The 144,179-nt window shown below is 45.2% G+C and overlaps 4 protein-coding genes and 1 long non-coding RNA gene across 10 annotated transcripts in view; 1 reads left to right on the plus strand and 4 right to left on the minus strand.

The window, feature by feature from the left end:
• The window catches only part of LOC307246392 (C-type isolectin Sp-CL4-like), a gene marked incomplete at both ends in the record, with an annotated part of 8,741 nt that extends 3,598 nt beyond the window's left edge, over positions 1-5,143 (minus strand). Inside the window, 5 exons of the mRNA XM_080022312.1 lie at positions 3,392-3,450; positions 3,693-3,807; positions 4,265-4,393; positions 4,825-4,937; positions 5,065-5,143. Of these exons, the coding sequence (XP_079878438.1) occupies positions 3,392-3,450; positions 3,693-3,807; positions 4,265-4,393; positions 4,825-4,937; positions 5,065-5,143 (495 nt within the window). The remainder of the gene's footprint in view (positions 1-3,391; positions 3,451-3,692; positions 3,808-4,264; positions 4,394-4,824; positions 4,938-5,064) is intronic.
• A 42,184-nt stretch (positions 5,144-47,327) lies between these two features.
• Positions 47,328-86,894, minus strand: LOC307246393 (protein mono-ADP-ribosyltransferase PARP12; the record flags this gene model as incomplete). The annotated part of the gene is made up of 14 exons (XM_080022313.1): positions 47,328-47,429; positions 48,210-48,308; positions 48,415-48,462; positions 54,599-55,149; positions 63,999-64,150; positions 68,460-68,590; positions 69,828-69,912; positions 70,174-70,270; positions 72,324-72,426; positions 74,541-74,706; positions 77,309-77,324; positions 78,468-78,807; positions 80,569-80,704; positions 86,638-86,894. The coding sequence occupies 14 exons, from the start codon at positions 86,892-86,894 to the stop codon at positions 47,328-47,330; spliced, it is 2,283 nt and encodes a 760-aa protein (XP_079878439.1).
• On the minus strand, positions 77,482-78,465 carry LOC307246739. Its single transcript, XR_013844712.1, has 3 exons — positions 78,387-78,465; positions 77,906-77,956; positions 77,482-77,564 (listed from the first exon to the last, which is right to left on the minus strand). It is a non-coding gene; the product is annotated as an uncharacterized lncRNA (long non-coding RNA).
• A 7,992-nt stretch (positions 86,895-94,886) lies between the features above and the next one.
• zdhhc17 (zDHHC palmitoyltransferase 17) lies at positions 94,887-124,030 on the minus strand (the record flags this gene model as incomplete). Its single annotated transcript, XM_080022760.1, has 17 exons — positions 94,887-96,806; positions 99,715-99,809; positions 99,945-100,102; positions 101,103-101,186; positions 101,404-101,497; positions 101,633-101,695; positions 102,214-102,362; positions 102,917-103,017; positions 104,779-104,921; positions 105,478-105,603; positions 107,734-107,896; positions 110,519-110,583; positions 111,311-111,455; positions 117,038-117,115; positions 117,236-117,358; positions 117,671-117,774; positions 123,968-124,030. The coding sequence occupies 17 exons, from the start codon at positions 124,028-124,030 to the stop codon at positions 96,668-96,670; spliced, it is 1,893 nt and encodes a 630-aa protein (XP_079878886.1). The 3' UTR covers positions 94,887-96,667.
• Positions 124,031-126,612: 2,582 nt separating this feature from the next.
• Positions 126,613-144,179, plus strand: part of osbpl8 (oxysterol binding protein-like 8) — a 55,183-nt gene continuing 37,616 nt past the window's right edge. For 5 of the 6 annotated variants that reach the window (XR_013844708.1, XM_080022579.1, XM_080022583.1 and 2 more), the window contains exons 1-3: positions 126,613-126,903; positions 127,130-127,156; positions 135,349-135,443. Coding sequence is in view for 5 of the 6 variants with exons in the window: in XM_080022579.1 (XP_079878705.1) it covers positions 135,399-135,443 (45 nt within the window). In the remaining variant the exon portion in view is untranslated. The remainder of the gene's footprint in view (positions 126,904-127,129; positions 127,157-135,348; positions 135,444-144,179) is intronic. The other variant, XM_080022580.1, reaches the window with a different exon arrangement.

Below are 144,179 nucleotides of genomic sequence, written 5' to 3' on the forward strand. Positions count from 1 at the left end.
GCCATTATGAATACCTGGTCATGCCTTTTGGATTGGCCAATGCTCCCGCTGTCTTCCAGGCCTTTGTAAACAACGTCCTCCGTGAGTTTCTCAACCACTCCGTGTTCGTCTACATCGATGACATCCTCATCTTCTCCAGGACCCTTCCCGAACACATACAGCATGTGAGACAGGTCCTTCACCGCCTGCTCGCCAATGGCCTCTATGTGAAACTGGAAAAGAGTGAGTTCCACGCCACCACCGTTCAGTTCCTGGGGTTCGTCATCACCGAGGCTCACGTCCAGATGGATCCTGCCAAGACCGAGGCCGTCCGGGACTGGCCACCACCCACCTCGGTCAAACAGGTGCAGCGCTTCCTCGGGTTTGCCAATTTTTACAGGCGCTTCATTCGGGGTTTTAGCACTGTGGCGGCTCCCCTCACCGCCCTCACTAGGACATCCACAGCCCGCTTCACCTGGACTGCGGAGGCTGAGGGGGCGTTCAGGGCTCTCAAGACGCGGTTCACCGCTGCCCCTGTCCTGGCCACACCACAGCCTACCCTACCCTTCGTGGTGGAGGTGGATGCTTCCGATGTGGGAGTGGGGGCCGTTTTGTCCCAAAGGTCTCACGACAAGAAGCTCCATCCATGTGCTTTCTTCTCCCGTCGCCTCACCCCAGCGGAACGGAACTATGACATAGGGAACCGGGAGCTACTGGCAGTCAAATTGGCGTTGGAGGAGTGGCGGCACTGGCTGGAGGGGGCCCAACACCCATTTGTCGTCTGGAACGACCACAAGAACCTGACATACATTCAGGAGGCCAAACGCCTCAACTCCCGCCAAGCCCGATGGGCCTTGTTCTTCAATCGGTTCAACTTCATCCTGTCATATCGTCCCGGGTCCAAGAACCTCAAGCCCGACGCTCTCTCCAGACAGTTCGACCCTCCTGAGCTGGTTGAACTTCCCGAGCCCATTCTCCAGAGCTCCTGCATCTTGGCTCCGGTCCGCTGGGGAATCGAGACGCAGGCCCAAAGGAGGGAGGCAGATCCCGGCAACGGGCCCCCGGGTCACCTGTTTGTCCCGAAGGCTGTCCGATCACAAGTCCTGCAATGGGGGCATTCAATCCGCCTCACTGGCCACCCGGGGATCTCCAGGACCCTCGAGTTCCTCCGCAGGCGTTTCTGGTGGCCTACCATGGAGCAGGACGTCCGGTCCTTCGTCGCTGCCTGCACCATCTGCACCCAGAACAAGAACCCCCGGTCACGTCCCATGGGGCTGCTGCATCCCCTTCCCATCCCCAGTCGGCCCTGGTCACACCTCTCAGTGGACTTCATCACCGGCCTCCCACTGTCTCGGGGCCACACCGTCATCTTCGTCGTTGTGGACCGGTTCTCCAAGGCTTGCCGCTTTATTCCTCTGCCCAAGCTCCCCTCAGCTCTGGAGACTGCTGAGCTTATGGTGCAGCACGTTTTCAGGGTGTTCGGCCTGCCCCTGGACGTGGTGTCAGACCGCGGTCCGCAGTTTGCATCCCGGTTCTGGAAAGCGTTCCACCAGCTCCTCGGCGCCTCCGTCAGCCTGTCCTCCGGTTTCCACCCTCAATCCAATGGCCAGACGGAGCGGGTCAACCAGGACCTGGAGACAACACTGAGGTGCCTCGTGTCCTCCAACCCTGCCTCCTGGAGCGACCATCTAGTGTGGGCGGAATACGCTCACACAACACTCTGCGCTGCTCTTCCACTGGCATGTCCCCGTTTGAGTGCCAGTTCGGGTACGTACCTCCTCTGTTTCAGGAGCAGGAGGCGGAGGTGGGAGTGCCGTCAGCCAAGCGGTTCGTCCAGCGGTGCCGACGGACCTGGCAGAGGGCTCGTCAGGCCCTGCTGAGGACATCCCGGCAGCAGCAGATCCAGGCCAACCGACGGCGCAGACCAGCGCCTATGCTCCGTCCGGGCCAGAGGGTCTGGCTGTCCACCAGGGACCTTCCATTACGGGTGGAGTCACGCAAGCTCGCGCCACGGTATGTTGGGCCCTTCAAGATCGTGTGGCGGGTCAATCCTGCCGCATACCGTCTTCTGCTCCCCAGGTCCATGAGGATAAACCCTACCTTCCACGTGTCGCGGCTCCGACCGGTGGTCACCAGCACCTTGGCGCCCACCACCAGGCCTCCTCCGGCGCCTCGCATCATCGACGGTCGGCCCGCCTACACGGTCCGCCGGGTCCGCGGGGCCCTGCAATACCTGGTGGACTGGGAGGGTTACGGGCCGGAGAAGCGCTCCTGGGTTCCGGCCCGGGATATCCTGGACCCCTCTCTGATCCAGGACTTCCGCCGTCGCCGCCCGACACTCCCTGGAGGAACGTCGGGAGCCGTTCCTAGACGGGGGGGTCCTGTCAGGGTTCGCCCGGGTCCTACCGGCATTGGCCACTAGATGCCGCCAGTACTGCCTTTTCAAGGTTGCTCTGCTTCACCTATTTCTGTTCCTGATTACCCTGCCTCATTAGGTGATATGTTTCACCTTTGTCTCGTTTGGTCGTCCCTATTTAGACCCTGTCGTTTGTGTCCTCAGGCGCTCAGTCTTGAGTTTGTCTAACCTCATGACAACGCTCTTGTCCCAAGCTCCCGAGACTTCCTATTTGTTTTTGCCCAGTTTTTGAACTTGTTTTGAGTAAACCTCTATTTTTGCCACCTCGCCTCTGCCTTGTTCTCTGCACCTGGGTTCACTCAGCATACCTCCTAACATTTGGACTTTTTAGTTATATGTGCAACTTGTGTGAGACATACATAATTCATGAAACACACTCTTTGTATCTTTACAGCAACACATTGTTGCTGTCAGAAATGGCTTCCTGTTACAGGCATTAATGTTTCCAATGAATGTGTAGGAATTTTCCTTCATTTTGTCTTGTATTTTTTTATATAATTATTTTGTTCTTAGCATCACTCTCTCACAGGTTTTTGACAGGGGCAGCGCCAACAGGTTATGTTGCAGTCCTTATTTTCTTGCATTGGTTTAACTTTAAAAAAGCCTAACCAGGTTAGTTAACCCTGACCAGGGTTGGGGTCATCTGTCTACTGTGTGTTGTACTAAGTGTTTGTAGCATATGACACTACCAAGCCTTGTGTATTCATGTATTTACTACAAATTCTGAGCCCCACCACTAAATAATAAAGCCCCACCCAGCTCCAGCAAGAAAACATCTCTGGCACCACCCTGGAAGACGACGTGCACTCTGATACAATGCAAATCTGAGTCAGGATGAACTTTAAAGAATTTTGGTCAAAAATGAAAAAACACAATAGACACAGGTATTTAATTTATTTCTACTTTATTGCTGTGACAGAGATTTAAATCATGCTTTCATGTATATTAGATATATTCATCATGATTTTGTCACATGGTTCAGAATTATTTTATCGCCTTTTCACAAACAGCGTACTTCTCCTGCACGCAGCGATCATCGTTGAAGCGGAACGGCTCTGAAAAGGAAAGTAACATCAAACTGGACATGCTGTTGTATTAAGAAACCACTATGAAACATTCTTCACACAAGGTTTAATTTGACTGAATTATTGTGAGGTCATAACAATTGAACACAACAGAACCTTGGATTTGACTCCACAGGTGTGAATGAGCGTGAAAGTTGGAATTTGGTCAAGTTATATGGAACCATCTGCACAGTTATGAGTGAGGTTCACTTTTTAATCTCACTGTCACATACCTTTCCAGTTCATCTCCAAACAATGCTCTTCTCCATTGGTGTTGTCAGGTTGGCCTTTCACAAAGAAACTTTCAGAAAAATATTTCTTGTTGAACCACTCAAAGCCGCCGTCCTTCTGAAAAGAGGGAAACAACTCAAATTAATGATGCTCTCATACTGCATTTCAATGTTTGAAATGCCAAGCTCAACATTTCCCAGTTTATTCACACAGCTGGAACCAAGCCACCTGCACTTTGATCATGAATGTCCAGCTCAACACTAGAGGGCAACAGCGTCACCGTCCCAGAGTTTAAGCGGCACAGACGATCATATGTTCATCATCTTCTCCTCTCACTCTTAATGTTCATATCAAAGCGGTGCCATTTATTCTTTTTGACCAATCCATCACATTAGACTGGTTCCTCAATTTAATCGCTATGAATTTATATTAATATTTTAATATCATAAGAGCTCACTTTTCACAGTCCACACTCAGTCCGTTCCTTCTTTTCCTTCTCCAGCACAGTAACAATCTGCCTGGATGCTCCACATGTAAACAGTGCATAATGTTGTAGAAGAGTGAAACCACTCACTTTCATTGCTGCCCCCACCCAGAACCGTTCATCGTTGCCGAAGGACTTCTTGACCAAACAGAACGCAGTCTTGAGTTGTGGGTTGAAGTTCAATGATGCAAGGGCACCACCATTTTTCTCACACGCTGCCTAGGAAGCAACAGAAATGGAAAAAGGTTCATATTAGTTTCCCTTAATCCAGACCACGTCAAGTCATTTAAAGGCCACTTCCAGCCACTTTCACTTCCTGCTTTTCCCCACAATCTCTTTTAAAACCTAAAATGGGGGTGTGGTTCACACTTGGCAACCAGTGCTGGACGATGCCGATGACATAACGTTGTCGGTGGAGGATGTTTCCATATAGAACGCTGACTCAGCGGCCGTTTAAATGAGAGCTTGAAACATAGAAATTAGTTATTATTCAAAAACATATGGAGTTGACTTCAACTGATGTGTGGAGGCAGGACGTGCCATGGAAATACATTTAATATCTCAAATATACAAGATCTAACTGGAGGTTGCCTCTGAATTGTACTTTGTGGCTCAACACATGATACCAGTTTGTATTTGTGTTGCATTACCTTTGCTTTTTCAAAACTGAGTTTCTCTTTGATGACCATCACGCAGCGCTTGCCCTTCATATCAAACCAGTCATCGCTGGATCCACACTTTTTAAAAGATATTTCTGAGCAAACTGAAACAACATCCACATCACGAATTAGAACCTCAACTGTTTGAATTCCAGTACTTTGATAAGTATTATGGACTTTGATTGAGTGAAAACCACAGTCCTGCCTGGGCTGTGACTGAATGGAACTTACCAGGGAGTTGTTGTGCTGCTGCATCCTGGATGTAAAACGCTGTAAGCAGCAGAAGGATGGAAGCCCCAACACAACGCATGGTTCAGTCGTCTCAACTGCTCTCACTGCACTGGAAAATACTAATAGAAAGTGGGAAAATCATACTGGTCAACTCCATCACAAAGCACAGTCCAATTCCATACCAGAAACTGTCAAAGTAGAACTTTTCACCTGAGGCCTTGTGTTATTTGAATATGAGGAAACAAAAACACGATAGATGCAAGTTTAAAAAGTTCTTGCCAAGCATCATTGCACCTGCTTGTAGCTCAACGACACCTTATTTAACTCTCCTGGACACCTTGTCTAGATTTATTTTATCTTTGAAAGCTGCTAGAGGAGTGAAGTCACTTCTCAAAGTGGGGGCATCATGTTTGGAATCTTCAAGAGGGCTGTCGGGACCTATTACACTGTGAGGCTTTGTATTGTCAATCCTAGATCTCCTGAATAGTGGAGGCTGAGGGACGTTGCTCTGGATTGAATGCACTCTAAAATGTGCTGCTGACAAGCCCTGGTGACATGGGGCCAACTGAAAATACTTTTTAATATCTAAAGTTGGGTACAATATTTGAAAGTGATAGTATAACTATAACTTGAGAAGAATGTTTAATATTCTTACAACAAAAGGTAAATAGGATATTCTATCAAATGTTAAAATAACGATCATATACCTAATAGAATAAAATGGAGATCTCACCTCTCTGTGGTGCTGGTCCAACTTCTTGGTCCAACTGATCTGTTTCTCATCTGGTTCCTTATTTATATACTAGCTCAATGTTCTGCATATCAGGGCGCCAGTTGTCTGTTTGGTCAAGACGTCCTTCGGCAACAATGAATGTTCTGGCTGGGGGGGACAAGGAAAGTGAGTCGTTGTCTCATCTACAACATTATGCACTGTTCACATGTTGAGAGTGACATCTCCTTTCTGTATGTATCTGCGGAAAGTATGATAGTTAGATATAAGTGTGGACTAGATTATTCAAAATATTCTGGATATTGAATAAGGAGGAGTTATTACACTGATTACAACATTCAAGGAAGTGTCAGGAGTCAAATTTTAAAGAACATAAATCTTGTATTAGAACAAAATAAACCAAATGAAAACTAAAACAAAAGAGGCCATTTCAATTTCAACTTAATTTCACATCACACAATGCCTGAGTTCATGGTTGTTCTCAAACCAGAGGATTCATGTTCTACAGCTAAGTAAGTACACTTTGTTTACTCAGTAAGTTGGATCTACTTTCTTTACAGGAGAAATATCGGGATATATTCATTTTCTTTATAAAGTTATGTACCTTTATCACAAACACCAAAAACACAGCACGGTGAAACAGGGAGAGCAAAGGGAAAGTCTCAGTATTCGTCCGTTTGTTCATTAAGTCATGTGGGCCTGAGTCGAAGTCATTAGAGAAGGGATGTGGCAGGCAAAGTGTGTGTATGTGTAGTGGGGGGTGTGAGTTGGTGGAGTGAGTCTCTGCTGCAGTTTTTCCAACCGCACAGGCAGGAATACCATGATTGTTGCTGATCTTGAGGCTCTGGGCTCATCAATTGGAATAGCTCGACATCAGTTCCTTCACTTATTTCGTAGTCAGACAACCTGGCCTGTTTAAGCAAATAAGGTCAGAACTGCCTTTTAACAACCATTAACTTCTCTTTCATGAATTGTAAATACAAAAGTACAATAAACTTCAATTATATATCATGAATATTAAACACTGTTATTTTTTCCACTTGTAAGTACATTCATATTGTCCCATTAATATAAACAGAAGTCAAATTACATTCATACTGTCCCTTTAATGTGACAGAACTTACACATGAGACTAAATGTATATACTGTTAACCTTACTTAATTGAAGTACAATACCAACTCCTGGTTCTGTGTTAAGCTCCGCACTGCATATTTAGCAGCTGTTGCTTAACAAGCCACCAAACACATTGAGCAGCTTTCAACATATTCAAAATACTCTATAAAAACTACCAAATGATGACGACGCTTACAGCCTTGTGATTAACAACAGCTCATTCGATATGTAGGTAAGGTAACATACAAAAGACCACAGGTAGCAGCAGCGAACGTGAGATGCTAAATTACAACCGGGTTTCATTACCAATCGGTAGTGTAGCTTCACGTTAACCCCAGCATTAACGGCTTGACTAACCCATTCGACATTCAGAGTTTTCATTCAACGGCTCTTCAGTGACTTGAGGCACATCTACAAGTCAGCAACAAAGCACCACCCACTACACCTCAAGTTCGGAATTTTGTAGATGAAATGCAGCTGTTAAAGCAAACATTTCTTGTACTGAGCTGAGCAACTCTTCACCCATCGGAAGCACCATCATCTGACTGATGTGAACGAGCTGTGACCTGTTTAACGACCGTTCAGACTTAGAAACAGTTGGTATTGTATGCTGCCTTTATACACTATATACACTTTCTACCCTAGAAGAAGAATCTTTAATTGTCACACGCCACAACATCACACACACGCTGGTTGGTGAAATGGCTCCTCTGCATTTAACTCATCCTGGCTTGTCTTTCCTCCGGGGGACAGCCAGCAGCAGTGGGCACCATGCAACAATGCGCCTGGGGACCCGGTTCCATATGTCCATTGCTGGTCAGCTGATGATGTGCATGGTGGGGGTCCTTACTGATGTTAGATGGAGGAAACCCCATGTGAGCACTGAGAGAACATGCAAACTCCACAAAGAAAAGCCCCTAATTGGGAGATAACCCACCGGGGCACTGTGACAACAGTGCCCCAGGCGGGAAATGAAGCCAGGACCTTCTTGCTGTGAGGCAAGACACTATACACATTATATGTGGCACGTGTGGCGCAGTGCATTGCACTGCTGCCTCCAGCAAGAAGGTCCTGGGTTCGATTCCCGCCTGGGGCGCTGTTGGCACCGTGCTCTGGGCAGGTTATCTCCCAAATAGGGGCTTTCTGTGTGGAGTTTGCATGTTCTCCCCATGCTCACATGGGGTTTCCTCCACCTCACGTCAGTAAGGACCCCCACCAAAAACATGCACAAATCATTGTCTGACCAGCGATGGACACTTATCACCTGGTCCCCAGGCACGTCCACGTACGCTGCCCACTGCTCCTGGCTGTGGCCCCGGAGGAAGGACAAGCCAGGATGGTTAAACGCAGAGGAACCATTTCACCGGCCACCATCAAAGCATGCATGTGTGGTGTGCTGTGTGTCAAATAAAGATTGTTCTTATATATACTTTAAACACCAAATACACTTATATACTTTATACACTATATACACTATCTACACTGTATATACTATATACACAATATACAATACATACACAATGTACGTTATATACACTATATATACTTTATACACAATATATACTGTATACACTATATGCACTATATACTCTCTATACACTATATACACTATATATACTACACTATACTATATACTATATACACTATATACGCTATAAATACTAAATACACTATATACACTATATACATTATGTACACTATATGCACTATATATACTATATACATTGTATACACTATATACACTATACTATATATACTATATACGAGTTAAACACTATCTATACGATATACATTATATACACTATATACACTATATATATACTATATACACTATAAACACTATATACACTATGTTCACTATATACTCTATATATACTTTATACATTTTCTACACTATATATACTATATATCCTATCGACACTATATACACTATACTGTATATACTATATACACTATATAAATAATATACACTATATATACTATATACACTATATACACTTTATACTCTCTATACACTATATACCCTATATATACTTTATACAGTATACTATATATACTATATGATCTAGCCACTGGGGATGCACTAGCCAGTGTATCATCAGTGCCGGTCCCAAGCCCGGATGAATAGAGAGGGTTGCGTCAGGAAGGGCATCCGGCGTAAAAACCATGCAAATCAAACATGCAGACAACAAATCTGATTTGTGGAAGGGGAGTAAGGCCAGGAGTATCAGAGCCGGGTACAAACCGTTCTACCATGGAGGGGATGGCAGGAGAAATGGGGTCGGGATGGTCTTGAAGGAACAATATGTCAAGAGTGTTTAGGAGGTGACCAGAGTGTCTGACAGAGTTATGAGCATGAAGCTGGAAATTGATGGGGTGATAATGAATGTGGTCAGTGCATATGCTTCCCAAGTTGGGTGAGATGGAAGAGAAAGAAGAATTCTTTAGTGAGCTGGATGTAGTGGTGGAGAGCGTCCCCAAGGGAGAGGGAGTGGTCGTTGGAGCAGATCTCAATGGGCATGTTGGCGAAGGGATCAGAGACATAGGTGATGAGAAGGTGATGGGTAGGTATGGTGTCAAGGAGAGGAGTGTGGAAGGACAGATGGTGGTGGATTTCACCAAAAGGATGGAATTGGCTGTTGTGAATACATATTTCAAGAAGAGGGAGGAACACAGGGTGACATTCAAGAGTGGAGGAAGGTGCACACAGGTGGACTACATCTTATGCAGGAGGTGCAATCTGAAAGAGATGAGTGACTGCCAAGTGGTGGTAGGGGAATGTGTTGCTAGGCAGCATGGGATGGTGGTCTGTAGGATGACTCTGGAGGCCAAGAAGAGGAGAGAGTGAAAGAAGAGCAAAAGATAAAATGGTGGAAGTTGAAAAGGAGGAGTGTTGCATGTAATTTAGGGAAGAGGTAAAGCAGGCGATAGGTGGGAATGAAGGGTTACCAGGTGACTGGGAAACAACTGCACAAGTGGTGAGGGAGACGCCAAGAAGGTACTCGGTGTATCATGCGGGAAGAGGAAGAAAGACAAGGACTCTTCGTGGTGGAATGAGGAAGTACAGAAGAGCATAGAGCAAAAGAGGTTGGTGAAAAGGAAATGGGATGGTCAGAGAGATGAAGAAAGTAGAGGAGTACAAGCTAATGCGGCACAAAGTGAAAAGAGAAGAGGCAAAGGCAAAGGAAAAGGCGTATGATCAGTTGTATCAGAGGTTAGACAGTAAGGAAAAAGGACTTGTACTGATTGGCAAGACAAAGGGACCAAGCTGGGAAGGATGTACAGCAGGTCAGGGTGATGAAGGATAGTGCATGAAGCTAAAGCATGGAAATGTTTAGGTGAGATGGCGATGGCGTTCCTAACGAGACTGTTTAACACCATCCTGGAAAGGGAGAGAATGTCGGAGGAGTGGAGAAGAAGTGTACTGGTACCATCTTCAAGAGTAAGGGAGACGTACAGAGCTGTAATAACTGCAGGAGAATAAAGTTGATCAGCCACAGCATGAAGCTATGGGAAAGGGTAGTGGAGGCTAGGTTAAGAGGAGAGGTGGGGATCAGCGAGCAGCAGTATGGTTTTCATTCCAGGAAAGAGTACTACAGATGACATGTTTGCTTTAAGAATCCTGATGGAAAAGTACAGGGAAGGCCATAGGGAGTTGCACTGCGTCTTGTGGATTTAGAGAAAGCGTATGATAGGGTGCCGAGAGAGGAAGTGTGGTTTTGCATGAGGAAGTCAAGGGTGGCAGAGAAGTACGTAAGATTTGTACAGATATGTACGAGGGCAGTAGACAGTAGTAAGGTGTGTAGTAGGCATGACGACGGCATCAAAGTGGAGGTGGGATTGCATCAAGGATCAGCTCTGAGCCCTTTCTTGTTGCAGTGGTGATGATTAACAGATGAAATCAGGCAGGAGTCTCTGTGGACTATGATGTTCATGGATGACATTGTGATCTGAGCGAGAGCAGGGAGCAGGTGGAGGAGAGCCTGGAGAAGTGGAGGCAGCATTAGAGAGAAGAGGAATGAACGTCAGCAGGAGTAAGACACAATACATGTGCCTGAATGGGAGGGAGGGCAGAGAAAAGCTGAGAATGCAAGGAGTGGAGGTGGAGAAGGCGGATGAGTTCAAGTACTTGGGGTTGACCATCCAAAGCAGCCGAGAGTGCGGGAGAGAGGTGAAGAAGAGAGTACAGGCAGGGTGGAGTGGGTGGAAAAGACAGTACAGGCAGGGTTGAGCGGGTGGAGAAGAGTGTCCGGAACAATCTGTGACAGAAGGGTTACAGCAAGAGTGATGGGGAAGGTGTACAGGATGGTAGTGAGAGCAGCCATGTTGTACGGTTTAGAGGTGGTGGCACTGACTAAAAGGCAGGTGGATGAAGTGGAGGTGGCAGAGTTGAGGACGTGGAGGTTTTCATTGGGAGGGACGAGGATGGACAGGATTAAGAATGAGGACGTTAGAGGGACAGCTCAGGTTGGAGAGTTTGGTGGAAAAGTGAGAGAGGCCAGATTGAGATGGTTTGGACACGTGTGGAGGAGAGATGAGAGTTACATTGGGAGAAGGAGGCTGAGGGTGGAGTTGCCAGGCAAGAAGAAAAGAGGAAGCCAAAGAGAAGCTTGATGGATGTGGTAAGGGAGGACATGCAGGCGGGTGGTGTCAGGGAGGAAGATGCGCAGAACAGAAGGTGTTGGAGGCAGATGATCCAAATTGCCACCCCTAACGGGAGATTCAAGATTCAAGATTCAAGATGTTTCTTCGTGACATACATATACATACTTTCATACATATATGCAGTGAAATGTAATGCAGTTTCAATTTCTTTCTACTAGACCAACTAACTGATTCCTAAAACATAATACAATCAGTCGAATACTAGAATAAAAATAGAATAAAATAAAAATATATAGAATTCAACAAAATAAAATAGAATAAAATAAAATGGAATAGATAAAGGGAATATGCTTATGTATATGGAATAGGCAATTATGTAAATACAGATATGTGCATTAAAGTGGCATGTGAATGAAGAGAGGTAGTGTTTGTGGGATAATACAGCACAGTATACAACAGTACGGCACAGCAATACGGCATCACCAAACAACCCTGAACAGTGATACAGTATGCGGTACAGTATGCTACATACAGTACAGTAAGGTAGTGGAGCCTATGTGTTTCTCTGTTCTCGCTGTGTGGCTGTGGAGGCTCTTGCTCCACCGCAGCTGCTGGAACAGTCCGTTGTTGGGTTGGTGAGGATCCTTCATGATCCTGCAGCTCTGCTACTACACCTCCTGGTGTATAAGTCCTGCAGGGGGGGAGGGTAGTTCCAGTGCTACGTTCAGCTGAACGCACCACCCTCTGCAGGGCCCGCCTGTCCTGAGCAGTACAGTTGCCAAACCAGGCAGTGATGTTGCCTGTCAGGATGCTCTCCACCACTCCACAGTAGAAGGACTTGAGGATCCTCACCGAGACCCGGAATTTCCTCAGTTGCCTGAGGTGGTAAAGACGCTGCCCCGCCTTTCTCACCAGAGTGTTTTTTTGTACAGTCCATGTTAGGTCCTCTGTGATGTAGACTCTCAGGTACTTGAAGCTGCTCACCCTGTCAACAGAAGTCCAATTAATCACCAAGGGCGCGTGCGTCCTCGGTTGTAATCCTCGCCTAAAGTCCACAATCAGCTCCTTAGTTTTGCTGACGTTCAGGTGTAGGCTGTTGTCCTGGCACCAGAGTGACAGGTCAGCCACCTCCTCGGTAGACCTTCTCATCGCCGTTGGTGATCAGGCCCACGACAATGGCGTCGTCAGCAAACTTAGCAGCAGCCCAAAGAAGAAGAAGATACTATACTATATACACTGTATATACTATATACACTATATACACTTTATATACTATATACACTATATCTACTATATACACCATATACATTATCTATACTATATACACTGTATATACTATGTATACTATATATACTATGTATACTACATATACTATATATACTGTATATACTATGTATATTTTACACACTGTATACATCTCATCTCATAACTGTTCTCACTCTGTCTCGTTCCTGCAGTTGTCAGTATTCACTACGCTTGCATTCGCAATCACCCACACCCCCTTACCCTGAAATAACACAGGTCCTCGCTTATTGACCAGTTATTCACTTAACGACCTGGTCCTTGGAACGGAACCCGGTCATTAAGTTAGGAGTACCTGTATATCGTCATATCGCACAGCTCTAATATTAAATATTAAATATTAAAATGTTCAACATGTAATGTTCACATTACAAGTGGAACGTTACCCAGTATGCGAGCACACACTAGGAATGGCATTGTCCTGATTTGATGATTACCTTGCCAGTCAAGTTCCTTGCTACCTGATATTTTTTTCAATGGTACACAGTATGATCACATCACATCATCATGGCGGCCACGACTGTGTCATCACTTTCTGATTCAAAAATTTCACTCAATCATTTTCATCCAATCAAATCAATTCTTGCAAATCTGTTGATAACTTTTTGAAATAACGAGATTGAGATTATTATAATACAAATTCAATTAATTGCCATAGCTCTTAAACAGTTTCTATAGATTGGCCAATAATATCTAGACAGGTACTATTATCTTGTGTATTATCTTTATAAAAACGGGATACTGCAGGTAGGACTGAAGGATCTTGGGGGAAACAGATGACTTGACTTGGGACTTGACTTGTCTTAACTAAGGACTCGACTTGACATAACCAGTCACTTAATTTGACTTGACTTGCCCAGGTAAAAATGATTTGGGACTTGCTTGACACTAGGCTAAGAGGGACTTGGTCACATGTCTGTGATTCACATACTTAGAAAGGATTCCCGAGAGAAACCATAGTTTAACATGGCTTTCAATGATGTGCTTCAGATAAAATACAATCAGATTTGTTGTCAACATCAATAGAACTATAAGTGATGTCATCATCAGGTTGGAGAAATCAATGTCAAACTCATGAAGACAATGTTGGCAACCAAAATAATCAATGTTGGTGAGGAAACCAGGGAATTACTGGAGTGCTATGTGGTTCACACAAATATGCAGGGCAGGTCCACAGGTTACCCAGGAGCAGGGTCTTCGATAAGATAAGGGTATTGGTCAAAAATCGACCATATTATTAGCCAATCAATTTCGAGAATTTGGAAAAAAAACATTACGTTTTTTGGTAGAACATGACGGTAATAAATCCACCTGAAATGTGTCCATGCACCCAGAAACATGTCTACCAAGTGCCATGGCGATATCGTGAATTTAAAGTTCCTGCTTTTTAGAATTTTTAGAAAAACCATCATAAATCTTCTTGTCAGGAGCCCGTAAGACCGAAATTGGCCCACATTACAGATTCCACTTTTTTTTTCCCTTTTTTTTTCTTTTAATCTGTGAAGTCAGCATGCTGGGCATACAACAAAGAGTATTTGTGCCATTGCATCTGGGACAGAGCTAGTCTGCAAGTGGATTTCAAATTCTCAACCTGCAATGCAACTCTTTATTAATACTTAAATCATCAACAGCTGCTGGATTGTGGGGATGGTAGCTCAGGAGGTAGAGCTGGTGGTCTAGTGATCCAAAGGTTGCTGGTTGGATCCCAGGCTCCTCCTGCTAGCATGCTGTAGTGTCCTTGAGCAAGACACTTAACCCCTAATTGCTCCTGATGGCTGCGTCCGTCGGTCTTTGAACAATTGTAAGTGGCTTTGGATAAAAGCGTCTGATCAATGACTAAATGTAATTAACTCTGTCCTGTGGATTACCTGTAGAATGACAAGAGCACAGTTTTTGGTGACAGAGAACCACCACTAACCCCTCTCTTTGGGGAACTATTTATCATGTTTGGGTTTATAAACAACTAATCACTACTCCAAGAGGGGGGGAGTCACCATGGGTGAGAGAAATAAACATAGAACCAAACTACATCTACACAAAAACATAAACAGTGGACGACAACATGTATTGACAAATAGTGAATTAGGTCCAGGAAAACTGGAACTACAACTGGTCACGTGACCTCTTCCTGTCATAGTTATGGCAGCAAATGAGGGAGGAAAGGAGAGGGATGCAACCAGGAGGGTTTTGGGGTGTGTTCAAAGTGGGTGCTGGTGATGTGTGTGTGATGGGACCGCCTGTATGTGTGTGTGTGATGGGACCGCCTGTATGTGTGTGTGTGTGTGTGTGTGATGGGACCGCCTGTATGTGTGTGTGTGTGTGTGTGTCTGTGTGTGTGTGTGTGTGTGTGTGTGTAAGATGTCCACCTGTGAGTGTACATTACTTGTCCCCATTGTTTCTGGTGTAGAAGGTCAGAATGATGTCATGGTGCCTCTCAGCAGCGGAAGGGGCCCCCAAGCCATACGACTTCAGCAGTTTTGTAGACACCCTACGGCTGCAGGAGAGTCCCGAGCACCCTGTCCTGCAGCCACAGAAGACCCCCAGAAAAGCCAAGGGCCGTGGAGCAACCTGCACGCCCAGCCCCAAGGAGCATTACCCAGTCCCAGGGATCATGAGGAGACACCGCACCCCAGGGGCGCACACATAAAACCAACCCCCAGGTGCAGGTACAAGAGGGAGCTCCAGGCACAGAACCCGGGCTGCGGGCACCAGGCATGGACCGCAGGTCCGGATTCTGGCCCCACGGCGACAGACTGACACCCCACCTGGACCGCCCCCCATGCCCGCCCCGCAGGCATGCCGGCAGCACTACCATGTCCACCCACACCCAATGCAAGGGGGAGGTCCGCACCACCGCAGCCGACTAGATGTCCCACCTGTGCGTGAGCACCAAGTCCATGGGCTTTTTATCTGTTGGGAGTTGATCTTTACTGCAGGGTCTGGTATGCATGCTCTTTTACGTCTGCTCAATGTATTACTTTCTAGACTAGGGTCAACCTCCTTCAGGGGAGGTAATAATACAACTTCCGTAATTGCTTGTATCCTTGCACATCTACCTTTCCATGGTTTAGGGAGTGTGGAGCAGAGAACATCTTTGCCGCAGATCCAAAACTGATCTGCCACTACCTCATCCTAGAATATATATACACAGTCACCAAGATAATCTTTGGTCTTATAGTTGGAACACATTACGACAATCTCTTGTGATATCCAAGATTGTGTCACATAACTCCTTTGCCACCATTTCTACATCCGTTGCATCTGTGCTATTGTCTTCATTTAGGTAACATTCTAATCTCTGTTCTAGGTAGAGATCAACCCCTTCGGGTACTGATAATTCACCAGTTTTTCTGCACAACCTAATATCCAGCGCTCAACATTGTCCCATGACGCTGGACGTAGAGTCATTGCCCATTTATCTGTTTCACAGTGATACTCGTTACATATACTCGATCCTATGTACAAATGTCAAACTTTGCACCGAACATGTGGGTACTACCAACCAGCTATTATCTGAGGGCATAATTGTTTTTACTGTAGTATCTCTATCCACATTTTTTGCTCATAAACTCCATCTTCTTCCATAGGCGCAGCCTCAGGTATGGTCAATATTGCCTGGATTGCTCTACTGCTGTTCTAAGCTACTTTGGTGGCATTATCTGCAGTATTGTTGCCCTTTATAACATAATCATAACTTTTCCTGTGTGGATGACATTTGATAATTGCCACTTGTTTAGGCAGTAACAATGCCGACATTTTTTTTTCTCGGATATCCCTAACACTCTGGCCAACAAAGCTTTCAGGCCCTCCACTGCTATTAGCTTTTCCACTTTATGTTCCTCAAATATCCTGATCCACTTTGATGCTCCATCATTTATGTTAGGGAATCTAGATACTTACACCTCTAAGTCCTGCGATCGCCTTGGAACATATTGGGCTTGTTGTCCCTTCACATGGATAGGGTAAAGTCCTGCATAACTCTTTGGTGGCCCCCTCTCACTTTTAGATCTCCTTATTTCAAGTGCTTCTACCAGCTCTAGTGCTAGGGGGCTTTGACTGAGTGTGTCTCCCTCTTCTCTGGGTCGAGCCCCTTCCCTTTCTCTCTGCTCTCTGTCCCTCTCGACTACACTCCTCTCTCTCCCTTCTCTCAGATTTTCCTAACCTTTTTCTGCATTACACCTCAGCTCTTTACATTACGCTTTTATCCAAAGCGACTTACAATTGTTCAAACACCGACGGACGCAGCCATCAGGAGCAATTAGGGGTTAAGTGTCTTGCTCAAGGACACTACAGCATGCTAGCAGGAGGAGCCTGGGATCCAACCAGCAACCTTTAGATCACTAGACCACCAGCTCTATCGCCTGAGCTACCATCCCCTTTTTCCTCTTCCTCTAACCTTCTAATTTCTCCTATCAGTTTCAGTTTTCTCCCTCATCATTATCACTGTCTTTACTCTACTCCTGTATGTCTTTGTAACAATCCATGTCTATTAGTGGGGCTTTCCCTCCCTGTGTTCTACAAATCCCTGCTTCTTCCTTTGTCTAACTCTATTTCTCCTTTTATGTCTACTGTTCCTGATATCAATGGGTACAACCCTTTGTAATCGTGTGGCGGCTGCGCCTTGATTCTAATTCTTTATCCCCACTAACCATTTCTCTTGTCACCCATTTTTTCCTTCCCTTTTGAACATTGGCTAATGCTATCCTGTTTCTTTCCTTTTTTTCCACTTTTTTCTTTCCATTTTTTGATTTTTCATCAATACTTCCATCTCCTCACACACTGCTGTATCGCCCGTTCCTTCTCTTGGCCATTTTATGCCTGCCTTAACTGTTATTTTTCCCCATTTTTCTGAGATCTTTTTTTTCTCACCTTTATTTAATGGATTCTTTTTACCCAAGATTTGCTGCTGTTACCGCTGTTGCTGGCATGATTGTTTTCCTATACATGCAAATTTTCCAGCTTTAAATCTTTTCCTTTTTATGGCTCTGCCATTTGGGTGTATTGTTATTCTCCTTACTCCTATTTTATTATATTTATATATATATGTATTTTTAGTTCTATCCATCTCCTCTATCTTGACAATGGTTTCACTTGGACCAATCCCCTCCCACCTTTTTTATGTTCTCTCCTCTCCTCTGTCTAACTACTGCTCTACTTGGGTTACTAAATAAACTATACTGTTACGTAACCCTCAGTTATCTATGAATGTAATTAAAATAGACCCTCTGTTTCTTATTTTTATTAATTGTAACAGATCATTTTATGTTCTTAAATTACTTACTATTTTTGTTTTTTGTAAGCGTCCAGTTTGCCTTATAATATCTGTCTATGCTTTTTATTCTTCAATCTGTTGCTTCTGGCACTTACCCTGAGCTCCTACTCTCAACAATTTAATTGATTGATTAATTTTGTATTCTCCCCATTCAGACCTAAGAAAGGTAGTCTTGCCAAGCAATATCTGCAGAGTTAATTTCTTAATTCTCTACACATTCAGACCTTAGCAAACTTGTCAAGCGGTATCCACAGAGTCTATTACCTAATTTGTATACTCTACCCTTTCAAACCTTAACAAGCATTTCTTGCTGAGCAATAGCCGTAGAATTCAGTTCTACCGAGGCAGAACCTATTTGTCTCTCCAAGCAGACTTTAATGAGACATTTCTCCTTCAGCTTGTACGATACTTCATTCTTTGTTTGACCAAGCAGTCCCCTCTATTAGAGCCGGTATCTCAGAGCAAAACCTCACTTTTGACCAAGCAGATTCTTTCTGTTAGAGGTGGTATCTCAGAACAAAAACTCACTTCTGACCAAGCAGACTCTATCAATTAGAGGAGGTACTGTATCTCAAAACAAAAATCACTTCTGACCAAGCAGATCCTCTCCTTTACAGGCGGTATCTCAGAACAAAAGCTCACTTCTGACCAAGCAGAACTTTAACAAGACTTATCTACTTAAAGTGGTATCTCTGATGTACAACTTACTCTATCCATTCAGACCCTCAAAAGACCTTCTCTGAGGCGGTATCTTAGAGACCTGCCCTGTCCTTTACAGTACTTTTCCTCTTATTTGTACCCATAAAGCGGTATCCACAGGCTTTATTTTACTATTATTCCGCCACATTCCAACCATCCGAGTGGCACGCTCCTCCTGGACTGATGCTCGTACCTCCTCCTGGATCATGGCCCTCCTATCCTTCCCCTTTACCTTATCGTAGTATGGTTTTGAGCTACTACCAAGGCCAGCCCTTCCACGTGTCACCGTGCCCACCAGTGCACTGTCTCAGCTGAAACTCAACCACCTGGACGGCCTCTGCTGCCTTCCACTTCCGACCTGTTCTGATCTGGATGCTGGCCTGTGAGAACTTTGGGATGTTGGACTCGCGGTATTGCAGGACCTCCCTTATACAGGTCACCCTGAGCTTTTCATTCAGGCTGCTGATGGAGAGCTAATGCATGTTGTTCTTCCTTTACAGGGAAGACCCAACCACCAACCCAACCACTTCCTTAGAAACCTACTGACTCTCTTCTTGAATCCCTCAACGATGGAGATTGGGACTTCATAGACAAACAGGGGCCAGGGATCCATAGAAGGATGCCATACTGATATATCCAGGCTTTGAACTTGGCTGGAAGGGCTGACTTGTCCACCACCACCAACCACACTTGGTGGTTGTACATCAAGTGATGATCCTCTTCTTTAGCTTGATCTACTCCAATGTTGTAGTCCTGGAGGAGACCCTCAAACTGAAGCTGTTGTAGTAGTCCAGTATGAGGTCTCAGAACTTGCCTGGGATGTGGTGCCAGTTAAGAGCTACCTCAACCAGCTTGTGAGGTATCGAGCCATAGGCGTTTGTGAGGTCCAACCACAGCACCACAAGGTCGCTCTTGTTCTCCCGGGCATCCCAGATCAACTTGGTAACCACAGCTGTGTGCTCCAGACTTCCACATCCTAGTACTTTTGGGATCCCGCTTTTCTGGACTGAGGTAAGGATGTATGAATTTTTAGGAGAAAGTCTGTCAGGCGCCTTGACACAATGCTGAACAATATCTTCCCTTCAACACTGAGCAGCCTTTTCCTCAAAGTTCAGGGTTGGTGCAGGAGGATTAATCAAGGACTTTCTTTGGCCTAAATCTTGCTCCCTGGTTGCATCACTAAAGGTGTCTCTGAGGTGCTGTCAAGCTGTCAATCTCAGATTTGGAGGAGGTGAGCTGCCCACTGCTCTTCTGCCCAAGCAGCTGTTTAGTAAACCCAATCAAAAAAGGCAGTCCGCTTCCTGGCCCTCTCCTTCCACCGAATCCGATGCCACTCGGCTCTCATCAAGGTAGTGAGTGTCTTGTGGAGGGTGTGGCACAGCTCTGACAGAGCGCCCATCTCCTCCTCACTCGTTTCCTTGTACTGTCGCCTCAGGGTCTTCAGCTCCTTTCTGAGCTGGAGGATCTTGGTCGCTCTGTTACTAATGGTGTATTGGCCCTCTGTGGCATGGTGGCGCACTGCTGCCTCACAGCAAGAAGATCCTGGGTTCAATTCCCACCCGGGGTGCTGTTGGCTTCGTGCTCCGGTGGGTTATCTCCCAAATAGGAGCCTTTCTGTGTGGAGTTTGCATGTTCTCCCCGTGCTCACTTGGGGTTTCCTCCACCTCACATCAGTAAGGACCCCCACCAAAAACATGCACCCATCATTGTCTGACCAGCGATGGACAATCATCACCTGGTCTGTGCCCCCAGAGGAAGGACAACCCAGGATGGGTTAAACGCAGATCTTTAATAAACAAAAAAGCCTTCAAAAACCTTTATCAGCAGTCTGGTATATCACAAAAGCTTTCAAAAGTTTTATTAGACATTTAAGTACATTTCAAAGCTGTTGAAATTATTATCAGTAATTTATCCACCTAAAACATTTTCAAAAATGTGAGCATCAATTTAGCAAACTACCAGGCTTCCAAAAAGTTTCATCAGCAATTTTGTAAAACACACAGCGTTAATACATTAATACATGCACATTCATCCACGGCTTCCTCTCTCTTTTCGGTTATGTATACTATGGTTCGTGAATTTGGAGGGACACTTTACTTACTGCTTAGCGTTAGGATCTGGTAGGTACTGATCACACAATTTTTTATAACTAATAAGTAAGAACGCTGCTCATCTTTCTTAAATGAGTGGCCACTCTGTTTTGTGTGACCCGTGCTGGCCCTAACCTGCAGCTCAGCACAGCGTCCCCTTTCTTCTATCCTTTCATGACGCCAATCTATGTCTTGGAAAAACAACATTTAACAACTTAAGATAAAGATTAGGAAACCACGGAATTAACCTCAAAAATACCTTTATTAAAATTTGAAACAAGTACTATGAGTACTACAAGTACTGAGCAGGTCTGCAGAAAGGCTATCTTGTCTGCCCAGACTCAGGCTCTTATTCCCTGTCCTGTAGATCCATCTCTTGCAGGCTGTCATAACATCCAATGCATTTTTACCTTATTTTGGCAGATGTTTATCTTTTGCCTCTGTGAAACGTACACACATGTTCTGCACATAGCTATAGTTTATGTCGTCTCTGTGAAACGTACACACACGTTTTTTCCACACTTATCTCATCCATGAAGCATATAGGCAAGATAATTATACTTTCTTTATATGTATAGTACTTATAATTATATTTCCTTTAAACGTAAAGTTAATTTATCCCATAAACAGGGCTAAAACCATCTAGAACAGAACAAAGACAGAAGCTATGAACATGGTTTACGTCTTCTTTGAACAAACATCGCACATCGATGTACATCACAAACATTTTGTAGTTGAAGTTTCATCCAAATCGATCCGCATATGGAGCATGCGAGTGAAAAACTGACACACAGTAAAAATTTGACCCACAGTAGCCGGACGGTCGTGTGTCACCGACACATCAACGTTCAAACCTATTGGAACGAGATTAGATTTACAGTAATACACGTGATGTCTTTGTACTATTTACTATAAATGTGCAGGTAATAGTTCGGGATGTGTTTTCTTTGGTTCCCATTACTTATGGATTCATGAAAAAACAAGAAAAAACATGAATCCACAGAAAGCAATGACCACAAGTCGAGTCCAGTCTTTTGTACTGAAAATAAAAGTTAAACAAAAAGAAAAAGAGATTGTTCACCCGTTCCAGTGCAGATCCGTTCAATTGGACAATCTGGACGGACGTACAATCTGAATTGGCTTCTGTTTCCACCTCAGCACCATGTTTACAAACAGGTACTGTATGTGCCCCCAGAGAGCACTCTGTTATCCTATTGGTGAACGCCAAGGAATGCACAATAGGAGTTGTCGGACTAGGCTGGAAAATACCAAAAAATCGACATGCTAGACATTAAGTCAGAGTGGTCACATGAAGAGAAGGCGCTGCAACAGTCAGTCCAGTCCAGTTGACAAAGGAAGAGCTGAACCTGTTTTACAACAGGTTTGACACTCCATCCCCCTTGAGCTTCACAGAACGGTCCAACCCATCACCCACTGAGCCCATTCAAGTTGTGTGTTGCCCACATAGGAATGGTAGGAGATGGTGCAATACCATCCGGCCGAACTATACCGTCTCTTGATTTGAGTCCAATCTGCTCCCCCTTCACGGTTAAGCATTCAGAACGCCATGGTCTGCCAGCGGTGAAGTTAGCATCCCTTCCTTCTCGCCAAATTATTGTGGACATTCAGACATACTTCTGGTGAGGTGCTTAAATTATTTCTGAGTTTTTGGTTCTGTGAAAACCTCTAGTCTGGTGTCATCACCAATAGTTAACACAACAGAGCAGTACGTATGCACGTCAACCACAGCAGCCGGTCCTTCTTGGTGTTGGTGAAAAACAAGAAAAACTTTCTTCCACCCAATCCTTTGGCAGAGATCTAAAACACGGTCTCCATCATTCGGAAGATGTTGCTTCAAAGTGATTTTAAGTTAAATCAAAGCCTCATAGAGTTCAGAAAACGCGAAATGCTGTCACCTTGTTCGCGAGTGCTCAATGTTTTTGAGTTGATGTGATGACATCAGGTGACATATGTGCCACTTGTGTGACACGTACATAAGAACACACTCTTTGTATCTTTACAGCAACACATTCTTGCTGTCAGAAATGGCTTCCTGTTACAGTCATTAGTGTTTCCAATGAATGTGGATGAATTTTCCTTCATTTTTGTCATCCGTGCATTTTTTTACTTGCCTTGGTTTGTTTCAGCGTTTCTGGGTGTAGTTTTAAGTTTTATTGTTCAATCAACTGGCTGCAATAGAAGTCTTCGCATGACGCATATAGGCCTATACTGCATGCAAGTGGAACAGGTGTCCACCAGGTGCCTTTTCAGTGTGGCAAAATGCAAGATGTGGGAATGTGTACATCTGTCCTCTTTCCTGTGTAATGGTTGGAGTCTGAAATGGCAAAGTTACGTTCTGTATTTTGCATTATACCGTCTTGTCTAATGTTCACTCTTGCCGATGAACTGCTGTTGTAAGTATGCTTTCTATATTACATCTGATGCTGTGATGAAGAAATTTGTGAAATGATCGTATAAGTTGGGGTAATATTTTTTTCTGAATTGATTTGGTTTTGGAATAGCAAAACTTGAAACATCATATTTGAATACCAAAGAGGTTCACACAAAACCAGTGAATTCAGATACTTTTTCTAAAAAGTGTAATATTTCAATGTTATGAATTCAAAGTAGTTTAAATTTGAATTTGGCTTTAAATATTCCAAACATTATGGCACTTATTTGCTTCCATAGTTGACCATGTTTACAATCCTTTGTCTTGCTGCTTCAATGTGTAAAAAAAGTCTCTTTTTAGACGTAATGGAAGCAAAGCTCCAAGCAGCGTCTGCCCCTTTCTCTACTTATTTCCTTTAGTTTTAAAGTGCAAGAGATTATATTACATTTGTATGTTGTACTTTATTTATACTTTTATTGTTTTCTGGCCAAATAAAGTCCCAGGTAACCTTATTTGCTTGCATTGGTTTAACTTTAAAAAAGCCTAACCCTAGTTAAACCTGACCAGGGATTGGGTCATCTGTCTACTGTCACTATCTACTGTGTGTTGTAGCAAGTGTTTGTAGCATATGACACTACCAAGCCTTGCGTATTGTATTTACTACAAATTCTAAGCCCCACCACTAAACAAGAAAGAAAAAAACTCTGGCACCACCCTGACCCTGGAAGATGACGTGGTCGAGTCAGGATGAACATTTTTGAAATTTGTTCAAACATGAAAGAACTCAATGCATACAGGTTTTTAATGCAGTTCGACTTTATTACCATGACAGAGTTTTAAATAATGCTTAGATGTATATTAGATACATAAATTGTGATTTTGTTACATGGTCGAGAATTCCTGTCTCCCCTTTTTCCAAACAGTAAAAAAAAACTCAGCAGCAATCGTCGTTGAAGCGGAACGGCTCTTAAAAGAAAAGTAACATCAAACTGGATATGCTGTAGGATTATGAAACCACTATGAAACATACTTCACATACTTTTTTCACATACGTTTAATTTGACTGAATTATTGTTAGGTCATAACAGTTTAACACAATAGCACCTTAGATTTGGCTCCACAGGTGTGACCAAACAGAAGAGAGTCCTGAGTTGTGTGTTGAAATTCAATGATGCAAGGGCACCACCCTTTATCCCACACACTATCTCGGAAATTGGGGCCCAGGATCAGTGTGGCTGTACACCCGTTCTTCAGTGGTTCCTCACACGTGTCCATCTGCTCTCAGGGCTTATTCCATCTAGCCCATTCTTAATAATAAACTTTTGGTTTCTACCCCATCGTCTGTGTCTCTGTGCCGGAGGTCCCTGAAAACACCACTTGGGTGGTGTGGGGTAGGCAAACAGTCAGTGGGGCCACCCCCCACCAACACAGAAAAAACTAAGTAGGCTTCGGCCAGGCATTCTCCCTGGCCTCAGTTTGCATTGGGGGGTATGTTGTGTGGGGATGGTGTGGTTTGAGCAGCCAGGCCCCTCCTGTGTCTAGGTAATTGGAGCCCAGGATCAGCTTGGCTGGACAACTGTTGCTCGTTGGTTGATCTAACGAGCAACAGGTAAAATTCCCATCCCCACACACGCTCAGGAGAGGAGCCCTTTTCATGACACATGTCCATAAATATTAAAGATATATATTAAATCGTTTAATAAAAAATATTAAAGATATATATTAAATAAATATAAAAAATATATATATATATTTTAGAAAAATAAATAAAAAAGATATATTAATGATATATGTTAAAAAGATATAATGAGTATCTCCGAATTAGTCCAGATTTTGACTTTGGCCTCGAAGTCCAGCCTTTTATTCATATCAAACAAGTTACAAAATACAATTCAGAATCATGCTTTCTGTTGATGAGAAAGCCATTGTGTCTTTTGTTGCTTTGCATTCCAGCCAGCAGTCAGCGGTCAGCGGTCAGCTGCCAGCCAACACCCTTCACAGTTGAACTTTTTACAAATTGATTGTTGCTTTGGACCCTGCTTTCCTTTTGTCGTCTGTAACTGAGATGTAGTGGGGGGGCGGCGGAATGCTCAGGTTCAGAGAACACGACCGTTGACTGATGTTGCGGACCTCCTCCACCGTGCCGCCCCTTTCAGCTTCCTGCCCGCCGCCCACTTCCTGCTGCAAACGGCAGGGGCGCCGGGGTTTGATGCGTCCCTTGTTCCGTTCCTGTCTCGATCCCTGGTGAGAGGCTGAAATGCCGTTACCCAGCATGCATTGTGATCTGACTCCTCCCTAAACGTAGAAAGTGGTATTTCTGTTTAACTTTTTTTTAAAACAGCGCCCCCCTAGTGGCTCAACCATCAGTCCATTGTGATGTCATCACTTAGACTCGATCAAAAAGCAGCGTCTCGAATCCAACATCCAATCAGATCTGTGACCCGGATCAATTTCCTGTTCCAGACTCCTCTAACCCCGCAGGCTGCAGTGCCTGGCTGTTTTGTTTTAAACAAAATAAAAATATATTTAGCTTACTTTACTTTTTATGAATTGTATGATTATTAACAAAATGTCTGAAATGTTTGACATGTTTTGAGTCGTTCGTTCTGAAATGCATGTGGAATGAGGATTTTTTTTTAATCAGTTTTATAAATTAAATAAAGTTCTGTTTAAATTTTTTTTTGAAAATTATGTGTTGTTCACCTGATTTAATTTAACTGCAACACCGAGAGGTGAAACAATGAAAGCAGTGCATTCTGGGTAAAGCAGAAGTGCTTTCTGCAGATTAAAGTAAAACTGTTGAGATTAAAGACTTCTCCTTATTATTTGAACCAGTTCAAACTCAACTAAATATTCTTCATGTTGTCCTCAAGGTGTATATGTTAATATTGAATGTATATGGAATGTACTGTAGGTGGCTCCTGCAGCTGCTTGGACACTTTGTTGACTCTCACACGTCTTGGAACTCCACCTTCCGGAAGGCGCCTCAGGCCACTGAACACCACGGCCACAGCTTCTTCCCTCACGCCATAACTTTAATGAACAATGAACCAGATATGTGACCTGTCACTGCATGTCCTCAGGGGAATGCCTGTCCATCATACAATAAATGATTCATACATATTTTGTGTACACGGATCAGCCACAACATTAAAACCACCTGCCTAATATTGTGTAGGTCCCCCTCGTGTCCCCAAAACATCTCTGACTTGTCGACTCCACACGGCCTCTGAAGGTGTGACCCTGTGGCCGGTTCACCGCTCGTCCTTCCTTTGACACTTTTGGTCGGTAGTAACCACTGCACAGCGAGAACAGCCCACAAGACTTGTGGTGTTGGAGATGCTCTGACCCAGTCGTCCAGCATCACAATGTGCTCCTTGTCAACGTGGCTCAGATCCTTACGCTGCTTCAACACATCAACTTTAACAACGGACTCTTCACTTGCTGCCTCATATATATATAATATAACACTATATATATAAAAATTATATATGACATTACATTACATTTACATTTAGTCATTTGGCAGACGCTTTTATCCAAAGCGACTTACAAGGGAGAATAACATTCAGCTACATTGCGACAGAGATTAGTGTAACAACAACATTGGTGTAACAATAAATACTGCAAGGTGGTGCAAAGTAATTGTAGATTAGGACAGGAGGTACTCACTGAAGAGCTGGGTCTTCAGGTGCTTCTTAAAGACAGAGAGGGAGGTCCCCGCTCTGGTCATTTTTGGCAGCTCGTTCCACCAACGTGGATATGACAGTATATATATATATATATATATATATATATATATATGCCCCCCCTTGACAGGGGCAATTGGAACCAGATGATCAATGTTATTCACTTCACCTTTCAGTGGTTTTAATGTTGTGGCTGACCAGTGTATGTAGTATATTTAATATATTTATATTCAGTCTTTACTGCTGTGCATGATAGAAGCACTGGTTACTGGCTACTATAAGCAAAACCTACTTTTCAAAAAAACGACTCTTTGTTGTTGATTGTTGAATGTAAGTATAGTATGAGTTACTGCGAAAACCCGAGTCTAATTCCTAATGTGTAAAAGATTGTTTGGCCAATAAGACCTGATTCTGATTCTGACTACAGTATTTTCACAACTTAATGTGATGATACACGGTTTACTATATAATACCAAATACTACTATATATAATTATATTATACTTTGCTCATTATAAGAGCAAGATAATTCCAGGAGGGGGAAATTGTGGCGTCACAGCAGCTCACTCAAACATATCGTACATGGTTCAGTTTTAACACTTAGATAATAAAATACAGTATAAGCGCCTCCGCCCCCTACTGGTGTCAACAACTTTCTTTCCAGAGAAAGAAAGAAAGGAGGGTCTATGAACAGGAAGTAAGAGACCAAAAATCGGAAGTAAGAGACTAGAAATTGAAAGAAAGAGACTTGAAGTAGGGATTAAGAGACTAACAACAGGACGTTAGAGACGAGGAACCATTAGTAAGAGACTAGACAGAGGAAATAAGTGACTAGACCGCAGAAACAGGAATTCCGCACGTACTATGTATTTGTTTGCCTGCAAGCCCCTGAGTTCTTCTTTTGGCCCACAAGCCACCGTTTAAAGAACACTTAATAAACATGCCACCTAGCGCTGTTTCGCCTCCACCTGCCTCCTCTTCCTCATTCCCTGGCCGGGTGCCAGTACCCACCCTTGCAAGTAGCACCTGAGCAGACATCGAGCAGTGCAAGGCCAAATCCTGGACGCCTGCCCCCCTGAAACAGATGGTGGTGGTGTTCACCACAATGCAAGAGCAACAAGCCCTGCAGTTCCAGGAGATGGCGAGGGCCCACGAACGGGACTAGGGGGCGCTCTAGGAAAACCAGCAGGCCATCCCGATCCTCCTCCGGGAGCACACCAGACCAAGCAAGGAAGGACTGCTGGGCCCCCCCGCCCACCCGCTACAGAAGATGACAAGGGGGGGATCCTCGCTAACCTCGACCTGATGGCCGAGGCGGCCGGATGGACGGACCACGAACAGGCGTGGCGGCTCATTCCCCTCCTCTCAGGAGAAGTCCAGCTGGAGACGCATGCCCTACTGCCGGAGCAGCGGATGAGCTACGCCGTTGTCCGGAAGGCGGTGATGGAACGGGTTTGGAGGACACCTGAGAGCCTCCCCTTGTGCCTCCGGTCACTTCCCTACGACACCGCGAGGGGGCTGTTCCTGCACCCCCAGCAGCTCCTGGACATGGCCCAGCGGTGGCTCAGACCCGAGGAGCGCTCCCCCCCACCAGATTGTCGAGGCGATGGCCATCGAATAGTTCGTGGAAAATCTCCCAGCCTGTGATCCTAGCTAGGTAAGATGCCACCAGCCAGCCTCCCTCCAAGCCGCCATAGCCCTTGCGGAGGACCATGCTGAGGCCTACGCCCAAACCGGACTGGAGAGGGGTCCACGAGGGACCATCAGGTACCGTCGAGGGGCCTGCACCTCGGTCGCACCCCCTGATTTTGGACGCGGAGGTCGCACCGGCGGAGGTCACCAGAGCGGAGGAGGGGGAGCCCCAGGTGGGAACTTCCCGGGAACGCAAGTGGATACCGACACAGCACTGTCGGACCTGTATGATGTGTTGTGCGGATTTCAAAACAAACATCCCAACACGGCTGTTGTGGTGACTGGGGACTTTAACAGCGCAAACCTTAAAAAAGTTCTGCCTAATTTCCACCAACACATCACATGTGCCACCAGGGGAGATAGAACTTTGGACCATTGCGACACACCTTACAAGAACGGATACAAGACCGCGTTGCTCCCTGCTTTCGGGAAATCTGACGACGCCACGATCTTGCTGGTTCACATTTACAGGCCTCTGATCGCGCGAGAACTGGTGGTGACGAGGGAAGTGAAGCGGTGGACAGACCAATCAGAGGCTGCGCTTCAGTTGATCTAACGAGCAACAGGTAAAATCCCCACCCCCACACACGCTCAGGAGAGGAGCCCTTTTCATGACACATGTCCATCTGCTCCGGGCTTGTTCCATCTAGCCCACTCTCTACAATAAACTTGTGGTTTCTACGCCATTGTCTGTGTCTCTGTGCTGGAGGGCCCTGAGAACGCCACTTTAATGCTGTGTGGCAGGCGGATCTACCACAGATGGATAGATAGATGGATGGATAGATGACGGATGGATGGATGGGGAGGTAGATAGATAAATAGATAGATATATAATTTAAATTTAAATAAATTAAAATTTTAATCTCAGTTCTTTGGATTCATATGGAAGCCAAAAACTAGAAATCTATATTAAAAACATGTATGTTAAAATGTACATATAAAATATATATTAAAGATATATATTAAATAGTTTAATAAAAAATATTAAAGATATATATTATATAAATATAATATATATATATATATATTAGAAAAATAAATAAAAAGATATATTAATGATATATGTTAAAAAGATGAGAGGCTGAAATGCCGTTACCCAGCATGCATTGTGATCTGACTCCTCCCTAAACGTAGAAAGTGGTATTTCTGTTTAACTTTTTTTTAAAACAGCGCCCCCCTAGTGGCTCAACCATCAGTCCATTGTGATGTCATCACTTAGACTCGATCAAAAAGCAGCGTCTCGAATCCAACATCCAATCAGATCTGTGACCCGGATCAATTTCCTGTTCCAGACTCCTCTAACCCCGCAGGCTGCAGTGCCTGGCTGTTTTGTTTTAAACAAAATAAAAATATATTTAGCTTACTTTACTTTTTATGAATTGTATGATTATTAACAAAATGTCTGAAATGTTTGACATGTTTTGAGTCGTTCGTTCTGAAATGCATGTGGATTGAGGATTTTTTTTTAATCAGTTTTATAAATTAAATAAAGTTCTGTTTAAAATAAATTGAAAATGATGTGTTTTTCACCTGATTCAATTTAACTGCAACACCGAGAGGTGAAACAATGAAAGCAGTGCATTCTGGGTAAAGCAGAAGTGCTTTCTGCTTTCTGTAAAACTGTTGAGATTAAAGACTTCTCCTTATTATTTGAACCAGTTCAAACTCAACTAAATATTCTTCATGTTTGTCCTCAAGGTGTATATGTTAATATTGAATGTATATGGAATGTACTGTAGGTGGCTCCTGCAGCTGCTTGGACACTTTGTTGACTCTCACACGTCTTGGAACTCCACCTTCCGGAAGGCGCCTCAGGCCACTGAACACCACGGCCACAGCTTCTTCCCTCACGCCATAACTTTAATGAACAATGAACCAGATATGTGACCTGTCACTGCATGTCCTCAGGGGAATGCCTGTCCATCATACAATAAATGATTCATACATATTTAGTGTACACCGATCAGCCACAACATTAAAACCACCTGCCTAATATTGTGTAGGTCCCCCTCGTGTCCCCAAAACATCTCTGACTTGTCGACTCCACACGACCTCTGAAGGTGTGACCCTGTGGCCGGTTCACCGCTCGTCCTTCCTTTGACACTTTTGGTCGGTAGTAACCACTGCACAGCGAGAACAGCCCACAAGACTTGTGGTGTTGGAGATGCTCTGACCCAGTCGTCCAGCATCACAATGTGCTCCTTGTCAACGTGGCTCAGATCCTTACGCTGCTTCAACACATCAACTTTAACAACGGACTCTTCACTTGCTGCCTCATATATATATAATATAACACTATATATATAAAAATTATATATGACATTACATTACATTTACATTTAGTCATTTGGCAGACGCTTTTATCCAAAGCGACTTACAAGGGAGAATAACATTCAGCTACATTGCGACAGAGATTAGTGTAACAACAACATTGGTGTAACAATAAATACTGCAAGGTGGTGCAAAGTAATTGTAGATTAGGACAGGAGGTACTCACTGAAGAGCTGGGTCTTCAGGTGCTTCTTAAAGACAGAGAGGGAGGTCCCCGCTCTGGTCATTTTTGGCAGCTCGTTCCACCAACGTGGATATGACAGTATATATATATATATATATATATATATATATATGCCCCCCCTTGACAGGGGCAATTGGAACCAGATGATCAATGTTATTCACTTCACCTTTCAGTGGTTTTAATGTTGTGGCTGACCAGTGTATGTAGTATATTTAATATATTTATATTCAGTCTTTACTGCTGTGCATGATAGAAGCACTGGTTACTGGCTACTATAAGCAAAACCTACTTTTCAAAAAAACGACTCTTTGTTGTTGATTGTTGAATGTAAGTATAGTATGAGTTACTGCGAAAACCCGAGTCTAATTCCTAACGTGTAAAAGATTGTTTGGCCAATAAGACCTGATTCTGATTCTGACTACAGTATTTTCACAACTTAATGTGATGATACACGGTTTACTATATAATACCAAATACTACTATATATAATTATATTATACTTTGCTCATTATAAGAGCAAGATAATTCCAGGAGGGGGAAATTGTGGCGTCACAGCAGCTCACTCAAACATATCGTACATGGTTCAGTTTTAACACTTAGATAATAAAATACAGTATAAGCGCCTCCGCCCCCTACTGGTGTCAACAACTTTCTTTCCAGAGAAAGAAAGAAAGGAGGGTCTATGAACAGGAAGTAAGAGACCAAAAATCGGAAGTAAGAGACTAGAAATTGAAAGAAAGAGACTTGAAGTAGGGATTAAGAGACTAACAACAGGACGTTAGAGACGAGGAACCATTAGTAAGAGACTAGACAGAGGAAATAAGTGACTAGACCGCAGAAACAGGAATTCCGCACGTACTATGTATTTGTTTGCCTGCAAGCCCCTGAGTTCTTCTTTTGGCCCACAAGCCACCGTTTAAAGAACACTTAATAAACATGCCACCTAGCGCTGTTTCGCCTCCACCTGCCTCCTCTTCCTCATTCCCTGGCCGGGTGCCAGTACCCACCCTTGCAAGTAGCACCTGAGCAGACATCGAGCAGTGCAAGGCCAAATCCTGGACGCCTGCCCCCCTGAAACAGATGGTGGTGGTGTTCACCACAATGCAAGAGCAACAAGCCCTGCAGTTCCAGGAGATGGCGAGGGCCCACGAACGGGACTAGGGGGCGCTCTAGGAAAACCAGCAGGCCATCCCGATCCTCCTCCGGGAGCACACCAGACCAAGCAAGGAAGGACTGCTGGGCCCCCCCGCCCACCCGCTACAGAAGATGACAAGGGGGGGATCCTCGCTAACCTCGACCTGATGGCCGAGGCGGCCGGATGGACGGACCACGAACAGGCGTGGCGGCTCATTCCCCTCCTCTCAGGAGAAGTCCAGCTGGAGACGCATGCCCTACTGCCGGAGCAGCGGATGAGCTACGCCGTTGTCCGGAAGGCGGTGATGGAACGGGTTTGGAGGACACCTGAGAGCCTCCCCTTGTGCCTCCGGTCACTTCCCTACGACACCGCGAGGGGGCTGTTCCTGCACCCCCAGCAGCTCCTGGACATGGCCCAGCGGTGGCTCAGACCCGAGGAGCGCTCCCCCCCACCAGATTGTCGAGGCGATGGCCATCGAATAGTTCGTGGAAAATCTCCCAGCCTGTGATCCTAGCTAGGTAAGATGCCACCAGCCAGCCTCCCTCCAAGCCGCCATAGCCCTTGCGGAGGACCATGCTGAGGCCTACGCCCAAACCGGACTGGAGAGGGGTCCACGAGGGACCATCAGGTACCGTCGAGGGGCCTGCACCTCGGTCGCACCCCCTGATTTTGGACGCGGAGGTCGCACCGGCGGAGGTAGCCAGAGCGGAGGAGGGGGAGCCCCAGGTGGGAACTTCCCGGGAACGCAAGTGGATACCGACACAGCACTGTCGGACCTGTATGATGTGTTGTGCGGATTTCAAAACAAACATCCCAACACGGCTGTTGTGGTGACTGGGGACTTTAACAGCGCAAACCTTAAAAAAGTTCTGCCTAATTTCCACCAACACATCACATGTGCCACCAGGGGAGATAGAACTTTGGACCATTGCGACACACCTTACAAGAACGGATACAAGACCGCGTTGCTCCCTGCTTTCGGGAAATCTGACCACGCCACGATCTTGCTGGTTCACATTTACAGGCCTCTGATCGCGCGAGAACTGGTGGTGACGAGGGAAGTGAATCGGTGGACAGACCAATCAGAGGCTGCGCTTCAGTTGATCTAACGAGCAACAGGTAAAATCCCCACCCCCACACACGCTCAGGAGAGGAGCCCTTTTCATGACACATGTCCATCTGCTCCGGGCTTGTTCCATCTAGCCCACTCTCTACAATAAACTTGTGGTTTCTACGCCATTGTCTGTGTCTCTGTGCTGGAGGGCCCTGAGAACGCCACTTTAATGCTGTGTGGCAGGCGGATCTACCACAGATGGATAGATAGATGGATGGATAGATGACGGATGGATGGATGGGGAGGTAGATAGATAAATAGATAGATATATAATTTAAATTTAAATAAATTAAAATTTTAATCTCAGTTCTTTGGATTCATATGGAAGCCAAAAACTAGAAATCTATATTAAAAACATGTATGTTAAAATGTACATATAAAATATATATTAAAGATATATATTAAATAGTTTAATAAAAAATATTAAAGATATATATTATATAAATATAATATATATATATATATATTAGAAAAATAAATAAAAAGATATATTAATGATATATGTTAAAAAGATGAGAGGCTGAAATGCCGTTACCCAGCATGCATTGTGATCTGACTCCTCCCTAAACGTAGAAAGTGGTATTTCTGTTTAACTTTTTTTTAAAACAGCGCCCCCCTAGTGGCTCAACCATCAGTCCATTGTGATGTCATCACTTAGACTCGATCAAAAAGCAGCGTCTCGAATCCAACATCCAATCAGATCTGTGACCCGGATCAATTTCCTGTTCCAGACTCCTCTAACCCCGCAGGCTGCAGTGCCTGGCTGTTTTGTTTTAAACAAAATAAAAATATATTTAGCTTACTTTACTTTTTATGAATTGTATGATTATTAACAAAATGTCTGAAATGTTTGACATGTTTTGAGTCGTTCGTTCTGAAATGCATGTGGATTGAGGATTTTTTTTTTAATCAGTTTTATAAATTAAATAAAGTTCTGTTTAAAATAAATTGAAAATTATGTGTTTTTCACCTGATTCAATTTAACTGCAACACCGAGAGGTGAAACAATGAAAGCAGTGCATTCTGGGTAAAGCAGAAGTGCTTTCTGCTTTCTGTAAAACTGTTGAGATTAAAGACTTCTCCTTATTATTTGAACCAGTTCAAACTCAACTAAATATTCTTCATGTTTGTCCTCAAGGTGTATATGTTAATATTGAATGTATATGGAATGTACTGTAGGTGGCTCCTGCAGCTGCTTGGACACTTTGTTGACTCTCACACGTCTTGGAACTCCACCTTCCGGAAGGCGCCTCAGGCCACTGAACACCACGGCCACAGCTTCTTCCCTCACGCCATAACTTTAATGAACAATGAACCAGATATGTGACCTGTCACTGCATGTCCTCAGGGGAATGCCTGTCCATCATACAATAAATGATTCATACATATTTTGTGTACACGGATCAGCCACAACATTAAAACCACCTGCCTAATATTGTGTAGGTCCCCCTCGTGTCCCCAAAACATCTCTGACTTGTCGACTCCACACGGCCTCTGAAGGTGTGACCCTGTGGCCGGTTCACCGCTCGTCCTTCCTTTGACACTTTTGGTCGGTAGTAACCACTGCACAGCGAGAACAGCCCACAAGACTTGTGGTGTTGGAGATGCTCTGACCCAGTCGTCCAGCATCACAATGTGCTCCTTGTCAACGTGGCTCAGATCCTTACGCTGCTTCAACACATCAACTTTAACAACGGACTCTTCACTTGCTGCCTCATATATATATAATATAACACTATATATATAAAAATTATATATGACATTACATTACATTTACATTTAGTCATTTGGCAGACGCTTTTATCCAAAGCGACTTACAAGGGAGAATAACATTCAGCTACATTGCGACAGAGATTAGTGTAACAACAACATTGGTGTAACAATAAATACTGCAAGGTGGTGCAAAGTAATTGTAGATTAGGACAGGAGGTACTCACTGAAGAGCTGGGTCTTCAGGTGCTTCTTAAAGATAGAGAGGGAGGTCCCCGCTCTGGTCATTTTTGGCAGCTCGTTCCACCAACGTGGATATGACAGTATATATATATATATATATATATATATATATATATGCCCCCCCTTGACAGGGGCAATTGGAACCAGATGATCAATGTTATTCACTTCACCTTTCAGTGGTTTTAATGTTGTGGCTGACCAGTGTATGTAGTATATTTAATATATTTATATTCAGTCTTTACTGCTGTGCATGATAGAAGCACTGGTTACTGGCTACTATAAGCAAAACCTACTTTTCAAAAAAACGACTCTTTGTTGTTGATTGTTGAATGTAAGTATAGTATGAGTTACTGCGAAAACCCGAGTCTAATTCCTAACGTGTAAAAGATTGTTTGGCCAATAGACCTGATTCTGATTCTGACTACAGTATTTTCACAACTTAATGTGATGATACACGGTTTACTATATAATACCAAATACTACTATATATAATTATATTATACTTTGCTCATTATAAGAGCAAGGTAATTCCAGGAGGGGGAAATTGTGGCGTCACAGCAGCTCACTCAAACATATCGTACATGGTTCAGTTTTAACACTTAGATAATAAAATACAGTATAAGCGCCTCGGCCCCCTACTGGTGTCAACAACTTTCTTTCCAGAGAAAGAAAGAAAGGAGGGTCTATCACCAGGAAGTAAGACACCATAAATCGGAAGTAAGAGACTAGAAATTGAAAGAAAGAGACTTGAAGTAGGGATTAAGAGACTAACAACAGGACGTTAGAGAGGAGGAACAATAAGTAGAGAAGAAGAAGAGACTAGACAGAGGAAGTAAGTGACTAGACCACAGAAACAGTAATTCCGCACGTTCTATGTATTTGTTTGCCTCCAAGCCCCTGAGTTCTTCTTTGGGCCCACAAGCCACCATTTAAAGAACACTTAATAAACATGCCACCTAGCGCTGTTTCGCCTCCACCTGCCTCCTCTTCCTCATTCCCTGGCCCGGTGCCAGTACCCACCCTTGCAAGTAGCATCTGAGCAGACATGGAGCAGTGCAAGGCCAAATCCTGGACGCCTGCCCCCCTGAAACAGATGGTGGTGGTGTTCACCACAATAGAAGAGCAACAAGCCCTGCAGTTCCAGGAGATGGCGAGGGCCCACGAACGGGACCATGGGGCGCTCCGGGAAAACCAGCAGGTCATCCCGATCCTCCTCCGGGAGCACACCAGACCAAGTGAGAAAGGACCGCTGGGCCCCCCCGCCCACCCGCTACAGAGGATGACAGGGGGGGATCCTCGCTAACCTCGACCTGATGGCCGAGGCGGCCGGATGGACGGACCACGAACAGGCGTGGCGGCTCATTCCCCTCCTCTCAAGAGAAATCCAGCTGGAGGTGCATGCCTTACTGCCGGAGTAGCGGATGAGCTACGCCGTTGTCCGGAAGGTGGTGATGGAACGGGTTTGGAGGACACCTGAGAGCCACCCCTTGTGCCTCCGGTGCTCTCCTGCACCCCCAGCAGCTCCTGGACACGGCCCAGCACTGGCTCAGATATGAGGAGCACTCCCCCCACCAGATTGTCGAGGCAGTGGCCAATTGAACAGTTTGTGGAAAATCTCCCAGCTGTGGTGGTGACTGGGGACTTTAACAGGGTGAACCTTAGAAAAGTTCTGCCTAATTTCCACCAACACATCACGTGTGCCACCAGGGGAGATAGAACTTTGGACCATTGCTACACACCTTACAAGAACGGATACAAGACCATGTCTCTCCCTGCTTTCGGGAAATCTGACCACACCAGGATCTCGCTGGTTCCCGTTTACAGGCCTCTGATCGCGCGAGAACTGGTGGTGACGAGGGAAGTGAAGCGGTGGACGGACCAAGCAGAGGCTGCGTTTCAGGACGCTCTTTCTGACGTAGACTGGGACATGTTCCAATCAAGTTCAAGTGACGTCAGCGAGTTTACGGACATAGCGGTGAGCTTTGTGGCTACGTTAGCGGGCAGCATCGTTCCCACGGTGAAAGTTCGGATAATTCCAAACCAGAAACCGTGGGTTGACAAATCCATCCGCTGCGCTCTGAATGCTCGCACGGCCGCTTACAACAACGGTCTTGTATCCGGTAATATGGACACCTACAAAGCGGCCTCTTACAATCTGCGGAGGGCGGTGAAGGATGCTAAACAGACGTACAGAGAGACCGTGGAGCTGCAGATTGGGCAGGGGGACACAAGACGCTTGTGGGAGGGGCTGGGGACGATAACAAACTACAAGAGCAGCTCCTCCCCAGCCACGAGTGTGGACGCCTCCCTAGCTAACGAATTGAACTCCTTTTATGCGCGGTTTGAGTCGGGCAACAGCACCGCTAGCTCGCCAGCTAATTGGAGTTACATCGCTGGGGATGGGCACGCACTCTCAGTGTCTGAGCATGACGTCAGGAGGGCTCTGATGCGTGTGAACACCAGGAAAGCTGCGGGCCCAGATGGCATATCTTGACAAGTACTGAAGACCTGTGCTAACCAGCTATCTCCGGTGTTGACTACAATATTCAACATCTGAATCTGAATCAGATGTTGCTCAATCAGTGGTCCCGTCCTGCTTTAAGAGGTCCACCGTCGTTCCTGTTCCGAAGATCGCCTCTCCTGCCTGCCTGAATGACTACCTCTGGTCATGAAATGTTTCGAGAGGCTGATTAAGGATTACATCTGTGCCTCCCTCCCCGGCACCTTGGACCCGTTGCAGTTCGTGTACGGGCAGAACAGATCCACGGATGACGCGGTTTCCCAGGTACTGCACACCACACTCACGCGGCCTATGTGAGATTGCTGTTCATCGATTACAGTTCAGCTTTCAATACCATAGTCCCCATCAGACTGGCTGTCAAGCTGAAGGAGCTTGGACTGAATACTCCGCTGTGTGCCTGGATTCTGGACTTCCTCACAGCCCGGCCCCAGGTGGTTAGGGTGGAGAAACACATGTCCAGCTCCCTCACCCTGAACACAGGATCCCCCCAGGGCTGCGTCCTCAGCCCCCTACTGTACTCCCTGTACACACATGACTGTGTGGCCAGGTCCAGTTCCAACACCATCATCAAGTTTGCTGATGACACTGTTGTCGTGGGCCTGATCACTGACTGCAATGAGAAGGCCTACCGCGAGGAGGTGGCTGACCTGTCACTCTGGTGCCAGGACAACAGCCTACACCTGAACGTCAGCAAAACTAGGGAGCTGATTGTGGACTTTAGGCGTGGATCACAATCAAGGACGCACACGCCCTTGGTGATTAATGGGACTTCTGTTGACAGGGAGAGCAGCTTCAAGTCCCTGGGAGTCCACATCACAGAGGATTTAACATAGACTTTACAAACAGACACTCTGGTGAGAAAGGCGATGCAGCATCTTTACCACCTCAGGCCGCTGAGGAAATTCCGGGTCTCGGTGAGGATCCTCAAGTCCTTCTACTGTGGAGCGGTGGAGAGCATCCTGACAGACAACATCATGGCCTGGTTTGGGAACTGTACTGCTCAGGACAGGCGGGCCCTGCAGAGGGTGCTGCCTTCAGCCCAACGTACCACTGGAACTACCCTCCCCCCCTTGCAGGAGTTATACACCAGGAGGTGTATTAGCAGAGCCCGCAGGATCATGAAGGATCCTCACCACCCCAACAACGGACTGTTCCAGCTGCTGTGGTCGGGCAAGTGCCTCCGCAGTCACACAGCGAGAACAGAAAGACTGGGGTGGAGTATTTTCCCGCAAGCCATAAGAACTGTCAATGCTGAACTCACCAGGGGTCCTCACTGAGCCACATACATAGGCTCCACTACCTTCTGTCCTGTATTCAAGATTCAAGATTCAAGATTCAAGATTTTTATTTGTCACATACATATACATACTTCCATACATATATGCAGTGAAATGTAATGCAACGCACCCGGTGATAGCACACAATAAGTCCTAGGAAAAAGTACAAAAATAAAATAAAATAAAAAGTAGAAAATTCCTTTCTAATAGACCGACTAACTGACTCCTAAAACGTAATACAGTAAGTGGAATACTTATAGAATAAGATAAAAAATATATAGAATAAAATACAATAAAAAATAAATTGAAATAAAATGGAATAGGTTGAAGGAATATGCCTATGTATATACAGATATGTGCATTTAAAGTGGCATGTGAATTAAAGTGGCATGTGAATGTAAATAGTGTGAGGTAGTGTTTGGGATAATACAGCACAGTATACAACAGTACGGCGCAGCAATACGGCATCACGAACAACCCTGAACAGTGATACAGTATGCGGTACAGTATGCTACATACAGTACAGTAGGTAGTGGAGCCTAGTGCATGGCTCAGTTAGGACCCCTGGTGAGGTCAGCGTTGACAGTTCTGATGGCTTGAGGGAAGAAACTCCGTCTCAGTCCCTCTGTTCTCGCTGCGTGACTGCGGAGGCGCTTGCCTGACCGCAGCAGCTGAAACAGTCCGTTGTTGGGGTGATGAGGATCCTTCATGATCCTACAGGCTCTGCTACTACACCTCCTGGTGTATAACTCCTGCAAGGGGGGGAGGGTAGTTCCAGTGGTACGTTCAGCTGAACGCACCACCCTCTGCAGGGCCCGCCTGTCCTGGGCAGTACAGTTCCCAAACCAGGCAGTGATGTTGCCTGTCAGGATGCTCTCCACCGCTCCACAGTAGAAGGACTTGAGGATCCTCACCGAGACCCGGAATTTCCTCAGCTGCCTGAGGTGGTAGAGACGCTGCCTCGCCTTTCTCACCAGAGTGTCTGTGTGAACAGTCCATGTTAAGTCCTCTGTGATGTGGACTCCCAGATATCTGAAGCTGCTCACCCTATCGACAGAAGTCCCATTAATCCACAAGGGCGCGTGCGTACTCGATTGTGATCCACGCCTAAAGTCCACAATCAGCTCCTTGGTTTTGCTGACGTTCAGGTGTGGGCTGTTGTCCTGGCACCAGAGTGACAGGTCAGCCACCTCCTCGCGGTAGGCCTTCTCATCGCAGTCGGTGATCAGGCCCACGACCACGGTGTCGTCAGCAAACTTGATGATGGTGTTGGAGCTGGACCTGGCCACACAGTCATGTGTGTACAGGGAGTACAGTAGGGGGCTGAGGACGCAACCCTGGGGGGATCCTGTATTCAGGGTGAGGGAGCTTGACATGTACTTCCCCACCTTGACCACCTGGGGGCGGCCAGCATTCTCACATAGGCCCCCTTCTCGCCATCCAGGTGCGTGAGCGTGGTGTGCAGTACCTGAGAGACCTCGTCATCCGTGGATCTGTTCTGCCGGTACGCGAACTGCAACGGGTCCAAGGTGCGGGGGAGGGAGGCGCAGATGTAATCCTTAATCAGCCTCTCGAAACACTTCATGACCACCGAGGTGAGGGCCACCGGACGGTAGTCACTCAGGCAGGTTGGAGAGGCGATCTTCGGGACAGGAACGACGGTGGACCTCTTGAAGCAGGACGGGACCACTGATTCAGCCAGGGAGATGTTGAATATTGTGGTGAACACCGGAGCTAGCTGGTTAGCACAGGTCTTCAGTACTCGTCCAGATATGCCATCTGGGCCCGCAGCTTTCCTGGTGTTCACCCGCATCAAAGCCCTCCTGACCTCGTGCACGGACACTGAGAGTGCGCGCTCGTCCCCAGCGGTGTAACTCCAATTAGCCGGCGAGCTAGCATACTGTACCGCATACTGTGTCACAGTTCTGGGTTGTTCGGTGTTACCGTATTGCTGCGCCGTACTGTTGTATACTGTGCTGTATATCACACAAACACTACCTCATTTTATTCACATGCCACCTTAATGCCCATATCTGTATTTACATAATTGCCTTTCCCATATACATAAGTCTGTCCTATATACCCAAGCCTATTCCCTTTATCTATTCCATTTTATTTTATGTTATTTTTATTTTATTCTATATATTTTTATTTTATTCTATAAGTATTCGACTTACTGTATTACGTTTTAGGAATCAGTTAGTTGGTCTGGGTCTGTGTTCTGTCTAGGACATATTGTGTGTAATCACCGGGTGCGTTGCATTACATTTCACTGCTTATACGTCTGAAAGTATGTATATGCGTGTCACGAATAAACCTCTTGAATCTTGAATCTTGAATCTTGAAACCCCAGCCCATCCCATGGAGGAGTTTTCTCTGGAACAATCGTGGGACAATTCACTGCACGGGGCCTTTGAGCGGGTTGATAAAATCAATGGTGTGTTAGAGCGTCCGGAGGCTGCGCTCATTTACCCATATTTTGCGGTGATTAAGGATAGATTATGTTGTGTGAACCGTGATGCTCAGTCAGGAGAAGAGGTTACCCAATTTTTTAGCTCTAAAAGCCGTCGGGATTTAGTCGAGGACAGGTATCACGAGAGAACTTGTTCCAGGAACATCAGCGCTGTCTGTACGACAGGGGGGCTCGGTTAAGACAATTCTCACCGTGCTGGTCCAACTTGTTGGAACAGCAACAGAGAGGTGAGATCTCCCTTTTGTATTGGTTCGATTCTATTAAGTTTCTGATCGTTATTTTAACTCTTGACAGAATATCATATTACGTTCTATAGTAAGAGTATTAAATCATCAAGTCACAGTACCATTACCTGCAGATATTGTACCTCATCATTAGTACCTCATCAAATTATGCCGCCTCTCCCGAGGTCCAGCCTGTCCTGTCCCAGTCCCAGAGCCGCCGGCCGCCTCTCCCAAGGTCCAGCTCCCATGCCAGGCCCTCTGGTCACCCGCCACCCTGAGGCCAGTCGATCCCTGTCTCCCTCCCGCCCTCTCTGGCTCCCTCTGTCTGCCTCTATGTCCTTCTGTCTTCGGTATTTAACCGGGTCCCATTCACTCTGTCAGTTTTGGATCGTTGCATGTGTCGCTGCATGTGTTTTTGCATGTCTTCAGTGTCTTTGTTGCTGCTTGTTTCCCTGGGTGTGTACCCAGAACTCTTGATTCCTGATCCTCCACTCGCTCCTCTGCTCCAGGTTCCTGATTCCTGAGTCCCTGCCTGTGTGTGAGTCCCTGCCTTCTGTCCCACCATCCCAGTCCCCAAGCTGCCGGCCGCCTCTCCCGAGGTCCAGCCTGTCCCAGTCCCCGAGCCGCCAGCTGCCTCTCCTGAGGTCCAGCCCGTCCTGTCCCAATCACCGGCCGCCTCTCCCGAGGTCCAGTCCATCCTGTCCCAGTCCCCGAGCCCCAGCCACCTCTCCTGAGGTCCAGCCCGTCGTGTCCCGGTCCCCGAGCCGCCGGCCGGCTCTCCCAAGGTCCAGCCCATCCTGTCCCAATCCCCGAGCTGCCGGCCGCCTCTCCGAAGGTCCGGCTCCCATGCCAGGTCCTCTGGTCGCAATCCAGAAGGCCTCGCTCATCCCTGAGGCCAGTCTCCCTTTGCCCTCTCTGGCTCCCTCTTTCTGCCTCTCGGTCCCTCTGTCTTCGGTTTTTCTCTGCTCCTGGTTCCTGAGTCCCTGTCTCTGCGTGAGTCCCTGCTTCCCCCTCATGAGTCCCTGTCAGTCCTCATCCCCCTTCTGTTGCCTGTTCCTGATTCCTGCCTGTCTTCCCATTAAACCTCTGTATAAACTCCTTGGGTTCATCTTGACCTCATCCTAAACAGTTTGAACGGAATTAATATCTTTCATATATTAAATGATTTATTTTCAGAGAGCATTTTGAGAAGCTGGTTCCACTCTGCTCAACCTGGACAAGGAGGTCAAGCATCGAGATATGGTCTGCAACGTGGCTGAAATAAGGGGAGGGGCCTCACGTACCTGGGTGGTACGTACCTTGCATTGATCAAGAAGATCATGGAAAAAGCTTTGGTAAATTTAGATATCAACCCCTCTGACAGACATGTCACCAGCGATGTCTTGCACAGGTTAGGAAGGGTCGTGGAAGTATCGGTCGAGAAGAACATGGATACAATTTTAAATGGCTCTCTTCAATCAGGTAAATTCCCTGCAGCATTTAAAACAGCTGTCATTAAATCACTCCTGAAGAAGAGTAATCTCGATACCACAATTATTGCCAACTACAGGCTCATTTCCAACCTGCCATCCCTCAGCAAAATACTTGAAAAAACAGTTTACCTTCAGATTAACAACTATCGAACCTCAAACAGCCTTTTAGACACCTATCAATCTGTCTTTCGACCTCACCATAGCACAGAAACAGAACTTATTAAAGATCTGAACGATCTACACATAAACACTGATGCAAAAAAAAACGATCTGTTTTTCTGCTCCTGGATCTCGTTGCTGCCTTCGACACTGTTGACTATCCAGATTTTATTAGCGAAGTTACAAAAATGGGTCAGCCTATTTGGCCCGGTTCTAAACTGGTTCAAAACCTACCTACATGACAGGCAGTTCTTCGTGTCCATTGGAGATTTTGTGTCAAACAAAGTGGATATTGTATGTGGAGTTCCCCAAGGTTTGATTCTGGGACCATTATTGTTTGACCTCTATATGCTCCCACTTGCACATATTGTAAAGAAACACAAAATAAATTATAATTATACAGATGATTCACAACTGTACATATCCCTATCTCCTGATGACCTACTCCCCATACACTCCCTCACTCAGTGTATTAATGATATTAATGCATGAATGCAAAGAACTTTTTACAACTGAACAAAGGCAAAACAGAAATACTCATCTTTGGTGGAAAGGCTCAAAAACAGAAAATTGTAGCTCATCTTAGTTTTCTGTCCTTGGAGAGCAAGAATGAAGCCAAAAATCTGGGTGTAATCATAGACAGCGATCTAAATTTAAAGAGCAATATAAATCAAATCACAAAATCAGCCTTCTACCATCTAAAAAAAACATTTTATAATTAAGAGGCTTCTTGTCAAAAGAAGACTCCATGCATTATAACGAGTAGATTGGACGTCTGTAATGGCCTATTCACCGGCCTCGTGAAATCAGCTGCGCAGCGGCTACAGTTAATCCAAAATATGGCTGCACGCGTTCTCACTGGGACAAAAAGTTGGAACATCACACCTGTTCTTAGATCTCTACATTGGCTCCCGTCAACTAGAATTGATTTTAAGATTCTGCTACTTGTATATAAAGCTATAAATGGCCTTGTACCTCAGTATATAAAAGAAATGCTAATTATACATGAACCAGCAAGAACTCTCAGGTCCACAGGCAGTGGTCTTTTAACTATCCCTCGTACTGACTCTAAAGCAGGAGAAGCTGCATACTGTATCTATGCCCCAAGTAAATGGGACCTGAGAGGCCCCCCACTCTGAATACTTTTAAAAGCTGTCATGATCTCCGCCTTCTTCTACTTTCCCCTCCCTCTCCTTCGTGTCCCATTAGTCCAACTCCATTCACCTGCGCACACAGCTGTTCCCGATCTGTAATCTAACTACTATATATGCCTCTCTCACCAGTCACTCATTGCCAGATTGTCTTCGACGCTTGCACCAGACCCTCCAGCGTTCTCCAGACTGATTCCCCGCTTCCGACCCGGCCTGCCCCCCCGCCTGTCTTCTGTCTGCACTTCTCGTTATCGAACCTGCCTGTCCCCGACGACGTATCCTGCCTGCTCCCTGCCTGTCTTCCGTCTGCTCTCCAAATAAAAGACATTACCAAATATCCCCGCCTGTCTTTGAGCTGCAATTGGGTCCTAACCACACCCGTTCCAAATGCAGGTTAAAAACCTTGCTGTTCGCTACAGTCTCTGACTAATGACGTCTGTCTGTCTGTGTTACTGGTGCTGGTGCTGTGGCTGCTGCTAACCTTATACCTAAACTTAACCCTTGCTTACCTTATAGCTAAAATTAAGCATCTCTAACCCCTTACCCTAACTTAAACACCTCTAACCTTATACCTCAACTTAACCGTCTCTAACTTGAGTGACTTCTCCGGTTCCGGTGAGAGCTTCCTGTTCCGCTGACTTCTTTGTGTGTGCGTTGCTGTTGTCTTTTTTGCTGTTTTTTGCTGCTGCTGGAGTAGATGTTGCTGCTGCTGTTGTTCTGTGGCTGCTGCTGCTATTTCTGTTGTTGTTGTGTTTCTGTTGTGATATTACAGTGGGAGGATAATAAGAGGGGTACGTTTTCAGAGAGATAGTCAAAAAGATCTCCTTCCCGAGGTCAGAATGGAAAAACTTGACCCATAATTTAGGGACGCTAATTAAAGGACCGTGACTGGATTAAGATGAGACGGTGCACACAGTTGAAATTTCCATTTCTGGTGAGGGCAACCACTTCCGGTTCCGGTGACATCTTTGCTGTGCGTTACTTCGCTGAGATGAGATGGTACACATTGTTGACTCAATACAGATGAGATTTCTGGTTCCGGTGACATTTTCGCTTGTGCGCTGTTGCTGCTACCATTGCTGCTACTATTGCTGCTGCTGCTTTCTATTGCTGGTATTGTCGTTGTGGCTGCTAACCTTATACCTAAACTTAACCATCCACCATGACTGGATTAAGATGAGATGGTGCACACAGTTGAAATCTCAGTGTCTGAGGGCTGCGACTTCCGGTTCCGGTGAGGTCTTTGCTGTGCGTTGCTTCCCTGAGAACTGTTGACTCAATACAGAGGGGATTTCTGGTTCCGGTGAGAGCTACCACTTCCGGTTCCGGTGACGTCTTCACTTGTGCCCTGATGCTGCTGCTTTTGTTGCTGCTGGTACAGTAGCCGCTAGTGTTGTTGTTGTTGGTGCTGCTAACCTTATACCTTAACTGGTGAGGTCTTTGCGTGTGTTACTGTTGTTACTCCTGCTTTGGTTTTGCTGTTGTTGCTGCTGGCGTTGCTGTTGCTGCGGTTGTTTCTGTTGTGATATTACAGTTAGAGGATCATAAGAAGGGTGTGTTTTCGGAGCTAGTCAAAAGGATCTCCCTCCCGAGGTCTGATAGAAAACTTGACCCATAACTTAGGGACGCTAATTAAAGGACCGTGACTGGATAAAGATTAGATGGTGCACACAGTTGAAATTTCCGTTTCCGGTGAGGGCTACCGGTTCCGGTGACATCTTTGCTGTGCTTTACTTCGTTGAGATGAGATGGTACACACTGTTGACTCAATACAGATGAGGAGATTTCTGGTTCCGGTGAGAGCTACCACTTCCGGTCCCGGTGACGTCTTCCCTTGTGCGCTGTTGCTGCGGTTGTCTGCTGCTGTTATTGTCACTGCTGGTGTTGTCATTGCTGCTGCTGGTGCTGTTGTTGGTGCCGCTAACCTTATACCTTAACTGGTGTTGTCGTTGCTGCTGCTAACCTTATACCTTAACTCTCGCTTACCTTATACCTCAACTTAACGTAACCTTATACCTCGACTTAACGGTGAGAGCTACCGGTTCCGGTGAAGTCTTTGCGTGTACGTCGATGTTGCTGCTGCCGTTGTTGTTATTTCTGTGGCGGCGGCTGCTGCTGTTTTCTGTTGCTGCCACTGTGGTTGGAGTCGCTTTTTATTGTTGTTTTTGTTGTTGCTGTTGTTTCAGGGGCATTCTTTTGTAATGACTGGCTGACAACTACGTTCTCCTTCTTTTTTGTATTTCTTTGGAAAGCGCATTGTGTTGCCCTGGTATGAAATGCGCTCTATAAATAAAGTATGACTTGACTTAAAGTGACCAACTTTGCATCAATCTAGAGGATTGTGGATTTTGTTTGTGATTCTTCCTTTTCTCGTATCTATAAAATTATAACAGGGCAAGAGAGCTGAAAAGCTAGTTGGTAGATTGAAAGGATTATGAAAGCTGATGAGAAAGAAACAAGTAAGAAGAAAGACTATGAAAGTGGAAAGGTTAACACAATGTATTTGGGAATTCTGATGGAACTTGGAGCTGGTTGGGGTGCAGGGGGGCGGTTGTCGGCCTTTACTCCTGCTGCACGGATTCTCTGCAGCAGGTGCCCCGGGGGTGGTGGAGGGCCCATGTATCTGGTCGCCTGCTGCCACGGGGGGGGGTTAACATCCGGATGCTCTGCGCTGAGCACACTCGGCTACGTGGGTGGTTCAGTGGGAGGCCGGGGCTTGCAACTGGTCGGCTTTGGTGGGGTGGGCCTTGCTCTGCGCGGGTGGGCATGGGGGTGCTGCTGGCCCGCCTGCGGGACAGGCAGTTTGGGCGGGGTGTTGGTCTGTCACCGCGGGGCCTTGCTCCGGGCCTGCAGTCCGGGCCTGGGTTCTGCTGCTGCATCTCTTGCCTGCACATTGGGGTGGGTTGTATGTGTGCACCTAAGGGAGGCGGGGTCTCCTCGTGCTCCCTGGGACTGGGTTATGCTCCTCTGGGCTCCTCATGGGGGTTGCTGCACGGGCTTCTCTAGGGGCCGGGGGTCTCAAAGTTCAGGTTTTATTCATATCAAACAAGTTAGAAAAAACAATTTCTTATCAACAGTAAATAATATTTACACGACCGTAGACTGACGTTCCGGATGGTGCGTTCAAAAACCTCCGATCTTTCATTGCTGCTTGGCTATTTTCGGCGTTGGGAATCTGTGATGTTGAGCCCTTCAGCCCTGATTGGGGAGGCCTCCTCTGCTGTGTTGGTTATGTTTATTTTGATAAATATTAGTTAGAGATATGAGTCAATACATTCAGGTGGACGATTTTAGTTGATGCAAGGCGCTCGTAGTGTGTTATGAAACACTTTGTCCAGCGCTTGTGCACATCCATGTGGATCTCTAATGGTTTTAACACACACACTGTGGAATTAAACAACTCTGTCAGTTTGTTATGAACTGTCAGTTTTTAGAAAGATGTCCGAGATTACTCCTCCCACGGCTGGAGCGCATTTCTCCAAACAAAAGCGTAGATTTATTTTTGTTTTCTCTCCTTCATTCCTTAATGGAATGAAACAAAAGCCCTGAGCCCCGCCCGTATCCCACATCGCTCCAAGCGCTGCCCTGCTCCACCGTGGTGAAATCGGGGGCTAACTTTGGATCTGGGCCGGGCCTGATGAGAACCACTTCCCCTGAGGCGTCTACCTGCACCAGCAAATACTCTCACACTGTCTAGCTTTGACATTGCATAGTATAGAAGTACAATATCCTCTTATTTGTCATATTATATTGTTCATTTTGTCCACTCTACATCCACTGCAGCCTGGTCATCCTGGAAGCGGGATTCCTCCTTCTGTCCCTTCTCACAGAGAAGTGGGAGTGTGGGAGTTTTTCCTTTGCCTGGATGTGGGTTCAGACCAGGAGATGCTGTTGATTTCTCTGTGAAATGTGGGTTTGCAAAGTTCTTTCAGACTGCACTGTGATTAAGGGATATATGAATAAACTGGACTTTTAAATAAGGCCTTGTGGATCGAATATGATGAAAATTCAGCAACTGGATTGATTATTTATCGCCTCAAATTGGTTCAGACACACATTTTGGTGGACTGATAAGGTGAAATAAGTGAAAGTTAGGGAGTAAATACAACGAAACCCGGAAGCCATGCTCCAACCCCATTGGCTCACAGAACTAGGGGCCTCGGGAGTGTAGCTCCTCCCACTGAAACAACCCGTTTTAAGACAAGGTGGATACGACGCATGTAAAAATGGCTCAAATGCATAGTCTGAGTGGTATTTTCAGCAAAAATAATTTAAAAGTTGTTTTGAGGACCTTAGAGACCATATATAAAAAAAGAAGAATAATAGGTCCTTAAGACTTATTTTCATGAGGTAGTTATTTTTCATGTGTGTCTACAGAAGCGATTCAAACCTATGGGCTATGGCCCACTGGTGGGCCACGAGGGTATTGCAAGTGGGCCGCCAAATCATGGGCAAAATACATTGATTTTATTGAAAAAATAAATAAATAATTACAAAAACGTTTTTAAATGTAAAAAATAAAATAAATAAATAAACATTACATGGTATTTTTTCTTTAAAACCTTCAACAATGCATCATTAATGATGGATAGGAACTTATGTTAGGGCAGTCGCGCCTGCCTGTTTTTGGGACAGGCACGGAAGACGAACCGTTACCACTGTGCGTGCTGTGTTCCAAGATTTTATCAAACGAAGCTCTGAAGCCGTTTATGTTAGGCCCACGCCCAGCGCCACTAGAGGCCGCTCTTGCCCCATCTGCAGCTCCCCCCTTGAGCCAATTGCACACACTTGGGATCACCCGGATTACCCATCAGATGGCCCCCCTCGAGCTGCTTCTCTCTGGCAACCAGTCCTTGAGGTTCTTCCTCATCCATTCCCCCCTGAACCCCCTGGTCCTGGGGTACCCCTGGCTCCGGATCCACAACCCTCAGATGGACTGGCGCTCGGGTAGGGTGAGCGCCTGGAGCACACACTGCCATGCCCACTGCCACCGCTCGGCCTCTACCCCGCCGCCGGACACGCCGCCGAGGGACCACAAGAGCCCCGATCTGTCCTCGGTTCCCTCACAATATCTGGACCTGGCCCCTGTTTTCAGCAAGCAGGGCGCACTATCCCTACCACCTCATCGCCCCTACGACTGTCGCAATCAACCTCCTGCCAGGCTCCCCCTCCCCTGCCGTCGCCTGTATAACGTCTCCCGGCCTGAACAGGAGGCCATGGAGACCTACATCTGCGACTCTCTCGCTGCCAGGCTCATTTGCCCCTCGTTGTCTCCGCTGGGCGCAGGGTTCTTCTTCGTCGCCAAGAAGGACAAGACCCTCCGTCCCTGCATTGACTTCAGGGGACTCAACGACATCACAATCAAGAACAAGTACCCCTTGCCCCTGATGGACTCAGTCTTCGTCCACATCCGGGGTGCCACCCACTTCTCCAAACTCGACCTCCGCAACGCTTACCACCTTTGTGTATCTCAACGACATCTTGATTTTTTCCAAATCCCTCTCCGACCACGTAAAACACGTACGCCTGGTGCTGCAGCGGCTCCTGGAGAACCGTCTGTTTGTTAAGGCCAAGAAGTGTGTCTTCCATGTTCCGTCCGTTTCCTTCCTAGGATTCATCATTGGCCGAAGGAGGCTTGGCTGACCCCAAGAAGGTGGCCGCCATGATGGAGTGGCCAACCCCAGCCAATAGGAAGCAACTCCAACGCTTCCTTGGGTTTGCAGACTTCCACCGGCGCTTCATCCGAAACTTCAGCCGTATCACCGCTCCCCTCTCAGTCCTTCCCTCCACCGCAGTGGGTTCAAGTGGATCCCCGCGGCCGAGGCCGCATTCCTCGACCTCAGAAGCCGCTTTTCGTCGGCCCCAGTCTTGGCCCAGCCCGACGCCAACCTCCAGTTCGTGGCAGAGGTGGACGCTTCGGACACGGGGGTAGGAGCGGTACTGTCGCAGCGCTCTCCAACCGACGGTAAGCTTCACCCCTGTGCCTTTCTCTCCCGCATGCTCACCCTACCCGAGCGCAATTAGGATGTGGGCAACTAGCCATGGAGGAGTGGCGCCACTGGCTTGAGTGAGCAAACCACCCCTTCGTCGTCTGGATCATAAGAACCTGGCCTATATCCGGACGGCGAAGGGGCTCAACTACCGGCAGTGGGCGTTGACACCACCCCATTCCGGCCTCCTCCGCCCGTTACCCATCCCGACTCGTCCTTGGTCCCACATCGCCCTGGACTTTGTCACTGGTCTCCCACCATCCCGGGGCAACACTACCATCCTGACGGTGGTGGACCGCTTTTCTAAAGCGCATCACTTCCTCGCCCTGCCCAAACTACCATTGGCAAGGGAGAACACGGACCTGCTGGTGGCCGAGGTGTTCCACCGCCATGGCATCCCGGCAGACGTGGTGTTGCACCGAGGTCCCCAGTTCACCTCCCAGGTCTGGCGTGCCTTCTGCTCGGCCCTGGGGGCACAGGTCAGTCTCTCCTCCGGTTTCCACCTCCTGACCAACGGCCAGACGGAGCGGGCAAACCAGGAAGTGGAAGCCATGCTCCGCTGCCTGACAACCACCAGCCCCACCTCCTGGAGCGACCAGATGCCGTGGGCCAAATACACCCACAACACCCTGGTCAACGCCTCCTCTGGTCTGTCGCCCTTCCGCTGTTCCCTGCCCAGGAGGTTGAGATCGCCGTACCCTTCGTCCAGGCCCACATCCGTCGCTGCCGGAGGACGTGGAGGAGGGCCCGCTCTGCCTTACTCCTAGGGGTGCGCCCGCACCCACATACGTCCCCAGACAGATGGTATGGCTCTCCACAAAGGACTTGCCCCTCAAGGTGGACTCCCGAAAACTCGCTCCCCGGTATGTGGGTCCCTTCCCCATTGTGTCAATCATCAACCCCTGTGCCGTACGCCTCCGTCTCCCTCCCTCCCTCCGTGTCCACTCCACCTTTCATGTGTCCCTGCTTAAGCCGGTGGTTTCCAGCCCTCTCTCCCTCCCCGCCAAGGCCCCACCACCCCCCCGCACCATCGGCGGTCACCCGGCCTACACAGTGCAGCGCCTGCTGGATGTGCAGCCCCGTGGAGGGGCCTCCAGTACCTCGTGGACTGGGAGGGGTACAGTCCGGAGGAACGCTCCTGGGTCCCCCGGAGACAGATCCTGGATGCCTCCCTCATCCGGGATTTCAATCGGACTCCAAATATCCGCCAAGGGCCATCCGTAGAGGGGGGGGTACTGTTAGACCCACGGCCTCCCAGCACCACTAGAGGCCGCTCTTGCCTCATCTGCAGCTCCCTCCTTGAGCCAATTGCACACACCTGGGATCAATTACCTGCATCACTTCACACAGTATTTAGTCTCCAGCTTCCCAGTCATTCATTGCCAGACCGTCAACTAGCTTACCCGAGTTGTACAGCTACTGGCTCCATTCCTAGTTCCAAGTTCCAAGCTCCTAGCACTTGTTTCAAGTCCCTAGTTTATGTCTCCTTGTTTCGTCTTCCCCTTACCTGCTTGCCTCCTCTCGTCGACCCAGTCTGGCCGTCCCTCTCCAGCCAGCCCGGTTTACCTGCATGTCTCCGCTCGTTGATCAAGGCTGTCCGACCCTCTCCATACAGCCCTGTTCCCCGTCTCTCCACCCGGATCCTGGACCCCTCCTCCCGGTCATCATCATCCCTGCCCAGCCCTGCTCCACCCCTACCTCACCGGGTCCCCCGGCCAGCTCCACCGTGTGGGCTAATAAACATCCTTTGTTTGCCTCCCGTCTCCCAGGGTCGTGCATTTGGGTCTCCCCTAGCCCTGGTCGTGACAGTTTAAACTGCACCGTCACCTCCAGACAAAACATCATTTGGACACGTCCAAGCCGCTTGAATTTTTCGATCAGGTATCGAGTATTCGAGAACCAGGTTCGAGTATCAGGGCAAGAAGAAAGTCATGGAAACGTCATGTATGGGCACCGAGAACACAAAGGCAGCGGAAGCGTCTATCAGGTCGCCCGACTAAAAGCCAAGCCTGGTAAGCTGCATACAATTGGGGAGAATTTAAATCTTCCTGCCACAAAAGTGATCGTGGGGGTAATGGGAGAGAGGAGTGCGAGCCAATCAACCTCATCTCATTGTCTGGTAACTCAGTCAAACGCAGGATTGAGGAGATGGCAGAGAACGTGTCAGAACGGCTGATAACGAGCGTACCAGAGAGTCGTTTATGGAAAATGGATATGTGGACCAGGCTAGTTGACCGGTCCAACTCTGACTCATTTGAGAATCTACCTTCCTACTCTACCTTTTTTCATTGTAATTTGAGATTGTTCATTGGTACATAAAGTTCACCTCAATTAAAACAGGCCATTTTCAAATTTTAGATCATTTATTACAAGTTTTTCAAACCCCAATTCATGAACGGAGAATCATGATTAGGAATCCAGGCAGAAAACAATAACTCTAAGCCTATATGGTGTGGGGATGGTGTGGTTTGAGCAGCCACACCTGTCCTGGGTCCAGGTAACTGGACCCAGGATTGGTGTGGCTGTACACCTGTTGCTCATCAGAGTAATTAACGAGCAGCAGGTAAAACCCTAATCCCCCCCCCATACACACACAGACACACACACACACACACAGGAGAGGAGCCCTTGTTATGACATGTGTCCATCTGCTCCAGGCTTGTTCCACCTTACCCACTCACCACAATAAACTTGTATTTTCAACTCCATCGTCTGTCTCTGTGCTGGAGAGCCCTGGAAACACCACTCGGGTGGGGTGGGGCAGGTGGATCTGCCAGAGCAATGTTTCATAATGTATTTCAAACTGAGTTGTGGTTTGAGAGTTTGATCCATTAGGAAGAGAAGAACCATCACCACAAATTTAAAAAAATCTGGATAATTTGTAACAAAATACTTATTATCTAAACATTTAAAACTCAATGAAAGGGGTAAAGGTTTAATTCAAATGTTTCTGTTTCTACTCTTTACACCAGGCTTGTTCAACTGGTGGCCTGCGGGCCAAAAGAGGCCCATGTATTACTGCGGACTGAATGAATTTGAAGGTTATTAACATTAACTTCAGAATAACCTGCTGCACAATTACCGTAGGATTACCTCAGAATTACCTGCCGCAAGGAATCTAAAGGTCCAACAGCCATGTGACTGTGAAAGCAGCGTGCACACCTGAGAGGACTTTGTCTGGAAATCATTTCAAGCTTGTCAATTGATTAGATCATTTGAAGAATATGAAAACAATTTTACTTTTTCTTTGTTTACCAGCTTGAAAATCATAATTTACACCAACAAGTTAATATCACCAGTATTACGAAAAATTATGAACTGTCTTTGGGATCTTTTCAAGGCCTTCGGCGTGCTTTGGCCTCCAAAGGACCGGGCAATATAATGGCCATTAAAGTGAGAATTCCAAGTGGGAATTTCAGGGAAGATCACTCTGACTAGGGTTTGCCGAGGTAACAGAACGATGCAAAGTTGCCTTTGCATCGTTTATTTATTGAAAAACACTCCAACTTGGATCCAAACTACGCTATGCTACTGATGCAAGACGGTTTGTAAACGATTTGTTCATAGTGTATAAATCTTTTAAATTAGTCGGGAGCCAGGGTCACTGCGACAAAAGAGTCATTCGTCTCGTTTTGTTTGCGACTCGGTATCTTCGGCCAGACGCAATCCCGACTACATCAACAATTTTGTAGTTAATTTGCTGCTGTTCGATCTGGAGATTAATAAATCCTCTCTCTCACTCTATATCTCTCCATCTTAATTGCTGGACAACAAGGCATTTTTTGGGGTTTGGATGCTAAATCAGTAATTAATTGATTGATGGCAATTTATTATAAAGTTTTTAGTTATTTTAAACTTTTTTTTGTAAGTATTTGACACATAACAAAAGCGAATAACGGCCCTAACGCATCACGTTTTTTACCAGTCATCTAATAATCAGGCGCATCAAACCTGCGACTAACTCACAACACAGGAATCAGATTCTTTCTTTGTGCCCTGACTCGCAGTTGACCCCTTCAGGGTTGAAGAAGAGAAAGCAGACTGAAATGAAGAGGCAGTAGGCCAGGATGCAGTAGACGAAGAAGAGCGAGTAGACCCAGATGCAGAGGACGAAGTAGAGGGAGTAGACTGAGATGCAGGAGATGAAGAAAAGGAATTAGATATTAGAGATGCAGTGGATGCAGCAGCATACATTGAGGATGCCGACAGCGACTGCCCCGCTGGCCTTGGGCGGTACTGCATCTGGGCGGGCGTGGCCCTGCCCTCCCTGTAGCGGAGCAGGTACTCAGGGTAGATCTGCTGCTTCTCAAACAACACAAAGATGGAGGGCGAGCGGACGTCATTCACACAGCTGTCGTAGAAGTGGGTGTGGCTGCCCTCCTTGGACGGGGGGCGCAGGTAGGTGGAGCATCCCAGGGCGTAGTCGCCCACTAGCACCCGGCACACCAGCAGCGTCTTGAGGCGGTCATCGCCCGTGTAGTTGTGGGAGTAGCTGGCGTCCCGGGCAAAGTAGCTGCCTGCCAGTGGGAAGAGGAAGTAGGAGGGCGGGGTCAGGGTGGAGATGCGACATAAAACCTCATGGTACTGTATCGATCATCGTTTCAAGATTCAAGATTCAAGAGGTTTATTCGTCACATACATTTACATACTTTCATATATAATATGCAGTGAAATGCCAATGCAACACAACCCGTGATTACGCACAAAATGTTCTGGACTAAACACAATAGCTACCTAAAATTTTCTACTTGACCAACTGATTCCGAAAATGTAATGTAGTAAGTAAGTTGAATAATATAGAATAAAATAAAATAAGATTAAAAAAAAATATTTGGTCAATAACAACAGTTCATCTCAATACTTTGTTATATACCCTTTGTTTGCAATGACGGAGGTCAAACATTTTCTGTAAGTCTTCACAAGGTTTTCACACACTGTTGCTGGTATTTTGGCCCATTCCTCCATGCAGATCTCCTCTAGAGCAGTGATGTTTTGGGGCTGTCGCTGGGCAACACGGACTTTCAATTCCCTCCAAAGATTTTCTATGGGGTTGAGATCTGGAGACTGTCTAGGCCACTCCAGGACCTTGAAATGCTTCTTACGAAGCCACTCCTTCGTTGCCCGGGCGGTGTGTTTGGGATCATTGTCATGCTGAAAGACGCAGCCACGTTTCATCTTCAATGCCCTTGCTGATGGAAGGAGGTTTTCACTCAAAATCTCACAATACATGGCCCCATTCATTCTTTCCTTTACACGGATCAGTCGTCCTGGTCCCTTTGCAGAAAAACAGCCCCAAAGCATGATGTTTCCACCCCCATGCTTCACAGTAGGTATGGTGTTCTTTGGATGCAACTCAGCTTTCTTTCTCCTCCAAACACAACAAGTTGAGTTTTTACCAAAAAGTTCTATTTTGGTTTCATCTGACCATATGACATTCTCCCAATCCTCTTCTGGATCATCCAAATGCTCTCTAGCAAACTTCAGACGGGCCTGGACATGTACTGGCTTAAGCAGGGGGACACGTCTGGCACTGCTGGAGTCCCTGGCGGCGTAGTGTGTTACTGATGGTAGCCTTTGTTACTTTGGTCCCAGCTCTCTGCAGGTCATTCACTAGGTCCCCCCGTGTGGTTCTGGGATGTTTGCTCACCATTCCTATGATCATTTTGACCCCATGGGGTGAGATCTTGCGTGGAGCCCCAGATCGAGGGAGATTATCAGTGGTCTTGTATGTCTTCCATTTTCTAATAATTGCTCCCACAGTTGATTTCTTCACAACAAGCTGCTTACCTATTGCAGATTCAGTCTTCCCAGCCTGGTGCAGGTCTACAATTTTGTTTCTGGTGTCCTTTGACAGCTCTTTGGTCTTGGCCATAGTGGAGTTTGGAGTGTGACTGTTTGAGGTTGTGTACAGGTGTCTTTTATACTGATAACAAGTTTAAACAGGTGCCATTAATACAGGTAACGAGTGGAGGACAGAGGAGCCTCTTAAAGAAAAAGTTACAGGTCTGTGGAAGCCAGAAATCTTGCTTGTTTGTAGGTGACCAAATACTTTTTTTACCGAGGAATTTACCAATTAATTCATTTAAAATCCTACAATGTGATTTTCTGATTCTTTCCCCCCATTCTGTCTCTCATAGTCGAAGTGAACCTATGATGAAAATTACAGGCCTCTCTCATCTTTTTAAGTGGGAGAACTTGCACAATTGGTGGCTGACTAAATACTTTTTTGCCCCACTGTATAGGGGATAGGCTTTTTATGTATAAACAGATATGTGCATTAAAGTGCCATGTGAATAAAGTGAGGTAGTGTGTGGAGATATACAGTACAGTATACAACAGTACGACGCAGCAATAAGGTAACACCGAACAGAACAGCAATACAGCACAGTATGCAGTAACCCAGAACAGTGATACAGTATGCAGTACAGTATGCTGCATACAGTACAGTTAGGTAGTGGAGACAATGTGTGTGACTCAGTGAGGACGCCTGGTGAGTTCAGCGTTGACAGTTCTTATGGCTTGAGGAAGAAACTCCGTCTCAGTGTCTCTGTTCTCGCTGTGTGACTGTGGAGGCTCTTGCCCGACTGCAGCAGCTGGAACAGCCCGTTGTTGGGGTGGTGAGGATCCTTCATGATCCTGCAGCTCTGCTTCTACACCTCCTGGTGTATAAGTCCTGCAAGGAGGGGAGGGTAGCTCCAGTGGTACGTTCACTGAACGCACCATTCTCTGCAGGGCCCGCCTGTCCTGAAAAGTACAGTTTCCCAAACCAGGCAGCAATGTTGCCTGTCAGGATGCTCTCCACCGCTCCACAGTAGAAGGACTTGAGGATCCTCAAGAGATCCGGAATTTCCTCAGCTGCCAGAGGTGGTAAAGACGCTGCCTCGCCTTCCTCACCAGAGTGTCTGTTTGTAAAGTCCATGTTAAGTCCTCTGTGATGTGGACTCCCAGGTACTTGAGCCGCTCACCCTGTCAACAGAAGTCCCATTAATCACCAAAGGCGCGTGCATCCTAGGTTGTAATCCACGCCTAAAGTCCACAATAAGCTACTTAGTTTTGCTGACGTTCAGGAGGAGGCTGTTGTCCTGGCACCAGAGTGACAGGTCAGTCACCTCCTCGCGGTAGGCCTTCTCATCGCCGTCGGTGATCAGGCCCACAACAACGGTGTCGTCAGCAAACCTGATGATGGTGTTGGAGCTGGACCTGGCCACACAGTTATGTGTGTACAGGGAGTACAGTAGGGGGCTGAGGACGCAGCCCTGGGGGGATCCTGTATTCAGAGTGAGGGAGCCGGACATGTGCTTCCCCACCCTAACCACCTGGGGCCGGGCTGAGAGGAAGTCCAGGATCCAGGCACACAGCGGAGTATACAGTCTGAGCTCCTGCAGCTTGACAGCCAGTCTGGAGGGGACTATGGTATTAAAGCTGAACTACGAGCCGTACGAGCATTCAGAAGCTCAGCAGATGGACATATCCACCCACGTTTTTCTGGTTTGGGAATATCCGAACTTACACCGTGGAAACGATGCTTGCGCTAACATGGCTACGAAGCTCACAGCCACTTCCGTAAACTCGCTGACGTCACTTGAACTTGATTGGAACATGTCCCAGTCAACGGCAGTCAGAGCGTCCTGAAGCGCAGCCTCTGATTGGTCCATCCACCGCTTCACTTCCCTCGTCACCACCAATTCTCGCACGATCAGAGGCCTGTAAACGGGAACCAGCGAAATCGTGGTGTGATCAGATTGCCTGAAAGGAGGGAGCGAAACGGTCTTGTATCCGTTCTTGTAAGGTGTGTAACAATGGTCCAAAGTTCTATCTCCCCTGGTGGCACACGTGATGTGTTGGTAGAAATTAGGCCAGAACTTTTTAAGGTTCACCCGGTTAAAGTCCCCAGTCACCACCACAGCCGGATCAGGATGTTTGTTTTGAAATCCACACAACACATCATACAGGTCTGATAGTGCTCGGCGTTCACTTGCAGTTGAATATAAACAGCTGTGGTGATGACTGTACTGAATTCCCGGGGGAGATAAAATGGACGGCAGGAGTCCTGATGTTGTTGGGGGGGCACTAGCGGTTGTTTATCATGAGGCAGATGCCTACACCCTTGGATTTGCCCGACTCCCTCGATCTGTCGGCGCGGAATACGGAGAAGAACTCGGCTGGACGAATGGCTTCATCTGGCACCAGCGGGTTCAGCCACGTCTCCGTCAGGCAGAGGATGCAACAGTTTCTCGTATCCCGTTGGAATGTAATCCTCACCGAAGTTCATCCACCTTGTTCTCCTGAGACTGAACGTTGGCAAGAAGGATGCTTGGCAGAGGTAGACGGTAAGGTTGCGTCCTCATTCTGACCCAATTGCCGTCTCGTTTGCCACGGTGCTTTCTCCGTGAGCCCGCCCGTGAACAGTGGCTCCATTGTTGTTGTTGTTGTTGTGTTGTTGTTGTTGTGTTGAGAGTGTTGGCACGTAAAAATCTCTCGCGGCCACTCTAGATCCACAGATAAAAGGCCTAAAGTTGTTCTTTCAGGGTTTTGCAGTGCAGCTCCGCGAGGCGTTTTCGGAGCCAGTGGATTGGCGCCCTGCCCCTGCCAGGTCCCTGCTCAGCGCGCCATTTGTGGGAGTTCCTGCCCACAGGTAAGGGTTTAGGGAGGGAGACAGAGTCTTTCTGGCCGCGGTGTGCCAACATGGCGAGAGTTTTATTCTCCATTTCATAAGGACATTTTTAAAGCTGTGTTGCAATTGACAAGATGGGACTTAAATGGGACAAGCTGTGTAGTTACAATGGATGGACTCCAGCAATGACATGCGAACGCAAAGGAATGCCTCTATGGTGGGCACCAAGGTGCAAAAGAGTGGAGGTGAGGCTGTTAAAATGCACTGTTATCATCCACCAAGAAGCCCTCTGTGCAAAGACATTCCAGCTTGGTGATGTGATGAACACTGTTGTGAAAACTATCAACATAACTCGAGCACGAGGAAAAGGAGCGCTACAGAGAATTTCAAGCTTTCCTATCTGATGTCGATGCTGAATATGGGGACCTACTCTACCATACTGATGTGCGCTGGCTAAGTCGCAGCTCTGTGCTGCAGCAGTTTTATTCCCTGAGATCAGAAATCAACCAGTTTTTGAAAGTGAAGGACCGACCTCTTCATGAACTGAGTGACGGTTGGCAGACCTGGCTTTTTTTAGTTGATCTTACTGATAATCTTAACACATTGAACAAGAGCCTACAAGGCAAAGACCAGCTCAGACCCAGGAACTGCTCTGTTGAGCGGCTATCCACAGCAGGAGACTGGGTGATGACAGTAGACCTCGAGAGGCAGCTGAAAATTCCATCACACGTCGCCCAGACTTTTTGGGACAAGACATCATCTTGGTCTCAGAGGCCACAAGACAGCTCATCCTACTGGAACTGACAGTGCCCTGGGAAGAGCGAATGGAGGAAGCACAAGAGAGGAAGAGGGCCAAGTACCAGGAGCTGGTGGAGGACTGCTGCAGGTGTGGTTGGAGGACCAGGTGCATGCAGTCTGCGGTTTGCAAGCTATTCCCTCAGCAAGGCCTATGGAGTGCTGGGCATTATGGGCCTGAAGAGGAAAAAAGCCATCAACAATAACGTGGAGCCAGCGGAAAAGGCGTCTGGATGGCTGTGGCTAAAAAGGGGTGACCAGTGGGGTAAGTTGCATGTTGCTTGGATACAGGCCGAGGCTTGATCAACCCTGGTTTGGGTCACCTGGACGAGGGTGTTTGTTGCAAGACCTGAAACACCCAATGACACCACAATACAACATTGATGATCTGTGTCCAAGTTTGACCATCAGAAGATGTAATTAAAACTGAAGAATCAACATCAGCTTCTCTCCCTACCTGACTTCTACCGGAGCTTGGAAAAAGGCAAGTTTCCTCTGAAAAGACGCCACGCAAGAATAATGATGAGTCTGTTCGGCTCAACATACGTACATATGTGAGCCAACATTTTCACTGTTAACTCTGAACAAGAGCAGATTGAAAACCAAAATGACCGACAGCCGTCTCTGTGATGTCCTTCTAATTTCAACCACCAAACTTTCTCCTGACCTGCAGGCCTTCAATCCAAAGCGCAGCATCACTGCTCCCAATGAGTACCACTGCAACGCTGTTTCCATTATAGGTGAGTTAAAAATATATTACAAAGTATTCATGCATTAAGCCCAATTACTTAATAAATTCAGTCAATTAAAGTTGATAACATTTTCTAACAAACGTTAGTTGATGTGTTAACAAGCCCAATAACTAATTTGCATAACAACTTGAAATACACCCATCCCCTTTTCCCCTTATTTCCCCCTTTTTACAGGACTGTGAAGGGGGATCACCATCCTGACTAAGAAGCAATCTGAGGCTGCTGTTTTGAGAATGTGCTGACAAACGTTTTTGTCACAAAATAAATGAAAACTCATTAATGGAAAGTTGTGATGTAGGCTGTTTTTTTTTCTTTAAGCATATTCAATTATCAAGCATAACCTACACACCTACATTTGATTAATTTTGCTAACTTTAATACACAAGAGGTGAGGGGATATACCTCACCTCAAGTGAGTGGCCCAGCCCTCGTATATTTTTCTGTATGTTGCCCTCAGTGAAAAATTTTGGACACTCCTGCCTTACCCTTATCGTATCCTACTGTATCGTATTGTATCCTACCCTATCCTACTGTATTGTATCGTATCCTACTGTATCGTATTGTATCCTACTGTACTGTATTGTATCATATTCTCCTGTATCATACTGTATCCTACTGTACTGTATTGTATCCTACTGTGTTTTACAACATAGTATTGTATCCTACTGTATTTTATGGTATCCTACTCTATCGTATTGTATCCTACTGTATCGTATTGCATCCTACTGTATCCTATCATATCATATCCTATTGTATTGTATCCTCCTATATTGTAATTAATCCTACTGTATTGTATTGTATCCTACTGTATCATATCATATCCACAGACACTCTGGAGAGAAAGGAGAGGCGGCGTCTTTACCACGTCAGGCAGCTGAAGAAATTCAGGGTCTCGGTGTCAACACTAAACTCACCAGAGGTCCTAACAAAAAGCACTGAGACACTCACACAGGCCTCACTGCCTTACTGTACTGTATGTAGCGTACTGTACTGCATACTGTATCACTGCTCTGGGTTACTGAATACTGTACTGCATACTGTATCACTGTACTGGGTTACTGCATACTGCACTGTATTGCTGTTCTGTTCGGTGTAGCTGTATTGCTGTGTCGTACTGTTGTACAGTATACTGTACTGTATATCTCAATACTCACTTTATTCACATGCACTTTACTGAAGAAGAAAGAAGAAACAGTCTTTATTTGTCACGCAACACACCACACTACAACACATGCTTGCACACACACACATACACATGCTTTGATGGTGGCCGGTGAAATGGTTCCTCTGCATTGAACCATCCTGGCTTGTCCTTCCTCCGGGGGCACAGCCAGGAGCAGTGGGCAGCGTACGTGGACGCGCCCGGGGACCAGGTGATAATTGTCCGTCGCTGGTCAGACGATGATGGGGGCATGTTTTTGGGGGGGGTCCTTACTGACGTGAGGTGGAGGAAACCCCATGTGAGCACGGGGAGAACATGCAAACTCCACACAGAAAGGCTCCTATTTGGGAGATAACCCACCGGAGCACGGTGCCAACAGCGCCCCAGGCGGGAATCGAACCCAGGACCTTCTTGCTGTGAGGCGCCACTGTGCCACATATATCTTGTCCTGCACATATCTGTATTTACAAATAGCCTATCCCATATCCTGGATCCTACTGTATCATATCGTATTCTACTGTATCATATCATATACTACTGTATTGTATCGTATCCTACTGCATTATATCGTATCCTACTGTATCAGAATCAGATTCGTCTTTATTGCCAAGGAAGCTTACACGTACAATGAATTTGTCTTGGTGTTCGGTACATACATGAAACATAAATGTAAAACAATAAGTAAAATATATAAGAATATATAAAATAAGGCAGGTTTTTTTTGTTTTTGTCTTAATAAAGCTGTAGAGTTTGTGCAGGAATGTGCAAATGTTCAGTAATGTTGGTGTTACCGTATATGCAATTTTCACATGGTCCAGAAGAATGAGGAATGTGCGTTAATGTAACGCATTGACAAAACCATTCAATTCAAGGTGTACAGGTCCCTGAAGTGTCAATGAGGGGAGGGGGTAAGGGTCCAATTCAGTGGGGTACCGGGCCTTGTGGATGAGGCCAGTTGCAGACGGGAAGAAACTGTTCTTGAGAGGTTTTGGCCTCTCACCACAAGAACAGTTTCCTACTGTATCCTACTGTATCATATCCTATTCTACTGTATTGTGTCATATCCTACTGTTCTGTATTGAATTGTACCCTAATGTATCATATCGTATCTTACTGTATTGTATTGTAGTGTATCGTATCCTACTGTATGATACAATACAACACCATATCCTCTTGCACTATATGGTACCGTACGTAAGCAGATTCCCTTTATCTATTCCATTTTATTTTATTTATTTATTTATTTATTTATTTATTTATTTATTTATTTATTTTATTTATTAAATGCACATATCTGTATATACATAGGCATATTCCTTCTATCTATTCCATTTTATTTCAATTTATTTTTATTGTATTTTATTCTTTATATTTTTATCTTATTCTATAAGTATTCCACTTACTGTATTACGTTTTAGGAGTCAGTTAGTCGGTCTATTAGAAAGGAATTTTCTACTTTTTATTTTATTTTATTTTTGTACTTTTTCCTAGGACATATTGTATGCTATCACCGGGTGCTTTGCATTACATTTCACTGCATATATGTATGGAAGTATGTATATGTATGTGACAAATACAAATCTTGAATCTTGAATCTTGAATCTTATTTTATTCTATACATTTTTATTTTATTCTATAAGTATTCGACTTACTGTATTACGTTTTAGGAATCAGTTAGTTGGTCTAGTAGAAAGAAATTTTCTTAGTAGCTACTATGTTCGGTCTAGGACATATTGTGTGTAATCGCCGGGTGCATTGCATTACATTTCACTGCATAAACTGTATGTATGAAAGTATGTATATGTATGTGACGAATAAATCTGTTGAATCTTGAATTGTACTGTATCTTGTTGTTTACTACTCTACCGTATACTATCGTAATGTATCATTTCGCACCGTAGTGTAACATACCATATCGACCTGTATTGTATAATTCTATCTATAAGTTGCAAGTTTATACGGAGTGCGGGAGACTCTCTCTTAGTTTTTTGGATTATGGATAATACCAACTGTATGAACCGGTGCCTGGGTGTAGTACCTCACCCTTCCCGTAGGCGGTGCCGTGTGTGCCGCAGATTCTCCAGTCCAGGTTGTTGCTACAGATGGCCTCGATGTGCTGAGCGCTGGTTCCATGGAACAGCTTCCTCTCCCTCACGCTAGAGCCGCCGTTGTTCCTCCTCATCAAGTCCTTTTGCCTTTAATGTCACATTTGAAACCATCATTTAATCATGAAAACTTCAGTAAACTGGAGGCCTAGCATTAGCATTAGCCATGTAGCAATGACTCTGATGTAGCAGCAGCAGCCTCTGGAATAGGGGGTGAGGGGAAAACAAATCGATTCACATAAGTATCGCAAGTTTTTCGTTATGATTTTGTAATACCTGAATCGATAGAATTCCTAATCAATCGCTTCGGTCAATCGGTCACTATTTGAGTCTTTGAGGAGGTGGAACAAAGTGACCGCAATTATTTTTGTAATCTATGTGTAACGTGACGTCATGTCCGTTTACGAGAAAAACAAAACCGAAGCGAGAAAGCAGAAAACGGCGGACAGTCCGAGACCCGGGGGGATACGACCTTCAGCTTCAGGTCCTGGAGCTCCATCTGCTGGTCTCATTATCTCATGTTCATCTTTTAGAACCTACATTTTATTAACCACTTTTCTATGCAGTATATGATGCTGCTGAAATAAAATTCAGACTGACGTGATGTGCAATGTTTTTGGAAATATGCCTCATGATATACAGTATCTGATATACAGTAGAATGGAATTGTTATACTTGTTGAATCGCAATACTTAAAGAGCGCAATACATATCAAATCTGAACCAAGTATCATGATAGTATTGAATTGGGAGATGAGGATATCTTCCCAGCCCTAGTCTGAAAGTCTGAAGAATCACATTTCGCTATTAATTTATGGATGTTTATTTGCGATTTTCGAACTTCTTCTTCTTCTTCTTCGGGCTGCTCCTGTTAGTGGTGGCCACAGTAGATCACCTGCCTCCAATACCTTCTGTTCTGCGCATCTTTCAAACTTACACCAACCGCCTACATGTCCTCCCTCAGCACCTCCATCAAGCTTCTCTTTGGCTTCCTCTTTTCCTCTTGCCTGGCAGCTCCACCCTCAGCCTCCTTCTCCCAATGTAACTCTCATCTCTCCTCCACACGTGTCCAAACCATCTCAATCTGGCCTCTCTCACTTTTCCACCAAACTCTCCAACCTGAGCTGTCCCTCTAACGTCCTCATTCTTAATCCTGTCCATCCTCGTCCCTCCCAATGAAAACCTCAACATCCTCAACTCTGCCACCTCCACTTCATCCACCTGCCTTTTAGTCAGTGCCACCACCTCTAAACCGTACAACATGGCTGCTCTCACTACCGTCCTGTACACCTTCCCCTTCACTCTTGCTGGAACCCTTCTATCACCGATCACTCCGGACACTCTTCTCCACCCGCTCCACCCTGCCTGTACTCTCTTCTTCACCTCTCTCCCGCACTCTCTGCTGCTTTGGATGGTCGACCCCAAGTACTTGAACTCATCCGCCTTCTCCACCTCCACTCCTTGCATTCTCAGCTTTTCTCCGCCCTCCCTCCCATTCAGGCACATGTATTGTGTCTTACTCCTGCTGACGTTCATTCCTCTTCTCTCTAATGCTGCCTCCACTTCTCCAGGCTCTCCTCCACCTGCTCCCTGCTCTCGCTACAGATCACAATGTCATCCACGAACATCATAGTCCACAGAGACTCCTGCCTGATTTCATCTGTTAATCATCACCACTGCAAACAAGAAAGGGCTCAGAGCTGATCCTTGATGCAATCCCACCTCCACTTTGAATGCCTTCGTCACGCCGACTGCACACCTTACTACTGTCTGACTGCCCTCATACATATCCTGTACCACTCTTAGATACTTCTCTGCCACCCCTGACTTCCTCATGCAATACCACACTTCCTCTCTCGGCACCCGATCATATGCTTTCTCTAAATCCACAAAGACGCAGTGCAACTCCCTCTGGCCTTCCCTGTACTTTTCAATCAGCATCTTGAAGCAAACATGTCATCTGTAGTACTCTTTCCTGGCATGAAACCATACTGCTGCTCGCTGATCCCCACCTCTCCTCTTAACCTAGCCTCCACTACCCTATCCCATAGCTTCATGCTGTGGCTGATCAACTTTATTTTTCTGTTGTAACTACAGCTCTGTACGTCTCCCTTACTCTTGAAGATGGTACCAGTACACTTCTTCTCCACTCCTCCGGCATCCTCTCCCTTTCCAGGATGGTGTTAAACTGTCTTGTTAGGAACGTCACTGCCATCTCACCTAAACATTTCCATGCTTCCCCAGGTTTGTCACCTGGGCCAACTGTCTTTCCACTCTTCATCTTCTTTAATGCTGTACTCACCTCATCCTCACTAATTTGCTGCACTTGTTGATCCACTATCCCCACATCATCCACTCTTCTCTCCCTCTCATTTTCTTCATTCATCAACTCTTCAAAGTACTCCTTCCACCTTCTCAACACACTCTCCTCACTAGTCAGCACATTCCCATCATTATCCTTCATCACCCTAACCTGCTGTACATCCTTCCCAGCTTGGTCCCTTTGTCTTGCCAATCGGTACAAGTCCTTTTCTCCTTCCTTACTGTCCAACCTCTCATACAACTCCTCGTACGCCTTTTCCTTTTCCTTTTCCTTTGCCACTTCTCTCTTCACCTTGCGCTGCATCAGCTTGTACTCCTGTCTACTTTCTTCATCTCTCTGACCATCCCATTTCTTCTTCCCCAACCTCTTCTGCTCGATGCTCTCCTGTACTTCCTTATTCCACCACCAAGAGTCCTTGTCTTCCTTCCTCTTCCCGCATGATACACCTAGTACCTTCTTGGCCGTCTCCCTCACCACTTCTGCAGTTGTTTCCCAGTTGTCTGGTATCCGTTCATTCCCACCTATCGCCTGCTTTACCTCTTCCCTAAATTGCACGCAACACTGCTCCTTTTTCCACTTCCACCATTTTATCTTTGGTTCTTCTTTCACTCTCTTCCTCTTCTTGGCCTCCAGAGTCATCCTACAGACCACCATCCCATGCTGCCTCGTAACACACTCCTCTATCAGAACTTTGCAGTCACTAATCTCTTTCAGATTGCACCTCCTGCATAAGATGCCTCCACTCTTGAATGTCACCCTGTGTTCCTCCCTCTTCTTGAAATACGTATTCACAACAGCCAATTCCATCCTTTTGGTGAAATCCACCAATATCTGTCCTTCCACATTCCTCTCCTTGACACCATACCTACCCATCACCTTCTTCTCACCCATGTCTCTGATCCCTTGGCCAACATGCCCATTGAGATCTACTCCAACGACCACTCCCTCTCCCTTGGGGACGCTCTCCACCACTACATCCAGCTCACTAAAGAATTCTTCTTTCTCTTCCATCTCACACCAAACTAAGGGGGCATATACACTGACCACATTCATTATAACCCCATCAATTTCCAGCTTCATGCTCATCACTGTCTGACACTCTGGTCACCTCCAAAACACTCTTGACATGTTCTTCCTTCAACACCATCCCTACCCCGTTTCTCCTGCCATCCACTCCGCGGTAGAAGAGTTTGTACCTGGCTCCGATACTCCTGGCCTTACTCCTCTTCCACCTGGTCTCTTGTACACATAGTACATGTACCTTCCTTCTCTCCATCATGTCAGCCAGCTCTCTCTCTTTACCCTTCATAGTGCCAACATTCCTACTCTCAACTCTACTCTCCTACCCTTCTTCCTCACCTGCTGTCTCCGGACACGACTTCCCCTTCTTCTTCTTCTTCGGGTGACAGAAACACAATTTCCGCTTGCACCCTGTTGGCTAACGCCACCAGTGGCAGTCGTTGTTAACCCGGGCCTCGACTGATCCGGTATGGAAATCAGATTTGCAGTCCGCATGTTTGATTTGCATGTTTTTTACGCCGGACGCTTTTCCTGACGCAACCCTCTCTATTTATCTTGGGACCTGCACTAATGATACATTGGCTTGTGCACCTCCAGTGGTTAGATTTCTTTGCGATTTGCGATTTTGTAACAATATTATCAAAGTATCAAATCACAAATATCAAGGTTCAAAAAAGTAGCTGTTTCCATGGTTTCAGCAAATACCACTTATAACTAGTGGGGGAAAGTAACTAAGTACAAGTACTTTGTTATTGTACCTTTTGAAGTATCTCTTACTTCAATACTATTCAGTTTCAGTTTTTAACTTTCACTCTAGTACATTTGTCAGTGTGATCTCTGGTGGCCACTGTGGGGGTCTGGAGCCCCAGGTTGGGAACCACTGTCTTAAGTCATCACTTCAAACTCATTTCACCTTGAATTTGGTTGTTTTTTTCACCTGTAAGAAAACTGAAGACAAATCTCCTCAAAGCTGAACAGTCTTGTTCAGATAACTGTGGCTCTAACGACATTCTAGCTTGTTAAGATTCGATTTGAGGAAGTGTTTGAAGGAACGTACAACTGGAAGCTTTCCCAGAGGGCTCGGTTCTGGATCCTGTTGATCCCGATGATCTGAGAGCCACCCATGGTCTTAGAAAATAGCTGCTCCACCTCCTGGTATTCCCCCAAGGAGCTCTGCAGTGGAACAATCTGGAAGAGACCATAATATTCCAATAATAATATGTGTGGAAAAATGATTATGATTATTATATCCACAACGCAGGAGATTCCCGACCAGACGCTCAATTAAAAGGTCCCAGTTTTCCAAAATGGGTATAAAGAAATGCACAAAGTTTCCCATTTTATAAAAGTAGTTTTAAAGGTTTTAATCTTTTTAGTCACTTCACACCAAATCCCACAATTGACAAGAACAAAGCAGAAGTCCATTCATTTCTATGGAGAGTCAGATCCGCCCACAATGCCATAAGTCCCGCCCCCTCTGCGTTGCGGAATTTCGTCCCGAGGCTCCAGGATGCGTTAAAATTTTCTCTTGCGACATGTTCGGGCCCGACACTTTGACCGGAAGTTACTTCAGTCAAGGTTTCTCTATTGTAACTGGATTTAAACAATGTAAATATGTCACATACTGTATATAACATAACAAGGTTATTAATGTTAACCTTGGATGTCACGATTAATAAATTTTTATATCAGTGAATTGTTGGTATTTTTTTTATTCATTTCACACTTTGAAAATTCTATAAAAAGGGAACTTTAAACACTCATGCATGGAACTTGATGAATGCCTAAATGTTCTCTCTTTCCCCTGAGATATTATGGGAATGCGCAATCCAAACGCAGTTCATCCGGCCACTAGGGGGGGGGGGGGACAGGATCACACCGTCGGAAGCAATTACGGATTCGGTGTTGTTACGGGGGTATGCTGAGTGAACCCAGGTGCAGAGAACAAGGCAGAGGCGAGGTGGCAAAAATAGAGGTTTACTCAAAACAAGTACAAAAACTGGCAAAAACAAATAAGAAGTCTCGGGAGCTTGGCACAAGAGTGTTGTCATGAGGTTAGACAAACCCAAGACTGAGCGCCCGAGGACACAAACGACGAGGGTCTAAATAGGGACGACCAAACGAGACACGGGTGAAACATATCACCTAATGAGGCAGGGTAATCAGGAACAGAAATAGGTGAAGCAGAGCAACCTTGAAAAGGCAGTACTGGCGGCATCTAGTGGCTGATGCTGGTAGGACCCGGGCGAACCCTGACAGGTGTAAAGCGAGCTTTACTTGTTTTCCCTGTAGGACTGCGTTGCAACTCAATGAGACGCTGCAGCAGAATGGTAAGTTTCTCTGCAGTAAAGCCACAATTGAGGAGTTTGCAAATGAAGGAACTTTTATTTCAGTTATCATTGAGGTGGTGTGTTGTGTTGAATACCTTGTAGCCAGTGTCGGGGGTCTGCGCCCGGTCCCAGTGTCCTGGCAGAGCCTGGAACCCGGACAAAGTGGCCCCTGGCCTCCGACTGGAAGAAAAGCAAACAGATCTTAAGGATCACGTGTCCAAATAGGACTCAGCTGGGGTTGGGGGTTCCATTCCTTCTGGGGTCTAGGACAGTGTTTTTAACCGCTATAATGCATCCATAATGCAATATTCATCCATCTATTCATCCATCCATTCATCTATCCAACCATCCATCTATCTATCATCAATCAATATCAATATTGATTCTATGAATTTATACCCAGACGCAGTAGTATCCAATCTGATGCGTAATCAGCGTCACCTTGTTTTTTTAGCCGCCACATCGGCTGCAGAGACGAAGACGGGCCGCCTCCGGACCTGCTTCTTGGTGCCATACTGCTCATTAGTCTGTACCATGTCTGCGCAAAAGGAAAAGAAAGACTGAAGTATTGAAGAGAAAGTACTGAGGTAGCAAATACTTAAGATATTCTTGTGATCGAGAAGTACAGACTGAATTCTCCTGGGCAGCTGGTCAGGGCTTAAGGAAGTTTTAACTCCCATTCATGAAACGTGGTAAATGTCCAGCTGTTGTTCTGGAAATAAAAAAGCTCTCCTATTTTCCCCCACAAATTATGGGATAAAAAAGCAGACGCAGTTCATCCGACGGAGGATGGGAGGATCCGGGAGGGCTGTCGGATGGCATTTTGTGAAGTGGATACTGTATGAAGTCGGCTTTAATGGTTTGGCCCACTGGACTGCATTGAAGCTAATTGGTTGGGTGATATATTAGTACAATATCGACCTTGTGATATGAGACTAGATATTGGTATAATATCTGATTGGTTCATCATTCAGTAAGTCATCCCTCGCTTCCTGTCGTTCATCGTTCGGGAAGTCCTGACTGTCCACTCAGTAGGGTGGTCTCCTTGTGAGTCTTCAGACAGCTGTCAAGGCCGATCCGACATCCACATATTTTTGTGCAGTGTGGGCAGGGTGAATGGTGTTGGCTTGTGGTGGTTGGGTGTTCTTGTCTCTCTCCTTGCGGTGCTGCAGCTAAATTCCTGCGGCAAGGCGAAGTTCCCTTACATGTTAGGCTTCCTCCATGCCATTTTTCCAGGAGCCAATCCTCTGCAATGTCCTCCCAGTTGTATGATGTAATGCCAAATTTCTTCAGTCTGGTCTTGATAATGTCCCTGAAATGTTAATTTTTTTCCCCACCAGGGGCTCATTGACCTTCCTTCAGCTGGGAATCCAGGATCTGTTCAGAGAGGTGTGTGTTGGATATGCGGATGACACAGTCTATCCATCGAAGTGGGTTAGTGAGGCTCGTCTTGTTGGCTTGCTCCAGAACTCTAATGTTGGTGCCTCTGTCCTCCCAGCTGATCCTCACAATACTCCGTCAGCATCTTTGGTGATGTTGTTGTTCGAGGGCTCTCGTGTGTCTGGCGTAGGCTCCACCGGCAGAGCTCAGCTCATGGCCGATCTCAGAGTCCATGTCAGCGTTTGAGGAAGGGAGGCCGCCAAGGTAGGGAAAGTTGTCAACATTTTCAAGGGTGGTATCATCCACTTTTAGGGTTGGCTGGGTAGATGGCTGGTTGGGTGCTGGTTGATGTAGGACCTGGGTCTTTCTGATGTTTAAGGCTAGGCCTAGGGCTCTGTAAGCATTGGCAAATGTGTTCAGGATCCACTGGAGGTCTTCTGCAGAGTGTCCTGCAAAGTCATCCTCACCTCTATGAGGTGAAAACCTCCCTCGTTCACCGTGCGTCACACCAACTGCACCAAACTGAACGACTATTTTTACCGAGCGACTTGTCGAGAACCTAATCTGGAAAAACAGTTGAACCTGGAATCACTTCTGGTACACTCCATGACAAAAAGTATGTGGAAACCCAAACACCACACCCATATGTGTTGAACATTTTGTTTCCAAACCATGGGCATTAGTATGGAGTTGCTTTATGGACCTTGCTTTGTGCACAGGAAACAGAACATGGCCTTCTCCAAACTGCTGCTGCAAAGTTGGAAGCACACACTTCTCTAGAATGTCACTGTTTGCTGTAGCATCAAGATTTCCCTTCATGGAATAAGGAGCCATTCCCAAAGCGTTTTAATGCAGATGCTTGTCTAGAGATTGTACAGCTGTATGCTTGATTTAATGCACCTGTTAGTACATACTGTTGACTGTGTAATGCAGTTCTCACTTTCTAAGGGAAATGTGTTGCTTTTCTGCTGGAACTGATCAATTAGATAAATTAGCCAATGCAGCCTTGGAATGTGGATCTTGCAACAAAAGGGATGGCTTCCATGATTTTTTTTTCTTTAAACATTTTCACAGCACAACGTAGAGAGCGGTTGACAAACACTCAGCAGTTAAAAGTAGCAGTTGTAGTATATAGTACACTTATCAGTTAATAGTAGTGTACTAGTATAAGGTAGAAGTATGGAATAAATTGAATAGTCCTGGGTAATCACCATGGATGCTGAGCTTGTAGGACTGGGACCCTGCAGTGAACTCCACCGGCTCCTGCTCGTCATTCAGGAACTTTAGCTCCAGTTCTGCACTGCTGACACTTGCCTGAAAAACAAGTACTCAAGAGTTTTTACTGCAGCACCAGTACAAATTGCTCTAGTAAAAGTAAAAGTACCACCCCGACATTTCTACTTCCACTAAAGTAAAAGTAAGTGCTTGATGATCACGTCTCCTCGCCATGAACATGGAACTTACGTTGAAATCCTCTCTTCACTCCTGATCTTTGGTGATTCCGATCCACTCTACTAACATTAATGACTGTCAGTCTGCTTTACAAATTCCTGTAATTATAAACCATAGACCCAAATCATGTAACTTCCCTGTAACATGCAGGAATCAAAACAATTTATTACCGGTTCGGACTTCAGACCCCCACAAAACCATACACCTGGAACAATAAAAATGGCTTTATTAAACATCGGATCTCTAACTAATAAGTAATTTTTAGTTAATGAGCTTATAAGTACCCATAACCTGGATTTCACTACTGACTGAGACCTGGCTGGAATGCAGTGGCCCAGTTGCACTCATTGAGACAGCAAGTCCTAATTTCAAATTCATCCAAACCACTGGAGCTGATAAGAGAGGCGGTGAAATAGCTGCTGTCTTCTCTGATATCTATACCTGCAAGGAAAACCTCCTCGGAGAATTCACGTCTTTTGAACACCTTGCTATATCTATAAACTGCAGTGCTCCGACCTTAATCATTACTGTCTATCGGCCACCAAAACCAAAATGTGGCTTTCTTGATGAATTCTCTGAGCTACTGTCCAAAGCCTCCACTGATTATGAATTATCTCCGGTGATTTTAATATTCATGTTGACAATCAAATAGATCCAGATGCTCAACACTTCATTAGCCTATTAGAGGCATTTGACCTCACTCAGCACGTTTCTGGACCCACCCACAATAAGGGGCATACTCTGGACTTGGTCATATCAAAAGGACTTAATAGACAAAGTGGATATTATATGTGGAGTGCCCCAATGTTCGATTCTGGGCCCATTATTGTTTAACCTCTATATGCTCCCACTTGCACATATTGTAAAGAAACACAAAATAAAATACCATAAGTATTGCAGATGATTCACAACTGTACATATCCCTATCTCCTGATAACCTACACCCCATACACTCCCTCACTCAGTGTATTAATGATATTAATGCATGGATGTCACAGAACTTTTTACAACTGAATAAAGACAAAACAGAAATATCTATCTTTGGTGCAAAGGCTCAAAGACAGAAAATAGCAGTTCATCTCAGTTATCTGTCTCTGGAGAGCAAGAATGAAGCCAGAAATCTGGGTGCAATCATAGACAGTGATCTAAATTTTAAGAACCATATCAATCACATCACAAAATCAGCCTTCTACCATCTAAAAAACATTTCAACATTTAGAGGCTTCTTGTCAAAAGCAGACTCTGAAAAATGAATCCATGCATTCATAACAAGCAGATTGGACTACTGTATTGGCCTATTCACTGGCCTCCCGAAATCAGCTGTGCAGCGGCGACAGTTGGTCCAAAATGCGGCTCCACGCGTTCTCTCTGGGACGAAAAAGTTTGAAAACATCACACATGTTCTTAGATCTCTACATTGGCTCCCTGATAAAACCAGGATTGATTTTAAGATTCTGCTACTTGTATATAAAGCTATAAATGGCCTTGCACCTCAGTATATAACATAAATGCTAATTATACACGAACCAGCAAGAATTCTCGGGTCCACAGGCAGTGGTCTTTTACCTATCCCTCGTACCAACTCTAAAGCAGGGGAGGCTGCTTCTGTATCTATGCTCAAAGTAAATGCCTGAGCACCTGAGAGAGGCCCCCACACGATACACTTTTACAACCAGGCTAAAAACCTTGCTGCTCACTACAGTCTATGACTGAATTGTGTGTGTGCGTGCGTGCCTGCGTGTGTGTTCTGCATGTTGTGAGATTTGTTTATTCTGCATGACTGGGCTTATCGTGGTACAGACATTTTATATATTTTCTTTGATTGTATTTCTCTGTAAAGCATAGTGTGTTGCCCTGGTATGAAATGTGCTTTATAAATAAAGTCAGATTTGACTTGACTTGATGTTTAATGATGTTAAATAGGCAGAGTAGAGTAGAGCTACAGTAGAAGCAGAGTAGAGTAACAGTGGACTCACCGGCGGGGCGTACTGACTCCAGTTCCCCAGCTCGTCCTGCCAGTACCACACCCACTCCGTGGTGAGGAAGAATGTGGGATGGAGGACAGAGGAGGCGGTGGAGAGACGCCGCACCTTCCTCAGCCCCTGGGTCAAGGTGTCGAAACACACCGGCTCCACACCCCGACTGATGGATGGATGGATGGAGGGATAGAAAGAGTAGTGCTGGGTTAGAAATAAAGTATACTTCCAAAGGTATGTGGGTAGGTTGGTAGACAGGGAGGTTGGTAGCGGGTAGGTTGGCAGACAGGTAGGTAGGTTGGTAGACAGGTAGGTAGGTAGACAGGTTGGTCAGTAGACATGTAGGTCAGTAAACAGGTAGGTAGACAGGTAAGTCAGTAGACAGGTAGGCCGGTAGACAGGTAGGCCGGTCGACAGGTAGGTCAGTAGACATGTAGGCTGGTAGGTAGACAGGTAGCTGAGTAGACAGGTAGGTAGACAGGTAAGTTGGTAGACAGGTAGGTATGTAGACAGGTAGGTCGGAAGACAGTTAAGTAGGTAGACAGGTAGGTTAGTAGACAGGAAGGTAGGTAGACAGGTAGGTAGGTAGACAGGTAGGTTCCAGATACATTCAAGTTGCTTCTGTAATGTTGAATGTGTATTATCATTGAAAGTGGACACATGTGACTCTACCTCTACTTCTACTATACTGTACTATACTGTACTGTACTCAACTTTATTATATTACACTCTACTATACCTCTACTATACTATACTGTACTATACTATATTATATTACACCATACTATAGTACATTATATGATACTATACTATACCTCTTCTATACTACACTATTCTATTTTATATTACAGTATATTATACTATACTATACTATACTATATAATATTATACTACTATACCTCTACTGTACTATATTGTACTATACTATAATTAACTACACTATGCCTCTACTATACTATACTCTACTATAGCTCTACTATACCCTACTTCTACTCTACTCTACCTCCACTCTACTTCTACTCTTTTATACCTCTACTCTACTCTACTATACCTCTACTTTACTATACCTCGACTATACTATACCTATACTCTACTTCTACTGTACTCTAGTATACTCTACTATACTTCTACTCTACCTCTACTCTGCTCGACCTCCACTATATTCTACTATACCTCTACTCTACTATACCTCTACTCTACCTCTCTACTTCTACCTTCCTATCTTCCTAACTTCTACCCTACTATACCTCTACTCTACTCTCCTTCTCCTCTACTTTACTCTCCTATACTTCGACTCTGCTCAACCTCTACTCTACTCTACTATACCTTTATTCTACTATACATCTACCTTATAATACTTGTACTCTACTATACCTCAATCCTACTATACTTCTACTCTACTATACCTGTACTCTACATCTCTACTTCTACCTTCTTATCTTCCTAAATTCTACCCTACTAGACCTCTACTCTACTTCTCCTCTACTCTACTATGCTTCTCCTTTGCTCAACATCTTCTCTACTTATACCTCTAGTTTACTCTACTGTACTCTACTATACTTCTACTCTGCTCAACCTCTACTCTACTCTACTTATACCTCTACACTACTTTACCTCAACACTACTCTACCTCTACTCTACTATACCTCTACCCCACAATATGTCTACTTTACTATACCACTTTTCTACTACACCTCTACCCTACAATACTTGTACTCTACTATACCTCTACTCTACTATACCTCTACTCTACCTCACTTCTTCTACCTTCTTATCCTCCTAACTTCTACTCTACTATACCTCTACTCTACTCTACTTCTCCTCTACTGTACTCTATTATACTTCAACTCTGCTCAACCTCTACTCTACTTGTACGTCTACTCTACTATACGTCTGTCTACTCTACTATACCTCTACTCTACTATACCTCTACCCCACATTTCAGCTACTCTAATATACCACTATTTACTATACCTCTACCCTGCAATACTTGTACTCTTCTATACCTCTACTCTACCTCTCTACTTTTACCTTCTTATCTTCCTAACTTCTACCCTACTATACCTCTACTCTACTTCTACTCTACTCTACTATACTTCTACTCTGCTTGACCACTACTCTACTTATACCTCTACTCTACTCCACTATACCTCAACCCTACAATACTTCTACTCTACTATACCTCTACTCTACTATACCTCTACTCGAGTCTACCGCTCTACTTCTACCTTCTTATCTTCCTTACTTCTACCCTACTATACCTCTACTCTACTTCTACTCTACTATACTTCTACTCTGCTTGATCTCTACTCTACTATACCTCTACTTTACTATACCTCGACTATACTATACCTATACTCTACTTCTACTGTACTCTAGTATACTCTACTATACTTCTACTCTACCTCTACTCTGCTTGACCTCTACTATATTCTACTATACCTCTACTCTACTATACCTCTACTCTACCTCTCTACTTCTACCTTCCTATCTTCCTAACTTCTACCCTACTATACCTCTACTCTACTCTCCTTCTCCTCTACTTTACTCTCCTATACTTCGACTCTGCTCAACCTCTACTCTACTCTACTATACATTATTCTACTATACATCTACCCTATAATACTTGTACTCTACTATACCTCTATCCTACTATACTTCTACTCTACTATACCTGTACTCTACCTCTCTACTTCTACCTTCTTATCTTCCTTACTTCTACCCTATATACCTCTACTCTACCTCTACTCTATTATACCCCTACTCACATCATGGATTCCCTCGCTAAACATCATTATATCAACATTTTCACAATGATCAGTTACTCAAAACATTCTTCACATCAGTCCAACTGTAAACTCATCCCTCAACAGGAGCAGGAGGTCCTGGGGCTGTACCTGCAGGTTCTACAAGGGTCGCAGAAGTCCAGCTCCACCTGCTGGCCGCCGGGCAGCGCGGCCCAGCTGCCCTGGTCCTGCACCTCCCAGCGGTACGGCAGCACCTCGTGGGCCTTGTAGCACTTCTCTGAAAAGACACAATCAATAAGCTACTGACGGTCTGTCACCCCGGCAACTTGTTCCTTATTTCCTGTTTCTACCCGCTTACTTCCTGTTTCTAGACTCTTGCTTCCCTTTTCTAGTCTCTTACTTCCTGTTTCTACCCTCTTCCTTCCTGTTTCTACTCTTACTTCCTGTTTCTAGCCTGTTAGGAGGCTAGATTTTAAGGTGTTTTAGGTCTTAATCATTTGCCCCATTGGAATGCATTGAAGCCCTGTGAGAAGCTTCTCAGCAGTGATAAATGACGGAAGCAACATTTGAATGAATTGATCCTTTCAGGCTGGATGAATATGATGTTGTGGAACTTACCACCATTTCGACAGTGACCCTTGATGAAGTACAGACAGATCTCCGTTTTATCTGAAACACAAACAGGAAATGTTTAATTATGTCTATCATTGTTTAGGAAGGGAGGTCGGAGGTAGTGGAGGAAGGAAAGAGAAGTAAGGAAGGACGGAAGGAAGGGAGAAAAGGAGGGAAGAACAGGAGGGTAGCAAGAAAGAAGGGAAGGGAATAAGAAGGAAAAGATGAAGGCAACGTGAGGAGAGGAAGAAACAAAAGGAGGAAGGGAAGGAAAGAGAAGGAAGGAAGGAAAGAGGGAAATGAAGGAAAAGTTGCACGACATACAGGAAGTATGTAGAACTCTCATTCAGTAGAAATGTTGAATGTGCAGCTGCTGTTCTTCTGTTTTCTACGTGCACTACGAGCTGCCGCCACTAGGGGGCAGGGAGTTTGTTCCCACAGTCGGATCCGTTTTTGGCTTAAGAAACAACCTAACAGGTGTTTTTACCTTTACCAGTCGGCGCATTTCGGTTTCGTTTTGGTCTTCCGTCGGGTCCACAGACATCCCCGCTGGCGTTAGCATCCCCACTGGCGTAAGCATCCCCACTGGCGTTAGCATCCCCGCTGGCGTTAGCAGCCGGAAAGCGGGCATTTTGCTTCTGTTTGCCGCTCTCCTGCCCCCTGTGGTCGCGGCGTGCCAGCACCTGCTTGTTTGCGTAAACGGCCTGCATGGCGTGCATCAGCACAGGGGGGAGCCCGCGGCGGCGCAGCGCCTCGAACGGCTGCGGCTCGAAGAAGTCGTGAGAGCGGCAGCAGTCGCAGGTGACGTCGCGCAGGTACCGCTCGCAGATGTGCATCCTGCTGCAGCTTTCTCCGTCCTGGCATCCGCCCTGCGCTCCGTCACCGCTGTTGTTGTAGTCGTGGCACACCTGGTGGGCGGGGCCGGGTCCGACAAGACAAAAATGAGGGTGTTATGAACAGACGTTTTCCAGCTAGTTGTCAAAGCTTCTTCTCCCTAGTTTGTGATGCAAGAGAGCGTAAGAATGTTTTTAATGCCTCGGGGTCCGGAGTGACTCCCTAAAAAGAGTTTCAGCTCATGAGGAGCGGATCCCCTCTGGGTTTGAGGGACGTGACTCGCAGTCCAGGACTCTCGACTCTTCATTCGAGATTTGAGTCTCCGTTCAGCCTCCGAGTCACGCAACTCTGTTGCCGGAGTGACTCACGACTCCTGAGTCGTGGAAAAAAATGATGGTACGCTACTAACAAATCGTTTGCATTTCGTCTTGCATCGCACATTTTTATGGAAGGAATTCTGTTTCACAATTCACAAACAAATGTGATGAAATCCACAAATCTGTAGGGACATTTGTGGAGGCAAAAACAAATCTTTTAAATGACTCAGGAGTCTGGAGTCCCTCTGTAAAGAGAGGTTCGTTCGGGTGGAGTCGGCAACGAGTCACACAGGCTTCAGCCTGTGTGACTCATTGCGCGTGCATCTCAGCCCCAAACTACACCTGGCGCACAGGGCGGGGTGGAGCGTGGTTTTTCACCAGGCCACACCGACTTCGCGGTGAAGCTCCCCAGACGGGTCGATGTTGTCGCAGGGAGAGGAGGAGTATCGACACAACGGCCATTTAAATCTCTTTCTAACACACAGTTTGACCACCAATGGGCTTATTAGTTACTGTGTGAAAAGTATAAAACAATCTTTCTGATTTCTGCTTGTTTATAAATGACAGGAAAAACATGTCGATCTTGTTTGGACTGTCTCACAACAGTGAAACAAGGTCTTGCAGTTATCCAGTTAAAAGCTGTAAAATACAGTAAATGTTTTCATAGTCGTCTGCCATAAACAACCTTGAAATAACAATTGAAATGTGCGCTACAACTGTAATTGTTGTGCTTGGTCGGTGGGATGTGTTGGTGCTGCGTTGCACTGCTTCTACATATTACATGTATGTTGTTCTCCGTATTTAAATACACAGGGTAGTGGATCAATAAGCAAATACGACAGCAGCTTCAGTCTCTGCGACAACATGTTCATGTGCAATGCTGACGTGAGCAGTGGAGCCATAGCAGTGGATCAACATGGATTCAAAAGGAAGCGGCATTTCCCGTGCGCCACGGCAGTACGCTGCACCGACGCCTCTGGTGCCTTTCTACCGTAAAGCCTCGTGGTGAATCTTCTACTGATTCCTGAGGGTCAATAACTTGTTATTCAGTAATTCATGTGTAAATGTTGTTTACACATGAACTCACCATAGACTGTGTAATTACTTAGTAAGTTTTCCTGTCTATTGAATCACGTTTTGTATATTCTGTATACTGTCCATTTCTGTTCTTTAATTTTTGGCTATTTGTGTATTTTTAAATAGTATTTCATATTTAATTGTATTATCTTATAAGTTTTCATTTTCACACTGTTAAGCGTTTCTTTAGGCTCATTGTCTGTAGAAAATGTCTAAATCCTACTGGATGGGACTGATTTACTCTATGCATTCCACCAAAATAAATAACTGTGAGAGAATTAAATGATTTTTGGGAGAATTCCATCCACAACTCAGAGTCAAGCCGGCTCTTCCGACTTGTTACACCGACTGAACCAAACGACATAAATTGAACAACTTTTGACTCGTAAAGGCCCGACTCCCCACCCAAAATGAGCCCAACTTTTGTTCTTGGCGACTCACCGGGGGCAGCAGAAAGGTGTCGCACTGCAGCAGCAGCGTGCGCAGCTCGTCTTGGTCCAGATCCCCCAGATCATGTTCCGCCAGAATCCGAGAGTTGTGCTCTGAGCGCAGGTCGTGGGAAAAGTGGCATTTTCCCCTGGATTCAAGTGGGAAATTCAGGATTCAAAACCTGACTACTGGACTTCTATTTGTCCAACCAGGTGTAGATCAATAACTACTGGACTTCTAGTTGTCCAACCAGGTGTAGATCAATAACTACTGGACTTCTAGTTGTCAAACCAGGTGTAGATCAATAACTACTGGACTTCTAGTTGTCAAACCAGGTGTAGATCAATTACTACTGGACTTCAAGTTGTCAAACCAGGTTTGGATCAATAACTACTGGACTTCTAGTTGTCAAACCAGGTGTAGATCAATAACTACTGGACTTCTAGTTGTCAAACCAGGTGTAGATCAATAACTACTGGACTTCTAGTTGTCAAACCAGGTTTGGATCAATAACTACTGGACTTCTAGTTGTCAAACCAGGTGTAGATCAATAACTACTGGACTTCTAGTTGTCAAACCAGGTTTGGATCAATAACTACTGGACTTCTAGTTGTCAAACCAGGTTTGGATCAATAACTACTGGACTTCTAGTTGTCAAACCAGGTTTGGATCAATAACTACTGGACTTCTAGTTGTCAAACCAGGTGTAGATCAATAACTACTGGACTTCTAGTTGTCAAACCAGGTGTATATCAATAACTACTGGACTTCAAGTTGTCAAACCAGGTGTAGATCAATAACTACTGGACTTCTAGTTGTCAAACCAGGTTTGGATCAATAACTACTGGACTTCTAGTTGTCAAACCAGGTTTGGATCAATAACTACTGGACATCTAGTTGTCAAACCAGGTGTAGATCAATAACTACTGGACTTCTAGTTGTCAAACCAGGTGTAGATCAATAACTACTGGACTTCAAGTTGTCAAACCAGGTTTGGATCAATAACTACTGGACTCCTAGTTGTCAAACCAGGTGTAGATCAATAACTACTGGACTTCTAGTTGTCAAACCAGGTTTGGATCAATAACTACTGGACATCTAGTTGTCAAACCAGGTGTAGATCAATAACTACTGGACTTCTAGTTGTCAAACCAGGTGTAGATCAATAACTACTGGACTTCTAGTTGTCAAACCAGGTGTAGATCAATAACTACTGGACTTTTAGTTGTCAAACCAGGTGTAGATCAATTACTACTGGACTTCAAGTTGTCAAACCAGGTTTGGATCAATAACTACTGGACTCCTAGTTGTCAAACCAGGTGTAGATCAATAACTAGTGGATATCTAGTTGTCAAACCAGGTGTAGATCAATAACTACTGGACTTCTCGTTGTCAAACCAGGTGTAGATCAATAACTACTGGACTTCTAGTTGTCAAACCAGGTTTGGATCAATAACTACTGGACTTCTAGTTGTCAAACCAGGTGTAGATCAATAACTACTGGACATCTAGTTGTCAAACCAGGTTTGGATCAATAACTACTGGACTTCTAGTTGTCAAACCAGGTGTATATCAATAACTTGTGGACTTCTAGTTGTCAAACCAGGTGTAGATCAATAACTACTGGATATCTAGTTGTCAAACCAGGTGTAGATCAATAACTACTGGACTTCTAGTTGTCAAACCAGGTTTGGATCAATAACTACTGGACTTCAAGTTGTCAAACCAGGTTTGGATCAATAACTACTGGACTTCTAGTTGTCAAACCAGGTGTAAATCAATAACTACTGGACATCTAGTTGTCAAACCAGGTGTAGATCAATTACTACTGGACTTCTAGTTGTCAAACCAGGTGTAGATCAATAACTACTGGATATCTAGTTGTCAAACCAGGTGTAGATCAATAACTACTGGACTTCTAGTTGTCAAACCAGGTTTGGATCAATAACTACTGGACTTCAAGTTGTCAAACCAGGTTTGGATCAATAACTACTGGACATCTAGTTGTCAAACCAGGTGTAAATCAATAACTACTGGACATCTAGTTGTCAAACCAGGTGTAGATCAATAACAACTGGATATCTAGTTGTCAAACCAGGTGTAGATCAATAACTACTGGACTTCTAGTTGTCAAACCAGGTGTAGATCAATAACTACTGGACTTCTAGTTGTCAAACCAGGTGTAGATCAATAACTACTGGACTTCTAGTTGTCAAACCAGGTGTAGATCAATAACAACTGGATATCTAGTTGTCAAACCAGGTGTAGATCAATAACTACTGGACTTCTAGTTGTCAAACCAGGTGTAGATCAATAACTACTGGACTTCTAGTTGTCAAACCAGGTTTGGATCAATAACTACTGGACATCTAGTTGTCAAACCAGGTTTGGATCAATAACTACTGGACTTCTAGTTGTCAAACCAGGTTTGGATCAATAACTACTGGACATCTAGTTGTCAAACCAGGTGTAGATCAATTACTACTGGACTTCAAGTTGTCAAACCAGGTGTAGATCAATAACTACTGGACTTCTAGTTGTCAAACCAGGTTTGGATCAATAACTACTGGACATCTAGTTGTCAAACCAGGTGTAGATCAATTACTACTGGACTTCAAGTTGTCAAACCAGGTTTGGATCAATATCTACTGGACTTCTAGTTGTCAAACCAGGTGTAGATCAATAACTTGTGGACTTCTAGTTGTCAAACCAGGTGTAGATCAATAACTACTGGATATCTAGTTGTCAAACCAGGTGTAGATCAATAACTACTGGACTTCTAGTTGTCAAACCAGGTTTGGATCAATAACTACTGGACTTCAAGTTGTCAAACCAGGTTTGGATCAATAACTACTGGACTTCTAGTTGTCAAACCAGGTGTAAATCAATAACTACTGGACATCTAGTTGTCAAACCAGGTGTAGATCAATTACTACTGGACTTCTAGTTGTCAAACCAGGTGTAGATCAATAACTACTGGACTTCTAGTTGTCAAACCAGGTGTAGATCAATAACTACTGGACTTCTAGTTGTCAAACCAGGTTTGGATCAATAACTACTGGACATCTAGTTGTCAAACCAGGTGTAGATCAATTACTACTGGACTTCAAGTTGTCAAACCAGGTTTGGATCAATAACTACTGGACTTCTAGTTGTCAAACCAGGTGTAGATCAATAACTTGTGGACTTCTAGTTGTCAAACCAGGTGTAGATCAATAACTACTGGATATCTAGTTGTCAAACCAGGTGTAGATCAATAACTACTGGACTTCTAGTTGTCAAACCAGGTGTAGATCAATAACTACTGGACTTCTAGTTGTCAAACCAGGTTTGGATCAATAACTACTGGACTTCTAGTTGTCAAACCAGGTGTAGATCAATAACTACTGGACTTCTAGTTGTCAAACCAGGTTTGGATTAATAACTTCTGGACTTCTAGTTTTCAAACCAGGTGTAGATCAATAACTACTGGACTTCTCGTTGTCAAACCAGGTTTGGATCAATAACTACTGGACTTCTAGTTGTCAAACCAGGTTTGGATCAATAACTACTGGACTTCTAGTTGTCAAACCAGGTGTAGATCAATAACTACTGGACTTCTAGTTGTCAAACCAGGTGTAAATCAATAACTACTGGACATCTAGTTGTCAAACCAGGTGTAGATCAATTACTACTGGACTTCTAGTTGTCAAACCAGGTGTAGATCAATTACTACTGGACTTCTAGTTGTCAAACCAGGTGTAGATCAATAACTACTGGACTTCTAGTTGTCAAACCAGGTGTAAATCAATAACTACTGGACATCTAGTTGTCAAACCAGGTGTAGATCAATTACTACTGGACTTCTAGTTGTCAAACCAGGTGTAGATCAATTACTACTGGACTTCTAGTTGTCAAACCAGGTGTAGATCAATAACAACTGGACTTCTAGTTGTCAAACCAGGTGTAGATCAATAACTACTGGATATCTAGTTGTCAAACCAGGTGTAGATCAATAACTACTGGACTTCTAGTTGTCAAACCAGGTTTGGATCAATAACTACTGGACTTCAAGTTGTCAAACCAGGTTTGGATCAATAACTACTGGACTTCTAGTTGTCAAACCAGGTGTAAATCAATAACTACTGGACATCTAGTTGTCAAACCAGGTGTAGATCAATTACTACTGGACTTCTAGTTGTCAAACCAGGTGTAGATCAATAACAACTGGATATCTAGTTGTCAAACCAGGTGTAGATCAATAACTACTGGACTTCTAGTTGTCAAACCAGGTGTAGATCAATAACTACTGGACTTCTAGTTGTCAAACCAGGTGTAGATCAATAACTACTGGACTTCTAGTTGTCAAACCAGGTGTAGATCAATAACTACTGGACTTCTAGTTGTCAAACCAGGTGTAGATCAATAACAACTGGATATCTAGTTGTCAAACCAGGTGTAGATCAATAACTACTGGACTTCTAGTTGTCAAACCAGGTGTAGATTAATAACTACTGGACTTCTAGTTGTCAAACCAGGTGTAGATCAATAACTACTGGACTTCTAGTTGTCAAACCAGGTTTGGATCAATAACTACTGGACTTCTAGTTGTCAAACCAGGTGTAGATCAATAACTACTGGATATCTAGTTGTCAAACCAGGTGTAGATCAATAACTACTGGACTTCTAGTTGTCAAACCAGGTGTAGATCAATAACTACTGGACTTCTAGTTGTCAAACCAGGTTTGGATCAATAACTACTGGACTTCTAGTTGTCAAACCAGGTGTAGATCAATAACTACTGGACTTCTAGTTGTCAAACCAGGTGTATATCAATAACTTCTGGACTTCTAGTTTTCAAACCAGGTGTAGATCAATAACTACTGGACTTCTCGTTGTCAAACCAGGTTTGGATCAATAACTACTGGACTTCTAGTTGTCAAACCAGGTTTGGATCAATAACTACTGGACTTCTAGTTGTCAAACCAGGTGTATATCAATAACTACTGGACTTCTAGTTGTCAAACCAGGTGTAGATCAATAACTACTGGACTTCTAGTTGTCAAACCAGGTGTAGATCAATAACTACTGGACTTCTAGTTGTCAAACCAGGTTTGGATCAATAACTACTGGACTTCTAGTTGTCAAACCAGGTGTAGATCAATAACTACTGGACTTCTAGTTGTCAAACCAGGTGTATATCAATAACTTCTGGACTTCTAGTTTTCAAACCAGGTGTAGATCAATAACTACTGGACTTCTCGTTGTCAAACCAGGTGTAGATCAATAACTACTGGACTTCTAGTTGTCAAACTAGGTTTGGATCAATAACTACTGGACTTCTAGTTGTCAAACCAGGTTTGGATCAATAACTACTGGACTTCTAGTTGTCAAACCAGGTGTATATCAATAACTACTGGACTTCTAGTTGTCAAACCAGGTGTAGATCAATAACTACTGGACTTCTAGTTGTCAAACCAGGTGTATATCAATAACTACTGGACTTCTAGTTGTCAAACCAGGTGTAGATCAATAACTACTGGACTTCTAGTTGTCAAACCAGGTGTAGATCAATAACTACTGGACTTCTAGTTGTCAAACCAGGTGTAGATCAATAACTACTGGACTTCTAGTTGTCAAACCAGGTGTAGATCAATAACTACTGGACTTCTAGTTGTCAAACCAGGTGTAGATCAATAACTACTGGACTTCTAGTTGTCAAACCAGGTGTAGATCAATAACTACTGGACTTCTAGTTGTCAAACCAGGTGTAGATCAATTACTACTGGACTTCTAGTTGTCAAACCAGGTGTAGATCAATAACTACTGGACATCTAGTTGTCAAACCAGGTGTAGATCAATAACTACTGGACTTCTAGTTGTCAAACCAGGTGTAGATCAATAACTACTGGACATCTAGTTGTCAAACCAGGTGTAGATCATAAGAAGAAGTGACTTTGCATTTCACAGGAACCAGGTGGGTGTGTCCGCACTGGCCGCATCATGACTCATTTGCCACAACAGTGTTTTATTATCAATAGAGAACCAATGTGAAGGAAATAAGGTCAGAAAAACACCACAAAGAAACACGTCGGGCCCCACCTTCCGCGGTCGAACCTGCAGCCTCCGAACAGGAAGTTCCTGCAGAGGTGGAGGTTAGGGCATCCGGTGCAGTCCCTCCGCCGGCAGAGCCGGAGGGCGGTGCGGACCACCACCACCGCCCGGTCCAGGCAGAAGCGGGCCTTGTTCCCCAGGAGCTGCTCCAGGTCCTCGGGCCCCTGGTAGAGCACCCGCAGCATCTCCACAGCCATGGAGCCGCTGCTCCCACAGATCAACTTGATGAGGGAGGATTCCGTCATTTCTGCCCAAACGTGTTTTAAAATGACCCTGGTCCTGGTCCTGGTCCTGGTCCTGGTCCTGGTCCTGGTCCTAACCCTTGTACTTGATCAGGTACTGGTCCTGGTCCTGGTGCTGGAACTGGTCCTGGTGCTGGAACCGGTCCTTGTCCTGGTCCTTGTACTGGTCCTGGTGCTGGAACTGGTCCTTGTACTGGTCCTGGTGCTGGAACCGGTCCTTGTCCTGGTCCTTGTACTGGTCCTGGTGCTGGAACTGGTCCTTGTACTGGTCCTGGTCTTGAGTTTCTTTTCCGATGAACTGGAAAACGAAAGTTAAGGGAGTGGCGCGGGAACGACTCGCCAGAACGAACGACTCTGGATATCGGAGTCACTTCCCTAATTAGAGTCGCTTCGAGCGCGACGCGGTAACCGTCGCCAGGCACACAGGCGTCCACCGAGTGTGAGACTGGGCCCGGATCAAACCCGGTTTGTACCAACCGAACCAACCGAGAGTTAAAACACAAACGAGTCCTTTCCCTGGGTGACTCGTCAGGAAACGAATCTCAAAAGAGAGTCGAACCTTTCATCAGACAGAATAGTCCTATTTATTTTGAGATAAAAAATGATGAAATGTCGCTTTTCAATCTGGTTTTACTTCATTAAAACGTCGTTTGTTGAGACTTGTTTTTTTATGTAATTTTTCAATAATTATTCTGCGCTGGGTAAAAAAACCCACAAAAAACAAAGATTCTCTGATCGATGCGAGATCCCATCACAACCAAATATTTGCATATAAAAGATGTCGTTCGGTGAGCGAGATGTAGAATTATGTATATTATAATAATTATCATATTTAATAAAATATAATGTAGAATTATGTATATTACAATAATTATCATCTTTAATAAAATATAATGTAGAATTATGTATATTACAATAATTATCATCTTTAATCATATATAATGTAGAATTATGTATATTACAATAATTATCATCTTTAATCATATATAATGTAGAATTATGTATATTATAATAATTATCATCTTTAATAAAATATAATGTAGAATTATGTATATTATAATAATTATCATCTTTAATCATATATAATGTAGAATTATTATATTATAATAATTATCATCTTTAATAAAATATAATGTATAATTATGTGTATTATAATAATTATCATCTTTAATAAAATATAATGTATATTTATGTGTATTATAATAATCATCATCTTTGATTATATATAATGTATAATTATGTATATTATAATAATTATGATGTGTAATAACATATAATGTATAATTATGTATATTATAATAATTATGATGTGTAATAACATATAATGTATAATTATGTATATTATAATAATCATCATCTTTGATTATATATAATGTATAATTATGTATGTTATAATCATTATGATGTATAACAACATAAAATGTATAATTATGTATATCATAATAATTATAATGTCTAATAATATATAATGTATAATTATGTATGTTATAATAATTATGATGTATAACAACATATAATGTATAATGATGTATGTTATGATAATTATAATGTCTAATAATATATAATGTATTATTATATATGTTATAATAATTATAGTGTATAATCATATATAATGTATAATTATGTATGTTATAATAATTATAGTGTATAATCATATATAATGTATAATTATGTATGTTATAATAATTATAGTGTATAATCATATATAATGTATAATTATGTATGTTGTAATTATAATGTATAATAATATATAATGTATAATTATATATGTTATAATAATTATAGCGTATAATCATATATAATGTATAATTATGTATGTTATAATAATTATAGCGTATAATAACCATGCAAATCAAACATGCAGACAACAAATCTGATTTCCATACCGGATCAGTCGAGGCCCGGGTTAACAACGACCACCACTGGTGCAGTTTGTCAACAGGTGGCCAGCGGAAATTGTGTTACTGTCACCCGAATAAGAAGAAGAAGAAGAAGAAGAAGAAGAAGAAGAAGAAGAAGAAGAAGAAGAAGAAGAGGGGGAAGTCATGTCTGGAGACAACAGGAGAGGAAGAAGAGCAGGAGAGTAGAGTTGAGAGTAGGAACTTTGAACATTGGCACTATGAAGGGTTAAGAGAGAGAGCTGGCTGACATCTTATGCAGGAGGTGCAGTCTGAAAGAGATGAGTGACTGCAAAGGGGTGGTAGGGGAGTGTGTTGCTAGGCAGCATTGGATGGTGGTCTGTAGGATGACTCTGGAGGCCAAGAAGAGGAAGAGAGTGAAAGAAGAGCCAAAGATAAAATGGTGGAAGTTGAAAAAGGAGGAGTGTTGCATGCAATTTAGGGAAGAGGTAAAGCAGGCGATAGGTAGGAATGAATGGTTACCAGGTGACTGGGAAACAACTGCAGAAGAGGTGAGATGATGTGGGGATAGTGGATCAACAAGTGCAGAAAATTAGTAAGGATGAGGTGAGAACAGCATTAAAGAAGATGAAGAGTGGAAAGGCAGTTGGTCCAGGTGACAAACCTGGGGAAGCATGGAAATGTTTAGGTGAGATGGCGGTGACGTTCCTAACGAGACAGTTTAACACCATCCTGGAAAGGGAGAGGATGCCGGAGGAGTGGAGAAGAAGTGTACTGGTACCATCTTCAAGAGTAAGGGAGACGTACAGAGCTGTAGTTACTACAGAAAAATAAAATTGATCAGCCACAGCATGAAGCTATGGGAAAGGGTCGTGGAGGCTAGGTTAAGAGGAGCGGTGGGGATCAGCAGTATGGTTTCAAGAGTGGCCCATATGACATGGAAATGATTTAATTTCAAGGAGTAATATTCTGAATATATATATATTAATATTTTTGTTATTTTTTTAAATAGCATTAGCTGACGAGACTTTTATTTTGATTATTCAATAAAAAATATTATTCATCTACATGCATCTACATCATTCTCCATATTTGCTGCTTATCAAGTTGTTTTTAAGGTCATGTCTAGATGTTTTAACCATGTGTAGATCTCTACTAAGAGTAGTCAAACCTGGACTAGATAATAATAACAAGCCCATAATATGGATTTCAAACAGTTTCTGATTTGTGAAAGTATTATTCTATTTGTGAAAATGTAAAAACAGCTTTTTCACATCATCCAATTCATCAGAAACGTGGTTACGTCCATTCACCCTCTGCGAGCTGCGTGGTGCCCACTCCATCAGCCTGTAGCGGTGACACACTGCACGTGTGTGCGTGCGTGTGTGTGAGAATCTCCAGATGACCCCTGCTTAATAATTACACTGGTATGTATATTTGGGGGGGGCGGGGATTTTCTTATTTTCCACAAAAACAACAATAAAAATAATCCTGTAATAATAATAATAAGACAAACATATAAGCAATAAGAAAATAAACAAACAAACCAGCTCAGATCAGCAAACACACACAGCAGCTGACATCACAAGAAGAAACATCAGGTCTGAGGTCAACAGAGGGGCCCTTAACAGAGGGGCCCTCTTAACAGAGGGGCCCTTAGCACTCGCCCCTTGTAATAATATACCTATTCTAGCAGCAAAAGTAAGAATTTTATACATGTTATACATGTTAAACATGTATAATGTTATACATGTGGCCCCTGCTATACCAGCAGGGGCCACCACCCTCGTCAGGTCCTGGAACAAACTAAAACCTTCCCTGGTCGCTGGGACAGCAGCACGTACGCTCTCTCAGCCGTCTAGTGCCTACGAGCTGCTTTCAGGAGCTGCTATGTCTGTTCCCTTATTTGAAAAATAAGTCTCCCGAGATGTTCATGTCTTTGTTACCCCGTTGCTGGAAGCCAAAATCCAGCGTTCCCCGGGACAGAGTCAGAATTGTTAATGATTGGGGTGAATGTGGAAGTGAACTGGAGCCGATCGATACCCACGCCTTCAGCGTATCCAATGTCATCCGACCCCTCGTGTTCTTACAATCCAAAAGAAATCCTAGGTTTTTGTCACCTACATTTGTGGGATGATTCAGTGTCCGTCCAGATGGAGGTTTTCCCTCTTTACCCGTTCAGGTGTAAACCTCAGGTGAACACGTAGCTGCTACACTGTGATATGATACAAGTGCAGCACCGACCTCTTCAGCCTGCTCTACCTTTGCTCCAAATCAAGGAGCTGAGCCGACTGTTGAAATCTTTTTGGGAGCCGGTTGGAAAACATTACAGGAATCATTTGGATGGGTTAGGGTTAGGGTTAGGGAGTTAGAGTCCAAATGAAGGGGTGACAAAAATACCTTCATGGACAAAACCCCGGGGGGATGATTTGAAAGGCGAGGGTGACATCATATGAGGTAGGGGCATCGACTCTGACTTGGTGAAGTTGATCTCATGTCCCGAAAATACACCCAACAGTTTGGTCGTCCTCATGAGAGCTGGAACCGACGCCTCAGGGTTAGATAACAACACCAGCACGTCAGCAGCATAAAGTTCAAGGTTCAAAAATTTTCAAAAGTTCAAAGTGTACTTTATTGTCAATCGTACCATGCAACACGTAATTACACAGAGGATCAAAATTGCGTTTCCCCATACTCCAAATGTGCAAGAAATATTTGTAACACACAACATATAACATGAAAGTGCAAAAAGACAACAACAGACACAACAACACAACAACACTAAGGATAGTCTTAATTACTCAAGAAGTCAAATGAGGTACGTTATCAAGGTAACAAGGTGCAGTACAAAGCTAGCAGCAAGAGGATACATATGAATACCAAGGGGATACATATGTATTGTAAAAATGTAAATATTGTGCAGTAAGTTGGTCTTTGTGGGTGTCGTGTTCATGTCGTGTTTGGTGAGTTTAGTAGTCTGATGGCCTTTGGAAAAGGCTTGTTCTTCTATGACGTACATCTCTGACTTGTCAAGCATGTACAGAGGGCGTCGTCCTCACGACCTCAGCCAGATGGCACCAAGAGAACTTGCTCAGGGTGGAAGAGCCCGAGTGCATCTACAATTGGATTAAATGTAGAATTAAAATCAGCACCTACGACTACTGGATCCGCTGTGGTTTCTGTAAGGTCCAACAACACTTTGGTAAGAGAATGGGACGGGGGAGGCGTAAATAATGAACCTTCATCATTACAATATCTTGACCTTGTAGGCTACATTTCATCATAACATAACAACCCTTTTCATCTTGATCACAATCAAGCACCTTAAAAGGCAGAGTGTCTAATAAGTATAGCAACGCCACTGCTTCAGGTTGTAAATGACAAGAAGTATACTTCCAAATATTCCTCATTGTAAATGTCTGCTATCATCAGGATGGATTTCTTGCACCAATGCGATGTATATATTTTCCAAGAGGATTCGTATTTTCCTACAATAGGATTATTATTATCTATAGGATTATTATTTTATAGGAGAATCCCTCGCAAACTCCAAGAACAGACCGGAAGCTTGTTTAGCATCACAGGATACCTCGGTGCGTAGTCACTATCCATCTTCTTCAACCGGTCTTTGACATCATCAGGGGCCTTGCGTTTCTTGACTACTGCCGCTGAACAATCATTTCATAAAGAAAACCTTGGTCCAGCGTGTGCGGGACGGTTCCGGTTCTGCGCCACGACATCGGGCTGCATTCATGACACCTGACTTGTCGGTGAAGTTGGGAAACTTCATAACGATCGGTCTGGGCCGTTGTTTGGGATCGGGCTTCAGTGCCAGAGGGCGGCGAGTGCGGTTCGACTTGGCCCTTCCTGTCTTGGGAGTCATTTTAAGAGAGTCGGGTCAGGCTTCTCGATAAGATTCACAGGATCTGCAGCCTCTGTACCTTCAGGCAGAACAAACCAAGCATACATCGTATGTGCGCCCACGATTGTCTCAAACATCGATGGGTTCCAACAACCCGCTCACTTGATTCTCCAGATTGGTCAGATTGAGTGACTCTACCAAATACAGGCTCCAACTCCCAGACCCTGTATTTGGGTTGTTCAATCCCTCATAGCCACAAGTACTGTATCAACTGTGGCATCGGTAACCTTCATAATACTATTGGTTATTCCGTCCATTGCCTGGAGAACGTTAAGAGCGGTGCTCCTGCTACTACCGGGATCTTGTTCAGCCGCCTCCACAACACAACTGTTAATGGCAGTTATTGTGAATAAGCATGTGTCTTTATTTACCAGTGATCTGTGAATGGCTGTACCAATTGGCATGGCAATATTCCATAATGCAAAGTTCGAACTTTCAACACCAATACGACCAGTCGTGCTGCAGCATACGTTAATCCAAATGTTGTCTTACAGTGGGTGTGTTACCTTGGCAATTCTGATATTGAATTAGAACCTCTTCCTAGAAAATTGTCTTTAATTCTACCAGACGTTCTCATGTTCTGATAAGGACTAGTTCCTTCTACCAAAACATCTTCTACAGTAGGTCACTTGCTGTCCACGTCAAAACGTTTGGGTCTTACTGTTAAGAACTGCTGTTAAACTGACAACCGCACACTGCTTGTTCCTGGAGCCTCTTAACACCCAGATGCGGAGAATCAACAGGTGGATTTAAAGGAACTTCATCTGCACTAAATGTTGTCAGAGATTTTGCAACTGTCAGTTTTTCCAGTCGTTCTTTCTGAGTATTTTGCAGCACTTACATAATAGTTTAGTGATATCTATGGAATGTCTAAATAATAGATTAATAATTATGAAAGTGAAAGTTGTGTTTCTATTTTGTAGAACTTACTCTGGTGCATGGCAGTTGTCCTCAGAAGCGTTTATATATTTATATTTAATACGCTGCGCTTTGTTTAATTCAATTGGCTTCTGGTGAAATAATACCTGTCACTGTGTAACTTGGTATGGTTTGGAGTTTGTATCACACAGTATATTCCTTCAGTTTAAGTCCCATCAGGACTATACGTGTGTGTGCCGCCCTCTTGGTGAGGTTGCGATTGTTGATCACAAACTTCTTCCACAATACTGAACCCATGTGCATCAAACTCCACTGACGCCATTGGAACAGCCCCGAATACACATCTTCCGGGGCTGGACCCCTAAAAAAAAATAAAAATAAAAAATAATAATAATATACTTGCAAACATTCATTCAATTATTGTTTTAGTTTTTAAGAACAATATGCCACTGTGGCCTGATTTGATGTCAATACTTTTGGAACATCCCGAATGTACTGCTCGATGCTAACTGGCTAAAGCTAACTGGATCATGAGATGTAGTCGAACAATAGGTGCACCACGTTGCTCGCACACTTAATAACATGTTATTAAATGAGCATTATCACATTTTCCTTTTTGCCGCAGTACCTCCAGAGCGCAACCTCGCCACAGCAGGTTGCAGGCAGGAAGAACTTCCTGGTTCTAGTCTCTGTAGAGGCGTTGATTGACTTGATCGATCACCTACTTGGTGGCAGCTCTTGGGGGATCCGGCTCCAGGACGATCCTTCCATTGTCACTTGTATTAAGTTCCAAAGTGATGACGACGTCTTAACAAATCCAAAGCGCTTTCAGCATCCTGTTTCTAGTCTCTTACTCCGTTTCTAGTCTCTGGCCCCGTCACTGCTACGCGACTACCCGGTGGCTCGCAAGAAGCAGGCTGACACCAGTCGGGAGCGGCGGCGTTTAAACTGTATTTTATTATGAAAGCGTTAAGACTGAACCATGCCCGATAAGTTTCTACATCAGGGGGAGGAGCTAACGGGGGGCAGGGGGCGGAGCTAACAGGGGAGGGGGGGTACGTTATGTGCTTTCGTAAACGCTGCTTTTGGAAGAACTGCTGAGGGGCGTGTCCGGGGGGGGGGGTTGGAGGAATTTGGGGGGTGATGGAGGGGGGCTCAGAGTTCATCTCTTTGTGGCATGGGGGGGGTCTCAAGCTGTCTTTGTGACCTTTGACCCTTCTTCTGGGTCACGGCGGCGGTTTAGGTCCTGTGGGGGGGGGGTTGGGTGGGGGGGCATTCTGTTGGGAGGGGAGGATGGGGGTGGGGGGAGTCCTTCGCCCTCCCCCCACCCCTCCCCTGCTTATATAAATCCGTTAAATATTGCAAGATCACATTTCAGCTTTTACAAAAAGAAACAAACCAAGGAGAGTGGGCGTCGTCTTAAACTCTAACGTCTCTGCTTTACACTTTGTACATCCAGTGGAAAACAAAACAAACAAAAACAAACCATCGAAACCATGACGACGGACAGGATGAGAAAGTACTCGCAAAATACTCAACATTCACTATTTACAGCGTCAACATGCAGCGGCTACGTGGCGTATGGACAGCGGCGGACGTCACCAAGCTACGGCCGGAAAAAAACAAAACAAAAACACCCTTTTCGTATTTTCCGACAAACACTTGACAAACAGAATCACACACAGAGAAAAGAAAAACAAACAAACAAGATTTTGTAGATTTCCTTATGTACAGATGAACATTCTTTATACACTGGGAGGGGCAGGGTCCTGACAGGAAGTGATGCGACCCGCCGGAGAAGCGAGGGGGCGGAGTCTCTTCTGATTGGGTCGTCCTCTTCCTCTCTGTCCGAGCGAGACGAAAAATAAAAATACAAAACAACAAACAATAACGACAACAAAATCGATATCAGTGCAAACTTACAAGCAGGTGAACGTAACTTCCCGACAAAACAAAAAAAAACTGCGACTTCGAACTTCTCGGAAAGAAAAATAGAATTGAAAAAAGAGGAAATCACAGGAGGAATGAAGAGTTTCTCGACAGGAAGTCCCACCTCAATAAATACATTGAAATATTTGTACCTTTCGCTTCCGGCGTGATAGCGCCGTTAGCCGCTAACCACCTCACTGAGTTTGGATGAATTAAAATCAGTTTCCGCTAAAAACGACTCAAATTGTCACAACATGATGCTAGTGGGAGGATTAGCTCATCACCTATAAATACATTTAAAATAAATACTTTGTCACATTGTCTCTAGAATGTTGTCGCTGCGCCCTACAGGGGGCGTCCTACAGGGGGCGTCCTACAGGGTGCCGTCCACAGGGGGCATTCTACAGGGGCCTCCTACAGGGGCCTCCTACAGGGGCCTCCTACAGGGGCCTCCTACAGGGGCCTCCTACAGGGGGAGCCCTAGAAGGAGTGTCCTGCAGGGTCTCCATCAGATAAATCCCTTGGCCTGGAATCGCTCCCTAAAGATGACGTTATTAATTAAAACCCAAATCAAATTTGTTGTATTATCGTATCATTATGTTATCATTATATTATACTATTGTGTCTCCATCGTTTAAATCAAGGTAGCCTAGCGCTAGCTTCGTGCATCGTGGGACTTTTGGCGATGGAGCGCCCCCTGCAGGCGACAGGAAATCTCCCATCAGCAAACTGAATCACCGTGCAAAGAAAACAGAAATAAACTTGACGTTATAAAAAGGCATTCCCTTATTTCAGTCGCTTGAGAACCAAATAAAACAAACGCCCGGTCACCGTGGAAACCAGGAGCTTAACCGACAAATCAAATGCAACGGAGAGAAATTACAAATAAAGCGTCCGACTGGGCGCACAAAGAAGGAGGGGACAGAGAGAAATACTACTTTACTAGTAGTAGTACTATCAGGACTGGTAGTGGAGCTAGTAGTAGTACTAGCAGTACTAGTAGTAGTCCTAGTCGTAGTTCTAGTAGTAGTACCAGCAGTACTAGAAGTAGTATTTGTCGGGTTGGGGGTGCAGTCCGGTTGCGTTGTTTCCTTCCTTCTTTTTTTTTTAATGTTTTGTTTTTCTTTCTTGTCTTTGTTCCTAAATGGCGCCCCCCCCATCCAAGATGGCGATCCAAGATGGCGGCCCTAGACCAGCTGGTAGCCGGAGCCGGACGTCTGGTCGTACTCGATGGTGAACTGCGAGGTCCAGTCCACGGTGACGGGCCGCACCAGGCCGCAGCAGCGGATCTGGAAGAAGTCAACCAGGTTCCGGAAACAGCCGTGGCTGAGGAGGACGGGGGCACAATGACAAAGGAAGCATTCGAGAAATGTTGCTAATACTGAAAACCCTGCTCAAGAACGAGGCTAGAAACTACCATGAAACAATCCTAGGTATGTTAAAACTACAGAGAATCACCACCACCAAAGCGAACATACTTGATAAAAACATAACTGGCAACTTATAAAATAACTAATATAAACATAATAACATAACAAACATAAATAAAAACACACAACTAATAACATAACTAATATAAACATAACTAATAACATACCTTATAACATAACTATAACTAATAAAAACACAACTAATAACTAATATAAACATAACTCATAACATACCTTATAACATAACATAAACATAACTAATATAAACATAACTCATAACATACCTTATAACATAACATAAACATAACTAATATAAACATAACTAATAACAAACCTTATAACATAACATAAACATAACTAATATAAACATAACTAATAAAATAACATTAACTTAACTAATAAAATAATAACATAAACTTAACTAATAAAATAATAACTAATAACATAACTTATAACATAACATAAACATAACTAATATAAACATAACTAATAAAATAACATTCACTTAACTAATAATGTAACTATTATAAACATAACTAATAACATAACATAAACATAACTAATATAAACGTAACTAATGAAAACATAACTAATTAAAAACATAACTAATAACATAACTTATATCAACATAACTAATGTAAACATAACGCATAGCACAATTTATATCAAACATAACTAATATACCATTATTGTATATAACTACTAATATACGTATATATAACTATAATAGTTAACATAACTAATAAAACAACCAATATAAACATAACTAATAACATAACATTAACGTAACCAATAAAAACATAACTAATAACACAAGTAATATAAACATAAGCATAGCATAACTAATATAAAATGTAACTAATATAACAACACTGCAGATACAACTACTAATATATATATATAACTATAACAGTTTTAATATAACTAATAACATAATATGATAGTGTATATATATATATATATATATATATATATATATATATATATATATATAGATATATATGTAAAATCGTATATAATAAACATTACTAATATAAACATAACTTATAACAAATGTAAACATAAGTAATTTAAACAATTAAGAAGATAACTACATTAAAATGTAACTATATAGCTATGTATCTATAACTACTCATATAACTACATCTATAAGTATATATACAGTGGGGCAAAAAAGTATTTAGTCAGCCACCAATTGTGCACTCCCACTTAAAAAGATGAGAGAGGCCTGTAATTTTCATCATAGGTTCACTTCGACTATGAGAGACAGAATGGGGGGAAAGAATCCAGGAAATCACATTGTAGGATTTTTAATGAATTAATTGCTAAATTCCTCTGTAAAATAAGTATTTGGTCACCTACAAACAAGCAAGATTTCTGGCTTTCACAGACCTGTAACTTTTTCTTTAAGAGGCTCCTCTGTCCTCCACTCCTTACCTGTATTAATGGCACCTGTTTGAACTGGTTATCAGTAAAAAAGACACCTGTCCACAACCTCAAACAGTCACACTCCAAACTCCACTATGGCCAAGACCAAAGTGCTGTCAAAGGACACCAGAAACAAAATTGTAGCCCTGCACCAGGCTGGGAAGACTGAATCTGCAATAGGTCAGCAGCTTGTTGTGAAGAAATCAACTGTGGGAGCAATTATTAGAAAATGGAAGACATACAAGACCACTAATAATCTCCCTCGATCTGGGGCTCCACACAAGATCTCACCGTGGGGTCAAAATGATCACAAGAACGGTGAGCAAACATCCCAGAACCACACGGGGGGACCTAGTGAATGACCTGCAGAGAGCTGGGACCAAAGTAACAAAGGCTACCATCAGTAACACACTACGCCGCCAGGGACTCAAATCCTGCAGTGCCAGACGTGTCCCCCTGCTTAAGCCAGTACATGTCCAGGCCCGTCTGAAGTTTGCTAGAGAGCATTTGGATGATCCAGAAGAGGATTGGGAGAATGTCATATGGTCAGATGAAACCAAAATACAACTTTTTGGTAAAAACTCAACTTGTCGTGTTTGGAGGAGAAAGAAAGCTGAGTTGCATCCAAAGAACACCATACCTACTGTGAAGCATGGGGGTGGAAACATCATGCTTTGGGGCTGTTTTTCTGCCAAGGGACCAGGACGACTGATCCGTGTAAAGGAAAGAATGAATGGGGCCATGTATCGTGAGATTTTGAGTGAAAACCTCCTTCCATTAGCAAGGGCATTGAAGATGAAACGTGGCTGCGTCTTTCAGCATGACAATGATCCCAAACACACCGCCCGGGCAACGAAGGAGTGGCTTCGTAAGAAGCATTTCAAGGTCCTGGAGTGGCCTAGCCAGTCTCCAGATCTCAACCCCATAGAAAATCTTTGGAGGGAGTTGAAAGTCCGTGTTGCCCAGCGACAGCCCCAAAACATCACTGCTCTAGAGGAGATTTGCATGGAGGAATGGGCCAAAATACCAGCAACAGTGTGTGAAAACCTTGTGAAGACTTACAGAAAACGTTTGACCTCTGTCATTGCAAACAAAGGGAATATAACAAAGTATTGAGATGAACTTTTGTTATTGACCAAATACTTATGTTCCACCATAATTTGCAAATAAATTCTTTAAAAATCAGACAATGTGATTTTCTGGATTTTTTTTTCTCATTCTGTCTCTCAAGGGTGAGGTGAACCTATGATGAAAATAACAGGCCTCTCTCATCTTTTTAAGTGGGAGAACTTGCACAATTGGTGGCTGACTAAATACTTTTTTGCCCCACTGTAACTATAATAGTTATAACATAACTCATAAACATGGAGCCTCACTTGAAGGGGCTTTCGATGGATGTGGCGGTGACTTTAAAGTGCTTGTATCTGCGGGCGTTCATCCTCTCGTTGGTGGTGATGCCCAAACCAGCGATCTGAGAAGGGTCAAAGGTCAAAGCCAGGTCAGAGGTTAATCAATGAAGGTATAAAGAGAACGGTGAGAGAAAAGTCAATGTGTGGTTGTGTTTGGACCAATCAGAAGACTGCTCGGTGTTAGGCTCCGCCCCCACCTGGTAGAGCTGGCACATGATGAGCACGGCCACCCACAGGAAGTGGAAGACGCTGTTGAGGAACATCCAGAACATCCAGGGGGAGCAGGAAGTGAGGTGGGCCACGTAGAGCCACAGCCCGTCCCTGGAGTAGGAGGAGGGACAGTGCAGCCTCCAGTCTGAGGGGAGAGCGCCATAAAGAGGATATTATGTAAATATAGACAGAACATGAGGATATTACAACATATGGACAGAATATATATAGAAATAACATGAGGATATTACAACATATAGATAGAATATATATATAGAAATAACATGAGGATATTATAACATATAGATAGAATATATATATAGAAATAACATGAGGATATTATAACATATAGATAGAATATATATAGAAATAACATGAGGATATTACAACATATAGATAGAATATATATATAGAAATAACTTGAGGATATTATAACATATAGATAGAAAATATATAGAAATAACATGAGGAAATTACATAAATACAGATTTTTTCAATGAGAACATACAGAACAGTACTGACAGATGGTAATGCCGACATTCACCCATCCATCCCCTTTTACCATCTCATTCTTCCCCCATTTACCCTGTCATTTACCCTCCATTTACATTGACACAATGACATTCAGCCATTCACGCCCCATTTAACCTCACATTCACCCATTCATCCCGTTTTACCCTCATTCATCCAACATTAACCCATTCACCCCCCAATTACCCTCTCTTTCACCCTCACATTAACCCATTCAACCCCATTTACCCTCTCATTCATCCCCAATTTACCCTCTTGTTCACCCTCACATTAATCACCCATTTACCTTCTCATTCACCCCCACATTTACCCTCCCATTAACCCATTATCCTAAAATTCACCCATTCATCCCCTTTACCCTCGCATTTATCCAACATTAACCCATTCATCCCCGATTTACCCTCATTAACACTCACATTAACCCATTTATCCTCTCATTCATCCCACATTAACCCCTTCATCGCCCATTTACCCTCACATTAACCCCCCATTTACCCTGTCATTCACCCTGACATTAACCCATTCATCCCCATTTACCCTTTCATTCATCCTCCATTTACCCTGTCATTCATCCCCACATGCCCCCCTTCACCCCTTCACCCCTGCAGGCTCACAGGAGATACAGCCGTAGACCATCCAGCAGATCATGCAGAGCAGGAAGAACAGGTAGCCCATGAAGTAGCGGTGGTTCCCACTTCCTGTTCCAGGGCACAAACAGGAAGTAGATCTATACGCTGCTCTGGAGTTTACAACACTGCCATGTTTTGATTTCTCTTTCTTAATCAAATGAAAAACGTCAAAATTATTATAAGGATTATATTGCTGCAGGATCATAAAGTGCTAACAACTGAACCTACAATGAGAATAAACTTTTGAGTTTAGAATTTTTTAATCATTATTATGATTATACCGTACCCACGCAGTTGCCCACCCAGGGACAGTGGTGGTCGAACTTGGCGATGCAGCGGTTACACACTGCACAGTGTTTGGACCTGATGGGCTTCCGTATCTGAGGAAAGAAAGATAAAACTGGTGACTAACAGGTGATAAAACAGGTGATAAAAACAAGGTCAATTAAGGGAAAACCGGATCGGGCCTTGATAACGGCCTCGATCCGGTTGAATCCAGTCCCCGGGGCGTTTACCAGGCAGGTGCTGCAGAAGATGCTCAGGTCCAGGCTTCCTGTCTCCGCCAGCTCCACGATCGTCTAAAAGGAAAAGAGACAAGATGGATTTCGAAATGAGGAGGGGTTAAAAAAAGACAAGAGGTGGCAGGAGGAAAGCCAGAAAGAAAGAAGCAGGGTTCCATCACTCTGACGGATCGTGGTTCCGAGCAGGGGTTCTCAATGTGGGGTCCGGAGACCACCTTAATACAGTCTTATCTTTTATCAGTTTTCTGCTGTTGTCTTGCTCCAGCGTTTGGGAACGCCGGGCGGCGACAACAGCGACAGGAAGGCAGGGAGTCACCCTCTGCGGCGGCCGGCACCTCCAGGCGGCAGCGGAAGGGCGAGCGGTGCGACAAACGTTGAGCTGAGGTCAATTTCATGAAAAATGAGGTAGACCCAACGGACCAATCAGACGGCCCTGCCTGGCGCTCTAAAACAGCGGTGGCAATCTCTTATTTCTACCAAACGGTCCGACGAAATCTGAGACACGGGCCAGGCAGGGGCTGCATACCGTCTGTTTCCCCGCCTGCCGTGGCCGCCCCAAACGTTGTGGCTCCTACCTTCTTCTTCTGCTCCTCCGAGGCCTTGATGATGCCGGGGTCGGACCTCCAGGACTTGGCGAAGTTGTAGAAGAGCGCAACGCTGTTCAGCAGGAAGGGCACGTGCACGGTGGCAAAGGGCAGATGTGCACGTGGGTTAAGGAAGACGCCTGTGGACGGGTTTGGACATCCGGCCCCCCAGTGGTGGGAGGCCAAACTGCAACTCTCACAAAACAGCAATACCGCCTTGTATCACTGCAAAATGTTATCGTATCATAAGGTCATTACATGTATATTGGATGTTACATTTGGATGGAAGTAATTTAATGCATGGATGTTATTTGTCATTTATATAATTGTGCAATTCAATTTGGATGTAATTGCATAATTATTTATCAATTAGGATATAGTAAATATTAGAACTAATACCTGAATATAATATGAAATAATATTAATGTAGACATTTTATAATTTATAAATTAATTTCGATGTAATTATAATTATTTAGAGATTAATTTGGATATATTTATAACACCACTAATAGCTCTAGTAACTCATTAACTAATAATAATAATCAATTACAATATAATTAATATAGTTCCTTTTTTCCAAATCTGCTTGTTGATGCCCTCTAGTGGATGCTCTGGGTACTGCCGGCATCGTGTAGCGGTCATGTGATGTGACGTCAGCAAACAGGAAGTGTTTCCGTGGCGACAAAGGATATGGTTCCAGAACCAGTAGAACCAGGTGGCGTACATCCAGAACTTGGTGGCCAGGTAGATCCCCAGAGGAAGAGCACTGTGCATGGAGTGGTCAAAGAACGCTCTGGGGGGAGGAGGAGGGAGAGAAGGAAGAGCGAGGAGGAGAAGGAGGTGGGGGAGGAGGAGAGAGGGAGGAAGAGAACGGGAGGAGGAGGAGGGAGGAGGAGAGAGGAGGAGGGAGGGGGAGATATACAGTTTGTAAAGTGTAGACAAATAAAAGTAAAGCTCCGCAGGGTCAGGACCTTTCACAGGGTTTACTGTCGATGGGCGGGGCTTATAACAGAGGGGACCGCTCTTATTGCGGAAGGGGCGGGGCTTATCGCAGAGGGCACGGTGATTATTGTAGGGGGAGGGGCTCAACATCAATGGGCGGGGCTTCTGACAACGTCGAAATAAATGAGACTTGAGTGCGAATCGCGCGTGTGTGTGTGTGTGCGTGCGTGCATGTGCGTGCGTGCATGTGTGTGAGCCTGTATGTGTGTGTGTGCGTGGCCGTGCGTGCGTGCGTGTGTGTGAGCCTGTATGTGTGTGTGTGCGTGCCCGTGCGTGCGTGTGTGTGTGTGTGTGTGTGTGTGCGTGTGTGTGAGCCTGTATGTGTGTGTGTGCGTGCCCGTGCGTGCGTGTGTGTGTGTGTGTGTGCGTGTGTGTGAGCCTGTATGTGTGTGTGTGCGTGCCCGTGCGTGCGTGCGTGTGTGTGTGTGCGTGTGTGTGAGCGTGTATGTGTGTGTGTGCGTGCCCGTGCGTGCGTGCGTGCGTGTGTGCGTGTGTGTGAGCCTGTATGTGTGTGTGTGCGTGCCCGTGCGTGCGTGCGTGTGTGTGTGTGCGTGTGTGTGAGCCTGTATGTGTGTGTGTGCGTGCCCGTGCGTGCGTGCGTGCGTGTGTGTGTGTGCGTGTGAGCCTGTATGTGTGTGTGTGCGTGCCCGTGCGTGCGTGTGTGTGTGTGTGCGTGTGAGCCTGTATGTGTGTGTGTGCGTGCCCGTGCGTGCGTGCGTGCGTGTGTGTGCGTGTGAGCCTGTATGTGTGTGTGTGCGTGCCCGTGCGTGTGTGTGTGTGTGCGTGTGTGTGAGCCTGTATGTGTGTGTGTGCGTGCCCGTGCGTGCGTGTGTGTGTGTGCGTGTGTGTGAGCCTGTATGTGTGTGTGTGCGTGCCCGTGCGTGCGTGTGTGTGTGTGAGCCTGTATGTGTGTGTGTGCGTGCCCGTGCGTGCGTGTGTGTGTGTGTGTGAGCCTGTATGTGTGTGTGTGCGTGCCCGTGCGTGCGTGTGTGTGTGTGAGCCTGTATGTGTGTGTGTGCGTGCCCGTGCGTGAGTGTGTGTGTGTGTGTGTGAGAGCCTGTATGTGTGTGTGTGCGTGCCCGTGCGTGCGTGTGTGTGTGTGTGCGTGAGCCTGTATGTGTGTGTGTGCGTGCCCGTGCGTGCGTGTGTGTGTGTGTGTGCGTGAGCCTGTATGTGTGTGTGTGCGTGCCCGTGCGTGCGTGTGTGTGTGTGTGTGCGTGTGCGTGAGCCTGTATGTGTGTGTGTGCGTGCCCGTGCGTGCGTGTGTGTGTGTGTGTGCGTGTGTGTGAGCCTGTATGTGTGTGTGTGCGTGCCCGTGCGTGCGTGTGTGTGTGTGTGTGTGTGAGCCTGTATGTGTGTGTGTGCGTGCCCGTGCGTGCGTGCGTGCGTGTGTGTGTGTGAGCCTGTATGTGTGTGCGTGCGTGCGTGCGTGCATGTGTGTGTGCGTGCGTGCATGTGAGCCTGTATGTGTGTGTGTGCGTGCCCGTGTGTGCGTGCGTACGTGCGTGTGGTTGCGTGTGTGTGTGTGTGTGTGCGTGCGCAGGTGTCTCACTTGGACAGGAACTGCACGGCGAGCCACATGGCGGCGTACATCAGACCCTTGACCAACCAGGAGTCGATGTCCAGGTGAGCGATGAAGCCCACCAGCCAGATGACCAGGAAGGGAGTTCCCAGCATCACCTTCTGCCTGAAGTCCTGGGGGGCGGAGGCCTCAATATGAACAGTAATAATAACAATAATGTGCAGCATCAAACTTCCAAAAAATATTTATAATAATCAGATTTAAATTCTAATCAAATTGTAATCCTAATCACACTATCATTTACTAATCCTACTCAAACTGTAAATACCTTGATCAACTAGGAACGTTTGAGCAGAGCCGTGGGGAGATAAGATTAAAATATTTTAGATGGTCAATCAAAGTGTGAAAAGCCAACGCTAACACACTGCTGATGTAAACAGAGTGACATCACAACACATTCCAGAGTGACATCACAACCTCCCACATCACCACCTCCATGTCACAGCAGTGAATGGCCCACGAGTGTAGTACTGTAGTCTTAGTGTAATAGTAGTGTAATAGTACTGTGGTAGTAGTGTAGTAGTACTGTAGCAGTAGTAGTCTAGTAGTTCTGTAGTAGTACTGTAATAGTAGTACTGTCGTATAAGTAGTGTAGTAGTACTGTAGTAGTGCCGTAGTAATACTGTAGTAGTAGTAGTGTAGTGTAGTAGTAGTGTAGTGCAGTACTACCTTGTCCATCTTGAGCCTCTTGAGGTAAGACGGGCTGTCGTAGCCTCTGGCCTGTCTAGCTTCCTGCAGGTGGTTCATCATCCACACATTCTTCCTCTGTTTGGAGAGGTCCAGAGGTGTCTCACCCTAGTACAGACACAGTGATGCACACAGACAGGTCAACGACCCACCAGCCACGTGTGTTTATTCAGGGACGACATCCAGCCACATGACTGGTGCACGCCAACAACATTCAGAAATGCTGCAGAATTGTTCCAGCTCGACGCCTTGACGCACCAACCACCAAAGCAGTGAATTTTATTTGGTCATAAACAATGAAATTATTTTCTCAGCACATGACAAACTGAAGAGATCGCTGCCGCTCTGTCATCTGCAGTCTGCAAGCTCCACAAGCGATGGAAGGCCCTTAGTTAACAGAGGGCAAAGAGTCGTTCGGTTGCGTTCGTGTACATTGAAGCAAGGACTTGAAATGAACAGTAAACCAGAGTCTCACTGACTTATCTCATCTGTAAAAATTAAGCAAATATTTATATTAAAATACTATTGTTATTTCCTCATCCTTTGAATTTGTATTGCATTCATGCCAGGAACCACTGGGGAGGAGTAATCAGGATGCAATGGTGTAATCACTGATGAGCGCTTCATTGTGAACAGTGCCCTGCGCAACCAGATGATGATGCCACTCAACTCCAGGCACATTTAAGGGAGGTGAGAGGCACCAAGTGTCACGTCAGACCATTCAAAACTGTTGACATCAGCGTGGTCTGCGTGCTAGACCACCTGACCACACCACCAGGCACAGGCATCATCGTCCTGCAGGGGCCAGGGAGCGTTGACGCTGGACGAGAGACCAGGGGCCTCAGTGCTGTTCTCTAGTGAAAGTCGATTCACGTTGAGCAGAAATGTTGGAGACGTCAAGGAGAGCGCTACGCATCAGCCACTGTCACCAGACGAGCCTTTGGTGGTGGTGGTGTTAGTGTGGCAGGTGTGTCTGGTCAATACAGAACTGTCCTACACTTTGTGAATGGTACAGTGACAAGTCCATACTACCTGAATGACATCATTCATCCAGTCATTGTGCCCCTGCATGAACAACACAGGCCTCATTTCATCTGCATGGACGACAACGCTCCAGCTCATGGAGGTGGCATCATTAGGGAACGGCTGCTGGAGACTGGGGCACCTCAAATGGAGTGGCCTGCACTTTCTCCAGACCTGAATCCCATAGAAAACCTATGGGATCAGCTGAGTGGCCGTGTAGAGGCTCCTAACTCTGTACCCCACAACCTCAATGACCTGAGGGCCCCCTTCAAGAAGAGTGGGGGCCAGGCCTCAGCAGACAATAAGTCGACTTGTGAACAGCATGAGACGTCCTTGTCAAGCTGTAACTGATGCTCAAGGGCACATGACAAGTTATTGAGACGTTGACATTTGTTGTTGTGGTAAACCCACCACTGTTGTTGGCTTTTGTTTCAATACATAGTTTGAGATGAGGAAATCACCATTGTATCTTCTACCTAAATGCCCTACTTTCATCATATCATATCACTGTAGCGTGAACTTTTTACATTTTCCATAAATTTCACCCGAAAGCCAAATATCCCAAACTTTTTGTGAGTATATATATATAACTAGTACGTCTCGTATCTAAGTGCTTCCACTAAGAAAACATCACAATACAAACCACGTAGTGAACAATTCTCCTACATCGGACCAAACTTTTTCTAAACATGTTTGTGTGTTGGGTGCGGTCGCCGGTGCATGTGCTGTCGTCTGTGTGTGTGTGTGTGATGAATAAAGAATCTTCATCTTCTTTATCGTAGTTTCTCTGTAGCGCCACTAGCTAGCATTAGCATGTAGGAGGAGCGACTGGAGAAGGTGAGACCAGGTCGGTCATTATTGACAGATCAGCGGTCGTTATTCAGGCCTAACTGATGACACTGGTTGCTGCTATCGACCAATCAGAATGGAGTATGTTAACCCTTAATTGACCCTTATTAACCCTTTAAAATAAAACAATAAAAAAAAAAAGATTTTACACATCTGGCCTTTCTTTGACCTCTTTCTTTGATCTTTCTACAATAACTTTGCCCTTTAACCTTTCTGACCTGTCACATATCTTTGACCTTTTTCTGACCTTAAACCTTTTGCAGATCTTTGACCTTGCACTGACCTTTGGATTTTATTTGACCTTGGAGATTTCTCTGCCCTTCCTCTGGTACAACTCTGAGGCACGACTCAGGGGGCGGGGCCTACCTTGATGTTCTGTGCATCCAGGTTGGCGTTGGCCTCCAGCAGCAGGCTCAGCACGGTGGCGTTCCCCGCCAGCACGGCCCAGTGCAGCGCCGTGTTCTGGTGGAACTTGTCGCCCACGTTCACAGACACGTTGAAGGTCAGGAGCAGCCGGGTGGGGTCCACGCTGCAACCAGAACCAGGAGCAGTTAGGACCGGGACCAGACAACTTGCAAACCCTGTCAGAACCACTCTGCTTCATCAGCATTATCATTATTAGAATGATTATTATCATTATCATAATCATTAGCATTATTAGATTTATTATCATCGTGATATTATTAATATCATTATTAGAATTAGCATTCTTATCATCATCATAATTAAAATTATCATCATCATCGCTATCATTATTATCATCATCAGCATTATTAGAATTATCAATATTATAGTTATTATTATCATCATCATTATCATTAGAATGATCATAATCATCATTATTAGAATTATTATTATCATCATTATTATCATTAGAATGATCATAATCATCATTATTAGAATTATTATTATTATCATCATTATTAGTATTATTAGGGGTCCACCCACAGCCCAATTGTTATTGCTCTACGTTTATTTTATGTTTATTCTCTGTGTTTTTGGGCTAAAAGTACGTGAACAACTACAGTTGCAGCACAGACGTGGTTGAGGTCTCATCAGAACCGGGGTTCCAGTAACAACAAATAGCTGCCAGTCAACGAGTCCTGGGAGACTGGACAACGTCCCAGACAGACGGGAGGGATTCCGGTCAAATGTTATCTGTGTTTGTTGAGCTTAAAAACAACTGATAGGCAGTATATTTAGAGAATGACGTCAAGGCGTGTAGATGTATCTTCTTGGATAATATTTTTTAATCAATATTGAAAATATTCATTAAGTCCCTTCAGTGAACACCATTGAAAAAAGAAATAATAATAATAAATATTTTAATAATATTATAATATATTATATTATAAAAGTTATAACATTATATAATTATTATAATATTAAAATAATATTATTTAAATATAATTATTAATATAATATTACTACTCGAAACTAAATCATTTCCGTTCGTGAACAATAAATAAAAAAAGTTCTTGCAGCCGTTTGAATTAACATTTCACTAAAACAAAATAAATATGCTAAGTAGGTCTAAATAAATAAAGTTTGTGGTGTTGATATCTTTTCAACATTTTTAATACAATGAACATTTCGCGTCTGCTTTAGGTCCAACTTTAATATCCAAAAAAACACCAAACTCTGGATGTATGAGTCCCTGTTGTCAATGATACTTCATCTTTGTGTTTCTCTTCCCCTCGCATCCTGCCTCGCACGGAAATGAACAGATCTGCAGAATTTTTTATCAAAATGAGAGAGTGACTGATAATGATTTCATTTCGACATCAGGGAAAACAAATATGTGACCCACCACAGACTTTAGGGTCATTTGGAGCCTTTTGATTTTTTTTTAAGTCCAGTACGGGCTGCTTAAACCTACTTGGATCTATTGCACTGGTCAGATTAAGGTCCAAGATATGATTTAGATCTTCCTCCACCTGCTTCTCGTAATCAATATCAACACAGGGAAATGAACCTTAATCTGACCAATAACTGGACCTCATTTTCCGAGATGATAGTAAGTTCTCCCACAGCGCTGCTGAATCTGATATTACTCTGGACTTGGAGAACATTTCAAACTTTGGAGGTGACTCTCAGAATCACAGTTTGCTACACCCTAGTCATTAACAAGTCATAGCTTTAAAAATATTTGCTTGATTTGCACAAGTGACACCTTGTTTGGAAGCTCTGATTCTCCACTTTCAAATGATGTGAAAAAAAGAGAGCTAATTCAAATTGTGCTTAGAAGGATTACTTTCACCGGTCATTATGACTGGAAAGATTTCAATATGTCGAAGGAGGCCAGTGTTAGCTGCAGATGGTGCTGCGTTCATGGGAAACTCAGAGAACTGTAAGTGGTGCTGCATTTTACAAAACCCCGGAAACTGTAATGGTTAAACGGCCGTTTTGGCACTGCAGGAAGTGCTAAGAACCACTGGAGGAACCGACCTTTTCTTTTGTGTCCGCACTGTGTCATCTAGGAACCATCGTAATTCTCAAAACACCGTTATTCAGGGATATTTAAATGCCAGAGAAGCAACATGCAGTGGCGTAGGTGCACGTTGATTAGTCCAGATGTAATTCAACACAAAGTGTAGGAGTGGAAAACAGTTCAAAACATATTCCGTGTTTTTGACCTCACACATGGAGTTGGCTTGCAGCTCCAGAGCAACGGGTCCGAATCGTGTCCGTTTTATTTTAGTCCCAAAGGTTAAAAAAATCCGAAAAATTAGCGGAAATCCGAAAAATTAGTAAAACGCATAAGTGCCAGTACTGCGTATACTGGTGAGCACCGGCCCACCTCAAGCTTTAGACAGTTTGTCTCCTCCACGGAACACTCTTAAGATTTTACGTCCACGCTGAAGCGGTCACAAAAATATTGGTCACAAAGTTTTAGTTGGTGTTGGTTGTCCCCGCCCCCAGCCCCTGATGTAATCGGTTCTTTGTTCCAGACCAGCCAAGTGTTGGTGTTGCTCTGGAACTAGAGCTGATTCTTTTGCCCTCGAAACGCGAAGAACTGGTTCCAGATTAGGCACCGGTTGCGAAGCAGCGCTCAAAAAGCCTTAGTTGAAAAGGGGTATTAGAGGGGAACTAAAACCACTCAGAATGGAACCAGAACCAAGACAAGACCATTGGCGGGGGAGGTTTCTACCTGTGTGTCCTGTAGGCTGCCCACATCAGAGGAGTCATTCCGTTCTGGTCCATCATGTCCACGTCCTGGGGATCATAGACCAGCGTCAACAGAATAAACCCCGAACAGACCAAATGGAACCAGGGCAAACTGGAAACCAAACTGTGCCGCTAATTAAACTCAAACTCTACTGAGTTCCACCTGTTCCTGAGCAATGAGGTAAAACCAGGTAAGATAAGGTAATATCTAGGTCGGATGAGATACAGTAACATTTCCCACCTGTTAGATAGGGTAAAGGGGGGGGGGGGGGCACTGTCCCCTGAAATTGTTTTGAATGACTGCCTTTTTTTATTGGACTTTAGTTTACGTTCCATTTAAACCATTTAAAAACGAGTACAAAAACACCCTCAACTGTACGGGCATTTTCAGATCAGAGAAGTGTGTTCGCTATAAGCATAAAATCTAACTTCAACTGTTTACATTATGCTTCTGTCTTTAGTCTGTGTATTGTGTGTATATATATTAAATTGAACGTTATCTGTAGATATCACAAGGACTCAAGCCTAGAAATAAGTAGGGCTACACCATGAAAGTCTACGAGTCGAATCATCAGTCGGAGACCCGTCAGTCAAGTGAGATTATTCCTTGTTAATAAATATATTATTTTGCTATTGTACGGACATGAACAATCAAACAGTGTGTTCTTAGTTGCTTTATTTGGAGGAACGGGACGCATGCCTGAGGTAAACTAAGGTAAAACTGAGGAAAGATGAGGTAAGATATGGTAATATTGAGGTATGGTAGGGTTCTCACCTGTCCCTTAGCAATGAGGTAGGCCACGATGGAGGTGTGTCCAAACTGAGCGGCCAGGTGGAGGCAGCTGCATCCTTCTCCATCGATGAGTGACGGATCAGCACCAAACTTCAGCAACTGCACCACCATGGACAGGTGGCCCTGCCTGGTTATAAAAACAATAATAGTTATTTGTACTACGCTTTTCCCAAACATCACAAAAAACAAAATTTATAAAAAAGATAAATGACCAACCAGCCCCAGATGGGCATTTCTATTTACTGTTCAGCTGATAAGATATCTATATTACTCTCTATGCCTATCCCTATATCTCATTATCTTTATAGCTATACCTACTAGTGCAGTGTCTGTTCAAAACATGCCTGTTGGTAAAAGTCACGGCAACTCGCAGTGTAAATACCGGGGAACGACACCCTCCTGGGAAAAAAACACACCCAAGTCACGCATACTGTATATAAGGCAGCAAGTTAACAGTCAGTTCTTGAAGTTGATGTGATTGAAGCAGGAAAAATGGGCAAGCGTAACACTTTGACAAGGGCCAAATTGTGATGGCTAGACAACTGGGTCGGAGCATCTCCAAATTGGCAGGTCTTGTGGGGTTTTCTTGGTATGCAGTGGTTAGTACCAACCAAAAGTGGTCCAAGGAAGGACAACCGGTGAACCGGTGACAGGGTCATGGGTGCCCAAGGCTCATTGATGCATTGATTGGGAGCAAAGTTTAACCCGTCTGGTTCGATCCCACAGAAGAGTTATTGTAGCACATTGCAAATTGGAATTCAAATTGGTGAAAAGGTGAATGCTGCTATGATAGAAAGGTGTCTGACACACAGTGCATGGCAGCTTGCTGCGTATGGGAGCGGTCAGTGGCCATGCTGACCCCTGTCCACCGCCTAGTGCCAACAACGGGCACGTGAGCGTCAGAACTGGTCCATGGAGCAATGGAAGAAGGTGGCCCGGTCTGATGAATCACATTTTCTTCTACATCGTGTGGATGGCTGGGTGCATGTGCATAGTTTACCTGGGGAAGAGATGGGACCAGGATGCATTATGGTAAAAAGGCAAGCTGGCAGAGGCAGTGTGATACTCTGGGCAATGTTCTGCTGGGAAACCTTGGGTCCTGACATTCATGTGGATGTTACTTTGACAAGTACTACCTACCTAAACATTGTTGCAGACCAAGTACACCTCTTCATGTTAACAGTATTCCCTGATGGCAGTGGCCTCTTTTAGCAGGATAATGCGCCCTCCCACACTGCAAACATTGTTCAGGAATGGTTTAAGGAACGTGACAAAGAGAGTTCAAGGTGTTGACTTGGCCTCCAAACTTCTCAGATCTCCGATAGAGCATCTGTGGGACGTGCTGGAACAACAAGCCTGATCCATGGGGGGCCCCACCTCGCAACTTCCAGGACTTAAAGGATCTGCTGCTAACGTCTTGGTGCCAGGACACCTTCAGAGGTCTTGTGGAGTCCATGCCTCTAAAGTTCAGAGCTGTTTTGACAGCACGAGGGGGAGCTACACAATATTAGGCAGGTGGTTTCAATGTCGTGGCTGATCGGTGCATATCTTTATCTCTATAGCTCTATACCATTATCTCTATACCTCTATAGCTATCTCTCTTTACCTATATAGCTATATCTGTTTTTATTTTTGCACGTACCACAATCATACAGTATGATAGCCAAACATTTCCAATTGCCCTGAACAGACTTTTTTTCTTCTGATCGGAGTACGTGCTGCAATTCCTTTGTCCTGCCGCCACTGTGTTTACCAACTCGCCAATGGAGGAGAAAGACAAGAGGCAAATGTGCCAGTATACAAGCAGATCTACCGATTTACAGAGCATTTTAATGGCAAATGCTCAATCACTGCACAATAAAATGGACAAACTACACGCATAGATTAACTCCCAGCGGGACATTGCTAGCTGCTGTGTGCTGGTGTTTACAGAGACCTGGCTGGATCCTACGGTGCCTGACTCGGCCTTTATCGTGGCTGGATTTTCTATCTTCCGACAGGACAGAACCACGGAGTCAGGGAAACGGAGAGGCGGGGTGTCTCTATTATAGTTAACTCTAGCTGGATTTGGGATGTAGCGGTACTTTCAACAAACTTCTCACCAGACATGGAGCTATTAACTGTAAAAGTCTGCCCCTTCTACCTCCTTCGGGAATTCAGCTCTGCTTTAATCACAGCAGTCTATATTCCCCCGCAGGCAGATAAAACGTGCATGCTAGAGGACTTATTATGGAGTAATTAATGGAATTAGAGAAAGCTCACCCTGAGGTAGCTTCTATTGTTGTTGGTGACTTCAATAGGGTTAATATAAGTAAGGCTTTGCCTAAATATTTAACTTTCCTACGCGTGTTGATCTGGTCATGGATCATGGTTACTCTTGACCATTGTTATTGTCAAATACGGCACAGCTAAAAACAAAAAAAAAAATAATAATTCTCCCCTGCCCTGCCTTGGGTACGGCGGATCACACCTCCATTCTTCTACCAACATAAAGACAATGTCTCAAACAGGAAAAAGCGGTTATTTTGGCATCAATAATCACAAATGGAAAAAGAGTCAAGAGACAAGTTGGTGTCTAACTACAATAGCTCCATCCCTAGACACATGTGGTGTGGACTCCATCACAGACTACAAAAGGAGAAATAGTAGTGATGCCCAGCCCACCGCCTCCCTCCTCGTTGAGCTGAACAGCGTCTACGCACGGTTTGAGGCAAGCAACACCATCCATACTGGGAGGTTCGCTGAGGACCAGGACGACTGCCCTATCTACAGCTGACGTGAGGAGAGCTTTCAAAAGAGTAAACTCATGGAAGTCATCAGGGCCAGATGGCCCTCCAGGCCGTGTCCTCAGAGGGTGCAACAACCAGCTTGTTGAGGTTTTCACCTCTATATTAAACCTCTCCCTGAACCACCTTGCAGTCCCCACCTGCTTCAAACAGACCACCATTGGCCCCCTATCAAAGAAAACTTCCATCACCAGCCTGAATGACTACTGCCCGTTAGCACTGACCTCGATCATCATGAAGGGCTTAGAGCGGCTAGTCAGAAACCACATCTGCTCCATCTTTCCTGACACCTTGGACCCCCTTCAATTTGCATACCGGCCCAACAGATCTACGGATGATGCCATTGCCCTGACAGTACACACCCCTTCGCCCACCTGGATAAGGGAAACACATGTGAGGATGCTGTTTTTAGATTTCAGCTCAGTGTACAACACCATTGTGCCCCCTAAACCTGTTCCCAAGCTCAGGATCCTGCGTCTTGACGCCTCCCTTTTCAACTGGATCCTGGGCTTCATGACGGGCAGACCCCTGTGGTGAGAATGGATAACCTTACCTCCTCTGCACTGACCCTGAGCATCGGAGCTCCTCTGGGCTGCGTACTCAGTTCCCTCCTGTACGCCTTGTTCACGTATCACTGCGTGGCCACACACAGCTCCAATTTCATCCTCAAGTTTACAGATGTCACCGCCATCCTGGATCTCATCTCTCAACAATGATGAGACTGCCTACAGAGAAGAGGTCAGTGACCTGGCAACATGGTGCCAGGACAACAACCTTTCTTTCAGTGTCTGCAAGACTCAGGTGATGATGGTGGACTTCAGGTAGCAGCAGGGGAGGGGTCCCGCCCCCATTCACATCGATGGAGGTGAACGGGAGAGAGTCTCATGCTTTAAGGTGCTCGGTGTGTTCTGTCCTCACCTGGTCCAGGCCAACGGACTCGGTGGTAAAAACTACCCCAAAGCACCTAAAGCTCCTGAGGAGACTCAAGAAGTTTGGCATGTCTGCCAAAACTTTCACCTACTTCTAAAGGTGCAGCATTGAGAGAATCCTCTCTGGCTGCATTACTGCCTGGTACGGCAGCTGCTCCACTGATGATCCAAGGCCCTCCAGAGGGAGGTGAAGACAGGGAGGAGCAGGAGCGCATCATTGGCTGCCAGCTTGCCCCCCAGGCAAGGCATCTACCACACACCATGCCTTAGGAAAGCACGGAAAATCATAAAGGACTATAGCCACACAGGAGATAGACTGTTAACATTGCTGCAGTCTGGTGGACGTTACCGGAGCATTCAGGAACGGACTACCAGACTCAAAACAGTTTTTACCCCCAGGCCATCAGGCTTCTTAACCAGCATCAATAAGCTACTGATCGCATGGATGACACATGAACGTCTACGTATGCTCTGGTCGCTTGTACATTCATTGGAAATCACCAAGTTCAATGTACATATTCATCCAAACATCTCCACTTTATTTCACATTATAAAATATTTGTAGTCTCATTGTCCATTCATACTCCCATCTGTCTACAATCATCAGGATACATATAATATATTCCATTTCGACATTCCCTGGAACTGCTGCTAGTGTTCTATTATTATTATTATTATTATTATTATTATGTATATTTATTTGCTATTCATCATATTTTTGTTAGTTTTGCCCTCATACGCTGACTCTTTTTAACAATCAATTCCTTCTATGTAGTTGTCACTTGCCTTGTTGTGAGAATTTAACTGTTCAGAAGGACCCTGTTTTATACTGTGCATTTGATAATAAAACTCCTTGACTTTGCCTTGACTTTTACAGCTGGGACAAATTTGTTGGTACCCTTACAGCTCATTGAAACAATGCTTCATTCCTCCAGAAAAGTGATGAAATTAAAAGCAATTTTCTCATGTATACCTGGATGCTTTTGGTTTGTCATAGAGTAAAGCAAAGAAACTGTGAAAATTTATTAATTATTGCTATATCTAAATTATATTCTAAAATGGCCTGGACAGATTTGTTGGTAGCCCTTAGAAAATATTATAAGTAATTGGATTATAGTGATATTTCAAACTAACTGTTTTCTTTAATTGGTATCACACATGACTTCAATCTTATGATCAGTCATTCAGCCTATTTAATGGAGAAAAGTAGTCACTCTGCTGTTTGGTATCATGGTGTGCACCACACTGAACATGGACCAGAGAAAGCAAAGCAGAGAGTTGTCTGAGGAGATCAGGAAGAAAATGATAGACAAGCATGTTAAAGGTAAAGGCTATAAGAGCATCTCCAAGCAGCTTGATGTTCCTGGGACTACAGTTGTAAATATTATTATGAAGTTTAAGAGCCATGGGACTGTAGCCAACCTCCCTGGACGCGGCCACAAGAGGAAAATTGACCCCAGATCCCAGCTCCCCCCAAAGTCCCAGGAGGACTCCACTTTTGAAAGAAAAACATAAAAAAAGCCAGACTGGAATTTGCTAAAATGCATATTGACAAGCCACAATGCTTCTGGGAGAATGTCCTTTGGACAGATGAGTCAAAACTGGACTTTTTGGCAAGTCACATCAGCTCTATGTTCACAGACGAAAAAATGAAGCTTTCAAAGTAAAGACCACCATACCTACTGTGAAACATGGAGGAGGCTCGGTTATGTTTTGAGGTTACTTTGCTGCATCTGGCACGGGGTGCCTTGAATCTTTGCAGGTCACAAGGAAATCTCAAGACTACCAAGGCATTCTGGAGCCAAACCTACTGCCCAGAAAGCTCTGTCTCAGTCGCAGGTCATGGGTCCTCCAAGAGGATAATGACCCAAAACACACAGCAAAAAGCACCAAGAATGGATAAGAACAAAACATTCTGAAGTGACCTTCTATGAGTCCTGATCTGAATCCTATGGGATGAGATGTTCTGCTTATATTATGGGATGCGGTACTACCTTGTGGCCCAGTGCAGGGGTGTGGAGTTGAGGTCTCCTCCCAGTTGGTCCACCACAGCTCCTTTAGAGATGTAGTACCTGAAAGAGTGTAAACACCATGTCACAACATGGCAGCTGCAACACAAGTGACGTGCATTTGGAGATGAAAATCTGGAGATGGTGACCCGTGGAACCAACTGCAACTGGGCGGGTACTCACTTGACCAGGTCCATCCTGTTGTTGATGGCCGCCCAGTGCAGCAGAGTGACGTTCTCTTTGTCCGGTTGTCTGACGTCATAACCGGCCTCCACCAGCTCTCTGCAGCGCTCGAATATCCCATACCTGGAAGAAGGACGAGAGAACACAGCTTAGAACGTGTCTCTCTACCACCTTATATACCATACCTGGAAGAAGGACGAGAGAACACAGCTTTGACCGTGTCTCTCTACCACCTTATATACCATACCTGGAGGAGGGATGAGAGACCAGAGCGTACAGCTCTCTCTCCCCTGCTCCCTCAGGAATGTACCTACACCACTTACTGAATGTCACAAAAGTCATAAAAGTGTTTTCTGATGGGAAATCCAAATACATGCACTACGCACAGCTATAACTAGGGGGCGTCACATCTTAAAACCCCAAATTGAAACTTACTGTGTGGCTTTGACAATGTCCCAGGTGCTGTAGTCGTCCACGTGGTTTTTCCGTCCCGGGTTCTCACTGTAGCCGTGGTTGTAGTGACCCTGCGGCTTGATTTCCTGCCAAGGTAAGTGAACAGGGTCAATGCCAGACCCCGCAGAAACTCATGCTAACCGTCTTAGCTCAATGCATGGCTGCAGAGGGTTCAACTAGCCTAGTTCCTGCAAAATTTGAGAAATAAATGTAAATTTCTTATGAAATAACCATCTAAAAAATATTGTCAAATTACTTCTATCAAGATATTACTCCAAAAATATTTTGACATTTGAATCTGTATCAATAGTGTTTTACATTCTCCATGATCATAGAGAATTTAGAATTTTAAATTCTATATTCTTCCAAATGACCCCCCCAGATAGACAGAGAGAGATGAACGAGATTAGAGCTAGAGACAGGAAAACAAACAGCCTCTCTCTCTTTTCACAGCAACAAACCTTCGTTCCCCAGCAACAACAGACTAATCTGTAAAACACTGATAAAATACCCAGAATGCCTCGGCCGTTTCTCAACACCAAGTACGCGAAGTCCGGACTTGCGGACTTGGTAGTTCAGACTTGGCAAGTTCGACTCGGGAGTACAGACTCCCGGGGACGGGAGGACGCAGGACGGTCATTCTGCGAAATGCATTGTGGGATACTTGTCTGTCCCAGGTCCACACAAGTCACCACCGATGCATCCTCCATAAAATGGGCGGAGCAAGTCCACATCCTGGCATTTGGACTGGACTTGGCTTGATGCGGACTTTGAATTGGAACAGTACTTGGGCTGCGACTGACGACGTTTCACAAGTACACAAGAACGCAAGTACACACAAGAACGCAGATTGAGAAAGGGCTCATGACTCTATTCTCAGGGCTTGATGCTTACCTTTTTCCCAAGGAGTGTGCTCCTCGGTTGAAAGATTTAGGAATGCATAAACAACTTTAGGGGTGCAATGAAAATTTACCAAAAAATGTGTTTTTCCTGAGTAAAGAGATACAAGGAGACGTTTACAAGAAAATTATTTAATTTATTTGAATACAAAAAGTTACACTAGGCTTTTAATTATTTCTGCTTCAAACTGTTTGTAATCATTATCTAATATATATATATATTTATATTTATCTAGTTCGCTTTAAACTGTATAAACAGTATAAACGGTGTGTAGTTCTTCTTAGTTCTAAACTCCAAAAGGTCTGCTCAATCGTGTTTATTTAATTAATGAATTTATTTAGTTATTCATATAATTACAAGGAACCAAGCGGCTTTATGACAACATAATAGATATAGAGAGACAGTTGTTGAAAAACTCAAAAAAGTTGAAATTCAAAATAATTTCCACTTAATGTTGCCAATTGATAGATGGGAGCCTGCATGTCCCACAGGAGAGTGTGGCTATTCAGAAGGGTAATGTTTTTGCATCGAGCTGATTAGACCTGTCCCTAGTAACTGAGTATAATTCCAATAAGTATCCAGTAACATGTTCAATTTCTCACATTTATAACAAACCAGATATGGCGGGTGCGCAGACACATAGCGGTGACATAAAGCAGCGGCCAATGAGGTCTCTATGATCGCCGCTACTGGTTACTACGTGACGTCGCGCTATGCTGCTGCTACTTCCCAACTTTACTACATTACTAAGTGTAACAAGCACGTTGCACCGTGGCGTTTCACGAGGACATCAGCCGATAAATATTGGATCGGCACATCCTTGATTGTTATCAACCTTTTTTTTTTTTTTTTTTTTTTTTTTATAATAAAATAGAGGTTACTTGGGATTAATTTTGTAATACTTTTTGTCCGCACACACGTTCCTAAATACATTTTACCATTTGCACACATCTATTTTCGATCGCAAATGTGAAATACTCGCAGCATCGAGCCCCGAGTCTGTGGAATCTCAACACAATTATCTTAAATAAACACAATAACCACCGCTAGCAAAGCTCCTGAGAAATTAGGAAAATAAATTCCCTTGTTATCCAAATGACCCAATACTTTGCATAACAATCGTCAGTCAACTAAATTTTTTTCCAAAACCGGAACCCGAGTCGATGTTCATGTCTGGTTCCAGGTTTGTCATCGCTCGATCCATCTCTCCCTCCTGCCCTGGGGAGCCACGGCCCATCTGCCCATCCACCCTCCTATTGACCAAGTCCATGCAAAATGAGATGGAAATCAATCAGAAACCAGACCAGAGCAGTGTCTTTAATGGACACGGTGATGTTCTGTGGAGTGTAGCATTAGCAGTTAGCCAGGTTGCCAGGTCTGAACTGGGATCTAGACCCAATCTGGAATTATCTGGATACTAAGGATGCAACGGTACAGTGGGCTCACGGTTTGGTATGTATCACAGTTTTGGGACCACAGTAACGGTATGGTTTTGGTATCTTTATATTTAAGATTTTAAAGTTAAAAGGTGTAAAACATATTTTTACAGTAGTCAGCATAAATAACCAGTGTAACGCAGTGTGTGTGACTGTGGGGGGAGGGGGGAGACGGGGTTCAAGTTCATTGGTGGTTATTTTCCACACTGGACACCTTGATTGATTGCCCTCTTCACAAAAACATTTCTCTGAAGCTTTATTTTGTGTTTCTATTGAAAAGGCTGCGTAGCTGGTGGAGCTGCAACAGAATAGGGAGCAAAAGTACCACACACCGCACTGCGCCCGTACACTGCACCATCGCGTCTGGTGGAGTTCTCCCGTGATATCCAAATAACGCGGTTCACATGTGAGTATTGAACCCTAGGGGGCGTACTGAACGGTTCAATAAAATTCTGTGTACCGTTGCATTCCTACTGGATACAGGTTGCCAGGTCTGAACAGGGATCTTGACCCAATCTGGATTTGTCTGGATACAGGTTGCCAGGTGTGATCTGGATCTAGACCCAATCTAGATTCATAATTGATATTTATTGATTAGTTGTTGTGATAAACTTTTTAATTGGTGCAATAAACAATAAACAACGTGTTGACTTTATTTCCCAGTAACTCCTGTTACAAAGGGACGTTATTTTCCAGTAATCTTTTTTTTTGTTTTGTTTAACTGTTAAAGTTGCTCAGTTGCCTGATTTTAATTTTTTTTTATGTTTTTAAACTGAGATATACCACACATTATTTTTTATTACATACCACACCAGATGGTTGGCAAGGGTCCAAATCTGGTTTGGCTGTGCAACTGTCAGAGTCCAGGCCCTGAGGTGCAGTGAGAAATTCTAAAGGTTCTGCAGCTCAAGAACACCAACACCAAAGCTTCCTCCAGAACCGGTACGACCAGGAACCCAGAAGGAGGAACTGGTCCAGGACAACAGGGTTGATGGTGCAAACCCTGGCTGGTGTCTACGCACCGGGGTCGGCTCCAGCCTTTTTGGAGCCCGAGGCGAAATGCGTAGAAGGTGCTCCACCTGAGGCCCCGCGGCATGCACACGCCACAAAATCCCTCACAGGTGCATCCACCCTCCCAGGCACACCGCCCAAACTCCACCCAACCTCCACACAACTCAACACCATCGACACAACATGAGTGGGGGAAGATATTTTGTTTCAGGACCTTCACACCTGCATTCTGCTGAATTGTGATGCAAGTAAATCACAAAAGTAATAAACAACTTGACATTTCTTGGCAGTGGCAGTTCCACCTGCCACCCAAGTGGCGTTTCCAGGGCCCTACGGCACTGAGACACAGAAGAGGATGTGTTGTAGACACCAGTTTATTGTAGAGAGGAGACCCGGTGGAACAAGCCAGGAGCAGATGGAACATGTCATGACAGGGCTCCTCTCCTGAGTGAGTGTGGGGATGGGGCTTTTAACCTGCGTTTGTCTACCTGCGCCTAAGTAGACAAACCACTGAGAAATGCAGCCACCCTGACCCCATCACCTAGATCCAGGCCAGTTTCCCGCTGTTTTTTTGTGTTGTAACGCCGTCGCTGTTTGTGTGTGTGTGTGTGTGTGTGTGTGTGTGTGTGTGTGTGTGTGTGTGTGTGTGTGTGTGTGTGTGTGTGTTTGTGTGTGGGGTGGGTTCAGGGGGGTCATTGTGTTGGGTTATTTGCATCAGTTCATCTTATTGGGGCCAGGTGTCCAGAACAGAGGGTGATTGGCTGAGGTGATGCGAGGGCGAGTTTTGGGTGGTTCTGATTCTGTGTGGTTCTGGGTGGTTCTTGTTGCTGCTTGTGGTGTGAAGAAACGGGAAGATAACGAGAAAGGTTCTATAGAAAGGTCACGGGCCAATCCCTCAGCCCCCGGGTGGTTCTGAGCCACTCGGCAGGGAGTAGAACTGGGCTTCGGCTACCAACAGAACCGTTGTCTCGGTGGCATCGGCGGAGTCCTGGCTCGTCAACACCGCCCAACGGCACAATATATTGGGTTGTATCGGGCCTGTTGTCAGGCAGCACCCCGGGAAAAGGCCCGGTACTGCTCAGACAGTCCGGGCCGAAGTGAGATCCGAGCGTCCAGCAGTCGCCAGGGATGTGCCAACTGGTCAGAACCAAAAACCCAAAGGGTGGGTGTGGGGAGGGGGGCTGGAGGCCTAATAATTGGTGGTTTTTCACTTGCAGAGTTGTACGTAATAAAACATTGATCTATTTTCTTAAAGGGGGATTAATAAAAAATAAGAAAATATAACCGCACTCATTAGTATTATTAATTACTCAATTTACTGCGTTGTTATCATATTATATCTTGTATATTTATATATATATTCTACTTCAGCACTACCATGCACCCAATATTACCCACACTCAAAAACATTAGTACATAAATTAACTTGTGCATAAACATACTTGTACATATACATACTTGTACATAAATATAGTAGTACATAAATATACATGTATATAAATATACTTATATATAGGATGGTAATATACAAAAAGGAGCCGGAACCGCCGGTACCCCGCAGAGACCCTGCTGTGGAGCCTCGGTGCGGCGAGCTCAAGGTTCGAACCCGGAGCCACGGGAGGCTGCGGGGCGTCCGCCCGAGTTACACGTCCGTGTGGAGCGGCTCTAGCGCGGATATTTCACCGAGCCGCTCCGGTGCTCGGCCCCGAAGCACGGAGCAGAGCCGCTAGCCTGTTAGCCTGTTAGCCTAGCCAGTCCTGGTTGTTTACACAGGGAACTGGTGAATTTAATGAATAATATATAAAATGAACAGTTCTGTTGAGTTGTTCAATGTTATTCATATCAAAGAAAATAAGTCAAACTATTTAGAAAATGATGGAAAGTAGAAAAAGATTGAAGTTGTTGGAACATAAATGTATATATAATAACATACATTTATACATAATAATATAGATGTATATATGAAAATATAGATGTATCTACTGTATATAATACAATAGATGTATATAAAATACTACAGATGCATATATAATACTATAGATTTATATATAATAATATACATATATAATAATATAGATGTAAATACTGTATATAATAACATAGATGTAAATATAATACTATAGACGTGTATATATAATACCATAGATGCATTTATATAATAATATAGATGTATATACTATATATAATACTATAGATGCATATATAAAAATATAGATGCATATAATACTATTGATTTATATATAATAATAATATAGATAGCTATACTGTACATGACACTATAGGTTTATATTTTACAATATATATTGATATATAATAATATAGATGTAAATACTGTATATAATACTATAGACGTATAAGTAATAATATAGATGTATAAATAATATAGATGTGTATATATATATATATTAATATAGATACTATATATAATGATATAGACGCATATATAATATAGATGCATGTATAATACTATTGATATACATGTATATGTAATAATACAGATTCATTGATAATAATCTAGATGTATTGACCCGTGTCACTGACTGTTGTTCTATTGATTTTATTCACATTGTTTTGTTTTGTTTGATTTTCTTCATGTAAATCTTTATCAAAACTGGATAATGTTGATCTTTCCCTGTTTATTTATATTCATACCATGTTTTTAATGTTGGATTTGTTTCTACGATGATAATAAAAATAAAAGAAAATAAAAATGAAACCCAATCTTAGCCTTTTAGCCGTTAGCATGTTAGCCCCGTCCCGGTGCTGCAGACCGGGCTTCCCTCTCCCTCCCTCTCTCTCCCTCTCTCCCTCTCTGCGGCCGAGCACCAGGCACCGTGCGGACACACACGCACCGGAGAACCGCAGCACCGGAGCACCGGGGAAACGGGGCAGCGGGGCACCGAGTCTCGAAACGCGGAACGGGGGGTCCTACCTCGGGCTGCAGGATGGGGACGCAGCCTGCCTCTCTCTCACACTCCTCCAGAGCGTCCGCCATCTTGGTGCTCAGTGTCGCGGGGCATTGTGGGAAAAGGTGCTGAGCGGAGACAGAAGGGAGGGGGCAGGGGGCGCTGAGATGGGGCGGGGGTGGGGTCCAGGTGCTGGGTATATGGGTGGAGGAGGATGGAGGAGAGTGAATTAGGGTGGTGTCCACTGGGGTAGGAAGGGGTGGGGTGGGGTGGGGTAGGAGAGTGGAGGAGACTGAATTAGGGTGGTGTCCACTGGGTTACGATGCAGTGGGGTAGGAGGATGGAGGAGAGGGAATTAGGGTGGTGTCCACTGGGGTATGATGGGGTGGGGTGGGTTAGGAGGATGGAGGAGAGTGAATTAGGGTGGTGTCCACAGGGGTAGGATGGGGTGGAGTAGGAGGATGGAGGAGAGGGAATTAGGGTGGTGTCCACTGGGGTAGGAAGGGGTGGGGTAGGAGGATGGAGGAGAGGGAATTAGGGTGGTGTCCACTGGGGTAGGAAGGGGTGGGGTAGGAGGATGGAGGAGAGGGAATTAGGGTGGTGTCCACTGGGGTAGGAAGGGGTGGGGTAGGAGGATGGAGGAGAGTGAATTAGGGTGGTGTCCACAAGGGTAGGATGGGGTGGAGTAGGAGGATGGAGGAGAGGGAATTAGGGTGGTGTCCACTGGGGTAGGAAGGGGTGGGGTAGGAGGGTGGAGGAGAGTGAATTAGGGTGGTGTCCACTGGGGTATGATGGGGTGGGGTGGGATAGGAGGATGGAGGAGAGTGAATTAGGGTGGTGTCCACTGGGGTAGGATGGGGTGGGGTGGGATAGGAGGATGGAGGAGAGTGAATTAGGGTGGTGTCCACTGGGGTAGGATGGGGTGGGGTAAGAGGATGGAGGAGAGTGAATTAGGGTGGCGTCCACTGGGGTACAATGCAGTGGGGTAGGAGGATGGAGGAGAGTGAATTAGGCTGGTGTCCACTGGGGTAGGAAGGGGTGGGGTGGGGTAGGAGGAAGGAGGAGAGTGTATTAGGGTGGTGTAGGATGGGGTAGGGTGGGGTAGAAGGATGGAGGAGAGTGAATTTGGCTGGTGTCCACTGGGGTATGATGGATTGGGATAGGAGGATGGAGGTGAGTGAATTAGGGTGGTTTCCACTGGGGTAGGATGGGGTAGGGTGGGGTAGGAGGATGGAGGAGAGTGTATCAGGGAGGTGCCAGGTGTGGTAGGATGGGGTAGGGTGGAGTAGGAGGATGTAGGAGAGTGAGTTCGAGTCATGTCCAGCGGGGTAGGAAGGGGTAGGGTGGAGTAGGAGAAGCAGAGTGAATTAGGGTGGTGTGGGATGGTCTCTGTGTGGTGCGGTGTATGGTGGGGTTGGAGGATGGGGTGAGGTGAGATGATGGAGTACTGAGTGCTAGGGTGGTGTGAGATTGGTGGGGCGGTGTAGGAGGATGGAGCGGGATGGATTTGGGTGGTGACATCTATCATTATTATTATTATTATTAATAAAATTAAAATTATTATTATTATTACAATTAAAATTATTATTATTATTTTTTTTTTTTATAAAATATAATTATTATTATATTTTATAATAATAATAATAATAATAATAACAATAAAATATAATAATAATAATAATAGTAATAATAATAATAATAATTATTATTATTATTATTAAAATTATTATTATTATTGTTATTATTATATTTTATAATAATAATAATAATTATTATTATAAAATATAATAATAATAATAACAACAATAATAATAATAATTTTAATAATAATAATGATTATTATTATTATATTTTATTATTATTATTATTATTATTATAAAATATTAAAATAATAATCATTATAATAAAATATAATAATAATAATCATTATTATTATTATTATTATTACTATTATTATTATTATTATATTTTATTATTATTATTTTTATTATTATTACTATTATTATTACTATTATTATTACTACTATTTTATAATAATTATTATTATAATTGTCTTATAATTGTTATTATTATCATTATAAGAATTATTATTATATTTTTTATTTCTTTATTATTATAATTCTTATTATATTATTATCATTGTTATTATTATTATTATTATTATTATTATTATGATCAGATATTCATTTTAAATGTGGTCCCTCTTATTGCAGTAGCGTGTTTTTACCACCAGGAGTGCTCCTGCACCCTCACATGCTCATGTGTTTTATTCGTTTATATTCTCTTCCTCATCCCATGATAAACATGTCAGAGCACAAACACATCATGACAATAAAAACATATTTAAAGGAAGAATCTTCCTGCTCAGCGCGCAACGGGTCAGTTATTAAAAAATGAATTTAAAGATTGTGAAAAATCAACCATCACATGATTTTTACGTCATGTTTTAAATCCTAATTCAAACGTAAAACAGTCACGTGACCCTCGCTTCAAAAGGCAGTTGGCTGCAGTTCTCCGGGCCACCGCTGGGGGCCGGGCGATCCCACACCGGGCAGAAGCAGTCGATCCCAGATCCAGCTCCAGATCGGCCAGGCGGGGCAGTCGATCACCGACCCGAAGGAGGGAAAGAGCTGTGCGGGGAGGAAGGAAGCGTCGCTGCGGAACACACCGACCCACAGCCGAACCGGGACCGAGCGGGACCCCGACCCGGACCGGGCGGGACCGGGGGGGACCGGAATCCGCTGCGCCGCGGGCTTTGGGAGCCGCGGAATCCGACATTTTGGGGGAACTGGTGTGACGTAAATAAGGAAGCGGAGAAGGTCGATCAGTCCAGAGATATCACCCCATCCCCGGGGAAAGGAGGAGGAGGAGGAGGAAGAGGAGGAAGAGGAGAAGGAGGAGCAGGAGGAGGAGGAGGAGGAGGAGGAGGAAGAGGAGGAAGAAGAGGAGAAGGAGGCGAAAGGTACGTGCGTGTTTGGTCAGTGTGTGTGTGTGTTTACATGCACTACTTTCATGTTGCGTGTGTGTGTGTGTGTGACGTGCAAGCGAGGCGTCAGTCTCTGAGAATCAATCAATCATCGGATCAATTAAATAATAACAATAATAACATTTGAGGGAGATTTCAAACATTGAACGTCCATTCAGTTGAAAACATCTGACTTGAATTCGTTTCTTTTCTGTTGCTCCAGAGGTTTTCTGCTCAGCTGTGTGATTATGTAATGTATCCCAGAATGCACCCTGTCACTGCCCCTCCCATCCAATGTGACCTGCTCCATCTCTGTGCTCTACTACTACTACCACCGTACTACTACTACTACTACTACCACACTACTACTGTACTACTACTGCCATACTACTACATACTACTCTCTCTCTCTTTTTTGTATTTCTTTGTAAAGCGCATTGTGTTGCCCTGGTATGAAATGCGCTCTATAAATAAAGTGACTTGACTTGACTTGACTTGTACTACTACTACTAACATACTAATACATTACTACTACTACTACTGTACTACTACTACCGTACTACTACTACTGTACTACTACTACTAACATACCACTACTGTTCTACTACTACTACCGTACTACTATTACTGTACTACTACTGCTACTTTACTACTACTACTCTTCTACTACTACTACTATACTACTACCGTACTACTACTACTGTACTACTACTGCCATACTACTACTACTACATACTACTCTCTCTCTCTTTTTTGTATTTCTTTGTAAAGCGCATTGTGTTGCCCTGGTATGAAATGCGCTCTATAAATAAAGTGACTTGACTTGACTTGACTTGTACTACTACTACTAACATACTAATACATTACTACAGCTACTACTGTACTACTACTACTACTGTACTACTACTACTGTACTACTACTACTAACATACTACTACTGTTCTACTACTACTACCGTACTACTATTACTGTACTACTACTGCTACTTTACTACTACTACTCTTCTACTACTACTACTACTATACTACTACCGTACTACTACTACTGTACTACTACTACCATACTACTAATACTACTCTACTACTCTTGTACTACTACTACTGTACTGTTGAACACAAACAATCAAGAACAGCAGAACTGAGCCCCCGGACGGGACGGGAATGCGTCACTTCACTCATCCACAGTTAATTTGCAGGAAGTAATAAGTAATAAGATTCAAGATTTTTTATTTGTCACATACATATACATACTTTCATACATATATGCAGTGAAATGTAATGATAATAAGTAATAAGTAATAAGAATAAAAGCTACAGCGGCAGGCAGCGAGGGGCGGGGTCCAGGGCGACGGGCCCATCGGGAAATCCTGACCCCAGAAATTCACTTGTTCCGGCTCGGTGAAGTCTGAGCCGCAACCCTACAGCCTGTCGCTTTGCCACCCTTACCCAAAAAAAAGGGACACCTTGCCAGCGGCCCCATGCCGGGGGACACAACCAAGTGGGGGCCTGGGGGTCCTTAATGCACCGGTTTGTGCTTTTCATGCATCAGTTTCAAAGTGCACTCTGCTGCTCTCAACGTGGATGTCGAGGAAACAAGGAGTCAATAAGAGTAAAGCAGAGTTGCATCAATTATATTAAGGAATCAAACATCAGATCGGAGACATCGGCAAAATGTTTGGTCTGTCAAAATAAACTATTTGGTATATTTGGAAGAAGCAAGACTGACCACTGATAAACTGGGAAATAGCAAATGAGCTGGTAGATCACAGAGAGCACTATGGGGAACAACAATGACATTTATTTGTGAAAATAAATCATTTTTTTAGAGGACTGTCAAAGTGATCACAACTCTCCTGGATCTAAATAAAAATCAACCTGTTCCAGGATGAGGGAAATGTGGACAAACAAAATGATTTATAATTCATCTAGATGATGTGAGCTTATGTATATGTACTGTATACCGTACATGAGTATGATGTTAAGCTTCAGTCCCACAGCTTCCAGGGGGGATGGGGTAGCTTGGCCTTAGGAAGATTCATTTCCACCAAGCGGGTTATTGGATAAATTTGAACCCTCACACACACAGCACAGACTGGACGGGGGCGGGGTCTTCTGCTTACGTCCTCAGAGAAGTGTCGGCTTGTGAATCTGGGGAGTGGCGCGGTGATGACTCCGAACACCGTGCGATGTAATAACAACAGTACATTTCTGGGGTGTCGTGCGTTGAGCGATGCCGCTGGTCGTCCTCCGCCCTTGCCCTGCTCTGACGCGGTCGTCTCCCCCTTAAAGCCGCTTCGGGTGGGACGCTCCACCGGGGCCGACAGAAAGTACTGTATGGCAGACTGTAAGGTTTTCCTTGTACTTGTTCCCACTGACACGGCAGACCCGACGGTGGTCCTGTGGCTCAGATCTGCTTTTGGACGCCCTCTTTTCTTTTTACAGGCGAACTTGAGCTGGAGGTATTCGCCGTCATTTTCAAATGCCGTGCGTCTGAGTCTCCGTGACCAGGGCAACCATGACGTGGGGTGACAGACAACTTGCCCGTCATTCAGATTTAGTACTTATGTCTCGTGAAACTCTTTTGGTTTTATTATTTCTCATGTCATTCCAAGCATGTGAAAACGTGGTAGTGGTATAGTAGGGTGTGCACAAAAATAGGGGACAAGTCACGGCCCTTATTGATTCAGCGCATTTTATTTTCCAATACAGGATGATCCCGTATTATAAGGGACAGGTGGCAACCCGAGCTGCTCACCGCTGCTCTTTGTTGAATCCAATCTTATGGTAATACTTTTACCTTATTATTTTCAAACATAATTATGCTTAATTGTAATAAAGTAATATCTGCCACTGTGTCATTTTGTATCTTACTACAACTAACTACAATTCAGGAAGACTGTAAACGTCGCCTTGCGCATGTGTAAGGACCTCTCTGTTGCAGCATACGTCTGTGCGCAGAGTCTTCTTGGTGAGGTTGCGATAATGACAAACGTCTTCCACAATTCTACACCGCCGATCTGGATGCTCATCCGAGTACACATTCATCATTCATTCAATCAATCCTGTCTGTGAGTGCAGTGAATTCATGATATCCACACACCACCCTAATCAGTTTTTCATTAACAAAACAATAGGAATAATATTCAAAATGATGGTATAATGAAATAAGGAAGCACGACCAGGCGGGAAGAGGCCCAGTGCTTCAATGCCAACCCTGCACATGAGGCAGTTTCACGTGCACAGCTCATGGAAGCCCTGCGTGCATGCAGCGTGCACGTGTGGAAGCTTCTTGTTTGCATGTGAATGGAAGGACACCCGACACACCGCGGGGACGCAATGGAGAACCGGTAGTTACCAGGTAATTTGACTGGCAAATGGTTCCAACCTCACAAGAGAGACAGGAAATAAACTAGACGGATGGATAGACACCGGTAGATAGATGGAAAGGTAGATTGGTAGGTAGGTAGTTAGGTAGATAGAAAGATAGGTAGATGGAAAGCTAGGGAGGTAGATAAATAGAAAGGTAGGTTGGTAGTAGGGGTGTCACTATTCTCCAAATACATGATCCTCGATTTGACTTTCGATTTCAAGGCCACAATTCGATTTTCGATTTAAACGTATGGACAGTATTTCTTTCAGCGCTGACGGCTATGTCATTGTTCGACTATCGAGTCTTGATTAGTAAAGAAAATCACTTGTTTCTCAATAAGTAACTTTTATTTGAATATAAGAAATGATCAAAAATGTGAGAATATTTAAACAACACACCTAAACAGGGAAGAGCTTTAGCAAAACTAGACTGTTGAATGATAAACAATAAGTTACTTATTACACTTCTTTTAAGTTACTCACAAAAATAGGCGCAGAAAAGCCAATCCTCTTTTTGCCAGAGGGGAAATGAGGACCTGCAGCTCCGCAGCTCCAATCATAGCGAATAAAAACTCTAGATGTATTTCATTTACTCCGTTTCCTGCTGCTGCTCTGGTGGGTTAGATCGCAGATCGCTCCAGAAAAAATCCTGCACGCGTTCTCACAGCCCAGTAGCAAATACCCGGCAGCCCAGCACGGTCCGCGAGCCGGTGGACGGGTGGTCTGATCGTGTCAGACAATATTACCCACAACAGTACCCAGAGAATCGGGAGCCTGCTCGTGATTTCGAACGCTCATCTCGATAGATATTCGATTTCGAATCGGAATCGTGACACCCCAAGGGGCTAGGGAGGTGGGTAGGTAGGGAGGTAGTAGGGATGCAGCGGCACACGCTATGTTATGGAACCGTAAGCGCACTTGAACCGCCGTATTACTGTATCACGGTAGAAGTCCGCTGGAGGCGTTGGCGCAGCGTGCAGTAGGTGCTGCTTCCTATTGAACCCACTGCTGCCGCTCCACCCGCCCCGTCAGTTCTTCGGGGTCCGGGCGGAGCCACGCAGCATCTCTCTATTTTTTGCGCGAGAGTTCAATTTTTCTTTCGACTGTGCGCAGCCTTTTCAGGAGAAACATGAAACGATCCGGTTCTTCTGAACGCCTCTTTTGTAGGAATGAAGGTGGCTCGCTGGGTGATGAGCCCTTATTTTTTTCGTCAAGTTTTACATTTTTATGTCGTGTTGTTTGTTGAAGTTGCCGTCTCCTGTCACTGGCAAATGTTTTCCCCTCTGTGTAAGAGATATTCTATGCTCCTCCCTCGCCGGGAGGTGCTCTGGCTGAAAAGGAGCACTGTCACGTCAGGTTCACAAAGCGAAGGCCCCCCTCACTGGTCTGACTGTCAAGTTTTATTTTCCAATTATTATTTATGTGTGATAAATACTGTTAATACCTGTCCTGCACACAAATAACTAACTACAGCACAGGTTTTATAATTTATTTTATTGTGAAACATTTTTTAAATATTGGATTAATAAATAAAGAAAACAGAAAACACCTCCCCTCCAAGTGTGGAAAGGACAAGACGTCTTACATTACGCGATTTGGATTGGCGGATTTAATTGAGAGGGACCTCATCTCAAAAGTTAAGGGCCCGTTCACGCTGATGTTCTACGAAAGTCAAAATCAAATAAACAAAACCAAGCCGTTGGACCCGCACGCACATTTCTGGGAAGGCGAGCAGGTACAGCCAAGGTACCTGGGGTCCTTATTGATGGGGAACGTGACAGCCCTGGACTTACTGAAACATGTCAAAGTAAGTAAATGTTTTATTTATGAGCAAGCATACCTTTTTTTTTTTTTTACTATCAAATTAATAGATTTATTTTCATTAGCAATGCTATGGCAAAGTGTGATGATCTATTCTGTTGCATGTTAAAGGGGTAGTTTGCCCATTTTTTAAATTTAGATTGTATTTCACTCATGCCCAAAGTGGTGCTTAGGACAGTAGTAATGTGTCTACCTCACACAGTTGGAGCTGTGTTTGGTGGTAATTTTGCAAGAAATCTAGCTGGGGGGTAGTTATCTGAGCACAGCTAGAACCATGTGAGGACATACATACATACACACCACTATGGAGGTCAGTGAAGCTATATATGCAGTACACTCGCCAAAGGGGTGAACTGTCCCATAACAGTTGCGAAAAAAATGTAAACAATAATGTCACCCTGCTCACAGATTTCTTGGATAATTTTCATTGCTTATCAACAGCACAATTCTAGATATAATACCAGTGATAACAAAATAGGACTCAGACACCTTTGACCCAGAAATTGACCCAGGAGAGTGTAAAGCTTGATTTCCTTTTTCTCAGGAGTGTGTGAACTAGCTTCACCTCCGGGGCCTGGTGTCCATCTCGATGGATTGGCCCAGTGTGAATTACAAGTTCTTTGAGCTCTACGACAACACCGCGTGGAACAGTGCGGAGGTGCTCGGCTTGTTGCTGCGGGGGGGTGGACTCAAACCGCCCCCCCCAATGCTTTTAAAAGCAGCTCCTCCGTGCGGCGCCTGACAAACGTATGAAAGCCGTGCACACACTGTTCCACAGCGTGGTGGTCAGGAGGGGAGACGGCAGTGCTGTCACCACAACCTCCTCTCATCTTTCTGGGGCCGCCGCTGGATCCAGAACCTGCCTGGGGTGGAGGGGGCCCATGCAGTCTGGCCGTCACTTCACCAGTATGTGGACGCGGCGTTCGTTCGTTCGTTCGTTCGTTCGTGTAGGGCTACACAGGCAATTGGGACATTAGCCAAGAAGTGGTATCGTCATCCAGTTCAATGAGGCGCTGACTCCATGTGGTGATTTGAAGGTTGGGCATTCATCAATGATGTGATGTGGACGCGGCGAGAATTAAAAAAAAAACAAAAAAAAAAAACTTCCCAAACCCTGGGACCGCGTCGTTTGACACAATAGAAGGCGGTTGAAAAATCCACCAATCCTGGCCCAGCCACAGCTCCACGTGACGGTCGCCAGGACCTTCAAGTGTCAAACAGACGAGGCGGCGATGCCTTCACTCAGCAGCCACCTGGCTGAGTTGACCCAGGTAATAATGTATTTGTTAATACTGCACATTATCGTCACTTCTGATTAGGCCGAACTGATGCGGAAACGGTGTTCATGAAAAATGGGTCGATTTTTAAAACCTTTGTTCACGCATTAGAATTGTGATAATTTGACTTTAGGAGGAATGTGGATACAAGGGACTTTAGATGTGGTCTTTTGACAGTGTCTCCTCCAAGCTCCACCAGGTAACCAAACTGGATGGAGCTGACAGGAGGAACTGGCTCCGACCACAGGACATTGACACCAGCGCGGGGGCTCAGCCGGTCCCCGGTGTTAGGGTGTGGTTGTTTAGAAAGATCATTTTATATTTGATAGGATGCAATCGGCAAGTGTCATTTTATCCTACATCAACACACAAATAAACCTCTTGGATCTCCAAGCGAGGGCTTATCCCCCTGTCCAGAGTGGCAACAGTGTTGAGTTTGAGGGGGGGCCGCATGCAGGGACTGTCAGACATCGTCAGGGAAGTGCAGCAGAAAAGCCCCGTCAGGTATCCAGCCCTGAGGGGGGGGCGGGCGTGTCTGGAGCCCCCCTGCCGTGTTCAGAGCTCCAGACGGGGGCAAGAGGCGGAGGAAGGGCCTCGTCCCGACGTTCCCAGGCGGTGCCTCTGCTGCCGGGGATAGTTCTGCAAAAGGCTTTGAGCAAACGTAAGAGGTGGTGGAGGTAGAGGAGCTGTGAGGGGTGGTGCTGTAAACACGCTCGGTGTGTTACGGGCCTGACGCTCCTCTCTGCTCCTCCCTTCAGGAGACCAGTCACGGATCCTTTCACCTCATCTGTCGTGGCACCTTTTCCGTTTCTCCATTTTCAGTAGACCGATAATTTGTTGTGTGTACTTTTTTCTTTTCTCGCTTTCCAATCAGGATAATATTTTTGAGCGTGTATTTACTACTTTGTTCTCTTCTCTTCTCATGGTGCTGCACCTGTTCTGTGTGCAGTGGGATGGGCTTTGACGTTGTACGCCATCATAACCGTCACAGCTTGTTGATATAATGTCAACGTATTTTCCTTCGCTTTCTCTCCTCCGTGCGTTTTGTCACAGGCGACCATTCTCCACCCGTCGGAGGCCTTGCTGTCCTCCTGGAGAGCAGGGGCGAAGGGAAATGAGTTCAAGAGGTTTCTGAGAGTCTGGCCCGAGACGCAGACGGGTTTGGCCGAGGGCGGGGCCGGCCATGACAGAGTCAAACGCTCAAAGTCTAAAAGAGGGGCTGCAAGGACAAGTTAGCTGAGAGCAGATGAGTTAGCCTAGTTCTTATGTACACACACACACACACACACACACACACTGCTCTCGCGTACACAGTTCTGTGGAGTTAAGTTTGGTTGAATGTTCATGTTGAATGTGAATAAAACCATTTTCTTTGCAAGTCACCTGGGATTCCGATTTTCCTTCACAACCTTCGTCCTTTTTCTTGCTGGTATGGAGGTGGAGTAGATGTTAAACTGTGTTCATCACGGTCTTAGAAAGTCTTATATAACTTAATCTTAACTTGTTGAAACCTGCAGAAACCCTGGGAGGACGCCCAGCGCTGAGGGATGGAGAGAGGGGTGGGTGGATGGATGGGTGGATGGATGGATGGATAGGTGGGTGGATGGGTGGGTGGATGGATGGATGGATGGATGGATGGATGGATGGATGGATGGGTGGGTGGATGGATGGATGGGTGGGTGGATAGATGGATGGGTGGGTGGATGGTTAGAGAGAGATGGAGGGATAGAAAGATAGATAGGAAGATGATGGATTGATAGATAAATATGCACAACAACTAAAAACAACCAGAAAAACGAGTGTGACCCGTGATCATTCAGTCTGTCTGGCGTCACAGCTCCTCCTCAGCTCAGTCACTCGGCGCCCCCAGTGGAGCAGGGTGGAACTGCACCTGTCTCTCTGACGCGCCGCTTCTTTGAGTTCTGTCTCTCTGCTAATTCTGTCGTTTCAATGTCGCCCCCCCCCCTCTCTAACAGACATGCTGATCTGAAAGCAGTTCTCTCTCCCTCCCTCCCTCCGAAAAGTGATGGAGTCTTCCTCCGAGTCCCAGACGGAGACTGACAAGACTGTGGTGAGTGCACGCACACACACATTAACACAGACATCAACACACACACACACACACACACACATTAAAACACACACACATTAACACACACATTAACACACACACACACACACATTAAAACACACACACACACACACACACACATTAACACACACACACACATTAACACACACACACACACACATTAAAACACACACACACACACACACACATTAACACACACACACACACACACACATTAAAACACACACACACACATTAACACACACACACACACACATTAACACACACACACACACACACACATTAAAACACACACACACACACACACACAAATTAACACACACACACACACATTAACACACACACACACACACACAGACATTAACACACACACATTAACACACACACACACACACATTAAAACACACACACACATTAACACACACACACACACACACATGTTATTATTATGATTACTATTTATTGTCATTATTATTATTATTATTATTTATTATTGTTTTAATTATAATTATTATTATTATTACTATTATTATTATTGTGATTATTGTCATTATTATTATTATATTTTTTTTATTGTTGTGATAATAATAATATTTAAAAATGCTTAGTCATTGGTGTGTGTGTGTGTGTGTGTGTGTGTGGGTGTGGGTGTGCGTGTGTGTGTGACACAGTCTCAGTTTGGCTGTGTTCTGTGGAAAGTAGAGGATCCTATAATGTTGATTGTTTCTCAGATATTGATGGTGCGATTGTTTAAACATCTCATCAAAACACCCATATTCACCCGCAAAACATTGTCTCGTGTGGATATGAAGGTATGGCCGTGTTTGATGCTGTGCTGAACGCTGACCAACAGTTTGCTTTTCGTTGAGGAAGTCACGTCCCGTCAATCAATCACCACGGCAACGACACGGTCACCGTGGCAACAACCCCATCACCACGCAACATCGCCACAGTGAAGACAACATTACCTAGGAAATACCATTGCTGCGGCAACAACAGTGTCACCAACACAACAGCACCTTTCTAATGGAGATGTGTCTATCACAATTTAACTACGGCAACAAATACCGGTGAAATAACCTTTTCAACAAGTTAAAACAAAAATAAAATCACCACGGCAGCTACATATAAACAACGCCGTCACCATGGTAACAACTCCATCGCCACAGAAACGACCGCGTCACCACGGCACCATCAGTGGTCACGTGGCGCGATAAAATCCCCACCTTAAATCACAGTGTCAACAACACCGTCACCACGGCAACATCATCACCACGGCGACGTCATCATCACCCCTTCGTTTGGCCGGGCCAGCGTGAGTCAGTTGCACTCATGTGCTTCACATGCGTGACAAGCGTCAAACAGCTCCTGAGCCGTTGAGCTGCTCCAGGTGGTCAGCTCTGTGTAGTGAATGTAGTCGTCTCTGATATTTGTGGCCGCTTGTGAGGGAGGGCAGCTCTGTCTCCAGCGCGAGCTCAGCCCGGCCCCCCGGGGTCGCCGGGGCCGACGGTGCCGGGCGGCAGCCTCTCGTCAAGGCTCTTCTTCATGCTTTGTCAGTCACCGCGGTCAGACATCTTGTCGTGATGTACCGTGATTCAGTACTTGGAACAATAGCATCTTTTTTTTTTTTTTTACTTTTCTCTTCATGAAAGTCGTTTGTTGCAGTAAACAGGAAGTTGTTTTATTTTGAAGTCTCTGGATCGGTCTCTGGAATCAGACGCTGGAACAGGAAGTGTGTGTGTGTGTGTGTGTGTGTGTGTGTGAGGCGTGACAACCATTCCAGTCCTTTTTATTCACAACAAACCCTTTTGATGGAAATATCAAAAAGAAAAATGTCTCTGTAAGTTGAACCGAGCACCGTAACGGTCTTCTTCCCAGAGGGAAGCCAATGGACCCTCTCCGGGTCCAGAGCCAGCGCTTTGGAAGCCCAGAGGGTCCCGCCGAGTAGAACAAGCGGACCGGCTCCGGGGCCATCCCCCCTCGCTTACCCAGAATGCTCTGCTGCTTTACCCAGAATGCTCTGCTGCTTTTGGCTCAGCAGCAGAGCTGTGTGGAGCATGAGGGAGCGTCTACAAAGTGACAGGTCACAGTTTAAAGTGCAGTCACTAAACCTTAATACGTTTTAACCGACAATCAAGTTGTTTAAATATGAATATGAAGAGCTTTTCCTTTACGGTCATGGGGTTCACAAGCCGGGGTCCGCGGCCCCCTCGGTGTCCACCTCGCAAAGAGATGATTGTACATCATGTTTTTAAATCCATAGTTTCCCATGTTTTAAAGCCTTGTTTGTCTCCGTCCAAAGGAAAAAGAGAAAGACGCCGGAAATGCTGCTTCCATGCAATGTGATAACCCTCCTTTACTGTCTCACTGCCTCGTGTCCTTTACTGTCTCACTGCCTCGTGTCCTTTAGTGTCTCACTGCCTCGTGTCCTTTACTGTCTCACTGCCTCGTGTCCTTTACTGTCTCACTGCCTCGTGTCCTTTAGTGTCTCACTGCCTCGTGTCCTTAAGTGTCTCACTGCCTCGTGTCCTTTACTGTCTCACTGCCTCGTGCCCTTTAGTGTCTCACTGCCTCGTGTCCTTTAGTGTCTCACTGCCTCGTGCCCTTTAGTGTCTCACTGCCTCGTGTCCGTTAGTGTCTCACTGCCTCGTGTCCTTTACTGTCTCACTGCCTCGTGTCCTTTAGTGTCTCACTGCCTCGTGTCCTTTACTGTCTCACTGCCTCGTGTCCTTTAGTGTCTCACTGCCTCGTGTCCTTAAGTGTCTCACTGCCTCGTGTCCTTTAGTGTCTCACTGCCTCGTGTCCTTTAGTGTCTCACTGCCTCGTGTCCTTAAGTGTCTCACTGCCTCGTGTCCTTTACTGTCTCACTGCCTCGTGCCCTTTAGTGTCTCACTGCCTCGTGTCCTTTAGTGTCTCACTGCCTCGTGCCCTTTAGTGTCTCACTGCCTCGTGCCCTTTAGTGTCTCGCTGCCTCGTGCCCTTTAGTGTCTCGCTGCCTCGTGCCCTTTAGTGTCTCGCTGCCTCGTGCCCTTTAGTGTCTCGCTGCCTCGTGCCCTTTAGTGTCTCGCTGCCTCGTGTCCTTTAGTGTCTCACTGCCTCGTGTCCTTTAGTGTCTCACTGCCTCGTGTCCTTAAGTGTCTCACTGCCTCGTGTCCTTTACTGTCTCACTGCCTCGTGCCCTTTAGTGTCTCACTGCCTCGTGTCCTTTAGTGTCTCACTGCCTCGTGCCCTTTAGTGTCTCGCTGCCTCGTGTCCGTTAGTGTCTCGCTGCCTCGTGCCCTTTAGTGTCTCGCTGCCTCGTGCCCTTTAGTGTCTCGCTGCCTCGTGCCCTTTAGTGTCTCGCTGCCTCGTGCCCTTTAGTGTCTCGCTGCCTCGTGCCCTTTAGTGTCTCGCTGCCTCGTGCCCTTTAGTGTCTCGCTGCCTCGTGCCCTTTAGTGTCTCGCTGCCTCGTGCCCTTTAGTGTCTCGCTGCCTCGTGTCCTTTAGTGTCTCGCTGCCTCGTGTCCTTTAGTGTCTCGCTGCCTCGTGTCCTTTAGTGTCTCGCTGCCTCGTGTCCTTTAGTGTCTCACTGCCTCGTGTCCGTTAGTGTCTCACTGCCTCGTGTCCTTTAGTGTCTCACTGCCTCGTGTCCTTTACTGTCTCATTGCCTCGTGTCCTTTAGTGTCTCACTGCCTCGTGTCCTTTACTGTCTCACTGCCTCGTGTCCTTAAGTGTCTCACTGCCTCGTGTCCTTTAGTGTCTCACTGCCTCGTGTCCTTTAGTGTCTCACTGCCTCGTGTCCTTTAGTGTCTCACTGCCTCGTGTCCTTAAGTGTCTCACTGCCTCGTGTCCTTTACTGTCTCACTGCCTCGTGCCCTTTAGTGTCTCACTGCCTCGTGTCCTTTAGTGTCTCACTGCCTCGTGTCCTTTAGTGTCTCACTGCCTCGTGTCCTTTAGTGTCTCACTGCCTCGTGCCCTTAAGTGTCTCACTGCCTCGTGTCCTTTAGTGTCTCACTGCCTCGTGTCCTTAAGTGTCTCACTGCCTCGTGTCCTTTAGTGTCTCACTGCCTCGTGTCCTTTAGTGTCTCACTGCCTCGTGTCCTTTACTGTCTCACTGCCTCGTGTCCTTAAGTGTCTCACTGCCTCGTGTCCTTTACTGTCTCACTGCCTCGTGCCCTTTAGTGTCTCGCTGCCTCGTGTCCTTTAGTGTCTCGCTGCCTCGTGCCCTTTAGTGTCTCGCTGCCTCGTGTCCGTTAGTGTCTCGCTGCCTCGTGCCCTTTAGTGTCTCGCTGCCTCGTGCCCTTTAGTGTCTCGCTGCCTCGTGCCCTTTAGTGTCTCGCTGCCTCGTGCCCTTTAGTGTCTCGCTGCCTCGTGCCCTTTAGTGTCTCGCTGCCTCGTGCCCTTTAGTGTCTCGCTGCCTCGTGTCCTTTAGTGTCTCGCTTCCTCGTGTCCTTTAGTGTCTCGCTGCCTCGTGTCCGTTAGTGTCTCGCTGCCTCGTGTCCTTTAGTGTCTCGCTGCCTCGTGTCCGTTAGTGTCTCGCTGCCTCGTGCCCTTTAGTGTCTCGCTGCCTCGTGCCCTTTAGTGTCTCGCTGCCTCGTGCCCTTTAGTGTCTCGCTGCCTCGTGCCCTTTAGTGTCTCGCTGCCTCGTGCCCTTTAGTGTCTCGCTGCCTCGTGCCCTTTAGTGTCTCGCTGCCTCGTGTCCTTTAGTGTCTCGCTGCCTCGTGTCCTTTAGTGTCTCCCTGCCTCGTGTCCTTTAGTGTCTCGCTGCCTCGTGTCCGTTAGTGTCTCGCTGCCTCGTGTCCTTTAGTGTCTCGCTGCCTCGTGTCCGTTAGTGTCTCGCTGCCTCGTGCCCTTTAGTGTCTCGCTGCCTCGTGCCCTTTAGTGTCTCGCTGCCTCGTGCCCTTTAGTGTCTCGCTGCCTCGTGCCCTTTAGTGTCTCGCTGCCTCGTGCCCTTTAGTGTCTCGCTGCCTCGTGCCCTTTAGTGTCTCGCTGCCTCGTGCCCTTTAGTGTCTCGCTGCCTCGTGCCCTTTAGTGTCTCGCTGCCTCGTGCCCTTTAGTGTCTCGCTGCCTCGTGCCCTTTAGTGTCTCGCTGCCTCGTGCCCTTTAGTGTCTCGCTGCCTCGTGCCCTTTAGTGTCTCGCTGCCTCGTGCCCTTTAGTGTCTCGCTGCCTCGTGCCCTTTAGTGTCTCACTGCCTCGTGCCCTTTAGTGTCTCGCTGCCTCGTGTCCTTTAGTGTCTCGCTGCCTCGTGTCCTTTAGTGTCTCGCTGCCTCGTGTCCTTTAGTGTCTCGCTTCCTCGTGTCCTTTAGTGTCTCGCTGCCTCGTGTCCGTTAGTGTCTCGCTGCCTCGTGTCCTTTAGTGTCTCGCTGCCTCGTGTCCGTTAGTGTCTCGCTGCCTCGTGCCCTTTAGTGTCTCGCTGCCTCGTGCCCTTTAGTGTCTCGCTGCCTCGTGCCCTTTAGTGTCTCGCTGCCTCGTGCCCTTAAGTGTCTCACTGCCTCGTGTCCTTTAGTGTCTCACTGCCTCGTGTCCTTAAGTGTCTCACTGCCTCGTGTCCTTTAGTGTCTCACTGCCTCGTGTCCTTTAGTGTCTCACTGCCTCGTGTCCTTTACTGTCTCACTGCCTCGTGTCCTTAAGTGTCTCACTGCCTCGTGTCCTTTACTGTCTCACTGCCTCGTGCCCTTTAGTGTCTCGCTGCCTCGTGTCCTTTAGTGTCTCGCTGCCTCGTGCCCTTTAGTGTCTCGCTGCCTCGTGTCCGTTAGTGTCTCGCTGCCTCGTGCCCTTTAGTGTCTCGCTGCCTCGTGCCCTTTAGTGTCTCGCTGCCTCGTGCCCTTTAGTGTCTCGCTGCCTCGTGCCCTTTAGTGTCTCGCTGCCTCGTGCCCTTTAGTGTCTCGCTGCCTCGTGCCCTTTAGTGTCTCGCTGCCTCGTGTCCTTTAGTGTCTCGCTTCCTCGTGTCCTTTAGTGTCTCGCTGCCTCGTGTCCGTTAGTGTCTCGCTGCCTCGTGTCCTTTAGTGTCTCGCTGCCTCGTGTCCGTTAGTGTCTCGCTGCCTCGTGCCCTTTAGTGTCTCGCTGCCTCGTGCCCTTTAGTGTCTCGCTGCCTCGTGCCCTTTAGTGTCTCGCTGCCTCGTGCCCTTTAGTGTCTCGCTGCCTCGTGCCCTTTAGTGTCTCGCTGCCTCGTGCCCTTTAGTGTCTCGCTGCCTCGTGTCCTTTAGTGTCTCGCTGCCTCGTGTCCTTTAGTGTCTCCCTGCCTCGTGTCCTTTAGTGTCTCGCTGCCTCGTGTCCGTTAGTGTCTCGCTGCCTCGTGTCCTTTAGTGTCTCGCTGCCTCGTGCCCTTTAGTGTCTCGCTGCCTCGTGCCCTTTAGTGTCTCGCTGCCTCGTGCCCTTTAGTGTCTCGCTGCCTCGTGCCCTTTAGTGTCTCGCTGCCTCGTGCCCTTTAGTGTCTCGCTGCCTCCTGTCCTTTAGTGTCTGCCTGCCTCGTGTCCTTTAGTGTCTCGCTGCCTCGTGCCCTTTAGTGTCTCACTGCCTCGTGCCCTTTAGTGTCTGACTGCCTCGTGTCCTTTACTGTCTCACTGCCTCGTGTCCTTTAGTGTCTGACTGCCTCGTGTCCTTTACTGTCTCACTGCCTCGTGTCCTTTAGTGTCTCACTGCCTCGTGCCCTTTAGTGTCTCACTGCCTCGTGCCCTTTAGTGTCTCACTGCCTCGTGCCCTTTAGTGTCTCACTGCCTCGTGCCCTTTAGTGTCTCACTGCCTCGTGCCCTTTAGAGTCTCACTGCCTCGTGCCCTTTAGAGTCTCGCTGCCTCGTGCCCTTTAGTGTCTCGCTGCCTCGTGCCCTTTAGTGTCTCGCTGCCTCGTGCCCTTTAGTGTCTCGCTGCCTCGTGCCCTTTAGTGTCTCACTGCCTCGTGCCCTTTAGTGTCTCACTGCCTCGTGCCCTTTAGTGTCTCACTGCCTCGTGTCCTTTAGTGTCTCACTGCCTCCTGTCCTTTAGTGTCTGACTGCCTCGTGTCCTTTAGTGTCTCACTGCCTCGTGCCCTTTAGTGTCTCACTGCCTCGTGCCCTTTAGTGTCTCACTGCCTCGTGCCCTTTATTGTCTCACTGCCTCGTGCCCTTTAGTGTGCCCTTTATTGTCTCACTGCCTCGTGCCCTTTAGTGTGCCCTTTATTGTCTCACTGCCTCGTGCCCTTTAGTGTCTCGCTGCCTCGTGCCCTTTAGTGTCTCGCTGCCTCGTGTCCTTTAGTGTCTCGCTGCCTCGTGTCCTTTAGTGTCTCACTGCCTCGTGTCCTTTAGTGTCTGCCTGCCTCGTGTCCTTTAGTGTCTCGCTGCCTCGTGTCCTTTAGTGTCTCACTGCCTCGTGTCCTTTACTGTCTCACTGCCTCGTGCCCTTTAGTGTCTCGCTGCCTCGTGTCCTTTAGTGTCTCGCTGCCTCGTGCCCTTTAGTGTCTCGCTGCCTCGTGTCCGTTAGTGTCTCGCTGCCTCGTGCCCTTTAGTGTCTCGCTGCCTCGTGCCCTTTAGTGTCTCGCTGCCTCGTGCCCTTTAGTGTCTCGCTGCCTCGTGCCCTTTAGTGTCTCGCTGCCTCGTGCCCTTTAGTGTCTCGCTGCCTCGTGCCCTTTAGTGTCTCGCTGCCTCGTGCCCTTTAGTGTCTCGCTGCCTCGTGCCCTTTAGTGTCTCACTGCCTCGTGCCCTTTAGTGTCTCGCTGCCTCGTGTCCTTTAGTGTCTCGCTGCCTCGTGTCCTTTAGTGTCTCGCTGCCTCGTGTCCTTTAGTGTCTCGCTTCCTCGTGTCCTTTAGTGTCTCGCTGCCTCGTGTCCGTTAGTGTCTCGCTGCCTCGTGTCCTTTAGTGTCTCGCTGCCTCGTGTCCGTTAGTGTCTCGCTGCCTCGTGCCCTTTAGTGTCTCGCTGCCTCGTGCCCTTTAGTGTCTCGCTGCCTCGTGCCCTTTAGTGTCTCGCTGCCTCGTGCCCTTTAGTGTCTCGCTGCCTCGTGCCCTTTAGTGTCTCGCTGCCTCGTGCCCTTTAGTGTCTCGCTGCCTCGTGTCCTTTAGTGTCTCGCTGCCTCGTGTCCTTTAGTGTCTCGCTGCCTCGTGTCCTTTAGTGTCTCGCTGCCTCGTGTCCGTTAGTGTCTCGCTGCCTCGTGTCCTTTAGTGTCTCGCTGCCTCGTGTCCGTTAGTGTCTCGCTGCCTCGTGCCCTTTAGTGTCTCGCTGCCTCGTGCCCTTTAGTGTCTCGCTGCCTCGTGCCCTTTAGTGTCTCGCTGCCTCGTGCCCTTTAGTGTCTCGCTGCCTCGTGCCCTTTAGTGTCTCGCTGCCTCGTGCCCTTTAGTGTCTCGCTGCCTCGTGCCCTTTAGTGTCTCGCTGCCTCCTGTCCTTTAGTGTCTGCCTGCCTCGTGTCCTTTAGTGTCTCGCTGCCTCGTGCCCTTTAGTGTCTCACTGCCTCGTGCCCTTTAGTGTCTGACTGCCTCGTGTCCTTTACTGTCTCACTGCCTCGTGTCCTTTAGTGTCTGACTGCCTCGTGTCCTTTACTGTCTCACTGCCTCGTGTCCTTTAGTGTCTCACTGCCTCGTGCCCTTTAGTGTCTCACTGCCTCGTGCCCTTTAGTGTCTCACTGCCTCGTGCCCTTTAGTGTCTCACTGCCTCGTGCCCTTTAGTGTCTCACTGCCTCGTGCCCTTTAGAGTCTCACTGCCTCGTGCCCTTTAGAGTCTCGCTGCCTCGTGCCCTTTAGTGTCTCGCTGCCTCGTGCCCTTTAGTGTCTC

The sequence above is a fragment of the Zeus faber genome (genome assembly GCF_960531495.2).
Source record: "Zeus faber genome assembly, chromosome: 21".
NCBI classification, from domain to species: Eukaryota; Metazoa; Chordata; class Actinopteri; order Zeiformes; family Zeidae; genus Zeus; species Zeus faber.